The 144179-nt window shown below is 43.1% G+C and overlaps 1 protein-coding gene and 2 pseudogenes across 11 annotated transcripts; 2 read left to right on the forward strand and 1 right to left on the reverse strand.

Annotated features, from left to right (window-relative positions):
- Positions 1–8895: 8895 nt before the first annotated feature.
- Positions 8896–104067, reverse strand: SLC41A3 (solute carrier family 41 member 3). 11 transcript variants are annotated; one of them, XM_078442647.2, is made up of 12 exons: positions 103929–104067; positions 101409–101534; positions 86919–87205; positions 64274–64381; positions 45240–45311; positions 39119–39263; positions 35744–35890; positions 32991–33135; positions 31420–31499; positions 29229–29363; positions 11079–11227; positions 8896–9787 (listed from the first exon to the last, which is right to left on the reverse strand). In XM_078442647.2, exons 3-12 carry the CDS (start codon positions 87171–87173, stop codon positions 9578–9580), a joined length of 1446 nt encoding a protein of 481 aa, XP_078298773.2. In that variant the 5' UTR covers positions 87174–87205; positions 101409–101534; positions 103929–104067; the 3' UTR covers positions 8896–9577. The 11 variants fall into 11 exon arrangements, 10 of the variants coding, with proteins under 10 accessions (XP_078298773.2, XP_078298774.2, XP_078298771.2 ...); XM_078442648.2 differs by lacking the exon at positions 101409–101534 and having other exon boundaries at positions 86988–87205; XM_078442645.2 differs by lacking the exon at positions 101409–101534.
- LOC132674879 (forkhead box protein O1 pseudogene) lies at positions 45470–60204 on the forward strand (annotated as a pseudogene).
- A 39379-nt stretch (positions 104068–143446) lies between the features above and the next one.
- Positions 143447–144179, forward strand: part of LOC132676155 (putative vomeronasal receptor-like protein 4) — a 942-nt pseudogene continuing 209 nt past the window's right edge.

The following is a 144179-nucleotide window of genomic DNA, read 5'->3' on the forward strand; positions in this document are numbered from 1 at the left end:
ACCCATCCCCCATCCTCTATTTTACCATCTGTTTGGAACCCAGCTCTCCCTTACTCAACTCCATTTCCCTTGTTCTTATTTGTCTCTTTTTTCATCTCCCACCCTTTCTGGGCCTTAGCAGAGATGGAAGAAAGATGGCCCTTACCCAGGAAGGCCAATGGGAATATAAACTCATCCTGGTAGGTACAGCCAGTTGAATGGGATTGGGGACAGAACACACATTGTCACGGGACAGAAACCACTCATCTTCCCCTGTCCAGGGTTAAGGGCCCTCTCTGTAGGATGGCAGTGAAGGGGTACACCAGGTATCAGCAGCGCCTGGCTGAGGGAGGAGGTGGGGTGTGGTCTTAGGAGAGAACTGGGGTCAGCAGAATCCCAGCAAGGGAGAGGGCTCAGCAGCCTCCTGTTGCCCTCCAGAGCCACGAGGGAATAGGCTGGGGCCAGGGAGGGAATCCACCTCCAGAGTGAGGATTCGAGAGTAAAGTGGGAAGGATGGATCAATGGATGATATGGACACTTGGGGTGTTGCCATAATTTGACTATTGCAGATAACGTTCCTATAAACATCAGGGTGCATGTGTCCCTTTGAAAAACATGTTAAACTAACTGGAATTTAAATAAAAACTTAAAAAAATAAGTATTAAAAAACTAGTCTTTGAATACTAGTTTTGCACCATCCATATTCTACTCATTCTAAACACATTCTGTTTACTGTCTTTGCATACTCACACACACACTGACTCCCCAATTCATAGCAAATTGTGTATAATTCAATCTCTCTGAACATTTCTTTTGCTCTATTCAAATGTCACTCTTTCATTTGACAATCATCGCTTGCACACTGTGTGCTATTTAATACGTTCTTTGTGCACAATTGCCTGCAGTTCAAGAGTCGCTCTTTGCACACTCACTGTGGGTTTTCCAACAGACATTATTTCCACCTCCAATCCAATCTTCACTCCAGGCTACTCATTCAGTGCCAGTTAGCTCTACCTGCCTGCACATTCAGTGTCTGTGACTCACAAAACTATGTGTGCAAATGACCAACCTCTCATATATAATCCTTTTGCACAATCCAACTTCCACTCATTAAAACCAACATCATGGTATCCAATGCTCACTCTTGGCACACTCACTATCTGCAATAAATACTCTATGTATGTTCATTCTGTTCCATCCAACTTACAATACCTGCCCACTCATTCTGAGCTATTCAAACATCTCTCACACACCGACTGTACTTTAACAATTACACTGGATTACTCACCACCACTTGTGACTTAATATCCACTCCTCCCACACTCATTATTGCTATTCCAATGCCACTCCTTGCACTCACATTGTATGCTTTTCAAGAACAACCTCATACACATTATACTCATTCTGCACCATCCAAATTCCATTCACTACACCCATTCCATGCCATTGGACAATCATCCCTTACATACTCCGTGTGAAATTCCAAAACTATATGTATTCTTGGCAGGTCCTACCAACTTCCTTTCCTTGCAAACCCATTATTTTCCAATTAATAATTGATATTCACACTGTATACCATTCAACATCCTCTCTGTGCACATTTAGTGTTTCCATAACCACTCTTTCCACACTCACTGTGATTTGCAAACCACTCTTTGGATAATCACAGTGTGAAATTCAACAACTATTCTTTGCACATGCATTATGTACAGCCCAATCCCTTTCCTAGAACACTCACTGTTTGCTATTCAACAATCTCTCTTAATGCACTCCATCTTCTCCATCCAGTACCACTCCTCTGCCATTCAACAATCACTTCCTGCACACTTGCTCCATGCGAATCAATAGGCACTCTTTTTTAACTCATTCTGCACTTTGCAGTTTCCATTCTTTGCACACTGTGCCATTCAACAATAAATCCTTGCAAACTCACTGTGCTATTCTTCCACTCATTGTGCGCTCATGTGTAATCTAGCAATCACTCTACAAGTATTCCCTATCACCCAACTTCCACTCCTTGCACACTAAACTTTGTGCATTCAACAACCACTCTATGCTCACTCACTGTATGATACAACCACCATTCTTTTCACACTCATTCCCCTCCATCTAAATGCCATTACTTTCACACTCAGTCTTGGCTAGTCTACAACTTCTCCTTGAATACTATGTGCTATTCTTGAGCTTAACCTTGATTTTTATTTTTCTTTAGATTTTTCTTTCTTGACATTGGTCTTGATCTTCTCTTTAATGCTAACTTTGAATGTTCCTTGGCCTTGTTTTGATTCTAACTCAGACAAACTTAACATTTCTTTACTTTTAGCCTTGATTTTAGCTTTGATTATGATCTTGACCTTGAGCTTTCTTGTGACTCACTCATCCTTTTCTATAAAGTGTCTAGACAATGTATAGCCCTGAATGTGAAGTTGCATTTAACCTTGAACTTCACCTAAAACTTGGTTTTGGCATCAATGTTGGTTTTAAGTACAAACTTAAACATGACCTGTACTTTTTTTTTTTAATTAAAGTTATTTAACATACAGTGTAGTCTTGGCTTCAGGAGTAGGACCCAGTGATTCATCTCATACATATGACACCCATTGCTCATCCCAACAAGTGTCCTCCTCAATACCTATCACCGATTTAGCCCATGCATCCAACCAACACCCCTGCAGTAACCCTCAGTTTGTTCTCTGTATTTAAGAGTCTCTTATGGTTTGCCTCCCTCTCTGTTTTTATCTTATTTTTCCTTCCATCGCTTTAGGTTCATCTGTTGAGTTTCTCAAATTGCACATATGCGTGAAATCATGTATCTTTCTCTGACCGACTTATTTCACTTAGCATACTGCCCTCCAGTCCATCCACATTGTTACAAATGGCAAGATGTTATTCTTTCTTATCACCAAATGCTATTCCATTGTGTGTGTGTGTGTGTGTGTGTGTGTGTGTGTGTGTGTGTGTGTACGTACCACATCTTCTTTATCCATTCATCAGCCAATGGACATTTGGGCTTTTTCTACAATTTGGATATTGCTGATAACATTGCTATAAACACTGGGATGAATGTGCCCCTTCAAATCAGCATTTTTGTATCCTTTGGATAAATTCCTAGTAGTGCAACTGCTGGGTAATAGGGTAGTTCTATTTTTATTTTTTTGAGGAACATCCACACTATTCTCCAGAGTGACTGAGCCAGTTTGCATTCCCACCAAGTGTTCAAAAGGGTTCCCCTTTCTTCACATCCTCACCAACATCTGTTGTTGTCTGAGTTGTTCATTTTTTCCCATTCTGAGAGGTGTTAGGTGGTATCCCATTGCTGTTTTGATTTGTATTTCTCTGATGATGGGTGATGTTGAGCATCTTTTCATGTGTTTGTTACCCATCTAGATGTCTTCTTTGGAAAAGAGTCTGTTCATGTCTTTTGCACATTTCTTCACTGGATTGTTTTTGGGTGTTCTTTGTAGATTTTGGATACTAACCCTTTATCTGATATGTTATCTGCAAACATCTTCTCCCATTCCATCAGTTGCCTTTTTTTTTGGTTTCCTTTGCTGTGCAGAAGTTTTTGTCTTGATGAGGTCTCCATAGTTCATTTTTGCTTTTATTTCCCTTGCCTCCAGAGGCATGTCAAGTAAGAAGTTGCTGCCTGTTTTCTCCTGTAGGATTTTGATGGTTTCTCATTTCACATTTACATCTTTCATCTATTTTGAATTTATTTTTGTGTATGGTGTAAAAAAGTGGTAGTTTCATTCTTCTGCATGTCCCTGTCCAGTTCTCCCAGCACCATTTGCTAAAGATGCTCTCTATTTTCCATTGGATGCTCTTTCCTGCTTTGTCAAAGAGGAGTTAATTAAAAAATACATGGAAGCAAATGAAAATAAAAACACAAGAGTCCAAACCCTTTCAGTTGCAGCAAAGGCAGTTCTTACAGGAAAATACATTGCAATTCAGGCCTATCTCAAGAAGCAAGAAAGGTCCCAAATATACAACCTAACCTTACACTTAAGAAGCTAGAAAAGGAGCAGCAAATAAAGCTCAAAGCCAGTAGAAAAAGGGAAATAATAAATACTAGAGCAGAAATAAACAATATAGAATAAAAAAAAACACACATTAAAAAAAACAGATCAATGAAACTAAGAGTTGGTTTTTTGAAAGACTAAACAAAATTTATAAACCACTAGACAGACTACTTGAAAAGAGGGCCAAATAGATAAAATCACAAATGAAAAACGGAAGATCACAACCAATACTATAGAAAAATAAATAATTATAACAGAATACTATGAAAATTATGTACTGACAAGCTGGACAATCTGGAAGAAATGGACAAATTCCTAGACATTCACACACTACCAAAACTCAAACAGGGAAGAAACAGAAAATTTGAATAGGCCCATAACAAGGAAAGAAATGAAGCCAGTTATCAAAAATCTCTCAACAATTAAGAGTCTTGGGCTAGATGGCTTCCCAGGGAAATTCTACCAGACATTTAAAAAACAGTTAATACTGGGGCGCCTGGGTGGCTTGGTCAGTTGAGTGTCCAACTGTGGCTTAGGTCATGATCTCACTGTGGGTTCGAGCCCCGTGTCAGGCTCTGTGCTGACAGCTCAAGCCTGAAGCCTGCTTCGGATTCTGTGTGTGTGTCTCTCTCTGCCCCTACCCTGCTCATACTCTGTCTCTCAACAATAAATAAATGTTAATAACAATTATAAAAAAAAAGAGTTAATACCTATTCTCAAACTGTTCCAAACAATAGAAATTGAAGGAAAGCTTCTAAACTCATTCTATGAAGGGAGCATTACCTTGATTCCAGAACCAGACAATGACCCCACTAAACAGGAGAATTACAGGCCAATATCCCTGATGAACTTGGATGCAGAAATTCTCAGCAAGATACTAGCAAATCGAATTCAACAGTACATTAACAGAATTATTCACCATGATTGAGTGAGGTTCATTTCTGGGCTGCAGAGCTGGTTCAATATTTGCAAGTCAATCAATGTGATACACCATATGAGTAGATAGGATAAGAACCATATGATCCTTAAAATAGATGCAGAAAAAGCATTTGACAAAATACAGCATCATTTCTTGATAAAAACCCTCAAGGAAGTAGGGGTAGAAGGAACATACTTCAATATCATAAAAGCCATATATGAAAGGCCCACAGCTAATATCATGCTCAATGGGGAAAAACTGAGAGATTGTCCCTAAGATCAGGAACACGACAGGGATGTCCACTCTCACCACTGCTCTTCAACATACTGCTGGAAGTCCTAGCTGGAGCAGACAACAAAAAAGAAATAAAAGGCATCCAAATTGGCAAGGAAGAAGTCAAACTTTCACTCTTCGCAGATGACATGATACTCTACATGGAAAACCTGAAAGACTCCAAAAAACTGTTAGAGCTGATCCATGAATTCAGCAAAGGCACAGGATATAAAATCAATATATAGAAGTTTATACACCAATAATGAAGTAGCAGAAAGAGAAACCAAGGAATCTATCCCATTTACAATTGCACCTAAACCATAAAATACTTAGGAATAAACCTAACCAAAGAGATGAAGATCTGTCTGATGAAAACTACAGAAAGCTTACGAAAGAAATTGAAGAAGACACAAAGAAATGGCAAAACATTCTACACTCGTGGATTGGAGAAACAAATATTGTTAAAATGTCAATACTATGCAAAGCAATTGACACATTCAATGGAATTCCTATCAAAATTCTTCACAGAGCTAGAAAAAACAATCCTAAATTTTGTATAAAATCACAAAAGACCCTGAAAAGAAAAGTAATCTTGAAAAAGAAAACCAAAGCTGGAGGCATCACAATTCCGGACTTTAAGCTGTATTATAAAGTGTAATCATCAAGCAAGTAAGGTATTGGCACAAAAACAAGACACATAGATCAATGGAATATAATAGAGACCCAGAAATGGACCCATAAATATATGGCCAACTAATTTTTGACAAGGCAGGAAAATGCGTTTTTTTTTAAGTTTACTTATTTATTTTGAGAGAGAGAGAGATAGAGATTGAGAGAGAGATTGAGAGAGTGAGCGCAGAAGAGTGGAAGAGAGGGAGAGAGAGAATCTCAACAGACTCCATGCTGCGAGCGCAGAGCCAGAAGCAGGCTCAATCTCACAAACAGTGAGATTATGACCTGAGCCAAAACCAAGAGTCAGAAGCTTAATCAACTTTGCCACCCAGGTGCCTCAAGGATGACCTGTACTTTAAATTTCTCCTTGACTTTGATGTAAACCCTGGTTCAGACCCACTTTATCATGCGTAGAACTATAACTTGAACTGGACTTGGACTTTGACCTTATTGTAGTGTTGCCCTGACTTGAAGTTTAGTTTGATTTGTCTTTTTAACTGATCTTAGTCTTGAACTTGGCCCAGACTTTGAATCTGAGCTTGAATTTTACTTTGATCTTGACCTTGACACTAAATCAGATTTACTTTTTGCTCCTGATTATAATCCATACTATGTGTTGCCCAATCCCTCCTGTCTTTCACCTTTAACATGACCTTAACACATTGAAATCTGCCTTTACCTTGACCCTGGTTTAGACCACATTCTGACCCAGATTATCATCCAGACCTTCTAAATATAAACTTGATTTTAACCCCGATCTTGACTTTAAATTGGAACTTAACCTTGACTTTTGATCCTGAACTTGAATTTTATCATGACTTTGTTCATAATTCAGACCACCACCTGTCTCAGACTCTCATGTATAGGTCTACTCCAGAATATGAACTTGAAATTGATCTTGATATTAACCTTGAACTATGTCTAGGTCTTAACACATGACCTTAACCTTAACCTTGTACTTGACCTTGATGCTGACCTCAATGAAAATCTGTCCCTAATATGTTAATCAAGTTTCACTTCAAACACAAACTTGACCCCTTGATTCTTAATCCATAAGGACTTTGACCTTAAAGTGACCATGAAATTGACCTTGACCTTGATTCAGTTCCTCATCGGGTTCCTGATTGTTGTTCAAGATAATATCTAGATCAAACTATGAATTTGACCTTGATCTTGACTTTGTCCATGATTCACACCCAATTCTTTGTCTAATCATCGAGGACATGTGTAGCCATGATTGTGAACTTAAATACAGATCCTCCTCAGTTTATGATGGGTTACATCCCAATAAACACATTTTAAGTCAAACAAGTGAAAAATGCATCGAATACACCTAACCTATCAAACATCAGAGCTTAATCGTTTCCCACAAAGCTATTAGATAACAAAGTATTGACTATCTCCTATAATTTCAATACTCTTCTGAAAGTGACAAACAGAATGGCTGTAAGGATAGTAATTGTTATCCCCCACAATTGCTTGGCTGACAGACAGCTGCAGCTGTTGCTAACTGCCCCACGTCACCACAGAGTATCATACCATACCAATAACCCAGTAAAAGATCAAAACTCAAAATCTGAAGTACGGTTTCCATTGAATGCAGATTGCTTTCACATCACTGTGAAGTTGAAAAATCAGAAGTCGAATCGTCATACATCAGGGATGATCTGTATGTTCCTGGTCTTGGAACTGATCTTGACCTTAACTATAAATTGACCTTAAACTTGATACTGATGTTGAATTTGACCTTGACTTTCACCTTGATTCAAATCCTCATCATCTTCCTATTGTCCAGACCATATCTACATCTGTGAATTAAGTTGGATCTAAACAACCATGACTTTGACCAAGGAATTGACCTTATCCTTCTGCCTGATTCAGGCCCTTGACACTATCAGCCAGAGCATGTACAGCTTTGCGATGTGAGGTTTAATCGAACCTTGAGTTTGGCTTCAATCTTAAATTTATATTCACCTTGACCCACTTCCTGCCCCTCACTCTTATCAAAACTCCATAGATAAAATTAACCCAGCTACTAACTTCAGTCCCATAGCAGGATTCATCCCAACTAAGATATTCAGCTCCACAACCAGATTTATACCCAATAATTCCTCAGCTTTGTGTGTGGATTTAACCCTGATGGCCACTTCAACACTGTAGCCAGATTCAGCTAGATGTTGACCTCAGTACTGGAGCTGCAGCAGGACTGTCCTTATGAGAACCACCTGGACTTATGCCTGATGGTGCCCTCAGTTCTGCAGCTAGGTTCATCACCTATGATGACCTTACCCCATAGGAAAATTCATCCCAGATTCTGACTTCAGCCCTGCATTAGGGATCATTTCCAATGATAACCTTACCTCATCTGGGTTCATCTCTGATGATGATCTCAGACCTGCACATGGATACATCTGTGATGATTTCAATGTGAAAGCTGTATTCAATCCTCATGTTTACCTCCTCTGTACAGAAAAATTCCTCCCCAATGTCGACTTCAACCTGGCAGAAAAATTCATCCCATAAATTTCCCTCATTCTAGCAAGAGGGTATATGCCTGGTGATGTCCTCAGTCAAGGAACTATATGCATCTCCAGTGTTGACCTGTCTCACACATGTCTTCATCCAAGATGACATGAATAAGTAAATACCCGTTTCACCATATGAAGATAATAATCCTCAACCCAAATCATGGCTAAAGTTGTTATGATGAGTGATTAAGAAACAGGAAGTAAACATTTTAAAAAGTGAGGACATTCTGGGGCAGTGCTTCTCAAATGTAAGAGTGCATCAGAACAACATGGGGCTTGTTAAACCCACCTTGCTGACCCCACCCCAAGACAGGCTGACTGGCAGGCCTAGGGGAAGGAGGATTAACAACTTCCATGTCTAACAAGTTTCCCTGACTTTGATGCTTCTCTGCTAGAGACCACAGTTTGAGAAATAGACACTAGAGAAATGCCAGAGGTATTTGTTACTTACAGACCCCAAGTCTTATGGTTGCATTAACTACCTTTAAAGACACAAAAGGCCAAGTACAATATAATCTATGTTTTATTTTATACTTTTGTGATCACTAAAATCTAAACAGAAGTTTGGCTTCAACATAAAAAAAGAAAAAGAAAAATAGTGACAGGATTAAATACCAAGAGCAGATCACAAGGGTATGCAAGGAAGGGCTGTCCTGGGAAGGGTTGCACATTTGCAGGCACATCAGCAGAATAGCCCATGAAGCTTGGATCTAGTCAGCCTGTGGGTAAGCCACAGCACAGTCCTGAGGTATAGGCACAGAAAGTGTTTCCTTCCTGCTCCTTCCAAGTACAGGCTGTGTGGACACAGAACACTGCCCACACATCCCCCCAGTGCACTGGACATACCTCTTCCTTCAGCGTCTTCAGGCCAGAGTCTCCTGCTCTCCACACACACACATGCACTTATTTGCACTCACCCAGCACATGAGTGCACACTCAAGCCCAGGAGCATGCAGTCACATGTACACAAACACTGCCTCTGATTTCAGGTCTCCTTCACCTTTACAGGCTCAGCTTCCAACTCCAGAGTCAAGATGTGTGAGTGTCCCTGGAAGACTGACAAAGGGTCACTGCAGAATCAGGGTGTTAACCATCCTTCCTGAGGACCTAGTCAGGGAGAAACTGTATTCTGTACCCTGCTGGTGGGAAGGAAAATTCTACTGAGCAAATACGGCTGCCTGGGCTCATTAGGGAGGCCCGGATGCTGGGTCTGAGATGTCATCCAGCCCTGCTTCACTCCTCAATAACCAGTTGATAAGGAAGCAGAGTGTCAGGAGGCCAGTCCCTAGCAGGTCCCCCAGCCCTGTGAGGTAGGGGATGCAGTGGCTGTCTGGATCCAGAGCCTGGTGCCACGTGAGCCGAACCATCACTTCTGCCAGGTACAGCAGAATTGTCACCTGTCATAAGAGCAAGCAGACACAAAAGATGACAACTAAGTCAGAAAGCCAAGTGTCACCAAGAAACACTAGATTTCAAAGGCAGATACTAAGGTGGACATGTCAACCCCAGGGAGTCAACCCCATGTCAACCCCAGCTGGACTTCCTCCAGCTTCTCTTGGGGTCAATGCCTAGCTCTGAACTCATGCAGAGGCCAGAAAGTCCACCCTCATCCACACTTGCCTAGTCTCCCTCCTGTCGTCAGGACCTGCTTGCAGCATCCTGAGGTGGCAGACAGATCGTCTCTGCTACACAGGCTCCTCTCACCTTCCTTAGAAACTCAAGACACAGACTTCAGATAGGGTTCCCTAGAGGGCCTCACTTGAGCAGTTTTGGAGAGTAACCCTTCCCTGGAAGCACCACAGTGCTGGTCTCACTTCAGAGCTCCTCAGTGTCTTGTCACAGGCTGACCGCAGCCCCTCTGTCCCCCTCGGGACAGTTTCTCAAAGTACCCCGCCCTATCCTTCATGATCAGGGACATGCTGCAATTGCAAATGCCCTAACTCAGAGGATTTGAAAACATCAGTCCCTAGTTCTAGCACTGCCCTCCTATAACTGCCCATCAAGGCCCACCGTTATCCCTGTGGACATCCCAGGCCCACCAGGGGCATCTGACAACTAGTCTGGGCAGATAGTCTGCTGAGTACTACCCACAGGCAGGCACCAGCCTAACCTTTAATCATGCCCTTATCACCACCCAGCGCTGACTAAAAGTCCTTGTGTGTGTTTTAGCAACATCCCAGCAGGGACCTGGTCCCTGCCCACCCTGTCTGTGATGAATGATGTGCATGGCCCAGTTCACCAGCCAGAACCACACATCAGCTTGCTTCATGGCAACTTGCTGTATCTTCAGGACCATCCTCTGATCTCCTGGTGACAATTGAGCAGTGTGCTATATGCAGTATGGATGGTGCCTTGTGGGAAGTGGAGATTAACGAGTGTGCAGTGTAAAGTGTGTCATGTGCAGTGTGCTGTGTGTACTGTGGAGCATGCTGCTTGCAGTATGAAATGTGCCCTGTGCAGTATGCAATGTGGAATGCATGCAATGCAGAGTGTGGTGTGACTTGTGTGTCTGGTTCACACCCTTGAGCTTGAATATGTTGATTCTTGGAAGATGGGGGCCATGCCCTGCCATGTCCAGGAACCCCCCCAACCTCACCCCCTCAGCATCTTTCCCAGGTCAGGGAGATAAATCTTGCTGGCTGAATAAGCACTGAATGCTGCTTTGATGCTACTAACAGTCATCCTTACCTGCATCAGACTTGCTAGCAGATAGAACACCACAAACATCTTACTTTGTGGGACCAAATGGCCTTCCACCAAGTAAATGATATAGAAGAAAATCAGATGGCCCGGAACCACCAGAGAGAGCAGGACTCGAGCTGATACGGAATTAATTTCTGGAAAAGACAACCATAGAGGTGTGTGTGACTTGACAGGCAGCAGGGACCACCTTGGCATGTTTTAGTTTCCCGTGAGGCATCCGCATTCATTTATCTACTACACGAGTGTTTCCTGAGCACCTACTATACTGCAGGCATGTTCTAGCAGATGCGGATATAGCTCTGTCCCTTCCTTCAAGGAAATGACACTTTAGGGAAGAGAAAAAAAAAAAACAGACTTGAGTAGCAGAAACAAACAAGAAAGGTCATTTCAAAGGGTGACCAGTGCTAGGAAGCATGGGTCTTTGTTTTAGAGAACCAGGTGGGTACTAGCAAGATGAGTTACTGGATACTAAAAGCTCTCTCGAGAAGAGGACAACTTGGCTGAGACACACATCCGGAGGAGAGTATTCTGGGCAGAGAAAAGAGGTTGCAAGGGGCTGAAGGTAGAAGAGAGCTCTGGAATGTGAGGGGAATGAAGGCTCAGCATGTGAAGTCTGATCCAGGGAGGGCTGGCACACTCATAGGGGGCCTCAGACACCCCCTTCCTCACGCTAAGCCTGAGAGATCCATTCAGCACATTCTCTTTTGGCTTCAGCCCTCCAGGAATCTGAGACTCTGCAAGAAGTGTGACTTCCCTGCCCCAACCACACACACTTTTAAGAGTGTCACGTGTAAACGCAAATGACTCTTCAAACAGAAATAAAGAGTTTCAGTAAAAAGCCTCCATTTGCCTCTGAGTTAATATATTTCATCAAATTCCTAAGAAAGAGGGGGGAAATCATATAGCTTAGAAGCCAAAAACACTACCATAAAATAATATGTAGAGAGGGTGAGAAAACACAAGAGCTCCAAAGTCTATTTGTGATGAAAAATTAGACAAGGTATGAGAAGATTCTTTTAAAAAAAGAAAAAGTAGGGGCGCCTGGGTGGCTCAGTTGGTTAAGCGGCCGACTTCGGCTCAGGTCATGATCTCACGGTCCGTGAATTCAAGCCCCGCGTCAGGCTCTGTGTTGCCAGCTCAGAGCCTGGAGCCTGTTTCAGATTCTGTGTCTCCCTCTCTCTGACCCTCCCCTGTTCCTGCTCTGTCTCTCCCTGTCTCAAAAATAAATAAAATGTAAAAAAATTTTTAAAAAATAAAAAAAAAAAAAAGAAAAAGTAGAAGCAAAATAAATAATTACTAATGGCAGCTGGCACTAAAACTCAAGACAATCTTGAGAGTAAGAATTCAGTAAAATATTTAGGTGCTGCTATACATTGGATGTTTGTCCATATCCCCCTTGCTTTCACCACCCAGATCCCCATGTTGTAACTTAACCCCGAGTGTGATGGTATTTGGAGGTGATTAAGTCATAAGGGTAGGGTACAGCACTCATGTATGGCATTAGTGCTTATAACTTATAAGCTATAAGAGACTTCAGAAAGCCTCTTCACCCTTTCTGTCATGTAAGCACATAGTGAGAAGACAGCTGTGAAGGAGGAACAGGCCATCACCACAGAATTTGCTAGTGCCTTGATCTTGAACTTCCACCCACCACAACTATAAAAAACAAGTTTCTTGTGGTTATGAGCCAATCATTTTATGCTTGCATTATAGCAGTCTGAACCAGGAAAGGTACAAAAATACAGAAATTGAAATAGATTTTCCAAACACAAGTGACAAATCAGAAAATATAATAGGTACAATCCATCAAATGCACTATTAGGTATTTACCCAAAGGATATAAAAATAAAGACCCAAAGGGGTACATGCACCCAAATGTTTATAGCAACATTATCAACAACAGCCAAACTGCAAAGAGAGCCCAAATGTCCATAGACTGGATGAAGATGTGGTATGTATATATACATATATATATATATATATATATATATATATATATATATATACACACACACACACACACATATATATACACACCATATATACATATGGTGTGTGTGTGTATGTGTGTGTGTACATATATATACACACACAGTGGATTATTCAGCCATCAAAAATGAAATCTTGCCATTTATAATGATGTGGATGGAGCTAGAATGTATTATGCTAAGTAAAATAAGTCAATCAGAGAAAGACAAATACCATACAATTTCACTCATATGTGGAATGTAAGAAACAATACAGATGAACATATGGGAAGGGGGTGTGGAAAGAGAAGACAGGGAGACAAAGCATAAGAGACTCTTAATGATAGAGAACAAACTGAGGGTTGCTGGAGGCAAGGGGAGTGGGGGTATGGGCTAAATGAGAGATGGGTATTAAGGAAGGCACTTGTTGTGATGAGTACTGGGTGCTGTATGTAAATGATGAATCACTGAATTCTACTCCTGAAACCAACATTGCATTGATGTTAACTAAAATTAAAATTAAAGAAAAAAAAGATAAAATGTGGTTCCCAGTACTAGAAAAAATAACGGGAATTTCCATGTTAAGACAAGATGGGGTAGACACATCTCTTCCTAATCCTCTCACTAAATACAACTAAAAATGCTGGACACTATATATAAAATAAACATAAGATTTTAAAAGGTGGAGAGAAAAAGTGGCTGGCCAGGGACCTCAGGATTCAATAAACAACACAGAGGTAAGTTACCTGGGTTGTTGTTTTGGTGTTTTGGTGGGTGGTGCTGGTTTATTTCATATATCCCAGACTGGATGCTGGAGAAGTCAGCAAGCCAGAAATGTCAATCAATGGGCAAGATTCAAAAGAAAAGACTCAACAAAAGCCTGCTCTGTCTAGCCAAAGGTCCAGAAGAGGGACAGCCTAGCAAAGCACAGAACTTCTAGACAACAGCTGCTGTATTCCAGACAAACATCACAGGAAAGACTGCAGCCCCACTTTCATCAGCAAAGGCCAAGTGGGGAGCCTGGACTCTGACCTAATCTATGTGGAATGTGGTGCTCACCCCTTCTGGCTGACGTGGGATAAGAGAAGACTAAGTGGAGAGTAAGTGGTACTCTGCCTGGTGGTAATGAGCTCCCCACTTCATGTTGATGAAGGCCATGTGGGGAACAGTAATAAGGCATCCCTCTCCCTCTCGGACAAGGTGGGATCAGAAGAACACAGACTCCCTGCCAGTCCACCAGCAATGAGGTGCTCCTCTTCGCCCAGTGTGTGAATAGAGATAGGGGAATCCTGGGCTTCCAGCCCTACCTGGCAGTAAGCAAGCAATGTATTATTCCCTTTCCTTCAGTGGTGCACTGTCAGAGGAGGTACCTAAAAAAGACTTAAATAAGATCCAGAATTTAATAACCTATACCCCAAATGCCTGGGATTTAATCGAAAATCACTTCTTACAAAAGAAATCTCCTATAACCAGTAAAGAAATAGAATTAGTAATCAAAAATCTCCCAAAAAAACCAAGAGTCCAGGGCTGGGTAACTTTCCAGGGGAATTCTACCAAACATTTAAAGAAGAGTTAACACCTATTCTTTTGAAGCTGTTCCAAAAATTAGAAATGGAAGGAAAGCTTCCAAACTCATTCTAGGAAGTCAGTATTACCTTGATTTCAAAACCAGACCAAGACCCCACGAAAAAAGGAGAACTCCAGACCAATTTCCCTGATGAACACCGATGTGAAATTACTCAACAGGAAACCGACCAACCAGATACAACAATACATTAAAAGAATTGTTCACCATGACCAAGTGGGATATATACCCAGGATGCAGGGCTGGTTCAATATCTGCAAAAAAATCAATGTGATATATCACATTAATAAAAGAAAGGACAAGAACCACATGATCCTCTCGATAGATGCAGAGAAAGCATTTGACAAAATACAGCATCCTTTCTTGATAAAAACCCTCAAGAATGTAGGGATAAGAGGATCGTACCTCAAGATCATAAAAAGCCATATGTGGTATCATCCTCAGTGGGGAAAAACTGAGAGCTTACCCCTAAGGTCAGGAACATGACAGGGATGTCTACTCTTGCCACTGTTACTCAATATAGTATTAAAAGTCTTAGCCTCAGCAATCAGACAACACAAAGGAGTAAAAGGCATCCAAATTGGCAAGGAGGAAGTCAAACTTTTCACTCTTCGCAGATGACATGATACTCTATATGGAAAACCCAAAAGATTCCACCAAAAAACTGCTAGAACTGATCCATGAATTCAGCAAAGTTGCAGGATATAAAATCAACGCACAGAAATCAGTTGCATTCCTATACACCAACAATGAAGAGACAGAAAGAGAAATCAAGGAATCGATCCCATTTACAGTTGGACCAAAAACCATAAAATACCTAGGAATAAATCTAACCAAAGAGGTGAAAAATCTATACACTGAAAACTATAGGAAGCTTATGAAAGAAATTGAAGACACAAAAAAATGGAAAAATATTCCTTGCTCCTGGATTGCAAGAACACATATTATTAAAATGTCAATATTACCCAAAGCAATCTACATATTCAATGCAATGCTTATCAAAATAACACCAGCATTCTTCGTAGAGTTAGAATAAACAATCCTAAAATTTGTATGGAATGATAAAAGACCCCAAATAGCCAAAGATATCCTGAAAAAGAAAACCAAATCTGGAGGCATCACAATTCTGGACTTCAAGCTGTATTACAAAGCTGTAATCATCAAGACAGTATGGAAATCGCACAAAACCAGACACTCAAATCAATGGAATAGATTAGAGAACCCAGAAATGGACTCACAAACATATGGCCATTTAATCATTGACAAAGCAGGAAAGAAAATCCAATGGAATAAAGACAGTCTCTTCAGCAATTGTGCTGGGAAAACTGGACAGCAACATGCAGAAAAATGAACCTGGATCATTTACTTAAACGATACACAAAAATAAACTCAAATGGATGAAAGACCTAAGTAAAAGACAGGAGGCCATCAAAATCCTCGAGGAGAAAGCAGGGAAACACCTCCTTGACTCGGCTGCAGCAACTTCTTACTCAACACATATCCAGAGGCAAGGGAAATAAAAGAAAAAATGAACTATTGGGACCTCATCAAGATAAAAAGCCTCTGCACAGCAAAAGAAACAATCAACAAAACTACAAGGCAACCAACAGAATGGGAGAAGATATTTGCAAACGACATATCAGATAATGGGTTAGCATCCAAAATCTATAAAGAATTTATCAAACTCAACACCCAAAAAACAAACAATCCAGTGAAGAAATGGACAAAAGACATGAATAGACATTTCTCCAAAGAAGACATCCAGATGGCCAACTGACACATGAAAAAAGGCTCAACACCACTCATCATCAGGGAAATACAAATCAAAACCACAATGAGATACCACCTGACACCTGTCAGAATGGCTAACATTAACAACTCAGGCCACAACAGATGTTGGCAAAGATGCAGAGAAAGAGGATCTCTTTTGCCCTGCTGGTAGGAATGCAAACTGGTGAGCCACTCTAGAAAACAGTATGGAGGTTCCTCAAAAAATTAAAAATAGGACTACTGTGTGACTCAGCAATTATACTACTAGGCATTTATCCAAGGGATACAGGTATGCTGTTTCAAAGGGGCACATGCACCCTAATGTTTATAGCAGCACTAACAACAATAGCCAAAGTATGGAAAAAGCCCAAATGTCCATTGATGGATGAATGGATAAAAAACATGTGGTATATATACACAATGGAGTATTACTCAGCAATCAAAAAGAATGAAATTTTGCCATTTGCAACTATATGAATGGAACTAGAGGGTATTATACTAAGTGAAATTAGTCAGCCAGAGAAAGACAAATATCATATAACTTCACTCATATGAGGAACTTAAGACACAAAACAGATGAGCAAAAGGGAAGGGAAGCAAAAATAATATAAAAACAAGGAGGGGAAGAAAACATAAGAGACTCTTAAATACCGAGAACAAAGGTATTTTTGTTGAGGGTTGCTGGAGGGGTTGTGGCTGGGGGGATGGACTAAATGGGTAAGGGGCTTTAGGAAGGACACTTGTTGGGATGAGCACTGGGTGTTATACACAGGGGATGAATCACTGCAATTGACAACTGAAATCATTATAGCACTAGAGGCTAACTTGGATGTAAATTTTAAAAAAATGGAAAAAGAAAAAAGTCTCAACATGATGAGAAAATACAACTAACAGACACTAAGAATGAGATAAGAAGGTAGAATTATCTGAAAGCAATTTTAATGAATCTATTATAAAAGTGCTTCAACCACCAATTACAAACACACTTGAAACAAATGATAAAAATAGAAAGTTTTGATAAAAAAACAGAAAGTCTCAGAAAAGAAACAAAGATACAAAGAAGAACCATGTTGAAATTTTAGAATGGAAAAAACACATAATGGCCAAAAACCCCAAACAACTCAGAGAAAGGAATGAATAGCAGAATGGAGAGGACAGAAGAAAAATCTGTGAATTTGAAGGGAAAAACTATGGAAATTAGCCTATCTGAACAAGAGAGGGTAAAAATAGGCTGGCATGGGGTAATTGAACAGAGACTCAGGGGCTTATGGGACTAGAACAAAAGATCTATCATTCATGTCATCAGAGTCCTAAGGGAAAAGAAGAAGAGAGTGGGACTGAAAGTTTATTTGAAGAAATAATGGCTTACAATTTCCCAAATTTGAAAAAATTTAAGTCTATTTCTTCAAAGAGGTGAGTGGACCCCAAATGTGGAAAATCCCTAAGAAATAGACATCAAAGTATATCATAACTCATAGTGTAAAAAGTAAAGTAAAATTCTTGAAATAAACAAAAGACAAATGACACCTTATGTATACAATAGAAACAATTCAAATGACAGTAATTTCTCATCAGAAGAAGTGGCACTTTTTCAAGTGCTGAAAAGTGAAAAAATACAATATTATATTGAATACTGAAAAAATATAATACTAGATATTTTGCATTTATGTAAATTTTTTCAAATTCTATTTTACTTCCATCATTTTATTTTAGTCTACTACATTGTATTCACTTTTTCAAATTTTCAAATGATTTCTTTTTTCCTTTTTTAAAATCCTTTTTCTCTTTTTTGTTTCTTTCCCTTTTTCTTAACTACAGAAAAAGAAAAATTTATATTTATTTTTAATTTTTATTAAAAATATTTTTCTTTAATTTTTTTCTACTATATTCTTTACTTTTGTATATATTTATTCAAATTCTATTTTACCCCATAATCTCATTTTAGTCTACTTCAGTGTATTCATTTTTGCAAATTCTCACACAATTTCCTTTTTTTCTCACCCATCCCCCCCTCTTTTTTTTCCCTCTAATCTGTCACAACACTTTCAACACCAAGACCAAAACATACCTAGGATCTAGCATCATCTGTTCATTCGATTTTATGTGTGTGTTTTTAATTTTTAATTTTAATATTTTTTTAATTTTAATTTTTTTAACTTCAATTTTTCTACCTCATTAAATCCTTTCCTCCCTTCAAAATGACAAAATTAAGGAATTCACCCCAAAGGAAAGAGCATGAAGAAATGACAGCCAGGGATTTAACCAACACAGATACAAGCAAGATGTCTGAACTGGAATTTAGAATCACGATAATACGAATACTAGCTGGAGCTGAAAATAGAAGTAAAAAATAGCCAGAATGATTTTAAAAATGCTATAACTGAGCTGCAATCATGGATGGATGCAGCGGCAGCAAGGATGGGTGAGGCAGAACAGAGAATCAGCGATATAGAGGACAAACTTATAGAGAATAACGAAGTAGAAAAAAAGAGGGAGATTAAGGCAAAAGAGCACGATTTAAGAATTAGAGAAATCAGTGACTCTATAAAAAGGAACAACATCAGAATCATAGGGGTCCCAGAGGAGGGAGAGAGAGAGAAATAGGGGTAGAAGGGTTATGTGAGCAAATCATAGTGGAAAACTTTCCCAACCTGGGGAAAGACACAGACATCAAAATCCAGGAAGCACAGAGTACCCCCATTAGATTCAACAAAAACCGACCATCAACAAGGCATATCATAGTCAAATTCACAAAATACTCAGGCAAGCATAAACTCATGAAAGCAGCAAGGGAAAAAAAGTCCCTAACCTACAAGGGAAGGCAGATCAGGTTTGCAGACCTATCCACAGAAACTTGGCAGGCCAGAAAGGAGTGGTGGGATATATTCAGTGTGCTGAATCAGAAAAATATGCAGCCAAGAATGCTTTATCCAGCAAGGCTGTCAATAAAAATAGAAGGAGAGAGAAAAAGTTTCCCAGACAAACAAAAATTAAAGGAGTTTGTGACCAATAAAGCAGCCCTGCAAAAAATTTTAAGGGGAATCTGAGGGGAGAAAAGATGAAAATATATATATATACACGTGTATATACACATGTGTATGTGTGTGTGTGTGTGTATATATACATATATATATATATATATATATATATATATATATATATATATACCAAAAGCAACAAAAGATTAGAAAGCACCAGAGAACACCACCAGAAACTCCAACTCTACAAGCATCATAATCCAATAAATTCATATCTTTTAGTACTCACTCTAAATGTCATTGGACTCAATGCTCCAATCAAAAGACATAGGATAACAGAATGGATAAGAAAACAAGATCCATCTATATGTTGTTTACAAGAGTACCACTTTAGACCTAAAGACACCTTCAGATTGAAAATAAGGGGATGGAGGGGGATTGAAGAAGACGGCGGCGTAGGAGGACGCTGGGCTCACCGCCCATCCTGCTGATCACTTAGATTCCACCTACACCTGCCTAAATAACCCAGAAAACCGCCAGAGGATTAGCAGAACGGAGTCTCCAGAGCCAAGCGTAGAAGAGAGGCCCACGGAAGAGGGTAGGAAGGGCGGCGAGGCGGTGCGCGCTCCACGGACTGGTGGGAGGGAGCCGGGGTGGACGGGAAGCCTGCCAGCCAAGTAGAGCCCCCGAGTCTGGCTGGCAAAAGCGGAGGGGCCTGATGGAGTGTGTTCCGACAGCAAGCGCGACTTAGCGTCTGGGAGGTCATAAGTTAACAGCTCTGCTCAGAAAGCGGGAAGGCTGGAGGACAAAGGGAGGGAGAGCTGCTGAGCCCCCGGATGACAGAGCTTAGTTTGGTGGGGAACAAAGGCGCTCGCCAGCGCCATCTCCCCCGCCCATCCCCTAGCCAAAATCCCAAAGGGAACCAGTCCCTGCCAGGGAACTTGCTCGCTCCCCGCAAACACCCAACTCTGTGCTTCTGCGGAGCCAAACCTCCGGCAGCGGGTCTGACTCCCGCTGCCACAGGGCCCCTCCTGAAGTGGATCACCTAAGGAGAAGCGAGCTAAGCCTGCCCCTCCTGCCCCCGTGCACCTTGCCTACCCACCCCAGCTAATACGCCAGATCCCCAGCACCACAAGCCTGGCAGTGTGCAAGTAGCCCAGACGGGCCACGCCACCCCACATGAGTCCCGCCCCTAGGAGATGGGAAGAGAAGGCACACACCAGTCTGACTGTGGCCCCAGCAGAGGGCTGGGGGCAGACATCAGGTCTGACTGCGACTCCGCCCACCAACTCCAGTTATACACCACAGCACAGGGGAAGTGCCCTGCAGGTCCTCACCACTCCAGGGACTATCCAAAATGACCAAACGGAAGAATTCCCCTCAGAAGAATCTCCAGGAAATAACAACAGCCAATGAACTGATCAAAAAGGATTTAAATAATATAACAGAAAGTGAATTTAGAATAATAGTCATAAAATTAATCACTGGGCTTGAAAACAGTATAGAGGACAGCAGAGAATCTCTTGCTACAGAGATCAAGGGACTAAGGAACAGTCACGAGGAGCTGACAAACGCTTTAAACGAAATGAAAAACAAAATGGAAACCACGACGGCTCGGATTGAAGAGGCAGAGGAGAGAATAGGTGAACTAGAAGATAAAGTTATGGAAAAAGAGGAAGCTGAGAGAAAGAGAGATTAAAAAAACCAGGAGTATGAGGGGAAAATTAGAGAACTAAGTGATACACTAAAAAGAAATAATATACGCATAATTGGTATCCCAGAGGAGGAAGAGAGAGGGAAAGGTGCTGAAGGGGTACTTGAAGAAATAATAGCTGAGAACTTCCCTGAACTGGGGAAGGAAAAAGGCATTGAAATCCAAGAGGCACAGAGAACTCCCTTCAGACGTAACTTGAATCGACCTTCTGCACGACATAGCATAGTGAAACTGGCAAAATACAAGGATAAAGAGAAAATTCTGAAAGCAGCAAGGGATAAACGTGCCCTCACATATAAAGGGAGACCTATAAGACTCGTGACTGATCTCTCTTTTGAAACTTGGCAGGCCAGAAAGGATTGGCACGATATCTTCAGTGTGCTAAACAGAAAAAATATGCAGCCGAGAATCCTTTATCCAGCAAGTCTGTCATTTAGAATAGAAGGAGAGATAAAGGTCTTCCCAAACAAACAAAAACTGAAGGAATTTGTCACCACTAAACCAGCCCTACAAGAGATCCTAAGGGGGATCCTGTGAGACAAAGTACCAGAGACATCACTACAAGCATAAAACATACAGATATCACAATGACTCTAAACCCGTATCTTTCTATAATAACACTGAATGTAAATGGATTAAATGCACCAACCAAAAGACATAGGGTATCAGAATGGATAAAAAAACAAGACCCATCTATTTGCTGTCTACAAGAGACTCATTTTAGACCTGAGGACACCTTTAGACTGAGAGTGAGGGGATGGAGAACTATTTATCATGCTACTGGAAGCCAAAAGAAAGCTGGAGTAGCCATACTTATATCAGACAAACTAGACTTTAAATTAAAGGCTGTAACAAGAGATGAAGAAGGGCATTATATAATAATTACAGGGTCTATCCATCAGGAAGAGGTAACAATTATAAATGTCTATGCGCCGAATACCGGAGCCCCCAAATATATAAAACAATTACTCATAAACATAAGCAACCTTATTGATAAGAATGTGGTAATTGCAGGGGACTTTAACACCCCACTTACAGAAATGGATAGATCATCTAGACACACGGTCAATAAAGAAACAAGGGCCCTGAATGACACATTGGATCAGATGGACTTGACAGATATATTTAGAACTCTGCATCCCAAAGCAACAGAATATACTTTCTTCTCGAGTGCACATGGAACATTCTCCAAGATAGATCATATGCTGGGTCACAAAACAGCCCTTCATAAGTTCACAAGAATTGAAATTATACCATGCATACTTTCAGACCACAATGCTATGAAGCTTGAAATCAACCACAGGAAAAAGTCTGGAAAACCTCCAAAAGCATGGAGGTTAAAGAACACCCTACTAACGAATGAGTGGGTCAACCAGGCAATTAGAGAAGAAATTAAAAAATATATGGAAACAAACGAAAATGAAAATACAACAATCCAAACGCTTTGGGATGCAGCGAAGGCAGTCCTGAGAGGAAAATACATGTCAATCCAGGCCTATCTCAAGAAACAAGAAAAATCCCAAATACAAAATCTAACAGCACACCTAAAGGAAATAGAAGCAGAACAGCAAAGGCAGCCTAAACCCAGCAGAAGAAGAGAAATAATAAAGATCAGAGCAGAAATAAACAATATAGAATCTAAAAAAACTGTAGAGCAGATCAATGAAACCAAGAGTTGGTTTTTTGAAAAAATAAACAAAATTGACAAACCTCTAGCCAGGCTTCTCAAAAAGAAAAGGGAGATGACCCAAATAGATAAAATCATGAACAAAAATGGAATTATTACAACCAATCCCTCAGAGATACAAACATTTATCAGGGAATACTATGAAAAATTATATGCCAACAAATTGGACAACCTGGAAGAAATGGACAAATTCCTAAACACCCACACTCTTCCAAAACTCAATCAGGAGGAAATAGAAAGCTTGGACAGACCCATAACCAGCGAAGAAATGGAATTGGTTATCAAAAATCTCCCAACAAATAAGAGTCCAGGACCAGATGGCTTCCCAGGGGAGTTCTACCAGACGTTTAAAGCAGAGATAATACCTATCCTACTCAAGCTATTCCAAGAAATAGAAAGGGAAGGAAAACTTCCAGACTCATTCTATGAAGCCAGTATTACTTTGATTCCTAAATCAGACAGAGACCCAGTAAAAAAAGAGAACTACAGGCCAATATCCCTGATGAATATGGATGCAAAAATTCTCAATAAGATACTAGCAAATCGAATTCAACAGCATATCAAAAGAATTATTCACCATGATCAAGTGGGATTCATTTCTGGGATGCAGGGCTGGTTCAACATTCGCAAATCAATCAACGTGATACATCACATTAATAAAAAAAAAGAGAAGAACCATATGATCCTGTCAATCGATGCAGAAAAGGCCTTTGACAAAATCCAGCACCCTTTCTTAATAAAAACCCTCAAGAAAGTCGGGATAGAAGGAACATACTTAAAGATCATAAAAGCCCACAGCTAACATCATCCTCGATGGGGAAAAACTGAGAGCTTTTTCCCTGAGATGAGGAACATGACAGGGATGTCGACTCTCACCGCTGTTGTTTAACATAGTGCTGGAAGTTCTAGCATCAGCAATCAGACAACAGAAGGAAATCAAAGGCATCAAAATTGGCAAAGATGAAGTCAAGCTTTCGCTTTTTGCAGATGACATGATATTATACATGGAAAATCCGATAGATTCCACCAAAAGTCTGCTAGAACTGATACATGAATTCAGCAAAGTTGCAGGATACAAAATCAATGTACAGAAATCAGTTGCATTCTTATACATTAACAATGAAGCAACAGAAAGACAAATAAAGAAACTGATACCATTCACAATTGCACCAAGAAGCATAAAATACCTAGGAATAAATCTAACCAAAGATGTAAAAGATCTGTATGCTGAAAACTATAGAAAGCTTATGAAGGAAATTGAAGAAGATATAAAGAAATGGAAAGACATTCCCTGCTCATGGATTGGAAGAATAAATATTGTCAAAATGTCAATACTACCCAAAGCTATCTACACATTCAATGCAATCCCAATCAAAATCGCACCAGCATTCTTCTCGAAGCTAGAACAAACAATCCTAAAATTCATATGGAACCACAAAAGGCCCCGAATAGCCAAAGTAATTTTGAAGAAGAAGACCAAAGCAGGAGGCATCACAATCCCAGACTTTAGCCTCTACTACAAAGCTGTCATCATCAAGACAGCATGGTATTGGCACAAAAACAGACACATAGACCAATGGAATAGAATAGAAACCCCAGAACTAGACCCACAAACGTATGGCCAACTCATCTTTGACAAAGCAGGAAAGAACATCCAATGGAAAAAAGACAGTCTCTTTAACAAATGGTGCTGGGAGAACTGGACAGCAACATGCAGAAGGTTGAAACTAGACCACTTTTTCACACCATTCACAAAAATAAACTCAAAATGGATAAAGGACCTGAATGTGAGACAGGAAACCATCAGAACCTTAGAGTAGAAAGAAGGAAAAGACCTCTCTGACCTCAGCCGTAGCAATCTCTTACTCGACACATCCCCAAAGGCAAGGGAATTAAAAGCAAAAGTGAATTACTGGGACCTTATGAAGATAAAAAGCTTCTGCACAGCAAAGGAAACAACCAACAAAACTAAAAGGCAACCAACGGAATGGGAAAAGATATTTGCAAATGACATATCGGACAAAGGGCTAGTATCCAAAATCTATAAAGAGCTCACCAAACTCCACACCCGAAAAACAAATAACCCAGTGAAGAAATGGGCAGAAAACATGAATAGACACTTCTCTAAAGAAGACATCCGGATGGCCAACAGGCACATGAAAAGATGTTCAACGTCGCTCCTTATCAGGGAAATACAAATCAAAACCACACTCAGATATCACCTCACGCCAGTCAGAGTGGCCAAAATGAACAAATCAGGAGACTATAGATGCTGGAGAGGATGTGGAGAGACGGGAACCCTCTTGCACTGTTGGTGGGAATGCAACCTGGTGCAGCCGCTCTGGAAAGCAGTGTGGAGGTTCCTCCAAAAATTAAAAATAGACCTACCCTATGACCCAGCAATAGCACTGCTAGGAATTGACCCAAGAGATACAGGAGTACTGATGCATAGGGGCACTTGTACCCCAATGTTTATAGCAGCACTCTCAACAATAGCCAAATTGTGGAAAGAGCCTAAATGTCCATCAACTGATGAATGGATAAAGAAATTCTGGTTTATATACACAATGGAATACTACGTGGCAATGAGAAAGAATGAAATATGGCCTTTTGTAGCAATGTGGATGGAACTGGAGAGTGTGATGCTAAGTGAAACAAGCCGTACAGAGAAAGACAGATACCATATGGTTTCACTCTTATGTGGATCCTGAGAAACTTAACAGAAACCCATGGGGGAGGGGAAGGAAAAAAAAAAAAGAGGTGAGAGTGGGAGAGAGCCAAAGCATAAGAGACTGTTAAAAACTGAGAACTGAGGGTTGATGGGGGATGGGAGGGAGGGGAGAGTGGGTGATGGGTATTGAGGAGGGCACCTTTTGGGATGAACACTGGGTGTTGTATGGAAACCAATTTGACAATAAATTTCATATATTAAAAAAAAATAAAATAAAATAAACGTCTGGTAGAACTCCCCTGGGAAGCCATCTGGTCCTGGACTCCTATTTGTTGGGAGATTTTTGATAACTCATTCAATTTCTTCGCTGTTTATGGGTCTGTTCAAGCTTTCTATATCCTCCTGATTGAGTTTTAGAAGTGTGTGGGTGTTTAGGAATTTGTGTATTTCTTCCAGGTTGTCCAGTTTGTTGGCATATAATTTTTCATAGTATTCCCTGATAATTGCTTGTATTTCTGAGGGATTGGTTGTTATAATTCCATTTTCATTCATGATTTTATCTATTTGGGTCATCTCCCTTTTCTTTTTGAGAAGCCTGGCTAGAGGTTTATCAATTTTGTTTATTTTTTCAAACCAACTCTTGGTTTCATTGATCTGCTCTACAGTTTTTTTAGATTCTATATTGTTTATTTTTGCTCTGATCTTTATTATTTCTCTTCTTCTGCGGGGTTTGGGGTGTCTTTGCTGTTCTGCTTCTTTTTCCTTTAGGTGTGCTGTTAGATTTTGTATTTGGGATTTTTCTTGTTTCTTGAGATAGGCCTGGATTGCAATGTATTTTCCTCTCAGGACTGCCTTCGCTGCGTCCCAAAGCGTTTGGATTGTTGAATTTTCATTTTCGTTTGTTTCCATATATTTTTTAATTTCTTCTCTAATTGCCTGGTTGACCCACTCATTCGTTAGTAGGGTGTTCTTTAATCTCCATGCTTTTGGAGGTTTTCCAGACTTTTTCCTGTGGTTGATTTCAAACTTCATAGCATTGTGGTCTGAAAGTATGCATGGTATGATCTCAATTCTTGTGAACTTATGAAGGGCTGTTTTGGGACCCAGTATGTGACCTTGGAGAATGTTCCATGTGCACTCGAGAAGAAAGTATATTGTTGCTTTGGGATTCAGAGTTCTAAATATATCTGTCAAGTCCATCTGATCCAATGTATCATTCAGGGCCCTTGTTTCTTTATTGACCATGTGTCTAGATGATCTATCCATTTCTGTAAGTGGAGTGTTAAAGTCCCCTGCAATTACCACATTCTTATCAATAAGGTTGCTTATGTTTGTTAGTAATTTTTTTATATATTTGGGGGCTCCCATATTCGGCGCATAGACATTTATAATTGTTAGCTCTTCCTGATGGATAGACCCTGTAATTATTATAAAATGCCCTTCTTCATCTCTTATTACAGCCTTTAATTTAAAGTCTAGTTTGTCTGATATAAGTACGGCTACTCCAGCTTTCTTTTGACTTCCAGTAGCCTGATAAATAGTTCTCCATCCCCTCAGCAATCTACATATTCAATGCAATCCCGATCAAAATAACACCAGCTTTCTTAACAGAGCTAAAACAAATAATCCTAAAATTTGTATGGAACCAGAAAAGACCGTGGATAGTCAAAGCAATCTTGAAAACGAAAACCAAAGCAGGAGGCATCACAATCCCAGACTTCAAGCTATACTACAAAGCTGTAATCATCAAGACAGTATGGTACTGGCACAAGAACAGACACTCAGATCAATGGAACAGCATAGAGAACCCAGAAATGGACCCACAAATATATGGCCAACTAATCTTTGACAAAGCAGGAAAGAATATCCAATGGAATAAAGACAATCTTTTCAGCAAGTGGTGCTGGGAAAACTGGACAGCGACATGCAGAAAAATGAACCTGGACCACTTTCTTACACCACACACAAATAAACTCAAAATGGATGAAAGACCTCAATGTAAGACAGGAAGCCATCAAAATCCTCGAGGAGAAAGCAGGCAAAAACCTCTTTCATCTTGCCCACAGCAACTTCTTACTCAACACGTCTCCAGAGGCAAGGGAAACAAAAGCAAAAATGAACTACTGGGACCCCATCAAAATAAAAAGCTTCTGCACAGTGAAGGAAACAATCAGCAAAACTAAAAGGCAACTGACAGAATGGGAGAAGATATTTGCAAATGACATATCAGATAAAGGGTTAGTATCCAAAATCTACAAAGTACTTATCAAACTCAACACCCAAAAAACAAATAATCCAGTGAAGAAATGGGCAAAAGACATGAATAGACACTTCTCCAAGGAAGACATCCAGATGGCCAACTAACACATGAAAAAAGTCTCAACACCACTCATCATCAGGGAAATACAAATCAAAACCACAATGAGATACCACCTGACACCTGTCAGAATGGCTAACATTAACAACTCAGGCCACAACAGATGTTGGCAAGGATGCAGAGAAAGAGGGTCTCTTTTGCATTGTTGGTGGCAATGCAAGCTTGTGCAGCCACTCTAGGAAACAGCATGGAGGTTCCTCAAAAAACTAAAAATAGAACTATCCTACGACCCAGCAATTGCACTACTAGACATTTATCCAAGGGATATAGGTGTGCTGTTTTGAAGGGACACATGCACCCCATGTTTATAGCAGCACTATCATCAATAGCCAAAGTATGGAAAGAGCCCAAATGTCCATCAATGGATGAATGGATCAAGAAAATGTGGCATATATATACAATGGAGCATTCAGCAATCACAAAAAATGAAATCTTGCCATTCCAAATACGTGGATGGAGGGTATTATTCTAAGTGAAATTAGTCAGAGAAAGACAAAAATCATATGACTTCACTCATATGAGGACTTTAGGGGACAAAACAGATGAACATAAGGGAAGGGAAAAAAAATTATATAAAAACAGGGAGTGGGACAAAACAGAAGAGACTCATAAATATGGAGAACAAACTGAGGGTTGATCGAGGGGTTGTGGGAGGGGGGATGGGCTAAATGCGTAAGGGACACTAAGGAAACTACTCCTGAAATCATTGTTTCACTATATGCTAACTAATTTGGGTGTAAATTTTAAAAAATAAATATAAAATTTTAAAAAATAAACAAAGAAACAAACCCTAAAAACCATACCACAATATTTAGTCAAGAGCTCCATTTTTGGTGCGTTTATCTGCTCTTCTGTTTGTTTGTTTTTGCTTTTAGAGAGGGAGAGAGTACTGTGGGCAGAGGGAGGGAGGAAGAGGGGGAGAGGGAGAGTGGGAGAGAGGGAGAGGGAGAGAGAGAGAGAGACTTTCCCATGACCTTCGGGTCATGACCTAAGCCAAAAATAAAAAGTTGGGACGATCAACCAACTGAGCCACACTGGCTCCCTGTATCTGCTCTTCTGGACCATGTATATACATGGGGGCAAGACTCAGCTTTCCCTGACTCATCATAATAATATGACATCTAGTACCTGGCAGACCTTCAATGAATATTTGAATGTTTGAATATTTGAATATTTAAATGAATGAATCAATCAATCAATCAATCAACTAAAGGCAAGGGTGGGAGTCAGGTCTCTGGGAGAAGGACTCATGACCTTGAAGATGATCTCTGTTGAAGTCAGCACTGGCCTTAGACCTCTGTTGCTACAGACACCAGATTCCACTAATGGCAAATTTTACTTGTTGAAAGAAATGGCCTTGTGGCTTCCAGAAGATACCAGACTCACCTGAGGTGCAGAAAGTGGAGCATGGGTTAGGCCAGTATTGTTTCATCCAGAGGGGTAGGACACCAGGTGTGCTCCACATGTGCAGGTAGGTGGAGATCCGGCTGGTCTGAATTGCCACCAGATTGCCACCAACACCTGGGAGGAGAAAAAGAATGTGGTTTCCCCCTTTTTATGCCAGTCTCTCAGTTCTGGCCCTTATTTTAAGTCTACTTCCTCCAGAAGCCTCCCTTGATTGATGTAGCACTTGGTCTCTTTTCCTTCCCTCCCACTTTACAACAGATTTTATTTGGCTGCAAGCAAGGGTAAACTCGACCTTGTGAGTGAAGCGCCAGGGTAGTAACTGTATCACCTTGACAGCTACCTCTTATGGTGAAGGAAATGTGACTGGCAAAGTAGGTTTACAATACAGATTTGTCAAGTAGAGGGAGGGAGGGAGAGTGATGGAAAGGTCTATGGGAAGATATTTTGATAAGGCCCTCAAGGCCTTGGGAAGTGACAGGGATCAGATTACAGACTGGAACATCTGAGAAAATGAAAAGATTTTTTCACCTAAGGTGGAAAGGAGATGGAAGAGAAGGTGGGCAACAGCAGCAAGGGAAGAGGGGATAGCATATGCAACAGGCCTGGGGCTTATGGCTGAGACTCCCAGCTTCCACAGAGAATGGACCATGCCAAGACGACAAAGGCCATGCTGAGCTGTCTTTGCAGGGACAGGATTACAGGCTGACAGAGAAGAGCGCCTGTTCAGGACCATCTTCTTTAGAGAGTGGGCAGGCTGCCTCCATCCTGTTTCCTCAGCCCATTGGGGAATAACCCCTCATTGGGCCAGATGTGCCCCAGTGATCTCCAGAGGTAGAGACCAACAACCCTGGATGCAAAGGTCTGTGGGCAGAGGATGGCTGCAGATCTATTTTGCTCAATCCACATGATTTAAAAATCATGTGGGGAGGAGTGGATTTAAAAATGTAACTCAAATTAATTGTTAGCATTTACATAAATTGCTGGCTTCTCCTAAGAAGTCAGTTCTGGCAACTCTGGACCTCCAAACTTGCCAGGCAGCAACTGGCTGGAGCTAAGCAGGCCCCTCTCCCTCCATAGCAGGAACACTTTCTGCAGCATGACCTATTCCCTGCTGCTCCTTACTGCCCAGCTATTGTCATACTGGCTGAACTCATTTAACATTCTCATGTTGCCCCACAGTCATCTGAGTTGGTGACATCCAAGGAAATCTTTCCAAGCTTTAGCCTGCCTTAGCAGTTGTTGTCTTCCACATGGCCAACTCCTTGCATGACGGGCAAGCCCTGCCTCTACTGGGACAGACCTGCTGGGTGGCCCACTGATATTCAAGGAATAGTCACCTGTGTTCCCATGGAAATGGGGAGAGGGGGTGCCCAAAGGCCTCCGTAGCCTGTTTCTGCAGCCCCAGAACACCAGGGTCGGGGACCAAGCAAAGTGTGCAAAAAGCTATCACATTTGGTTCCCTCCCTGACTGGTCAGTCCCATTTACAGATCCTCATCAAAAGCCAGACACAAACCAAGCTTTGGTTAAAAGAGCCCATAGGATCTAAGCCTAGAAGGGAGATCAATGAAGGGTTGGGTGGAAGACAACAGGGAATGGAGGGGATTCAGGCAAACCTGACAAACACAAGTCCTGTCTGAGTGGCAGCTGATTGTTTCCTCACCCAGAATGTAAACTCAGTATTGTCACAGTCTTGCTTTTGAAGAAGGCAGAAATCTAGATTTTTATGTGCAAAATTCTTAGTTTTAAATGTCATCAATGAATCTAAATTTAAGAAATTAACAAACAAACATACAAACAAACCATGAGAAGCCAACACCCCAGTTCTGAAGGCCATGATCAGGTGCCAGTGAATCCTGGCTTAGATGTGCCTTCAAGGCACGGGATTTAGCTCTGTGGGACAGCTCAAGCCTCTGTGGTGACTGTGAGGAAGAGTGTGAGCTGGTGGAGCAGTGGTCAGGGCTTTCTCCCTGAGGGTCTCCTTCCATATGAGAAAAACCAGCCCGGTAGTCTCTGCCCAGCAGAAACACAGCCATGGCTCAGTTTCCAGATTCTGCCTTTGAGGGCCTGGGGCTGGAGCTCTGAAGTCACTGCTTTTCAGGTCCCACTGCGCAAGCCCTGGGGGCTAACACAGCCCAGGGGTCCCAGGTGATGGTGACTGCCAATACCTACCACATATGATGGGAGTAAATATGGCCATGCCTTGGAATTGCTGTTTAGAAATGGTTTTGTTCAAGATGAGCCCTCCAAAACTGGGGAGAGAGCAGAGGGCAAATGATTAGTTTATCATTTATCATTATTTATCATTAGTTATCCCCTATCCTTGTAGGGGACCTGGTACACCTCTATACAAAATGTCTTATCAGAGGCACCTGGGTGGCTCAGTTGGTTGAGAGTCTGACTTTAGCTCAGGTCGTGATCTCATTATTCTGGAGTTCGAGCCCCACGTCGGGCTATATACTGACAGCTCAGATCCCGGAGCCTGTTTAGGATTTTCTCTCTCTCTCTCTGCCCCTCCCCCAGTCATGCTCGCTGGCCCTCTTTCTCTCTCTCTCTCTCTCTCTCTCTCTCACAAAAATAAACAAATATTAAAATAAAAAATTTTTCAAAATGTCTTACCAGTTTCCTTTCTCAGTGTAGCAAACACTTTCCTGACCCCTACACAAAATATCTGATATAGACAGGCTGGTATCCACAGTGTCCTCTCCACCACGCACATGATTCTCCGCCTCTATTCTGAGCCTCAGCTGTTCCAGAAGGCCCATCAGATAATGTTAGCCCATTAAAAACAAGTTACAAACTCTCTGAGGTCACGTAGCTGGCTGGACTCTCCCATGTGACAGCTCATGTACCACAGCTGAACTGCTACTTTCCTGAGCAGTAAATGGAACCTACATGAGAATCCACTTCTGCTCCTTGTTCTTAGAGATGTCGCAATAAGACCTTGCTCCTACCAGCCCCTGGAGTTTAGCAAAGACTGTCCTGCTCCTACAGTCCTGGCGAGGTTGGATCAGTTTGTAAAAGGAGCCCAGGAGCTTTCTGGAATCAAAGACACCTGGACCACAACCACTTCTCCCTAAGAGTCAACGTTAGGAAAGCACCCCAGAAAGCACTGGGGTGGTGCTCATCCAGGTCTACTAACAGAAAGGGCTCTGGAGAGTGAGGTTCAAGGGTGGAAGACCTGAGCTCAGCTGAAGGCCCAAGGGCCCAGGGGGACGAATCCCTCAGCCCCACTAGGTCACACCAGCAGCCATGCTGTGGAAATGGTATTCACAGAGCCATCACTGTGGGGCCAGGTGAGGGACCCCCTGAAGCCCAAGCAGGGGAACTCTGGCAGCAGGGATGGGGGAGACAGGTGTCCTGCAGTGCCACGAGGGGACAAGAGGTCCTGGCATCAGTGTGTTCATCTGATGTTTTCAGGTTCAGTTCTTCCTGGCTCTGATACTCCTGCAGTGGTAAACAGGACTGCCTCTCAGAATAAATAAGGTCTAAGGTTCTTGGTGAGAGGGAAAGAGATGAAGAACAAAGAGGTATGACTCAACAACCGGCACCGGGACTTAGTGAAGGAGCCCACAGCAATGATTCCCTCCAACCATGATCAGCCAGAAAATGATTTAAACCCACATGATTTACATCCTCACCCTGGAGGCTTGGTGGCCTCAGGCCACTCTCCCTGTCTGCAGAGGCCAGACAGGGGTGGCATGGAGAGCAAAGGGGTGGTGGCAGCCCTCACTCATGCGCACCTGCTGATGACCATCGCTAGAATGATTGGGAACCACCCGAACTTCAGGATCCTCATGATGGGCGGGTTCTGCTTGACAATGAGGACCCACAAGGGGATCAGGGCCGTGAAGCTGATACAGACCAGCAGCGACAGGTATCGATTATCTGGGAGGAGAGAGAGAGAGAGAGACAGACAGACAGACAGACAGTGTGAGTGCCAGGGCACATGAGCATGGACTGTGGGGCCACAGTCTGGGCTGCAATGATTAAAGGTGGGCTTGGAGCTGAGGAGATGCTTCTGTCTCTGGCAGTTTAGGGTGGACAACCTACCATACTTCTAAAGATTTTGTCCATCTTATGCAACTGGAAAAGCTCCTCTTTATCCTCAATTCCTGTCACAAGCCCCTTTACGTCTCTTTTTTGCTATTTTCCTGACATACATAACCTCTCCCATCTCCTTCCATCTCAACCTTATTATTATTATTAATGGTTACATCTATGGGATTGTGTCCACAGGCCAGCACTGTGCCCAGCACCTTCTGAGCACAAACTCATGTCATGTTCTCCATTCCCCCTCAGATGGGCATAGGAGAGACTACAGCATGAAGAGGTGGCCCACCAGCACCCGAGCCAGCATACAGACATCAGGGCTACAGTCAGAGTTGGTTAATGATGCCAATCTGCTCCTGCTGAGGCCAGCCTAAGGTGGCCTCCCCAGCATCTATGGGTCCCTCAGGGCTCAGACCACACCCAGCTTTGCAGCTACTTATGCCCCTGTGTCATCTTCTCTGCTGGTTGGAGCCAGCAGAACTCTGACGGTTCTGGGACACCTGATTGTTCCTGGAGCCAGGTCAGGGCCCCACATACCACCATTCTCACTCACTCCCTTCTTCCCTTATATTTTGTGTGTCACCTTCCCAATCACTCCAAACAAGACACCAGCTTTCTCTAGAGCTATCCTCTCACCCCCAGCCCCACCTCTAAAGGACAGGCTCAGGTGGTGCACAGTCCTCTGCCAAGTGGACCCCAGCACGCAGAGGTGTGCAGGTAGGTCTGTGCCCCACATCCCATTTCTCTGAGCAGCATCATTAGGAGGACCCCTCCCCTCTTGTCTTTCTCTGCACTAAACAATCATGGTTCATTCCTCTGCCATAGGGAGGCCCATCTCCTTGGGCAGCTACATGGAAGCACAGGCCACAGGTGCTCAACTTGGACTACAGACAAAGTAACTCATCATGGAAGGGGCCAGCCTCTTTGCCATCCCAGGAGGTGGGAGACAGGCCCAGGAAGCTCTAAGCAAGTCTCAAAAGCTCTAGGAAGCAGCAGCCTACAGGAGTGCTGCTTTTAGGACATTTTTTCAGTCTGATTTTTCTAGAATGATTCAGGAGCCCTGGCAGAGGCTCCACTTCATATTTTCCACCACCATGATGAATACTTCCCCCACACATGGCTTGTCTTCCCAACTACATTGACAGGTGACCCAGTCAGCAGCTCATTCTTCATCAGTGAAGATTTATCTCATATGTGCCAGGCCCAGTGAACCTGTAAGTGCACCCAAGATAAATTCACAGTCTAATCTGAGGGTTGGACAACCCAACGATGATTCAACAGCTACTAAGTCATGTGTTGCAACATGCACAGTAGGGCAGAGAAGAAGGGTCTAGAAACACCAGTGACCCAAATTTGTTTTATAAGTAAAACTCGATTAACCAACCCACACACAAGTCTTGTTTTAAATTCACTATGGTTTAAAGATTTAATTAGGTTATCTTATCATTAGATCTTCATTGCCACTTACAGGAACTTTGAGGATCTCCCAACCATCAAACAGTATTGGTGGCAGGCATTTCCTGGGGTGACAAGGAGCTGGTCCCAGAGCTGAGAGGGAGAGGGTCTCAATGCCCAGACACACTAAATCACAGGTATTCTGTCAGTCTGCTTCAGCTGCCAGCATGTAAGCACTGGGTGATTTCTCTTGCTCCGGAGTCTGAGTTCCCACAGGGCAACGATAAGCCAGAGCTTCGCTGTGTCTGTGCCTGTGTCTAGGTATTTCCTCCAAATAAGTGTCACCACATTCCCCACTGCTGTCCACCATCTTCTTCACTGTCCACTCCACTCACTGATGCCACCTGCCCCCAGGTACTTGGGGTTATGACCATGCACAGAATCAACACTTACTAGATCCAAACAACTGTGGGCAGCCAGCTTAGGTGGAAAGCAAAAACTGTGATGCTCAGAGGGGAGTAGTCAGCAGGTTAGGACTGCTGGGGAAGGGAGATGCTACCTGTCTACAATGCCCAGGGCAGAACATGTTCAGTGTGCCCCCAGGGCAGATCTAGGGAGACCCCTGGTGGAGTCAGAGCCTCTGGCCACAAGGGTCTGTCATACAAGAGGTGTGAACGCCTTCCTTAGCTGATGACCAGGGCACTGGCCACCTTCTGAGGAGACCTGGGCTTTTCCTGCCTCACACCAGCAGGGAGAGCATATGCTGCTGCCCATGGCTATGACATGCCTCCTTGGGAGTCCCTTCCCAGCTGGTTTGTATGTGTCTGGTGTGACACATGCCTTACCCATGGAGGGTCTGTTAACCCTCCTATGAGGGCGCACTGAAGTGGCCAGGCCATCCTCTGGCCCTCCCTGGTCTCCTTGCATACCCCTGCCCTAAGGTGGAGACTGAACTTATCTGCTGACCTGAGTGGATGGGAGAGCTTGCTGTTTGCCGACATTGGACCCAGCCTTGTTCGTGTGCCCCACCTCAAGGGGTACCTCTTACCTTTGTGTTTATAGAAGAAGCTGCTAACAAAGGCCAGGATGGACAACGTGATGAGGTCTCCCAGGCTGGCAGCAATGGGCGTGGCAATGTTGTCTGGATTGACCCCAAGCTTCCGAGCACCAATTACTATGCAGACCATCAGCATTCCTGCAGGGAGGTGGCAGAAGAAACTCAAAGCACAGGACGAGAAAGTGGTCAGGAGGCTGCTCAGTAACTTGCTTCTATCCACACAGCCCTCCCCTTGGAGCCAGGCTGCCCTAACACTCAGTTTCCCCACTATGCTTAAGCCTGAGAAGGCTGCAGTAGGGTGGACCCTGCGACTTGCGGGCGTGGTGTTAAGCAGCCTGCAAGCTTTGATGATACACTCAAACCCATGGGGGAGACAGCAGGGAGGTGGTTCCTAGGCTCCCAAACCAGAAACTACAGATGTGAAACTCACAGCTGCTCCCTCACAGGAAGAGGACTCCAAAACCACTCTGAGCAATAGAGCCCCAGGGGCAGAGCACAGCCTCTTGTGTCTGTCAGGGTCCCTGGGGACACAGGTGCCCCAGTGGGATTAGCCACGTGAGAGGTTTGTTAGGGACAAGGCCTGTGAGGGGGAATGGGGGGCCACAGGGGTGTTGGGAGAGCCACGAGATGGCATGTAGGCCACCCGCAGTGGGAGACAGGAAGGCAGGCAGGGGAAGCACATGCAGACTACAGCACAGCATTGTCAGTGGGTCCACATCTCTGGGGAACAGGCCCATTTCAGGATCCTGGCAGGGCCACCACTGGGCGAAGGCAGCAGGTAACCTCTAACAGCGGGGAGTGGGGGTAAATTTTTGGGTATAGCACTGGAAACCCAAGAGACACATTCTCGTGGCCTCTATACCTTCCTGGGTCCTATTTTGTGTTCTGACTCTGTGTTCTGAGATGACTGACACATGCAATCTTCCAGCCCTCATCTACTGCCTAGGACTTAATCCAACAGCATTGGGGGCTCCCGGGTGGCTCAGTCAGTTAAGCATCCAACTCTTGGTTTTGACTCAGGTCATGATCTCATGGTTTGTGGGGTCGAGCCCCATGTCAGGCTCTGTGATGACAGCATGGAGCCTGCCTGGGATTCTCTCTCTTTCTCCCTCTCCCTCTACCCCTCCCCTGCTTAAGCTTGTACCACTCACTCTTTCTTTCTCTCAAAATAAATAAATAAACATTTTTTAAAAAGACCCATTTTATCTTGGCTCTTGGTGTTTTAATACTTTACTCACTACTCTGTAACTCTAAATATAATTAGAATTATCACCTCAAGGCCTACTAACACTGCTGCCACTGGCCACAGTTTGTGCCCTATTTTGTGACCAGGTCATAGCTACTTTATCTCTTTTGAAATGCCAGTTCTAAGTGAGGTTGAGTCTGTGTGGCTGGTGGTCTGGTGAAAAACAGGGACTACATAGAAACCACCAGTTTGAGAGCACTTATTAAAAACCACCACCACCACCTGGCTTTACAGCAGTCATGCTTAGGTCACACTATGAGCCACCAGCCATGCTCCTCAACTTCTACACATCTTTGGACAACCCAGTTTATGTCCATGCTGCTGAGCTTCACCCCTCATCTATGCTTCACTTTCCTCATCTGGAAAATGGGGAGCTAGGAATGGCATTCTCTACAAGACTCCACAGGAACAGGGCTGGCCTCTGGAATCATCGGATTGTGTTGTTTTCAGAGACTTCATATCAAGTATCTCTTGGGCTCTATTTCTCCACAAGGTGTGGCATACTCATTCTTCTCTTCCCTTGGACAGACTGAGTGATGGCACCCTAGCCCCTGCCCCATTTGCAGAGGCATAGGTACATGACCAGGAGCCGTCTGCCCAGGGAAGTGCAGTTTATGAATTTGCTCCTGGGTTTCTGCACTCTTACCCTCCATCCTGATTATATACACTAGCACAGGAAGGAAGAGAAACCAATAAATAACCCGCCACATTATCCTTACAGAGAGCTGAGCTCAAAGGTGTTTCATGAGCAGATGAAGAACAGAAGAGTAAATGCAAATCCAATTCCCAGTTAGCACTTATTCTTTCTTATATGTGCACATTGTTTGCGAGAGACACTCAGACATGCAGTCCAGAAGAGAACCAAAATGAAGTCCGCTCATTCAGCAAACATTTGGCAGCTGGTAATATGCCTATTTTAGGTGTTGAAAATAGCCATCAGGCTCTGGGCTCATACAGTAAATGCTTGTTGGGTGGAGGGACAGACAGCACACAAGTAAGTGAACAAGCATTTGAAGTAAAAAAAAGGACATGAAAACAAAGCAGGACTATGAATGGGGGTGTGATGCTAGAGAGCTGATCAGAGAGGCTTCAAAAAGGAGACACTTGCACTTAGCTGAAATTTGCTATGTGCTTGCATACTGATGTCTCACCCCAAACCAGAACATACACATCACAAAACAGTACAGTTACTCACCAGTGCATCCCCTCCACTGCATCAGTGCCTGGCACACAGTAGACACTCAGTAAGTACTGAGTAAGGAGTGAATGGGGGGACATTCTATGGTAATTGCATGGCAACTGTGGTTGCCCCTGAAATGGGTGAGCTCCCTGAAGACAGGGTTGTTTGTCACTCCTTGTGTGTTCCGCCTTCTGCAGACATGGAGGAAGCATCTGATGTGTGTGTGACAGGCGGTGTGACAGGAGTAGAATAGGAGAAGCCCTATTCTAACAGGGCACCTCTCTGAGGAGCTGACATTCTAGCAAAGTGGTGAGACAGAAAAGAATGAAGAAAATGAAGTGAACAATTGCAGATGTTTATAAGTGCTCAATAAGGAAAACAGGTGCAGAGTGCAGAAGAGCATGTCAGCAGCTGGGAAGAAGGACGGAGGGCAGAACTTGAGTGAGTCAGAAAAGACCTCTCTGCAGAGATGAAATTGAGGCTAATGCTAGAGTCTTGCTCCCTACAGGACTGCAGATGCCAGAATCTTCCACAGGCCCATTCGCAAGCTGTGCTCAAGTAACATTTAAAGACTGACTGACTGAATGAGTGAATGAATGGATGGAGAATGGATGAACAGATGAATGTGTCCACTGAGCAAAAGCCAGTTCTCTGAACAAGCAGAGGGAAGAGAAATGGAGTCAGCAGCTCACTCCTGCGCACATACATTGCCTAGGAAAGGACTCATTGTCCTCCTTGCCCATCCATAAGGTAGGACCTGGAGATTTAACTAACAGGCTCTCCCCCACCCTCTGGCAGGACATGTGAGGCCCCACCATTAGTACACCCATCTTCCACATCTCAAGGAACTGAAACACAAAGAGTTGAGAGTAGAGTACTGAGGAATGGAGGACAGAGAGAGCTAGGAGGGGGTGGTAACTGGGGTGGGGGCACAGCTCACCTAAGGCAAATGCAGCAAGAAAGGCGGTGATGACACTGCTGGCACACAGCAACTCCACCTTCACAAAGTCCAACTCCTCCCTAGACATAGCACCCAGCAGCAGGGCGGCCACAGCAGCCAGGAACCCCACAACGGTGGCCTGCACCTGTCAGGGCAGAAATCAGAAACATGAGGAAAGGTGTCTCTGACCATCAATGTTCCTCCCTGCCTTTGCCTCTGCCTCCTCTCTGACCTTGAGGTCACCCAACCTCCTTTCCTCACCCTAAAATTTGCCAACAGCCCCTCCAACCTGGAAAAAACAAACACCTTGCTTCAATCCAACTCCCTTGAAAACTATTGTTTTCTTGTTCTGGAACTTGTTTGATGCCATTTTCCATCACAAAATCTTCACCTCCTACTCAGCCCTTGGCCAAGGGCCACCAGTCTCTTGCTCATGGCTCCTCTCACTGGTCTGGGCAAAAGTGCTCTGTAACCCCCAGCTGCTCAGACAAGCAACTTCCCCTGCAATGTGGAAACTCCATGATCCACAGCTACGCCTTGGAAGTCTCTGTGCACACTCTGTCTCTCTCCCAGACTTACCTTCCTTGGCAATTGCCCTTCATGCTGGTGGCCCTCTTTCTCTCCATTCTCCCCCATCCCGGCTGCAATTCCCATCTCATCTCAGTGGCGTCACACCTCTGCTGCTCATGCAGGCCAGTACCATGAGGTGCCCAGATCTCAGTATCAATACTGGCATGTTATCAGTACAGTTGACCCTTGACCAACACTGGCATTAGGGGCACCGACACTGTGTAAAGTTGAAAATCTGTGTATAACTTGTCACTCTCTCAAAACTTCACTACTAACAGCCTACTGCTGATCAGAAGCGTTACCCGTAACACAAACTTGATTCACACATATTTTGTATGCTATATTATATATTGTATTCTCATAATAAAGTAAACTAAAGAAAATTAAGAACATCATAAGGAATCATACATTTACAGTACTGTATTTATGAAAACAAATCTGCCTATAAGTGGACCCATGCAGTTCAAACCCATATTGTTCAAGGATCAACTGTAATTCAAATGTCTCAATGGAAACATGCTGTATTATTAAAGAAGACTAAAAACACAAAGAACTCTACCATATATATGGATGAAAATGTTCCCCAAGTTAACCCACGTGATTCCAGTGAAAGTCCCAACAAGACTTTTCATGGCACTTGACAATTTATCTTAAGTTCCACAAAGATGAGTAGATGTGCAAGAACAGCCAAGACACCTTGAGAAAAAAGATCAAGAGGGAGTTTGGCACATTCATTATCAATATTTAGTTTTAAGGCTACTGTAATTAAAATAGGGTGGTACTGGCACAAAAATAGACAAATAGATCAGCAGGACAGACTGGAGTCCAGGAACACCATCAAGAATAGATGAAAATTTATATATGGAAATTTAATATGATAAAGGTGGCATTTCTAATCAGTATGGAATGGATGGGTACTGAATAAACGGGGTAAGGAAAAGTGGATATCTAGGGGAAAAAAAAGGATTCCTACATTATACCATTCATACACACACCCCACTAAACATAAAACCTAATGTATGAAAAGAAAAAATATAGGATAATGTGTTTCAGATTTTGGATTAGAGAAATACTCCTTCTGAAGATGTGTAAAATCTCTGAGGAAAAATGAAATAAGCTGTATATAAATCCAAGTATGACTTCTATGTGATACCACAAACTTCAAAGACAGAAACTGAGCAGGAGAAAATATCTCCATTTATAAGTAATAAAGGGTTAGTGATCAAAATCATGAAGTCCATTTTACAAAGCAATGCCAACTTTTGGTTTTTTAATGTTTATTTATTTTTAAAGGGGAGAGAGACAGAACATGAGTGGGAGAAGAGCAGAGAGAGAGGGAGACACAGAATCTGAAGCAGGCTCCAGGCTCTGAGCTGTCAGCACAGAGCCTGATGTGGGGCTTGAACTCAACGAACTGCAAGATCATGACCTGAGCCAAAGTCAGATGTTTAACAGACTCAGCCACCCAGGCACCCCAAGCAACGCCAACTTTTTTTTTAAATTTTTTTTTTAACGTTTATTTATTTTTGAGAGAGAGACAGAGCATGAACGGGGGAGGGTCAGAGAGAGGGAGACACAGAATCTGAAACAGGCTCCAGGCTCTGAGCTGTCAGCACAGAGCCCGACGTGGGGCTCGAACTCACGGACTGCGAGATCACGGCCGAAGTCGGCCGCTTAACGGACTGAGCCACCCAGGCACCCAGACGCCAACTTTTTAAAAAAGACAACCCAACAGAAAAATGTACAAGGAGTATAAATTGACAAGATACAGAAAAGGAAATACAAATGGCTAAAAAGCAAACAAAAATGTGACCAGCTTCCCAAGTAATAGGAAAAAAAATTTAATCCCAATTTGAAAGTAGGTATCATTTCTTTGTAATTGATGTTGGTGTTCCTCTACGAAAAGGTCAGTGCCCTCTCAGTTTTGGCGGGGGTGGGTGGGGAACTCAGCAGGTGCTAAGCCCTTGTCTGTGCTTATCCAATTAATGAATCAATCAATGAGTGCATGGGTACACTATATTTATCCCCCAGACTAGGTAAAATTAAAATTTAAAAGGTTTAGGGGCACCTGGGTGGCTTAGTTGGTTAAGCATCTGACTCTTGCTTTCAGCTCAGTTCATGATCTCAAGGTTCATGGGTTTGAGTCCTGCAGTGGGCTCTGTGCCATCTATGCGGAGCCTGCTTGGGATTCTTTCTCTCCCTCCCTCCCTGCCTCTCCCCTGCTCTCTCTCTCTCCCTCAGAAATAAACATTAAATAAATTTTTAAAAATCTAAAAGGTTGATAATATAAAATACACATTGACAAATAATGTGGGAAAATGGTTCTCTTACATATAGATGGTGGTAAAATTGGTACAGGAATTCTGGGAGGAAACTTGGCTACAATTTACCCATACACCTTATGATCTAGCATTTTCTCAGTACAACATTTGCACATATGAACGAAGAACCACGTAATAATGACAATAATGACTGGAGCTGACATTTCCCAAGTGCTATCTGCTATTCTAAGTGATTTTCATTCATTAAGTCATTCTTAAAAGTACAAGTTACAGAATTATATGTACAGCATAATACTTTTTGTGCTTAAAAAAAAAAAACACAGAAAGACAGGGACACCTGGCTGGCTCAGCTGGAAGAGCATGTGACTCTTGACTTTGGGGTCGTGAGTTTAAGCCCCAGGATGGGTGTAGACATTACTTAAATAAAACAATATTTAAAAAAACATAGGAAGTCATAGCATATATTATCTATGGCCACATACACCTATATGGCAAATACAAAGTAGTTTAGAAGAATACTTTCAATGCTGGTGAGGTTATGGAGAAGTTAATAATTAAAACATTAACACTGGTGCTATTACTTAATACTAAGCACTGAAATATTTTATAATCCTTTTTGGAAAAATCTAGATCTTTAAATTGCTCATACCTTGTGAACTTGTGGGAAGTTATCTTCAGAAATTCGTGCAAAAAGAGAACAATGTCATTGTGGTGTAATTTATTGAGCAGAAGCCTACAAACAATTTTATGTGCACCTATGTGATGAAGGTCGAATGAGGTGGGATAGGGCTGAATTTGGACAGTTTGCAATAGCCCTGCTGGACCAGCTCTTAGTGGCTGCACTTCAGTCTTACTAGTTGAGTTCCTGGGCCCCACCAGTTGTTAAAAATCACTCTTGGGTATATTTTAAATATTACTGTCGGGTGTATTTGTGATAGAATATGAAGTTACTAGAAGTTCAATTATGAAATTTATTGGACCATGTGTGACTCAATGTTAAGCTCCTTAACAAACAGAAGAGACAAACTTATATCCATGCTATGAACCAGAATGTGCCAAGCCAGTGTCTGGCCCAGGTCAGGACTTAATGAATGTTGGTTGAGAATCGATCATGTGGAAATGTGCATACATATGGACAAGGATTTGTATAAATTTTTTTTTTTAACGTTTATTTTATTTTTGAGACAGAGAGAGACACAGAGCGTGAACAGGGGAGGGGCAGAGAGAGAGGGAGACACAGAATCCGAAACAGGCTCCAGGCTCCGAGCTGTCAGCACAGAGCCTGACGCGGGGCTCGAACTCACAGACCGTGAGATCATGACCTGAGCCGAAGTCGGACGCTTAACCGACCGAGCCACCCAGGCGCCCCAAGGATTTGGAACCTTGTAGCTCAGGCACTTATTACCTGCCCCTTGCCAGCCTCTCTGTTAAGGGTATCACGAGCATCTCATTTAATCTCCAAAGCTCTTCAGCCATAGGCCATGGTCCCGGCACAGGTGACTCGGCTCAAGTGGAGAAGGCAGATATCTACACACAGAATTGCAACCAGGTCAGCTGCAGCTGCATGTGCAAGGCCCCAAAGAGTACCTGGTGTCGGGCTGGAACTGAGACCTGATTGGAACTTCATTGCCGGAAGAACAAGAAGAGACAGGACATTCCAAGGAGAGGCAACCACACACACAAAGGCAGCAGGTGTGGGGGACATGAAGCTGTGGAAGGGACAGGACCAGACCAGGAGTACCTTTGGGCCAGGCCTACACTTTGACAAGTAGAACCAACAAAGGAGCTTCAGGAGGAGGCAGTTTGATCAGCTCTAGGATTTAGAAAAGGTCACTCAGGTGTCCAAGCAGAGGGGAGCCAGAGGGGAAGGAACCTGGGGCAATGAAGAGGTTTGATGTCAGTGATGCAGGAGACCAAGAGGCCAAGGCAAGGAAGAAAAGAAGCAGGGCTGGATTCAAGTACAGCTCAGAGGCAGACTCTTCCGCAAGTGGTCATAAGGTTGAGGAGCAGAGATGCTGAGAGAGACTCGGTCTCAGGCTTGATTAATGGGAAGACTCCTCACTAGGCAAGCTACTATGATTGGGAGTTTACCACATGTGGCCAGGTGCCATGGCCTTACATGATTGAAACCTCACAACAGACCATCTTACAGATAAGGTGAGGTGATTTGCCCAAGGGTCTACCCCCAAAATGAACTTTCAACCATCAAACTCTTAGGGATTGGGGACTTCACAAGAGGTAAGTGTGAGGAGATAAGGTGATGACGCCAGATCTGGCTAAGGTGTTTCAGGGATGCTTCGGGGAGGGGCAGATGGAGATGCCCCGTAGACAGCCAGAAACAGTGGCTCTAGAACCCAGGTGAGAGGTAAAGTGGATAGCCACCTACTCTGATGGACAGGGAGATATAGCTAAGCAAGTCTTGTGTGGTCTGCCCAAGGCCAACCTGTTGATAAATGACAGCCTTAACACCAGCCTGTCTGATCTTAGAGTCCAGGTGCTTTGTGCAGCCTCAGGCTGCCCCCAGCCAAAGAAGCCCAGAAGGTTCTGGATCAAACTACTTCCTCTCTTGTCCTGAGCCAATCTCTTCCCAGTCTCCCCCTGCCCTAGGCTTCCTGATTTTGTAATACTCTGAGACTCCTCAGATAAAAACTTAGCCCAACTAGGGTCTATTAGAAGGAGGTTCAAGTTTGAACAAGCATGAAACATTTAAGGGACAAAGGTGTGGGGGTTGGAGGATATCCTGCAAAAGCTGAGAAGGCACAGGCTGAGAGGCAGGAGTGGGGCCAAGGAGGAACTTCCAGACAGGAAGAATCTCCAGAAACTATAAGCAGGATCATATGCACGAGGCAGTCAGAGGGTACACCAATTAGGATGTCAGTGACTTTGGCAAGCACAGCTTAAGTCAAGACAGTGGGAAGAGAAGGCAGTTAGCCCTGTCCATGCTATGAGAAACAGGAGTAAGTAAGTATAGGCAAATCTTTCAATAAGTCTGTCTTGGAAAGAAGGAGGTAGAGAAGCTGGAGCGAACTTGGGTTCCAAGAAGAGGCATCTACACTCCGGTGCCAGTGCCTGTAGTTGGGCTGATCCTCCAGCTGCCATATGAGTGTGGTCTGGTGGTTACAGAATGGACGAGGGGCCCATTCCCAAAGCTCAGTCTGGAGTACAGGGACAAGGGCTCACTTAGTCTTTGCTCTTCCTACCTGGAGCAGGCCTGACTGCAGATTCAAAGCAGGAAGGAGATTCATCAAATGGACAAAGGGGAGAGTCACCTGAATGAGGGCGAGGTTACTGCTGATAACTCTGTGCTGCTCTTGGGTGTCATCAATTTGTCCAGTGTTGGCCTAGGATGAAAAGAAAAGGGCAAAGGGTAAGTCTGGCTGGTCAAAAAGCCACGTGAAGCCTTCCTGGAAAAGGCAATCTCTCAGGAGAGAAATCAGCAAATACCATTTCATTAACACCAGAACAAATTATTCTGCCCAACTTTCAAAACTGATGTGGGATGGGAAGGTAAGATACAAATCCCTTTGAGAATAAGATGGTGTCATGAACCATCTCTCCCATACTCGAGTATTCAAGCACACACAGAGGTAAGCGTCACCAACAATTTCAGAGCCACCTCTCAAACTCATCCATGGGCAGCAGGGGGAGGACCCCTGCTGAGAAGCTGGTTTGCATCCTCAGCTAGGTCTTCAGCCATGTTCTCCTCAGCACCTGCAATCCCTTTTCCCACTAACAGCAAGTCACATCTCAGCTGACCACTAACCTCCTCAATCTCACTTCTGCAAATCATCCCATTTAAGAAACGTTTAAGTCCTTCTTAGGATAAAAAAACATGATCAGAAATACAATTTTCTCCTTTAAAAAATGGTAGTCAGCTTCTAATTTCATAGCATTTTACTGCAAAATTCAAGATGTAGATAAGAAAAGGTTTCAAGCAAATATACTTTTCTAGCTCCTTTGTAATTAGTTCATTATGTTCCTGAACTCCAAAGAAAAAATAAAATTACTTTTCATTTTCAAATAAGGGGAGGCTTTTCTTTTCAGCATGATGGAAACCTCAGGTGTAGCACACGCCATGGAGCCAGGTGACTTTTACTTCACACAGGTAGATTAATATGCACCTTGGGAGTACCCATCGGGACAAGGGACTAAGGTGGAACAGAACGAAGCTACACAGCTTGCCACACACCAAACATGTAAGGCCAACAGGCTCATTTCCCTTCTCTGCTCCATGCTATGCTGGGTGCTTGGTGGACTCAACCAGTGCATTTACTGTGTCCTATCAATCCACCAACTCTAACCCTTTATTCATCAGATAAGGGGGAGCTACCGGCCCATGACCCCTGAGTATTAATTAGAAGGGCATTCCTTCCTCAATGGCTGAACTGGAAAGGGAGTGATGCCAAGAGGTGCAGCAGGAGGACTGGAGGGCTGGGGAGCTTGCAGAACTCATACAAACAAGGAAGGAGGAGGACCTGAGGGAAAGAAGCTGTGAGAAGGGGTGAGATGGTAAGGAAATAGGATTTCAGAGCATGTGGAATGGATGGACCATTTTCCAGTGGGGAACAGACCAAGGCAGCAAAAGGTAGGGAAGGAAGCAGGGCAGAACCAGACTAGCAGGATAACCCACAGGGAGGGGGCACTTGGGAGCAGGTCTCCATCAAGGTAGATGGATACTGCTTTACCCTGGAATGGTGGTCCCAGAAATGTCCGGGTAAGAGCTGGAGAGACAAAGCCAGTCCAAGCACAGGCTCGGTGGCTTTTTGCTAAGAATGTAAAGAGAAAATCAGTGGGAATTTGGGACATCTATTATGGAGACTGACCTAGATTCATCTCAGTGGGTGACGTTTGGGGAGGCCCTTCCCAAATGTTCATTTGGATCACACAGACTTGAACATTTTAAAATGTCTTTTAATGTCTTACAAGCATAAATTGCTATGTGAAATCCTATGGGGTCCTATCTCAGTTCTAGATTTTCTAAATCTTTCCTTATTGGCTACATCGTAACAGGTTGCTTTAACGGATTCAGACCATGAAGATGACATATCCTCTGGGCACCTCTCTGGGTCTGGATTGTACCTGGTAGGCTGACCCATATAGATGCATATACAAGCTCCCTTGCCCTGTTGCTTCTGGTTGGTTTTGGTCAGTGGGGAGTCATGGAAAGTCACTGGAGGGACAGCAAGAGTGAGGGTGGGGTATAAGCATCTCTGTGCCCTTCCCACTGCCCCAGTGGCTGTGCTCCTCCACACAGACCTGCAGCACCAGCCAGATGGCCCTTTCCTACAGCTCTCCCAGGTTCTGAGAATCATCCCTACCTCTACTCATCCTCTTGCCCCTTTCAGCTTAGACTGATCATCACTTCCTGTTATTGCCAGTCCTAGGGTGATTCACTGCCCTTTTGCAGTTTCCCATAATCCTGCCCACAATGTGGTCAACTCTTCATTAAACCCTGCTCAGCTCCCATCTGTATGTGCCACCTCTCTCCTGCCAGGATCCTGACTTATCCACTGAGTTTTATCTTCGTAAGGACACTTAGCTTATTCACAATAAAAAAAAACCCAATTTGTCATTATTTTGTATATTTTTTCCCAATAACAAATATACCAACTATTTTCCAGTAACAAAAAAAAAGACTTACTGGATTAAGATGGAGGACTGAATGTTTTACTATCCTTCCTAACCAAACTGAAGGATAGGGAAAGACAATCTTTTTATTTTGAATTAATTTTAGACTTCAAAGGAGTTCCAAAGTTAATATACTTTCCTATATACCCTTCACTCAGCTTCTCCTGATGTTAACACCTTATATAACCACAGGACAATTATCAACTGAGACATTAAGGCTAGTACAACTTTATTAACTAAACGACAGAACATATTCAGATGCCTCCAGTTTCTTCACTAGTGTCCTATTTCTGTCCCAGGGTGTCAATTCAGGCTGCCCATGTAGCTAGTCATCATGTCTCCTTGGTTTCTTTCAATATGTGGCAGTTCCTCACCTTTCACTGTCTTTCATGACCTTGACACTCTTGAAGAGTACTTGATTAGATATTTTGTACAATGTCTCTCAAATGGGTTTGTCTGGTGTTTCCTCATGATTACACTGAGATTATTCGGTTTTGAGGGAAATCAGGCTACAGAGGTATAGTGCTTTTCTCTTCACATGGTATCTGGAGAGCTGTCATACCAACATGGCTGATGAGATGTGGCCTTAACCTTGGTCCTTGGTTCAGGTGGTGTCTGCCAGGATTCTCCACTATAAACTTACTGTGTTTCCCTTCCGATACTCTGTTATTTACTAGTGAGTCATTAGGCCCATTCCATATTCAAGGCAAGGGAATCCAGCTTCACCTCCTAGAGAACAACGTATCAAAGATTTGAGGACATCTACAAACTACTATAGTGATTCACAAGTATTTGGGGAGATAGTTTGGGGCCAAGCAAAGATCCTATTTCTCCTTCAAGTGCCACCTACTAATTCATTAGTGGATTTTGCCTGTGACAATGATCAGTATGGTATTCTAATGGTGATTTTATACTTCCTTCATTCTTTGCACATAAAATTTTCTCTGAGATACAGTGGTCCCTTCTCCCCCTCTTAAATCATTTATTTACATGGTATGATTGGACTCATAGGTATTTATTTTATTCTTCAGGTCATAATACTATTATATTTATTTTGTCACTAACACTGCTCCCACTGTGGCCATTGGGAGCTCATTAAGGTTGTCTTTCTGACATGCACCCACATGCTGTTTAGTACTTCCTTACTTTCTGGCACTATCTGATACTCCAGGTACATCTTGTATTTTCTCTGCCCCAGTCCTAAGATGAGCCATTTTCCCAAGAATGTTGGCTTCTTTTATTGAAGAATGGTATCAGAAATCAAGACCTAGATGGCAGATGTGTTAGGTGCCACTGGGATGGTACTGCTTCTAGGTTCTGTTAGTGGGAGAGCTAGGAAATGTATGTATGGATCCTAACCCATGAATATACACATACCCATGTCTATTGTTGTACCTATCTGCATACATATTAAAACAAACGTGAGTCCATATTCATATTTCTGAGTCAAACCCAGGATCATAGGGTTCATTCTAGCATTGAGGAAATGATTTTTAAAATGGACACAAGTTGTGGAAAATAAAAAGAGGTATCTATAGTTTAACACAGCTTAAGAGGGCATCCCTAAATAATGTAAAGCAGGAGTTAGGTTGGAGGAAGGACCCATAACCAAAAGGTCTACTGCACAAAGCAGAGGTAGCCCTGAGGATGATGGGAGCAGAAGGGAGCCTGGGACAACTGAAAGGGCTTTGGCCCAGAGAGCAGAGCAGGAACATCCAGAAGAGTTGGCCTCTTCCCTTGTCTGCCAACAACGAGACACCTGGCCATTGGGCTCTAAGCAGAAGTAGTGTGTGTGTGTGTGTGTGTGTGTGTGTGTGTGTGTGTGTGTGTTGGGGTTAAAAAGGCAAAGCAGTGCCCAGAGTGGCCATGATAAGATGGACAAAGAGTCTCTAGACCCATAAGCCCAGTTACTAGCACATACTTCCAGGTAACCTATTTTGACTCACCACCCCCCCCCCCAACCCCAATCACTACAAGTATCCTCCTCTAAAGGACCGCATTCAGAGATTCACAGAGTAAGAGGAAAGCTAAAATAAAATGATGCTCAACCAACCAAAAATCACTGTTCATGAAAGGAAGGTCACAATCATGAAAGAGATTCATCAGAGTCAACAAATGGAAGCACAAAAATCTAAGGAAACAGTCAAAACAGGAAATTGAATAAGACTCTAGGGCAAGCAAATTAACAGATGTGGAAGAATGGTGCTTCCGTAAGTGAAAAAACAATTTTAAATTCTAGAAAGTACAAACTTGATCTCTGAATTTAAAAGAGAGGATTAAAAAAAAAGACAGAAACAAACAAAAGCTCTTCATTAGATGACCTCAATAACACAATGGTCAGAGAGGTGGAAAGTGATTTAGTGAAATAAAACATCAAGCAGAAGTATTCCCCCGGACCAGACACAAATACAAGAAATGTGAAAAGAAAGTTAAGGAACTCAGAAGGTAGATTCAGAAGTTGCATTGTGCACCCAATAGTAGTAGTAGGGGGTGCGGGGTGGGGTGACAGAAAGAATGAATACCAAAATATTATAAGTAACAGCAGTAACAAGGTTTCCATAGAACTGAAGACAGGCATAACCCTTTAGATAGAAAAATCTAAGATATATGTAAGGTAATGAGAAAAGGCCCTTGCCAGAGACACCATGATGAACATAGCTGATAAAGAGAAATATACCAAAAAGTCCAGATAGAAAGGTGAACACATAATCTAAAAGAAATTAGATTCTAAAACTAATGGGGCTTCCAGGGGGGCATGGCTGGCTCAGTCAGTAGAGCATGTAACTCTCGATATCAGAGTTGTGCGTTTGAGCCCCCCAGTGGGTATAGACATTACTTAAAAATAAAATTTTATTTTTAAAAGTTATGAGGCTTCCATCAGCCACACTGACCACAAGAAGACCCTGAAAATATGCCTCAGTACTGACGGAAAATAATTGTGAACCATGCATTCTCTATAGTTCCAGGTTGGCATTCAATTGTGAAGATAAAATAAAGTATTGTCACACTGCAAATGTCCAAAAAGTTCACTTCCAACAAATCCTATCTGATTACTAGAAGACACACTAAAGTAAAACAAAAAAACAAATTTAAAAGAAAAGTGAGGGAGAATGATATCAGCAAGATGGAAGGCTAGGAAGCTCCAGGCCTCATTCCCCCCATGCAAATACCAAGTAAAACAAGAGACTGACCAAAACAGCTTTGTGAGAGCTCTAGAAACCAGTCAAGGATTTGCAAAATCAAGTGACCCCTCACCAAGAAAAACCCACACTTAGAACAGTAGAAAATCCAACAGTGTCTTTGCTTATCCTTGCACCACTTCCTCCTTGGTACAGTGTAGTGCAGTGCATGGTGCCTTCCTCAGGATAGAAGGAAAACAGTGGACCAGTTTGCAACATCCTGGCCTTCCTGGAGGATACCTGAGGGTCTAGTTTCCATTTTGCCTGACTTGGAGATCAAAGGAAAAGGTGGCATAGTTTGGATATCAGTTTCCAGGCTGCCGAAACCCTGTATCCAGGGTGCTGGATACAGTACAGCTGCAGGGAATTGCAGGCCCATGCATGCCTGGGGCAAAGACTATAGACGGAAAAGTACAATAAAGCATGTAAGTCCCCAAGGAGAAGCAATGCTGAGTTTTTTAGGGTAATTAAAAGGTTTTTAAAGAAAATTTTCAATGTCTTTTTATTTACTTTTGAGAGGGAGAGAGAGAACAAGCTGGACAGGGACAGAAAGAGAGGGAGACACAGAATGCAAAGCCAGCTCCAGGCTCTGACCTGTCAGCACAGAGCCTGACACAGGGCTCAAACTCACTAACCATGAGATCATGACCTGAGCCAAAGTTGGATGCTTACCCGACTGAGCCACCCAAGTGCCCAAGGTAATTAAAACATTTAATAGCAGCCATGTGTGGTGAATTGGAATGGAAAAAAAAGTACATATACAGGCCCAGGGAAGACACATGCCCAGAAAAAGCCTGAAAAGACTTTAAGCCTTCACACCAGACTGACTAGTGAAGGTCCTCCCTTTCATGAGCAAGTCTGCAAAGACTGGGAGAGGTAGCTATTTTCTCAAATGCCAATTTTTCGACAAAAGATGAGAAGGCAGGGAGTGCCTGGGTAGCTCAGTTGGGTAGGCATCTGACTTCAGCTCAGGTCACGATCTCATGGTAGATGAGCTTGAGCCCTCTTTGGGTGAGCACAAACCCCACTTTGGGTGAGCCCCACTTTTCTCACTCTCTTATTTAATAAATACTTTAAAATAACTGTCTTACATATGTTCAAAGAACTAAAGGAGGACATGGATAGAGATCTAGGGAAATGATGATAACAAAATGAGAATATCTACAAAGAGAAACTTTTACAAAGGAACCAAGAAAAATATGCAGCTGGAAAATATAATCACTGAATTGAAAAATTCACTAGAGGGGTTCAATAGCAGACTCAAACAGGAAGAAGAATGAATCAGTGAATTTGAAGATAATGTCATTTGAAATTATCAAGTCTCAGAAACAACAAAAAAAAAAAATGAAGGGAAGTGAACAGAGAGCCTACAGGACTTATAGGGCACCATCAATCAGATCCATCCATCCATCCATCCATCCATCCACCCATCCATCCATCTCATGTGTTTCCCAGAAAGGGAAGAGAGACAAAAAGGGGCAGAGAGCTTTTTTGAATAAATAATGGCCAAATTTCCCCAAATTTGAGGAAATACATGCATATCCAAATGCAAAAAGGTCAACAAACCCAAGGAGGACAAACTCAAAGAGGCCCACACCAAGAAACATTATAACCCAACCACTGAAAGTCAGAGTCAAAGAGATAATCTTGAAAGCTACAAGAGAAAAGACTCCTTACAAATACAGGATCTTCAGTAAGGTATCAGATTTCTCAGGGGAAACCATGCAGGTCAGAAGGTAGTGGGATAATATATTTAAATATATTTTTTGCTGGAAGAAAAAATAAAATTCACCAAAAGTTCTATATACAGCAGAACTGTACTGCAAAAAACAAAACAAACAAAAAAACAACAACAAAGAGAGAGAGAGAGAGAGAGAAACAAGAGCATTCCTAAATGAATAAAAGCTGAGGGAGAGTTCAATACCACTAGACCTGCCCTAGAAGAAGTCCTTCAAGTTAAAGTGACAGGACTTTAGACATGCTAAAATGAGCCCTTCAAGTTAAAATGAAAGGACACTAGACAGGAACTCAAAGCTGTATGGAAATATAAAGTTATCCAGTACAGGTAAATATTTGGATAAATATAAAAACCTATATTATTTTAATTGTGCTTTGTAACTCCATTTTTTATTCTTTTATATAATTTAAAAAGCAAAAGCATAAAAACAATGAAACTATGCTAATGGATACTCTAATAAAAATAGATATTTTGTGACATCAGTAACATAAAATCAAGGGTAGAAGAGGGCAGAGGTATAAAGGAGTAGACTTTTTTATGTGATTGAGCTTAACTATTATCAGTTTAAAATACATTGTTGTAATTTTAGGATGCTATATGTCATCACTATGGTAATCACAAAGAAAATAACTATAGAATACAAACAAACAAAAAACAAAACGACAAGAGAATCAAAATGTATTGCTATAAAAAATCACCTAATCATACAGAAAGACATTAAAGAAAGAAAGAAGGCACAAAAATAAAGCTGTAAGACATACAGAAAACCAATTTTAAAAATGGCAATAATAAGTCCTTACCTATCTGTAATTACTTCATTATAAATAGGTTAAACTCCCCAATCAGAAGACATAGACTGGCAGAATTAAGAAAAAAAATGGGTCCAAATACATGCTTTCTACAAAACACTCCCTTCAGATTTGGGAGATGCCTAGGTTGAAAATGAAAGGATGGAAATATCTCATGCAAAGAGCAACCCAGAGTGCAGGAGTTGCTATATTATTAGCAGACAAAATAGACTTTCCATTTAAAACTGTTGTAAGAAACAAACAAGGATATTATTTGATGGTAAAGGGGTCAAATCATCAAGAAGATATAACAATTATAAATGCACCAAATATCAGAGTTCTTAAACAAATGCAAACACTGACAGACATGAAAGGAGAAATGGACAGCTCTACTATGATAGTTGAAGACTTTCAATAATGGACAGAAGAACCAGGCAGAAGACAAATAAGGAAACAGAGTATATGACTAACAATATGGAATGACTGGACCAAACAGGCATAGATAGAACACTCCACCCAAAAATAGAACGCAAATTTTTCTTAAGTAGCCTTGAAACATTCTCCTAGATGAACCATATGTTACCCCACAAAACAGGTTTCAATACATTTTTAAACACTGAAATCATATAAAATGTCTTTTCCAGTCACATTAGAATGAAACTAGAAATCAATAGCAGGACAACTGGAAAATCAGCAAATACATGAAGATCAAAAAAAAATTACTCTTCACAACCAATGGATCAAATAAGAAATCACAACAGAAATAGGAAATATATTCAGATAATTAAAATGCAAACACAACATACCAAAACTTAAGAGATACAGTTAACACAGTACTAAGCTGGATATTTCTAGCTGTAAACAGTCTTAAATAAAAAAAAATAATAATCTCAGTCAACCACAAAAATGACAACTTAATAAATGTGAAAGAGAAGGGGCGCCTGGGTGGCTCAGGTGGCTAAGCAGCCGACTTCAGCTCACATCATGATCTCATGGTTTGTGAGTTCGAGCCTCACATCGGGCTTTGTGCTGATAGCTTGGAGCCTGGAGCCTGCTTCAGATTCTGTGTCTCCCTCTCTCTCTGTTCCTCCCCTGATCTCACTCTATCTCTCTTTCAAAAATAAATAAAGATTAAAAAAAATTTTTTAATGTGAAAGAGAAGAACAAACTAACCGCAAAGCTACTAGGAGCGAGGAAATAATAGTGACTAGATCACAGATACAGAATGGAAAAACAAATGAGAAGATTAATGAAACCATGAGTTGGTTCTTTGAAAAGATCAATAAAATTCACAAAACTGTAACTGCATTGATTAGAAAAAAGAGAGGACTCAAAACTAGAAATGAAAGAGGTACATTACTACTGCTTCCATCAAAATCAAATGGTATTTTTTTAATTCCAAAACCAGAAAAACACCTCACTAAAAAGGAGAAGTATAGACCATATCCCTCATGAACATGGATGCAAAAATTCTCAACAAGATACTAGCCAACTGAATCCAAAAATACATTAAAACAATTATTCACCACAACCAAGTGGGATTTATACCGGGGATGCAGGGCTGGTTCAATATCTGCAACTCAATCAATGTGATACATCAAATTAATAAAAGAAAGGAAAAGAACCACATGATCCTCTCAATAGATACAGAGAAAGCATTTGGCAAAATACATCATTCTTTCTTGATGAAAACCCTCAAGAAAGAAGGGACAGAGGGATCATACCTCAAGATCATAAAAAAAGCCATATACAAAAAAACCCACTGCTAATATCATCCTAGATGAAGAAAAACTGAGACTGTTCCCCCTAGAGTCAGGAACACCTCAGGGATGTCCACTCCTGCCACTGTTATTCAACATAGTATTAGATGTATTAGCTTCAGCAATCAGACAACACAAAGGAATAACAGACACCAAATCAGCAAGGAGGATGCAAACTTTCAATCTTCACAGATGACATGATACTCTATATGGAAGACACAAAAGATTCCACCAAAAAACTGCTAGAACTGATCCATGAATTCAGCAAAGTTGCAGGATATAAAATCAAACCACAGAAATCAGTTGCATTCCTATATGCCAATAATGAAACAGAAAGAGGAATCAAGGAATTGATTCCATTTACACTTGTACCAAAAACTATAAAATACCAAGGTATAAACCTAACCAAAGAAGTGAAAAACCTATACACTGTAAACTTTAGAAAGGTTATGGAAGAAATTGAAGAAAATACAAAAAAAAAAAAAAAAAAAAAAAAAAAAGAAAGAAAAATATTCCACGCTCATAGTTTGGAAGAACAAGTATTGTTAAAATGTCAATACCAGGGCACCTGGGTGGCTCAGTCGGTTGAATGTCTGACTTTGGCTCAGGTCATGATCTCACAGTCTGTGGGCTTGAGCCCCGCGTCGGGCTCTGTGCTGACAGCTCAGAGCCTGGAGCCTGCTTCCGATCCTGTGTCTCCCTCTCTCTCTGCCCCTCCCCCACTTTCACTTTGTCTCACTCTGTCTCTCAAAAATAAATAAATGTAAAAAAAAATGTCAATACCACACAAAGCAATCTACATATTCAATCCAATGCCTATCAAAATAACACCAGCATTCTTCACAGAGCTAGAACAAAAATTCCTAAAGTTTGTATGAAGCCAGAAATGACTCCAAATAGCCAAAGCAATCTTGCAAAAGAAAACCAAAGCTGGAAGCATCAAAATCCCCGGCTTCAAGTGTATTACAAAGCTATACTTATCAAGAAAGTATGGTACTGGCACAAGAACAGACACTCAGATCAATGGAATAGAATAGAGAACCCAGAAATGGACCCACAAACATATGGCCAACTAATCTTTGACAAAGCAGGAAGGAATATCCAATGGAATAAAGACAATCTTTTCAGCAAGTACTGCTCAGAAAAATGGACAGCGACATGCAGAAGAATGAACCTGGACCACTTTCTTACACCGTATACAAAAATAAACTCAAAATGGATGAAAGACCTCAATGTAAGACAGGAAGCCATCAAAATCCTCGAGGAGAAAGCAGGCAAAAACCTCTTTCATCTTGCCCACAGCAACTTCTTACTCAACACGTCTCCAGAGGCAAGGGAAACAAAAGCAAAAATGAACTACTGGGACCCCATCAAAATAAAAAGCTTCTGCACAGTGAAGGAAACAATCAGCAAAACTAAAAGGCAACTGACAGAATGGGAGAAGATATTTGCAAATGACATATCAGATAAAGGGTTAGTATCCAAAATCTACAAAGAACTTATCAAACTCAACACCCAAAAAACAAATAATCCAGTGAAGAAATGGGCAAAAGACATGAATAGACACTTCTCCAAGGAAGACATCCAGATGGCCAACTAACACATGAAAAAATGCTCCACATCACTCATCATCAGGGAAATACAAATCAAAACCACAATGAGATACCACCTGACACCTGTCAGAATAGCTAACATTAACAACTCAGGCAACAACAGGTGTTGGCAAGCATGCGGAGAAAGAGGATCTCTTTTGCATTGTTGGTGGCAATGCAACCTGGTGCAGCCACTCTGGAAAACAGTATGGAGGTTCCTCAAAAAACTAAAAATAGAACTATCCTACGACCCAGCAATTGCACTACTAGGCATTTATCCAAGGGATATAGGTGTGCTGTTTCGAAGGGACACATGCACCCCCATGTTTATAGCAGCACTATCACCAAAAACTAAAGTACGGAAAGAGCCCAAAACGTTCATCGATGGATGAATGGATAAAGAAGATGTGGTATATATATACAATGGAGTATTACTCAGAAACCAGAAAGAATGAAATCTTGTCATTTGCAACTACGTGGATGGAACTGGAGGGTATTATGCTAAGTGAAATTAGAGAAAGACAAAAATCATATGACTTCACTCATATGAGGACTTCAAGTGACAAAACAGATGAACATAAGGGAAGGGAAACAAAAATAATAAAAAACAGGGAGGGGGACAAAACAGAAGAGACTCATAAATATGGAGAACAAACTGAGGGTTGATCGAGGGGTTGTGGGAGGGGGGATGGGCTAAATGGGTAAGGGGTATTAAGGAATCTACTCCTGAAATCATTGTTTCACTATATGCTAACTAATTTGGATGTAAATTTTAAAAAATAAAAAATAAAGTTAAAAAAATTTTACCATATATTTCCAATCAGGACCTGTTCTCAAAGAACTCTGCTCAATATTATGCCATTCTCTCTTAATTAGTATAATAGTACTCTTGATTAATGGTTGTTTAATAAACAATTTATGTCTTTCAAAGGAAATTAGATTTTTGGTTAAATAATTTATATGATTTCCTTAAAAAAAACAATGTGACTATACTTAATGTGAATATACTTAATAATATACTGAACTAGACACTCAGAAATGGTTAATTTGTAAGTCTTCTTTTATGTGCATTTATCACAATTAAAAATTATTTAAAAAGGACCATGTTGGGGCACCTGAGTGCCTCAGTCACTTAAATTTTCAACTTCAGCTCAGGTCATAATCTCACAGCTCCTGAGTTCGAGCCCCGCATGGGGCTCTGTGCTGACCTGGAGCCTGCTTTGGATTCTGTGTCTCCCTCCCTTCCTGCCCCTCCCCCACTCAGGCTCTGTCTCTCTTTCCTTCAAGAATAAATAAACATTAAAAAAATGTAAACATAGAGTTGCTGCAGCGGCCACCGCCATATTCAACAGACAGCAGTGCTGCGGTCTAGCCCCCAGCAGAGCGAGCGTCCGTCAGTCTGTCTTCAGTCCACAGACCCTGTCCTGACCTGGGGACTCTTGCCTGCCGTCCAGCCTGAGCAGCGAACCTGAAAGAGCCTAGAGCTTGATGGATCCGCGAAGTCAGAAGTCAACTTTGGGGCTCGTGCTTCCACTCCGTTGCACCTTCCTCCTGTATTTGTGGGCTCAAGGCACCAATGTCGCCCCTCCAAATCTCGGACCAGCTCTTAGTGCCCCCTCCTGGTTGGCTCTCCCGCGGCTGGGGGAGGAAGGGCTCACCGTGGCTGAAGCACCCCGCCCCGGGTTCTGGAGATCCACCAGGACTTGGAGCCGATGGCCCTGCCACGCTTGTGTACCTGGCCGCCGCCTAGGCCGGCATTAGGCCAGCCCAGCTCTGCCACTCCAGCCCTGCCTGCCCTCAGGGGCTGCTGTCAACACAAGCTTCCTGAGCAACCTGAGCCTGTTGGACGAGAGCAGGAACTTCCAGCTCAGGCCTGGGTCCAGCTGGGGCCACCACCAGGGTTTGGTGCAGGGACTTGCAGGGCCCAGAGGCTGGCTGCTTGCACAAGTCCGCTGTCTTGGCACCTGCCCATGCCTCCAGCCGCCACCGGGCCCCTCGCAGGGTCGCCACAAGAGGAGCTCATCCCTCAGGAATGCATCAGGCAACCTGTCCTATGCCCACCTCATCACCAAGTCCATCAAGAGCTCAGGGTGGAAGCAGCTCATGCTGTCGCAGATCTAAGAGGAGATGGTCAAGTATGTGCCATACTTCAAGGGTAAGAGTGACAGCAACAGCTCGGCGGGCTGGAAGAATTCAATTTGCTTTAATCTGGCCCTACACACCAAGTCCATTCGTGTGCAGAATTAAGGAACCGGAAAAAGTTCTTGGTGGATGCTCAATCCAGAGGGAGGTAGGAGTGGAAAATCCCCCTAGAGAAGAGCTGCGTCTCTGGACAACAGTAAATTTGCTAAGAGCCAGGGCTGAGCTGTTAAGAGAAAAAGTGTCTCTACAGTCTGGTCAGGAGAGTGCCTGGGACAGCCCTGGCTCTCACAGCAGTGATGGCTTTGATAACTGGCATGCATTTCACCCTCCAACTAGCTCAAATGCTAGTACTATTAGTGGGAGACTTTATCCCATTATGACAGAACAGGATGATCTTAGAGATGGGGATGTGCATTCTATGGTGTACCCACTATCTGCTGCAAAGATGGCTTCTGCTCTACCCAGTCTGTCTGAGATAAGTAATCCTGAAAATATGGAAAACCTTTTGGATAATCTCAACCTTGTCTCATCACCAATGCCATTAACTGTTTCAACTCAGTCTTCACCTGGGACCATGATGCAGCAGACACCATGCTACTCATATGTACTACCAAACACCAGTCTGAATTCACCCAGCCCCAACTCCCAAAAATATACACACGGCCAGTCCAGCAGGAGTCCTTTTCCCCACATGCCTATGTAAACACTTCAGGACAACAAATTGAGCTATGGAGGTATGAATCATTGTAACTGTGCACCGGGACTCTTGAAGGAGTTGCTTACTTACTCTCCTCCCCATCAGGACATTATGACAGTAGTTGATCCTGGGATCACCCAACCCAACAGCCAGGTCCTTGGTCAGAATATGTTAATGGGCCCTAATTTGGTCATGTCAACCTATGGTAGTCAGGCATCTCATAACAAAATGATGAACCCCAGCTCCCACACCCACCCTGGACATACCCAGCCAACATCTGCAGTTAATGGGGGTGCCTTGCCCCATGCGGTCAGCACCATGCTCCACACCTCAGGAATGAACCGCCGCCAGTGAAGACAGCTTTACAAGTGCTGCTATCGCACACCACGCAGATGAAAGCCCTGGGGGCCTACTCCTCAGTGAGCAGCTGCAATGACCATGGCAGGATGGGCCTTCTCAACCAGGGTAGGCTCCCAAGTGACTTGGATGGCATGTTGATTCACATGGAGTCCATCATTTGGAACAACCTCATGGACGGTGATATGTTAGATTTTGACGCTGACAATGTGTTGCCCAACCAAAGCTTCCCACACAGCGTTAAGACGATGACACATAGCTGGGTATCAGGCTAACAGTGAGTTAGTGAACAGGCTACAGTTTAAAGGACTTCAGATTGTCTGACAACAGGAATGGAGAGAAGCAGTCCAAAGATGTCCTTCACCCCTCATTTTCCTTTTCTTGATTAAAAAAAAAAAGGGGGGGGGGGAAGCAATTTTTTTTTTTCCTTTTGTCAGACTTGGCAGCGAAGACACTTTTCCTGTACAGGATGTTTGCCTGATGTTTGCAGGTTATGTGCCACTGTAGGTAAGGACTGTGTCATTGGAAATTTCATTACAATGAAGTGCCAAACTCATTACACCATATAACTGCAGAAAAGACATGCAGATACTGGTGTGCTTTCAAGTTTTCTACATAAGCAGTAGCTACAGAACTATGTGTGTTTTGTTGTTGTTGTTGTCATTGTTGCTTGAAATATCCATTAGGTCAAAGGAAAGTTTTGTAATACTGTGATGGTCTCATGTCTTTGATAAGTTAAACTTTTGTTTGTACCACCTGTGTTCTGCTGACCAGATGAACCACAGAGAACCAAGCTCTCCATCCTGTGCCTCCATGGAACAGCTTTGGGCCTGTTCACAAGGCCACCCAATTTACATGAGAACCAATAGCCCATTATCATTCTGCTGAATTAATGGATTTGTCAAACACATTTGGGAAAAACATAGATTAAAGGCCAGCCTTAGGGGCGCCTGGGTGGCGCAGTCGGTTAAGCGTCCGACTTCAGCCAGGTCACGATCTCGCGGTCTGTGAGTTCGAGCCCCGCGTCAGGCTCTGGGCTGATGGCTCGGAGCCTGGAGCCTGTTTCCGATTCTGTGTCTCCCTCTCTCTCTGCCCCTCCCCCGTTCATGCTCTGTCTCTCTCTGTCCCAAAAATAAATAAAAAACGTTGAAAAAAAATTAAAAAAAAAAAAAAAAAAAAAAAGGCCAGCCTTATACAGGTCTTTTCTAATTTTTTGGTTTGTTATTTGCAAATTTGTACAAACATTTAAATGATTCTAATTTCCAGATAAATGACTTTTGACATCATTGGGACTTGAGATCATTTTTGAAATAGATATTGAACGGTAACGTTTTCTTAAAACTACAGTCTACTTTGTTACATAGGCTGATTGTAAATTTGTGGAATCCCAGATATTTGAGGCAACATCCATAATTTTCATTTTGTATATCTAACTGGATTAGTACCAATTTTATATGTGTTTAACTGGCTTGTACACTTTGGGATGTTACCTGGTACTGTTTCTGACTAATCTTAAAATCCTTGTAATTAGTACTTGCATACTCAACATTTCTGGCTCTATTCTGGCAGGAGAGTGATGGTTAGTTATGGACATTTTGTGTTTAATCTTTAGGAGAACTTAGTAAGCTTTTATGTATGTATTTTAAAGAAATTCCATCTGCTCCTATTATCCTGTGAACTAAGTGCACCGCAAAGCATTAAGTCTTCTGATAGATGCTTCTATGCTATGTTGTTTCAGTGACTCCTGAGGGGCCTTCTGATGTTTATAGATCAGAAAGGGAGACCTGAGGCTAAAACCATGCTCCTCTCTCAAACTGGGAGTTTTGAGCAACTTAACCTTTTGGAATTGAGCTTCAGGAAATGTTTTCCCTCATATTTCTGTGCTCTTATTTTGGTCTAGGTGGAGGCTGGCTTGGTAGCTCTGCCTTGCAGGATTACGTTCAGACTCACGGTAGCTCTGCCTTGCAGGATTACGTTCAGACTCACACTTCATTCCTCTCTGCCTTCTGTCCTGCAGATTACTTAGCACACTGGAAATTTAGGTGGAAGGAGGAAAATTTTAAATAGGACTTTAGTGATTTGCAGAATGCTTTGTGTCCCTGAGTGCAGATGGCTACCAAAGTGATTAGAGCTTGTTTACAAACTGGGGCAATGAATTGGAAAGCCAACAAACCAGCTGTAAGTTGTATGTTTGAATTTACTGTAAATGCTCTTATTGTAAGTTAAGAATTGGAGAATTTCCTTAGCCTTTAGCAACCTCAACTATAATTCTTCATCATTATGTTTTAATATTATGCAGTTACCTATAACTGACAGACCAGGTTAATTGGCTTTGCATCCATCACTATTTTCAACTCTTGTGGAATGCCCTAAGTCAGTACAGTAAAAGAAGCAGGTGCACAAAAATGTTCCTCTTGCCTTCTTGAGAAGGCTCTGATTCCTTTCTGTGTATTTAGCCCAGATCACACTTGCTTTGTCTTGCATGTGAATTGCAGATCTGTTGGCTTGGTCTTTCCTATATGTTTAACAAGAACACAAGGGTTCCTGAAAGATTTCCTATAGAAGGCCAGCTCTATTGTAAGCTTCCCACTGTGAATTCTATTGTCTTCAAAATTCATTAAACAGCCACCTGTCCAACCATCTTCGCTGCTAGCCACTCCAAAATATGTCTGGTTTTGGAAACCCTAGTTCCTCTAAGCAGTGCCTTCTGCATATGTAATAGCACTTGTTGGTGCCAGAGTGCTTGGGTTCTCATCTCTGTTACTGTGTCCCGCTTCTTTCTTCCTCCTGTGCCATCACACAGTGAGCCTCAGAGCCCCTGTTTGTTCACTAAAGAGGCAACTCCAGCTGAAATCACTCTTAAAATCTTATTACAACCTAGAGTAACTTTTCAAAAGATGTTTCTTTTTCCTGAGTCTGTGTATCTTTTTTTTTTTCCTGCAAATTTTTCTTTGTGTTGAAATTCTAACATGAACCTTGGGTATCTCTCTGGGGTACAGTGAAGTCCAGTGAAAGCCATCTTGTCTGTTTTGAAAACAAATATTATGTAACCTCTGGTAATTCTTTTTCTGTATTAATATGGACGTTCTTGAGTAATTAGGGTATTCATTATTGTACATGATTGCTTTGTGAAATGTGCAAATGAGATCATCCATGCAGCCTTGTTTATTTCCTCTGGTTTCTAGTGTTATTAAAAGCACATTCTATTGTAAATAAATAAATAAATAAAATTAAAAAATAAAATCAATGGTTTGAAAGATACCTCTTTTCCAACTGTATTTTGTAAATGATTATTTCTAGTTTGTACACAGAAATACACTTCTGTACTTCCTACCTTCTGGAGGCCAGGAGTCTGAAATGCATCTTATGGGGCAAAAATCAAGGTGTCCACATGGCCTTACTCCCTCAGAAAGCTCGAGGGAGGGATCTGTTTCTTCATCTTCTCCAGCAGGTAAAGCCACATTTCCTGGCTATTCCTCCAACTTCAAACCCAGTGGCATAGCACCTTCTCTGACTTGACTTCCCTCACATGGCCTTTGCTTCTGAAACGTCCCTGTGCCCCCCTTCCTAGAGAGCCTTGTGATGACACTGGGCCCATGTGGATAATCCAGGATCATCTCCCGTGTCAAGGTCCTTCACTTCATCCCACCAGCAAAGACCCTGTCCACATAAGAAACTATGCACAGGTCCCACGGATTAGGATGTGGCTCTTTGGGGGCCACTGTCCGGCTAGCCACCCCTCACCCACTCTCCAGGCAGGCCCCACCTCTTTCCCTCACTATTCCAATTACATCACTCTTCTTTCAGTTTCCTGACTACAACATACCTACTCTTGCCATCAGCCTTGTTCACATCCTGAACGTGAAATGGGTTTCACAGAAGGGGAAAGAGCATTCTGCATAATAGAAGGAAAAGAACTGCAATTCCCAGGATAGCTAGGAGGGGTAGAATGAGTGACAGCCCGAGGGACAGAGTGAGTTAGGGAGTCCTGAGAAGACCCCTCTGCTGACGGGGCATTTCAGAGCCATCATAGAAAAGAAAATCCTCTAACAGAGATGGATGATGTGGTGACGAAAATCCTGTTTCATCTCTAAAACCCTTCAGTAAGGCTGCATTGCTCATTATAGCTTCTGTGTGAATGTGTGGAGCCAGGCTCTGGGACACAGCAGGTTATAGGAGAAACCAAGGGCACACGGGGCTGAGCCTGGTCCTCACCAGAAGTCCAGTTGCGCTGTGGAACAACAGATAGCAGGCTATGAGGAGCGACCAGGTGGAGCATCATGACAGAACAAAACCTCTTGACACCTGTCTTTTCGGAGAGGCAAACCCACCTGTCTAACAAGGCTATGAGGAGAAACTGGGAGGTGCCCATGTGTCCGTCCCTGGGAGGCAGGTGGCCCAGATGCTCAACTATCTACTTACAGCAGTGGAGAGTCGTGATGCCAGCGTCATTTCCAGGTTCCCCTTCAGGCCCACCAGGGGTGGCACCAACGTCAATAGGTCTTTAACCTCCATAAACACAGGCCAGTGCTGGTGGGGAAAGAGTAAGATCAATCCAAACACACATATTGGCACATCTTCGAAATTTCTTGAGAGAAGTTGTGGCAACTTCAGCAGCTAGGAAAACTGGAGGCCAGACTGTGTCCGAGCCTGAATGGCGGGATCCAGCCTGCAAACACGACATACCCAGGGTGGCCCATGTGTCTGTAGCAACAGGAACAAGTCACCAGTTTCAAAGCTGGGAGATTTCTCATGAATGGGAGAGCTGGTGAGAACATCTGGGACAAAGGAGTGACACAGATTTCCCGGTGACCCAGAGTATCATGTGGGGACACTGGATTTGTCAAAACAGACAGAATGTAGCTCTATCCAGGTCTCTATCAAAGGTAAAAGATTAAAAAAAGTATGAAAGGGGGGCACCTGGGTCTTTCAGTTAGCTGAGCGTCTGACTTCGGCTCAGGTCATGATCTCACAGTTTGTGAGTTTGAGCCCCACGTCGGGCTCTGTGCTGACAGCTCAGAGCCTGGACCCTGCTTTGGATTCTGTGTCTCCCTCTCTCTCTGCCCCTGCCCCACTTGTGTTCTCTCTCTCTCTCAAAAATAACTTCTTTGTGAGGTGAAAATTATTCCCACCAATTTATATGCAATTAGATTGCTTATCCCCAACCTACCCCCATCAATTTTCAATACCTCATCTGATTCTACTGACTTAATTTACCTCTCAGTCCCCTATAGATTTCTGTGATCCCTACGCTAAGAGCTCCTCCGGGTTTTAGAATTCTAGACCTAAAACAACACTCCTACTGTGTCAGCTAGGAGATAGGAGCCCTGGGGTCTGGGCCCTGTTGCCTGAGACTGAAGATATGGTGGGGGGGGGAGGAGAATGGGGGTAGAGCCCAGAAGAGTCCTCTAAAGCAGCCCAACAAAACATCTTACAGGGTCTGGAGTGAAAGAGTCAGGCGTCCTTCATGTCCTCAGAGAGAGGAAGAGCACTCATGGCTGCCGGTTCCCTCTTTCTTTTTACCTCATTGGCAAAGCTGGGAAATTCAGAATCCAATCCCAGCTCTGATGGAGCTATGAGTCTACCCTTCTCTGAAAGTTCAGAAGAAAACCATGTCACCAGGCAAGAAGGTGCTCCCACTGTCTGTCAGCGGCCTCCAGTGGCTCCCAGGCTTCCAGAAGCATTTGGCCCCTGTGCAGCTATCTCACCAGTGTGCCACAGCATGCATGGAACGGAAGTCCCTAGCCCAGTTCCTGGCACAGGCACCCCTCCCTGGGCTCCAGCCTCCCCTGAGGCCGGCATCCTCTACCCCAAGCCTCCTCTGGCCTCCCACCTCAGCCTGCTCCCAAGCACCTTCATTTTCGCTGACACACAAGACCAAGTCCCCACCAACTCAAGTGTAAAAATAAATCCCCTCTCTCTGCATCCCATCACAGAAGCTTGCCCTTGTCTTCCTCAGCACCACTGAACTTAGTGAGTCTTGTTCTCACCCTCTCAGATGCTATGCTAGCTGCTGTCCCTCCCCACCCCATAGCAATGCCCTTTCCTTGGGCTCTTCTAACCTCCATTCCTCACTCCTTGGCTCTCTGAGCTATGGACCTCCCCTACCCCCAGTCCCAGCTGGTGTTAAGCTCCAATTATGTGACAGGCACACCTCTCACTCCATGTCACACCTGTGAACTCACAACCACATTCCCCCAGTCCGAAACTGACCTCTGCTTATTCCATGTTGACCTCCATTGAGGGCTCCTCTTCCTGCTCCTGACCTCTTTTTCTTAGTATTATTTAATTTAAAGAATTTTATTTCCTTTCTCCAGATAGGCAGGCTGCAAAGCTAGAAATTTTACCAAGGTCTAACAATAATTCTTGATTCTTCCAAATGGACACAGGCTTTTCAACTCTGGACCGTCCTTGGGTTACGTAATAGCTTTATGGAACTGATGCTCAAGAAAACAGTCCATCGTTTTCAAGAGGCCTGTCCTCTAACTCCACAGTTGAGAAACTCCCTGTTACAGAACAGACAGCGCCAAGCCAAGGGTAAGGTTAGGCTGGCATCAAACCACTTACTGCTCTGTGGCACTCATGGTTCCTGACCCATCCATTCCAAGTCTGCTTTCTGCCAACAGTGGCTCCCAGAGGTCAGGAGACCAAAGGCTGTAGATCTCCTAACCTATTAATCCTGAGTCCTTCATGCTTCATCTTCATTCTCCTTCCCTGCCATTTCCTCTCCCTCCCAAGGCTTGAGTCACCTTCTACTGCACACCCTACATGACCTCACCCACAGCCATCTCCATCCTCCCTACATTAACAAGCGGCCCTAAGGGGGTGAAGGGCAGGAGGAGAGCCTTTGCATCAGTCATGTGGGTGTGGACTGGGACACAATGATGGCCACAGAGACTTGAGAAGTCACATCTAGACACATCAGGCACCATATAACCACCAGGGGTCTATTATGGGACAAAGTCAACTAACAGGGAAGACTAAAGCAGAAAAGCAGTAGGACCCTGGATCCTCGCTGACACTGTTAATCCAGGGAACTAACAAGTACTAGAGCAGTCTGATCTGTAGCCTTCTTTATAGGAATCCTAAATGACTCTAGTCACTTGGAGTTAGGGTTTTCTGACTAAGACATTGTGCTCTGTGCTGGTGATGCTCGACATCTCTGGCTCAGATCTGTCTTCTGAGCACCACACCTGCCTACCCAACTGCTGACTGAATCCTGACATCCCATGGGCCCTTCAAAATCAGGATTCCAGACTTGACCTTCCTTGCCCAGACCCTTTGCCCTGCCCACTGTGGCTCCAGGCATTCTTGCTCTTCCAGCAGGGACTTAAGTAACCCCTTGTGTTCCCTGACAGCCTGGCATCCAAGTCATGGTAACTGTCTTAATTTCCACCACCACTGCCCTCTCTGGCAATGCTTCAAATAAATCTTATGAGGGGAGATCAAAATCAGTCAGAGTTAGTAATGGTTCTTGCACTCGCAGGGCTCTGATACAGCCACAGCTTCCCAGCTCTTCCCTGTGGCCTTCACCCTGCTGCCACAGTTCAGTTCTGTTACAGTTATGACCCTGTCACTCAGCCCCTTGGCCAGTTCTGATCCTGGGCATACACCCAATAGATCTGTCCCCTCAAAACATACAAGAAATAGACAGGAATGTCTATGGTAGTATCATGCTTCAAAAACATCCAAAACTAATGCCCAGTATTAGAAGGCAGAAGATTGGTTTAGGTGGGGCAGAGGATGGAGGAGCCTACTCGGGGCTGAAAATGCTCTTGACCTGGATGGGGATTACACAGGTGCATTTATCCTGAGATGGTCATTCAAACTGTACATATAACACGTACAATTTTCAACACATCCATGATATACTTCAATAAAATACACATGTATTTTAAAATAACGAGGACAAAAATCAACAACCCCTCTGCACTCAGCATACAACTTGAGCAGAGCAGACAGCCCTTCTCACGGGCTGTCCGGCACCCCACCCCATGACCATGGCCAATTGCTGTTCCTCACTCCTTGCAAATGCCCACTCATTTGTCTGTATCTCTGCACACACGGATCCCTTTGCTTGGACTGTCTGCTCTCTCTCACATCATCCCAGAAACTATTATATTATCCTGTAAGGTCCAACTCCGACTGTCCTACTAACTGCAGATTCTTTGACTCCTCTGGGAAAAATGAACTGTTCCCTCTTTCTTCACAGGCAAATGTCTGTTCACTGCTCCACTCCCTTAACACTGGCTCGTGGGATGAAGCACCTGCCTCACCCCCTAAGCTACAAAAGCCGGGGAGGCAGAGACAGGTCTGTTTCTGCTCACCATTGCACTCCTGGGGCCTGAGAGCAGCTAACACAGAATTCAACAAGATATGCTGAATGAATAAACGAGGAACCAGATGAATGAATGAATTCATCTATCCTACTCTGTGCTCAGCTACCAGCTGCTCAAAAGCAGACACCCTGTCTGATTCATCTCTGATTCAGTGAAGAAAGACTACATACACTCTAACAATTACAACTGCTGTCACTGTCTCTGGTGCCCACGGGTCTACATAAACCCCCAAGAAGGCCTGAAAGGATACACATGACATGATAATAGAAGCTTCCTCCAGGGATGAGATTGAGGGCTGAAATACTTATTTTATAAAAAAGAGAAACATGGGCTCATGGGTGGCTCGGTTGGTTCAGCATCCAACTTTGGCGACTTCAAGCCCTGCATTGGGCTCACTGATACCAGCTTGGAGCCTGCTTGGGGTCCTCTTTCGTCTTCTCTCTCTGTGCCTGCACCCCCACCGCCACACTCAAAAATAAACATTAAAAAAAGAGAAAGGGAGAGAAACATTTATATATACCTTACTTGTGTATCTGACAAATAATTTTTTGAAAAAAAAAAAACTGAACTGATACTCTCTGGCCCCTTACTGGGCCCCAATCCCTGGACCCAACTATAGACTGACCCCAAACCCCATTAACAGAGAGACTCCTGACCCCAAATCTACAGTAGGTAAAATTATCACCTAACCAGTACTCTTGGGGCCAGCCCACTATGCCAGAGACAGCCACGAGGTGCCCCTGCCAGGAGGTTATCCCTGCTGCAGGCTCATGGGGCTATGAGGCCCCAGAATGTGGCAGCCTGGGTATAGTGGGAGCCAGGCCACCCTCCTATGTTATGGAATTTCCCCCTGGAACAGTGTTGACAAGGCCACATCCTGCACCACTGAGCGGGGGTGACCAGGGAGGTGGTGGTGCACGTGCAGGAGCCACGAAAACCTGAGTGCCCTTGACCTGGGAGTCACTGCACATTTGCAAACTGGAGAGAAAGAATGAGCTGTGTCTTCCAGGGCTGTTTTCTGTTCCTCCCAAATGCTGGGCCTCCCAAAGCTGGATGGCTCAAGGCCTGGATTTGCAAAGTTGCCCAAGTATGGTCTGGGCCTGCTTCCCAAGACATCCCCTTTTCTTCATGCTAGACTCCCAGATGGAGACTTAACACAGAGGTCAGGAAACGGCCCTCCAGTTGGACTTCCTCCTGGACTGGCCTCCTGTGTCACCCCTGCTGATGGTCGGGTACAATCCCGAGCCCTTCTTCCCCTGACATCCCATCCAATCTTCCAGACTCTGCTGAGATCCCCCAACTGACTGATATATAACCTCTCAGGCTGCAGCAACTGAAGGACATGCACTGTGGTGTAGGGGCTCAAAACCATGTTCCATGAAGTGGCCATGGAAGGTCAAAACAGAGACACAGGGCAGAGTCTTTCTCTGGAGAAGGGTCTTAGGAAGGGGGTGAGAGACTATTAGAGCAGCCCAAGGGGTGAAGCTCTGAGGTGAGAGAGACGGGGATCTAGGTTGCAAGCCCAAATGAATGCTTTCTAACAGCAAGTTGGCCAGTACACAAAGGGCTGCCCTAGCCCCAGGAGGGGTGAGTGTCCCATCCACTTAAGTCTGAAGGCAGAGTCATCAAGAGCCTCATCCAGAGACCAGGGGACAGGGTGGGTGTTGATAACCCTTCTTCAACTCACACACAGATGCACAAAGAATGCTGAACTGTCATCAGGAAGGAGATGCTTTGTGGAACTGAGGAAGGCACTGCACTAGATGCAATGTCCCCATGGGCTGCAAAACTAAATTTAAATTTAATTTCACTGATTAAAAAGCACCTTACAGGGGCATCTGGGTGGCTCAGTCGGTTGAGCATCTGACTCTTGATTTTGGCTCAGGTCATGATCCAGAGTCATGGGATCGAGCCACACATTTGGCACTGTGCTCACAGCAAAGAGCCTGCTTAGGATTCTCTCTCCCTCTCTCTGCCCCTCCCTCCCTCACTCACGTACACACATGCACACACTCTTTTAAAAAAAATATAATAAAAGCACATTACATAGCAAGATCCCATATATTTATGTTTACACATTCTTGATAGACACACACCACGATGTGGATAGACATTATGGGCACCCTTCCTTCTTCACTTGTGCATATTTGCTAATTTTTCTATCATACACTAACTCTATAAAAATGTTTAGGTAGACAGAGCAAACCCTCAATGATTCAAACAGCATTACGTGAACCAACCCCAGGGCATAAAGAGACCAGGAGAAGTGAATGCCAGAGTGTGTGCTCATTTAAGGGCCTCCCCACAATGCTTCTAATCAACAGAGACCACCACATCCCCACACTCGTCTGGGTCCCAGCCCAGGATCTGGACCTTGTCCCCTCACTGAAGAGCCCCACAAAGATTCTGGGGACTGGAGGGAACAGTGCCCATCACCCTTGGAGTCACAACACGAAGCACACTGGGTGTCTCACCCTCACAACCCAGTGAGGTTGGTGCATTCATTAGCCCCATCTGTAGATGGGGAAACTGATACGGGAGAAGCTAATGAATTCCCTCAAGTAGTAAGTGAATGGCAGAGGATTTGAACCCCTCCAGGCCCTGCCTGATGAATCTGGAAGGAAAATGGTTTGAGCTAACGTGGTTAGTGTGGGCTGACCTTGGAGAGGGTCGTCAGAAGCTTCTTGGAATTTCAGACACGAGGCCCCCTGGAGGATCCTCCTGCTGGCACCACTGAGCCCGGGAATCCTGGGCTGCACCCCGACTCAGGGCCTCTGGTGTCCCCTGGCCTATCATATCTGTGATGCCTAGGGAGCCTGGTTTCCCACCCCCCTCCCCCCAGGCCCCCAAATGCCTGGTACGCACTTGGATAGTGTTCATCACCAGGCTGGCTGTCAACATGCCCAAGCCTGAGAGTAGAATGGGCACCATGATCTGGCACATGATAGAAAAGACGGTCTCAGGGAAGACCCCATGGGGGGACCGGGTGAGTTCACAGCTGAAGCCTCGCAACTTCTTGCCCTGGAAGCAAAACTGCAGGTTCAGCTGGGTGACCACCATGATCAGGCTGCCAACCACGTTCACAGGAGCAAGACGTCCACTTGTGTCCTCTGTCGTCCTCCTGCACCAGGATATGCTTCCAAAGATGTGCACATAGGGAACACTGCCAGTGCCTTGAGCCGCTGGCAGGATCCCCGAATGCCCCTCAGCCAAGGGCCAGAGCAAGCAAGGAACAAAGGCCAGTGTGACTCAGAGCCTCATGTGGGGCCTTGGTGAACTCCTACTGTCTCTCCACCACCTGCAGATCAGGTTCTCCTCAGAGAGTAGCTGCTCTGTCATCCAGGACGTCCCTCAGCTATCAGTCTCTCACAGTGACCTTGATAGCATCCAGCCTTCCAGCCTACACTGGCTTGGGCTAGACCCAGGGAGACAGAACCACATGAGGCCTGACCTTGGTGAGGGACACAAAGAATCCTGACCACCTCTGCACACATTCCCCAGTTGCTTCTACTCTTGGCAGACAAGGGCCTGGAGAAACATCAGCCTAAAGGACCCACTCTTACAGCCCCCTGAGGAGTTTCATGCCTCAAGGTTGAGAGGGCTGCAGGTACCCAAGAAAGAAGCCACATCCTGTGATCATCTTGACTTCAGAATCCAAGGGCTCTTGACCATATGAAGAAGCTATGTTCACAGAGGAAATGCAGCCCTCTTTACTCTCAAGGGCCCAGAAAACTGACAAACACACTTGCAGGGGCACCTGGGTGGCTCAGTCAGTTCAGTGTCTGACTTTGGCTCAGGTCATGATCTGATCAGGTCATGATCAGGTCTGTGAGTTCAGGTCTGTGAATTCAGGCCCGGCGTTGGGCTCTGTGTTGACAGCTCAGAGCCTGGAGCCTGCTTCTGATTCTGTGACTCCCTCTCTCTCTTCCCCTTCCCTGCTCATGCTCTGCCTCTCTCTCAAAAATAAACATAGGGGCACCTGGGTGTCTGAATTTGGCTCAGGTCATGATTTCGCAGTCTGAGTTCGGGACTTGCATTGGGCTGTGCTGACAGCTTGGAGCCTGGAGCCTACTTTGGATTCAGTGTTTACCTCTCTCTCTGCCCCTCTGCCACCTATGCTCAGTCTCTCTCTCAAACATAAAATAAACATAAAAAAAATTTTTTTAAAGATGCTTCTGAAGAGACTCCACTCTCATCCATTACAAAGGTTAGACCAGCCCTGATACCCAGCTTACTGCCCCCTTCCAGAGAGTAGGCTTGGATATCACCTTTGACTACCAGCAAGTCTATTGTTGGGTGTGCGCTGGGCATTCCACAGGTAGCAGGGATGGAATGTCAGGCATGAGGGTTGGCTGGAACAGGGATCAAGGTCACAGCCAGAAGAAGCCCAAGGCTGAAGGTCAGAAGCACACTCACCTACTGACCCTGTGGGACTTCTCCTGGACCATGCTCCTGATATGAGCCTCAACTTCTGCTCCTGTTCCTAAACCAGGGCCCTCTTGGGCAACCTCCTGGTTCCCCTCTGTTGGATAGTCTATCCCACACTCAGGTCCCATCCCCTTAGCCTGGAGTTCACAATCTAGATCCTACTGACCTCCCCAGGCCTATCCACCTCTCTCCCAACTCCAGCCAAACTTCTCCAACAACTATTTTCCTCATGCCCCAAATATTCCTCTCTCTACATCTGTCCTCAAACAATTCATTTGCTCATTCATTCAATAGATATTTTTAAGCCCTTCCTTGGAGCCAGACATAACGAGCTCTAAACTTCTTGGACATTCTCCCATTGGGAGTTGGAGTTTCTGTCTCCTCCCTTCAACCTGTGACTGCTGGACCAGTAGAACACAGTGGAAGAGACACTGTGTCAGTCTGGTTCTTGAGAAACAGTCTCCGCTTCCCATCTCTTGAGATCCTCATACTTGAAACCCAGGTACCATGCTATGAGAAAGCCCAAGTAGTCACACAGAAAGGCCACATATGACTGTTCCAGCTGAGGATCCAGGTGACAGCAGCAACTGTCATGTCATGTTAGTGAGCTAGCCTGGATTGGGTACGATGCTTGGCAAGCCACCCCAGCAGATGCTGCACACAGCAGAATCCATTCTCACAGAGCCCTATTCGAACTGTAGATTCATGATCAAACTGAATGACTAGCTTTAAACAAGCCACTAAATGTGGATGCAGTGTGTTGCATAGCAATAGATAATTGGGACATCTGGGGAACCTCATCTCCACCCTTTACTTTTCTCATCTCAGAGAAACTAACAATTTCCAAACCTCTCTCTAGTCCAGACCCCTCCCCTGAGCTTTCAGGCTCTGTGTAACCCCTGTATAACTCAATTAGTCTTTCAAGTTTGTTCCTTCCAACTCCTCCCCCAAGCCTCTTGCCTCAATAAATGGTTCTGCCAGAAGCCCAAACTGCATTCTGAGTGCCCATTCCCCAACCAACTCAACCCCACATCCAGTCTACCAGTCCCCATGTCTTCCCCTCCTCTCCAGCTCATGGACACCACCTTCGCCATAGCCCTTAACTCCCTCCTAACCCTTTTGTCCACCAAAAGTAATACCTGCTCTTTAACATCTTATATTATGTCTTCAAGTCACCTGCTTGCCCAAATATCCTCAATAGCTGTCAACTCATTACCTGAGAGAGTTCAGATTTTGTGGCCAGACATTCAATGTCTCTCACAATTTGGGGGGGAAAGCATCCTTTTGAGCCCTCTTTCTGCCTAGTACATGATCATACACCGCATGCCTTAAAAGGAGCTTCCTGTGGACCCTCACATGGGCTGTGCCTATGTTCACACTACTCCCTCTGCATGTTCCATTCGCTGCTCAGGCCAAACTCTTGCCAAACCTCATGGCCAACTGAGGTGCCTTCTCATCTCTGAGGCCATTCCAGTGTCCTGGCCAGAGCCTAACATCTTCCCCAGAATTACCAAAGCTCTTTTTTGAACCTCTCTGAGGGAAGTCCACATATGCCTAATGACACAATGAAATGTACATACATCAACCCTCCCATCCCAAAGTGCACTCCTCTTGAGGTGGAGAGTGGTTGATTCATGGCCACAATCTTTCAGAGCAGGGGAAAGTATTCATTCACTTACTCCACAGATTAGTACTGAGGGCCTTATGTTTGCCAGACTCTTGGTCTAAGTGTTGTGGTACATCTGTTAGCTGAACAGCACATACTTAGAGCTTTTCAGTGTGGCAGATAATCATAAAAATGGAAATGTAATTATGACCTGTGATAAGTGCTCTGAAGGAAACCCAAGGAATGGGAGCAAGAAATGAGGATCAACCAACCATACACAGCACCCAACGACCTGCAAATGAAGGAATGAACAAATGAATGAAAGATCTTCATTCCCTTGTGTACCCATCTGTGCCTCTCACTGCCCTTTCACACTGATTTCATGTTCAATCACCAAACTCTCAAAATATCTCTAGGATATCCAGCAGGAAGTAAACCAGTTTTGCAGATGAGAAAACAAAGGCCCTGAGAGGGTTTACCCAAGACCACACCCCAAGTCAGTATCAGAGGCAAGACTAAGACCCTCAGCTCCCAACTCTGGGGGCAGACTGCCTCCACCACCCTCCATGCTCTCTGTTCCACACCCTTCTCCTGTCTGATGCTGCCTGCATCTGTGGTTTGGGTTCCTGTGTTCAAACAAGAGTCTGAACCAGGAGGAGGCAGACACAAATGGCATATTTCAGAGAAAAGAGTTGAGAAGTTAATTGGTTTCAGACAGAAGCACTCTGGGCTGGGCTGGTTTCTCTGGACACTGACCACACGGCTCCCACAGAACTCAGCTGGAGGGACCCCCAACAAGCGATTGCTTTCTTCTGACTTCAACAACTCCTGTGATTTAGTTTTGAATGTGGTCAAACATCCTAATACAATGTATAATCATACACAGTGGGCCTTGAACCATTCTCATCAGTACAGAAGATATGGAAACAGACAATAATTTACATAATTCCATATAGAAAGAGATTTCTGATTAAGTAAGTTCTTAATTATTAAAAAATATTTCTAATTTCTGTTTAAAAAACCAAATGAGAAATTAAGATAAATGCACACACACATAATACACACACACGCAAGTAGTGAAGTTCAGAAGGATAGTCATCAAGATGCTAAGAGTGACTACCGTTGAGAAGCAGAATTTAAAATGACCTTTATTTTATAATGTTCTAACATTCTATTGTGATTACTTGCTTTTATAACCATCAAAACATAAACTGTCACCAAAAATAAATAAAAGATGTCATTACATGAGAAAGATTACTTTCCCATACAACTTGAGAACAAAATACGTCAACATGGTTTACTGGGTCAGAATCCAGAAGATCAGGAATGTAATTTTAAAAATAGCTAGCACAGGAGAAAAGCTCAAAGACCTTGAACTAGATTCTGGGGCTGCACTGAGCAGCAGATGGAATCTGGGTCAAGCATTAGGTGGTTTCCCGGATGACCATGAACAAGGCCCTGCCCCTGTACAGGCCTCTAAACTCTAAACATGAGAGGTGGGACTGCATCAGTGGTTTTCAGTCTACTCTGCCATCAGAATGACCTGGGAGCTCCTGAAATGTGTAGCCCAAGCCCAAGCCCAGACCAAAGAATCAGGATCCCAAGGCCTGCAGCATGACCTACTCATCTATTCCAACCCCCTTGATTCTTTGGGAGTGTGTCTTTGGAGGACAATTAGGAAGGCCTGCAGAGGGTGGGCAGAGAGCGTTGGAATGCACATCACCATTCCTGGCTTTCATTTCTGATTCTTCAGTGGGAACTGGGTGTCTTCCCAGAAGCACACCTTCTAAATGGCCTCCTATTCCTTTCATGGTCATCTTGAGCCTGGGCTGGTTCTGAGCCAAAATGCCAATCTTAAAAGGCCTGAATTCTTCCTCATCCTGTTAAGGTCTCAGAGATCAAGCTGATTACATTCTCAATAATGGAGGGCTTCTTTACTTCCCGCTTCTGATGTCGCTGGCAGAACCCACCCACAGGTGAAAACACAGAACCAGAGCACTCATGCCTACCCAGGGTTGGCTGTCTTCAAGCACTTTCTCCAAGCAGCTCCTTCATGTCACTCAGGCATTCTGGGACCTCCCTCTCCAAGGTTGAGACACAGCTGGCCTTCTTGCCTCATAGCTCTTTCTGCTAACACTGACTAATGCATCTGCTACCCTCCTTGCTTGACTGTGATGCTGTGAGAGTGGAGCCTGGCTCTTGTATCCCCCACAGGGTTCAGCATAGTGCTGGTCCTCTCTCCCCCACTGCTGACACACACGTGTTGCATTAATGAGTGAAAAAACAAATATATATAATCATAGAAACAAAGAAAAGAAGAAACCCAATCAGCCTTCTGTAGGTTGAGTGGTGTAAGGCCCTAAAATTATTATGATCTGCTGCCTTGACATGTGGTAAAACCAGGAGGGCCTCACAGGGTCTACCTGCAACTTCCCCTCCCCCTCTTCTCCAGTGGACAAGGTCCCCTAGTCAAGCAACGGTCCTTACCAAGGGGACCAGGCACAGTTCCCACTTATCCCTGAGTAGGGGGTTTTAGTTCCTGCCGGCCCACAGAATTATTCAAACAAGTCAATCACACCTTCCAATGAGAACTGGGGCAACTCATGCTATTGCTACTATAAAGCCTGCCTCCTGCAACCCCTCATGGTTCACTCTGCTTTCCAGTGCAACCCTGCGTGTCCCTGGGTGTGAGTTTGTGTGACCGATAAACTGTGATTTCCTCAGTCTAGTGTTGGGGTCATGTGTTTGGCCATCTCCATATGCTAGGGTGGAAACCCCTCCTTCACCAACAGAATAAGGAGAGGGTGATTGCAGCAGCTGGCATCACAAACAGAACTGCCCAGCTCTGATAGAAGACGCCTGGTCAGCTTTCACTGTAACTGCTCTTTGCTGCCTGACTAGCTCCTGACATGGCCAGTGCTGCCTGGGATGGAGCCACTAACTGCTGGCCAGCTTGTGCATTATTAGCCTGTTCCATGTCCCACTGTCTCTCCCGGGTAATGCCATCTCCTCCCATCACCAAGGCAAGAACTATTGCCAACTGGCCATAGCCCAGCAGGAGGCACCTCAGGGCAATCTGTATCTGGCAAGTGCTCTGTGGCACTCCTGCACCTAGTCTGAATTATAAATTAAACTGCCAAGATGGGACCCCATGGAACACCCCCCTCCACCCAGCTAAAAATAAAATAGTTAACACAGCCCAATGTAAGCTAACACAGGGTCTTCAAGGTTTGAAATTTATCATACAAGACCTACTTGGTGATTACCCCCACTGCTTCTCCTTTTAAAAGTCCAATTTGGCCTGCTCTTAAACCTGGAAAGAACCTGCCACAGGGTGAATGACTGCATCCTTCATGCTCTGGTTCCATCCACTGTGGCCCCATACACAACATCCAATGTAACTGAAATTACTGACTCCCCCTGATCAGCACCAGTAAGGATTTTGCTACTATAGATTGGGCTAATATTTTCTGTTCAATGCCTATTTCCATACCCTCTTAGGCGCAGGTGACCTTCAACTCTGAACGGACACAGTAGACTTTCCAGGTTATCACGGGGTACCTCAACCAGCTCTGGCACGCACGGTCTTGCAGGCAACATCTTAACTGCATGCACCTTTCTCAAGGAGCACAGGTCTAAAGTTGCATTATGATGTCCTCCTCCAGGGAGACTCATGTGACACATTCACTAAAGGCAAAACACTCAGAAGCTCACAAAGAGAGGATGGGCCATTACTCCACATGTGGGGCAAAGCCAGACACCTTGGCAAATTCCTAAAAATTATTTTGGTAAACCGAGGGCAACTCCATCCTTGACACTATCAGAAAACAGCCATTGACTCTCAGCACCCACACTGTTAATAAACTGTTCATAGAAGCCCAACACCTTGTAGTCCTTTTTGAATTCTGGAGGCAACACAGTCCTCCTCTGCACATTTGACTTAGTCCATTTATGCTGTCACTTGCAAAGGAGGCTGTTTTAAACAGATACCTCCAACAAAAGGCTCTAGAATCTGTCCAAATTAAAGTCAACAGGCATTGCTATCAGTGCCCTCAAAAATTCCTTCACTGACAAAGCATTAGCAACCTCCTCTTATGCTTCTTGGAGTCCTGGACCACACACCTATAATGGATATATGTTGCCCAAGAAGCCCTTGGGTGCAAGAAAATACCCTCCTTGCCTAACTTTACACCAACTGAGCAGCAACTGCTGGCTACATACTGGGCTCTCCTGGAAAGGGAGGCTCTCACAGACCCTGGCCTGTGACCCTCCCTACGCAGCAGACCACTGAGCCTTGGGAGGCATAGCTACTGAGGACTCAATACAGGATAGAGTCAAACTTGGACTCTCTGGCATATGCCACTACAGAAGGATGCCTCCTCTGTCCTTCCTTAGTCCCCTGCCAGATGCTACCATACCAGAAGAGGTCACCCCTCCCCCAGTCCCCTTGGCTATGTAGGGAGCCCCCTTGACATTAACCTAGTGAACAGCAATGGACTTTGTATACTTTATGGGTGGTATGACCACCATACTACATCATGGAGCTCAGTGGAATGTTTATGTCCCTGATAAAGGAAACAACTCACCCAACAGTCAGCAAAAGTGGCCAAATTTAGGCTGCCATTTTAGCACTGGATGCTCTGGCCAGAAAATGGTTCCATCTGCAACTTTTTACAAACTCTTGGGCCACTGCCTAGGAGCTGTTCCAAAACTTTTACGCTAAGGAACTAGGGCACTCTTGCCTCAGAGACACCCAAAATATAGGTCAAAATCACAGATGTCTTCACATGCACTAAGGACACAATACAAAGCCTCACCAGGACACTGCTTGTCCTCCTTATTTTCCAACATTACAGGTCGTGGCCAGCCCTCATTTTGCTTCTGAGGACACACAGTGCTAGCTCTACAAGAAGGACTCAATAAACTCCCACCTCCTCTGCAGACCCTGAGCAGCCAGAAGAATTGAGAGGCACACTGGTCTCCTCAAACTTAAGCTATAAGGTGAAAAATAAGCCCCAGTGGGGGTTGGAGGTTGATTAATGTGGTATTGTTTGAGTTTTTTCTTGTTTTTTTTTTTTTTCTTGAGAGAGAGAGAGAGAGAAAAGAAGAAGAAGAAGAAGAAGAAGAAGAAGAAGAAGAAGAAGAAGAAGAAGAAGGGGGAGGAGGAGGAGGAGGAAGAAGAGGAGGAGGAGGAGGAAGGAGAAGAAGAAGAAGAAGAAGAAGAAGAAGAAGAAGAAGAAGAAGGAGGAGGAAGTAGAGGAGGAGGAGGAGGAGGAGGAGGAGGAGGAGGAAGAAGAAGAAGAAGAAGAAGAAGAAGAAGAAGAAGAAGAAGAAGAAGAAAGGAGGAGGAGGAAGGGCTGAGGGAGAGAGAATCCCAAGCAGGCTCCACACTCAGCGCAGAGCCCAACATGGGGCTTGATCCCACATTCTGGGATCATGACCTGAGCTGAAATCAAGAGCTGGACGCTCTTAACTGACTGAGCCAGCCATGCACCCCTGGCACTGGTTTTAATCTGGATTTGTGCTCCTGGGGATACATGCTATCTGCACCCCAACACAAGCCCCTCCACTACCTTTATTGGCTGCAATGGGGAACCCTTATAAGTTCACCAGGGGGCCCTCTCCCTCCAGGTCAAGAGACTGCTTCACTTGCTGGGGGGGGTGAGGGGGTTCTTTACCTGCTCCCTAGAAGTCCCAGTCACCACCACGATTTAAGTTGGTGTCACGGCATCATGGGGTCAATGTGGTATGAGGCCTAAAACTAGCAGTATTATGTGTTGTGACATGGGGGGAAAGCAGGAAGGCCATGAGGAACCTAACCATAAGTTCCACCCCGCTCTGTTCCCACAACCCTTCCTATCCCTGAGGAGCGGGCTCTGTCTGCTTCCCTGCCGGCCTGTGAAGGAGCCAGGCACACCCTTCTTCAGAAACAGGGGTGGTGGAGGGTTCCCCCACCGATAGCACACAGTGTTCCCCAAGCCCATGCAGGCTCACTCTGCTCCCAAGCGCTCCTTTCTGAGGGCCCTTCACAGCATCTGCTGTCCCCCTCTCAGGTTAGGAGTATATGTAATAACTAATGACCTGCTGTATTTCTCAAGTCCAAGGCCGGATGCCCTATATTCGACCATCCCCACAGCTCAACGATGGGAATCTATCCCTCATCAAGGCTGGCCTCATACCCTGTGGCACTCAGTCCAGGCTTCACTCCCTTCCCTCACATAACTCTCCATGCCCTTGCTTCTCCCCTCCCATCAGCCCCTTGCCATCCTGCCTTTCTAGAGGGCTCCGTGTCTTTGCTAAGGCACCATCCCTGCCAGACCCTTCTTCCTCTTTACCCCCACTCCACCTCCATGGGGCCCACGGTTCCTGACCACTCTGCAAACCAGCATGATGTCTGTGGACCACCAGTTTGAATTTCTGCTACATGTAATACAAAGAGATCAGATTCATCACAAAGAATGGGGTTCTTTCTTCTTCCTATATACACATTCCCAAAACCCTGTCATATATGCTGCCCTGTGTGGGCACCCAGGGGGCTGGAGAACTATATGAGCGGCAGCTTCTGTTTCTAAGGAGGACACTGGCATAGAGCCTTAAAAGAAAGAGTATTAATCTCACTACATACACAAACAAAAATAAATAAAAAATAAACATATGCACAACATAAACCATCAAAAGCAAAGTCAACAAATAGAAAAATGAGAAACATATTTATAATCCATATCACAATTAAAAGGTCAATTCCCCTAATATATAAGAAGCCCTCAGGTGCCAGTAAAAGGATAACCACTCCATAAAAATACAGGCAAAGAATAGAAGCAAACATCCAAAGATATTCAACTTCACTTGCTAATGTAAGAAATACAAATTGCACTACCCAGCAGGCAGCCCTGGAGAATGATGTCTAAGGATCCCTGCCTCCTCTACTGACACTGGGTATAATCCCTTCCCCTGAAACGCGGGCTGAACTCAGTGACTTGCTTCCAGCCAAGAGAAGAAAGATGTTGCTTCTGTGGTAAGATTTACAAAAGGTGGTTTCTGTCTTGCTAGCGGACTCTATTTCCTTCTCAGACTGCATGCTTTGATGATGCTGCCATGTTGGAGATGTCCAGTGAGGAAAGAACTGAAGGTGGCCTCTGGGTAACATCCAGCGAGGAACTGAGGCCCTCAGTCCAACAACCTGCTGGGAGCTGAATCCCTCCCACAGCCTATGAGCGCCCTGGGATGATGCCACAGCTGTGGCTGACGTCTGGACAGCAGCTTCCTGAGAGATATGGAAGCAGAAAACCTAGGTCTCCTGGATTCTTGGCCCATGGCAGCCACGAGGTAATAAGTGAGTACCATTTTAAGCTGCTAAATTTGGGGATGACATGTTTCATAGTGATAGAAGCTAATACAGTGTACAAGGAAATGCAATTTTCCATCTATCAGATTGTTAAAGATCACAGAGTTTGAAAATAAACTATGTTGCTAAGTATTGGCAAGCAGGCATCTCCCTATGGTGCTGGAGGAAGTATAATTGGTCCCACCCCAAGGGTAAGTGATTCGGTGATATATCTATCAAATGCATGATGTTTTGACCCAGCACTTGTACTTGCAACATGTACCCTACTCATGTACTCCAGCATGTAGCAAACATCAAGATTATTCACTGCAAGGGCCTGTAGGGGACTCAGTAGGTAAGTCATCCTGACTCCTGAGTTTGGCTCAGGTCATGATATCATGGTTCAGGAGTTCAAGCCCCAAGTCAGACTCTGTGCTGAGCGTAGAGGCTGCTTGGGGTTCTCTGTCTCCCTCGCTGCCCCTCCCCTGCTCTCTCTCTAAATAAACAAATTTAAAAAGAAAGATTATTCACTGCAGCTTTCATTAGTAAGACTATTTTAAGGTGTTGTTATGAGCTGAATCATGCACCCCTCCCCCAAACTGCAGTCTTAACCCCCAGCACCTCAGAATGTGACTGTATTTGGAGACAAGGCCTTTAAAGTGGTATTAAATTAAAATAAGGTCACAAGGGTAGGCCTTAACCCAATATGACTGGTGTCCTTACAAGAAAAGGAAATTTGAATGTAGACATGCACAAAGGAACAACCATGTAAAGAGACACGGAGAAGGTGGCTATCTGCATGCCTCACAGAGAGGCCTCGGAAGAAAGCAGCCCTGAGGACACCTTGATTTCGGACTTCTGGCTTCCAGAACTGAGAGAAAATAAGTCTCTGTTGTTTAAGCTGCCCGATCTATGGTCCTTTGATATGGCTGCCCTAGCAAACTAATAATTAAGTTTAAAAACACATCAGAAAAGAAATGGTTAAATAAATTCTGGTATATTTGTATAATGGAATACTGAACAACCATTTCTAAAAAAGGAAACTTTTAATGTATCTATAAAGAATATTGTAAAGTGAATATATTGTGTAGTGAATATACTGTATAGCTATACTGTGAGGTGAAAACACCAAAAGTCAAGAGTTTGTATATGCCAAAACTTGAAAAAAAAGTGAGCAAAATATACAGAGACAGATGAACAGATATAGATATTTGTTTGTATGTGCATAAAATATCTTTAGGAGAAAACAAAACCAACTGGGGCCCAGTGGCTGCCTTGGTATAGACTGGGGACCTTGTCCCTGTGCATATTTGTGAACCTTTTACATTCTGAACCACAGCCTCTTTTCTCAGGGAGTTCACATTCAAGCCAGGGAGAGCATCAGATCCTGCACATGGTAAAAGGAAATGGCAAATATCCCAACATCTATAGAAGGTGACATGCTGGTGAGGCTAGCACCTCAAGAAAGGCTCCATGTAAGGCTGTCCATGTGAAACGGGGTGGGAGGGATGATGGGAGGCCTCTTCCCTCAGGGTTGGTGGGAAAGAAGGCACAGGGAGGGGGCAGTCTAAGTGAGGCTGGGGGTTACCACACAGCTGACTAAAGCCAGCACCACTGGACAGAGCAGACAGAGGTCTGTCCAGTGGTGCTGGCTTTAGTCAGCTGAGCCAGTGTGGCACCACTGACTGTTTTCACCTTCCCGACAGAACCAACTGTACACAGGAACCCATCCACAGGGCAGGGGACCTTCTCCTCTTCTCAGCTCAATCAAGCCAAGCCAATCATGGCCATTCCATTCTCTTTCCCAATTTTTGGTTTTGAAATAGGACATGCTCAAATCTGCCAATGAGAAGTTGAACAGTTGTGTTGGGGATAACCAGGAAAGGTTCCCTGTGCTTAAGGAGGAACCAGGCGTAACTGGTGGCTCAGTCGGTTAAGCTTCTGACTCTTAGTTTCAGCTCAGGTCATGATCTCACAGTTTGTGGGATTAAGCCTCACATTGGGCTCTGCACTGACAGCGAGGAGCTTGCTTGTGATTCTCTCTCTCTCTCTCTCTCTCTCTCTCTGTCTCTCTCTCTCCTTCTCTCTTCCCCTCCCTGCTCACTCTCTTTCCCTCAAAATAAATGAATAAACTTTGGAAATGAGTAAGAAAAAGGAGAAGGAACCAGAGCAGAAGACCGATTTTTCTCCCTCTGGATATGATGGGGCTGTAAGGCAAAGCCAACTTTGGCTGCTGACTCGGCAGGAACTTGGAAAGATCCTGGTTCCTTGGAGTCATTGTGGGCCGGTTATGGTAATACTTTCCAAGCCTGGAATTACCCATCTTGGAAATTCCATTTTGGGAGATGACAGACTTCCTTCTTATTTAATCTACTACAGGTGTTTTTTCTGGTATGTGTGGCTGAAACCATCCTAACTGATACAGCCAAGGTGAGCTCAGGATGTCTGGATGCCAGTTTGCGGAGTTTGGATTTTATTCCACAGTCAGTAGAGAAATCAACAGAGGTTTTAAAATTCAGATCTGCAAGGCACCTGGGTGGCTCAGATAGTTAAGCTTCTGACTCTTGATTTTGGCTCGGGTCATGATCTCGTGATTCATGGGTTCAGCCCTGCATCGGGCTCTGTGCTGACAGTGTTTAGCCTGCTTGGGATTCTGTCTCTCATTCTCTCTCTCTCTCTCTCTCTCTCTCTGCAAACATGCAGGTCTCTTTGTCCCTCCCCTGCTTGCTCTCTCAAAAAATAAACTTAAGAAAATAAAAATAATAAAAATAAAATTCAGATCTGCATCATGGAGTTCCCCCTGAGATGGCAGTTAGGCCATGACCTTCATGTGGATCCAACAAACACATGAAAAAAACTGTAGAATGGGTATTTCTGCCTAATTTTATCCTCTTGAATTGTTGCACTGACAGAATATCAATGACAACAGGAGTTAACAGCAGTTAACCTTCACTGCCTAGTGCCAGGCCCTGTAACTTCCACTTCACAGACCTCATAACAAACTTCTGGGCTCATTTCTAATATACAGAAGAGAAAACAGGGGAACAAAGAGCAACTTGTGTAAGTAACAAAAGTCGGACTCAAACCCAGTTAGACTAGCTCCAGAGTCTGGACTCTCAAGCAATTCAGCTCACTATTATACTGACTCTCCCTATATAATCTATAAACCTGTGTGTATACACTCTAAACCAATGTGTGTATGTTTAGGGGGTTGATATATATGGATGCATATATAAATATATAAGTGTGAGGTGTGTGTGTGTGTGTGTGTGTGTGTCTGTATAGGGGGGTCCCAGTGACACCATACTGACATAACATTCAATAAAATAGGCATCTTGCAAATCAGTGGTATTGAGAATGGACTGCAGGGAACAGCACCTGAAGTAAGTAGGGCGGTGAGGAGGCTGGGACACTGAGGTGCTCCAGAGGCTACCGCAGTGCTGACTAACCATGTCAAGAAAAATGTGGACTAGGTCACCAGGAAAAAGGAGAGGGCTGAGGGGTCTGGAGGGCACAGAGAGACCAAACATGCAGGCAGGGACTGAATCAGACTGGGATAGGCACTCTGGTTTAAGAGACAGCCATCCTGGGGCCAGGCAAGGTCCAGGTGGATTCTGGGAGTGAGCTGGTGGTCACTGGTGTTGTGACGTCATGAGGAACTAGACAGCTGGGTACTGGAAGGGTCTTTGAGAACTCCAGACTGGAGCAGGGCCAGGCAGGTGGTGGAATGCAGTGGGATGGTGGGGACTGTGGCAAATCAGAGAACATGGCCGCCTGGAGGCGGCTGCAACCATCCACTGTGCAGTGAGAGAAAGTGGGGCCAATTATGCGAGAGTTGCCAAGTTTCAAGACAAAACAGAAATTCAGACTTTTACATAAAATCTCTTGATTTTAGTATTAGTTTAAAAAGAATTTAGGGGCGCCCGGGTGGCTGTCTGTTAAGCATTCAACTTCAGCTCAGGTCATGATCTTGTGGTCCGTAAGTTTGAGCCCCATGACAGGGCTCTGTGCTGAGAGCTCAGAGCCTGCAGCCTGCTTCAGGTTCTGCGTCTCCCTCTCTCTCTCTGCCCCTCCCCTACTCACACTCTCTCTCTAAAATAAAAAAAACATTAAAAAAAATTTAGGGGTAGGTGACTCAGGCAGTTAAGCATCCAACTCTTGATTTCAGCTCAGATCATGATCTCATGGTTAATAGGTTCAAGCCCCACATCAGGCTCTGAGCTGACAGTAGGAAGCCTGCTTGGGATTCTTTCTCTCTCTATGCCCCTCCCCACTTGCTATTTCTCGCTCTCAAAATAAATAAATAAACTTAAAAAACACTTTTTAAAAATTTAAACCACCAGTCTTACTGCTAAGTGGTAGAACTGGGACTTAAATCCATGAGGGGCAGGGCCTAGGTCACCAGGCACAGAGCCCCTGGAGCACTGAGTGAGGCACAGGCCAGGAACTGTCACACACATCAGCCCTGCTTCTCCCAGTCTGCCTCACTCTAGACAGCCTTTGATCTCCGCTGACTGCTAACTACTAGGAGAGATCTAGCCAGTTATGACTTAGAATATTCTTAGGGACTATACCTTTCCAGGAAGGACTTCTGAAGACCACACTGATAAAAGGAATGACAGTGTGGCCAGTCATGACTTAGAATATTCTTAGGTACTATGCCCTTCCAGGGAGGACTTCTGAGACCATACCAATGAAAGGAATGACAGTAGAAGAACAAGAAAGTCAGGGTACATTGGTAACTTTTTTGTCTGATGGGTAACTCCCAGTTCCTCACTCTGTGGCATTTCGGTAGGGCTGCAAATCAAGGCACCCTGCCTCCCCTCCAAGAGTGATGACAATGTAGTCAGCGAGCCAGAGAATGTTCTCCCTCAGGGAACAGAAACTGGAACAGGAGTGGACACCTGACATCAGCATCAATTTTTAGAGACTGATGTAGACATTGACAAAGAAGTCTCTCTTTTTTCTAAGAACGCATGTATTAAGTTGAAATTAAATGCCAAGGGCCATCTTCCCCTCTATGTATAGAATCCTACCTGAAAATAAATCATAGATGAGTGTCAGAGAAAAAGCCAGCATCCTGCTAATCATTTAAGCACCTAGATCATGCCATGCCTGAAATCTAACCCCTTACATATTTCAATTATATGACCTAATAAATTGTCTTTTTAAAGCTTAACCTGGGTTAATTTTAGTCTCTGCCACCAGTAAATAAAAGAATCTTTCTCAATTTATAGAAAAATGGTATTTAAGGAGAGGACGTCCTGTCCCTTGTCCCTCAAGCTGGATTCAAAGTGTAAAGGCCTACTCTTCAGGTATGGCATTCAACAGTGCCCCCAACACCACCATTCCCATTTATTTCCCTCTTACCTGGAAATAGTTCAAAAGCATACCAGCCCCAGACAGTCCCAGTCCTGCAAACATGAAGGGCACCATCACCTGAAGGCCAATGGACAAGGCAGTCTCCCTGCTGAACTCAGACCCCAGTGGTTTAGAGACCACCCTGTGGCTCTCAGACACACTCGGGAATCCATCTTCTGAGGCTCCAGAGAGTCTTCCAGGGCTGAAGGCGTGTGGCAGAGCCAGCTCCTCTGGCTTCCGCTGTCGGGTCTCTGTCCCATCCATGTGAGCAGAGCTGAGCCCCTGGCAGCCTTAACCTGGGAGGCACAAAGCAATAGTGGCTGATCAGAGGAGTTCCTGACCCCCATAGGACTGATACCCTGTAAGCCCTCAGGCCCTTCTGTCCAGCAGAGGCTGGCATCATTCTACCCCATCAATAGCCCCTCGCTCAGGGACTGCTGAGCCACACGGTCTCCTGCAACCCCAATTTAAACAGTTTTTATTTAATATGCACGTTTGAGAAAAATAAAATATCACAGAAGAGAGCACTCAATATTTACGAATTTGAGTCAGCAAAACTGGTGGTATAGGTGGAGGAAAATTCTTTCCTCCAGAGAAGAACAAGATACCTAGCAAAAAATGTCAGAATCCAGTTTTTCAGAACTCTGGAAATTCACCAAAGGCTTGGAGCAATGCAGGAGTATTTATTAAAAAAAAAAAATGCTGAATCCTCAGCAAGAACAGCCACACTGTTGTGTCCATGGTGTTTGTGATATTTTTACTGTGCCTTAGTCCCACCCCCTGCTCTGCAGCACCCTTAAAAACCAACAGCCTGGAAAGAGCAGAATGGGCTGGAGCTCTTTCAAAGCCTCATTCTCAAAGGACTATCACTATTTGACCTATCAGGTGGTTCACCGCAAAATGCCACTTACAGACTCTGTATTTCACCTGACATTAAAAAAATTTTTTTTAACATTTCTTTATTTTTGAGAGACAGAGTGCGAATAGGGGGAGGGACAGAGAGAGGGAGACAGACCCGAAGCAGGCTCCATGCTGTCAGCACAGCACCTGACTCGGGGCTTGAACCCATGAACTGTGAGATCATGACCTGAGCCCAGGTCAACAGCTCAACCAACTAACCCACTCAGGTGCCCCTCACCTGACTTATAAAATTCACATAGTGTAAAAAACCTTTTCCCTGGGGGATATTTGTTGAAAACAATTATAAGCACTTCAAGCTGCCTAAGGCAGTGGGTAATAGCTGGGGTAAATAATACAGAAACCAAAAGCCTAAAAGGAAAAGCTGGGGAATGAGATGCCTAAATTCTGAAAAGTTCCTAAAAATCCTGGGAATCTAGAAGGCCACTCATGGTGAGCTGGGCATATGCTCAGGAAAGAGCTGAGAAGGCTCGAAGCTCTAACCCCCAGCTGATCTGGAGGCTCTGCATAAGCAGACGTGAAGACTAAGGCAGGGCTGTGAACGACAGCACTATGTACTGAAGGTGTGCCCCAACATGCACACAGAGCCTCCAGGCAAAGACTGGGGGATTCATCACTTCCACACACGGCATTCAAGGAAATCTCTAACTAAGCATTACCTGACCACAGAGCAAAGTCCTCAGGAGCTAAGTACAACACAGAATACAAACCAAAGAAGTCATTTAGAAAGGTCGCTAAACCAACAACAGCTACAGAAAGCAGCAATAACAGACCCTCAAAAAGACACTGGCCCCTGAGATCTCCAGCCCTGCTCCAGCCACACCCTGGAAGTTGGCTGGCCTGCACAAGACAGAAGCTTGAGGAATCAACACGTGGACCGAGCCCAGGGGTTTGGATGCAACTCTGCCAGCCCTTGACCCTCACTGGTGTCATAGCCCTCATCTAACTTCTTACTGTTGGGCTGATAGAGACTGCACCAACAAGCTGGACATGGGACAAAAGATGCATGCTGGATCTCACATACCTCCTCTGGATGGGAGGACTATTAAGCATTGCCTGTATATTATGATAACCTCTCTCACCCTTACAACTGTTGCTTACCCACTTTGTCCCCAGAATTGTTATATGGCAATAAGGGAGTCAAGGGCATTCAGCGTCTTCACCTCCCTCCACAAAGATTGCTACAAGGGAAAAACACCCACTCTCTGTCAGTTACCTGGTGCCTCAAGGACTAAGTATTGGACTGTAGAGATAACCCAAAATGTCAGGCCCATGTCACAACAAGGGCCTCCAGAGAGGGAAGCTTGCTACATTTACCTTCCTCAATGGAGGAATCTCGGGCAGGGAAGGGATACAGGACAGGGCCCTTCAAAAGGTTATAAAGGATACCCAGAACGGGGTAATATAAGCCATAAAGGTGACCACTCCCCCGGCAGCCTACCAGGGTTTGAGCCTTTCAGCCCTCAATCAGATGCTTACCAATTCCCCACTCCAACATTGGACTAACACTACCTTACCAGTCCTCCATAAAATAGATAATCACACCCAAACCTGCTGGATGTGCTTCCCCTCAGCAGGAGGGCTTACTTAGCCACTCCTATCCCTTTTACCTAGGAAGCTCCTGAAAATCTCAAAACCAACATTTCTGTCTTAATTGGACCCCTGGCCACTGGGATCCATCTCACAAATGCCAACAATCTAATCTGTCCCTGAAAGTATGAATGGTACCTCTCTATACGGAAGAAATATAATCTTAAAGAGGAATACAACCCTATGTTCAACCCCTGGGGTGTTCTATCTATGTTCTAATTCGGCCTACCAATGCTTACAGGCCAAATGGACTCAGAGATGTTATTCCATCTTCCTAACCCCAGAGATATGCGTATACACTGAAGATCAGCTCCTAACAACTTTTAGCCCCACCGCCTGGACTAAATGGGCAATCCTGCTACCCATTCTGATAGCAGCAGGAATTGCGACAGGACTAGGAACTGGAATAGGGGGCATAGGTTCATCCATAGGACTATACCATAGACTATCTCAAGAGCTAAATGAAGACATGGAACAGGTGGCAGATTGTCTGGTAACCTTACACAGCCAAATAAACTCTCTGGCAGCAGTGACCCTCCAAAACAGGTGAGCCCTGGACCTCCTCACTTCAGAAAAAGGAGGGACTTGTATCTTTCTGGGGGAGGAATGTTGCTATTTTGTAAACCAGTCAGGAATAGTTACAACTAAGGTTAAGGAACTCAAGGAAAGAATTCAACATAGACAACAGGAAAATATCAATCAATGGAAAGGATGGGATCTCACAGACTGGGCATCCTGGCTTCCTGCCCTGGTAGGGCCCCTCCTCTCCATAATTTTACTTGTATCCATTGGCCCCTGTATACTGAATGCCATGGTACGTTTTATTGAAAACACTGCTGCTTGCCAAAGTACTCCAAGCGTTCTGAGAGTACCAACCTGTATATTTTAGCCTTCCGAGAGTACCAACCTGTAAAATTGAAAGGTGATGACTACCAAAAGTTTTTTTAAAAGGCATCAAAGGGGGGTAATGTTGGAGAAGTGGATAAAGTACATCAAAGAAGGCTGATTGGACTAAAACAAACTCTGGTCTCTAGCTTAGAGACCCCTCCTCCGGTTTCTTCTTCCTTTGTTTGCTGTGTGCGTGAAAACTCCCACGGATATGGAGGCTGTTGGCTATAAATTACCCTCCCCACTTGCATTCTGGGCTGAAACCTTTGGCGAAACAGTCTCCTCTAAGCCCACTAGTGTAAAATAAATCTCCAACCCACCAAGACCGCTGAGTGCTGCTTCGTTTTTCTGCCAGTGTCCAGCTTGGTTCTGTAACATGTTCAAAGAACTTAAACAACCATCCCTGAAGAACTAGATAAAGTAAAAAAAATGGAGTCTAACCAAAATGGAGAATATCAAGGAGATAAAAACTATTTTAAAGAAGAACCAAATCAAAATTCTGGAGTTGTAAAACATAATGGCCCTAGAGGAGTGCAATGGCTGATCTGAGCAGGGAGAATAAAGAACAACTGAACTGAAAGCTAAGTCAACAGAAATTATCCAATCTGAAGAAAAGAAAGAAAACAGAATGAAGAAAAATGAACAAGTTCTCAGGGCCCTTGGGACAGCATCAAGCACACCAGCATGTATAACGGGAGTCTTAGGGATGAAAAAATAAAGGGGTCCAAAAGAATATTTGAAGACATAATGCACAAAAGCTTTCCAAATACGATCAGACAAACTTCCATATTCAAGAAGCTCAACAAATCACAAGTAGAATATACGAGCACAAATTACAAGAGATCCACTGCAAGACACACCATTATCAATCTGCCAAAAGTCAAAGACAGATAGAAAATCTTGAAAGCAGGGAGAAGCAACTCTTCATGCACAAGGACTCCTCAGGAAGATTAACAGCTTACTTCACATCGGAATCCATGGAGGACAGAGGCAGTGGGATGACATGTTCAAAGTGCTGAAAGAATAAGACCTTCAACCAACAGTTCTGAAAAGCAGAAAAAGGATCCTTCAAAAATGAAGGACAAATTAAGAGATTCCCAAATGAACAAAAACCAAGAGAATGTGCCACTAGCACACCTGCCCTACAAGAAACACCAAAGAAAGACCGAGAGGCTGAAATGAAAGGACCTAGATAGTACTTTAAATTCATATAAAAAAATAAAGAACACTAGTAAAGGTAACTACATAGGCAAATTTAAAAAAAATGTATAAATGCATTGTAACTCTATTTTCTCTTATCCAACTTAAAGACAACTGCATAATTCAGTAATTATAAATCACTATATATAGGTACACAATATACACAAATGTAATTTGTATGACAGGAGGAGCACAAAGTAGGAGAGAACAGAGCTATATAGGAGCAAAGTTTCATATACTAGTGAAATTAAGTTGCTATTAATTTAAATTACAATGTTATCTAAGGAAGGAATTGTAATCCTCAGAGCAACCACTAAGAAAATAACTAAAATATATATATTTTTAAAATAACAATGGAATAAAAATAATACATTAGAAAATATCCACCTAATACAAAAGAATATAGTAATGAAGGATACAGGAACAGAACGAAACCATAAGATATAGAAAACAAATGGCAAAATGTCAGGATGCTATCTTATCAGTAATTACACTAAATATAAATGGATTGGTTGAAAGTAAAAAGGTTTTTAAAACATATACCATGCAAACAGTAACCAAAAAAAGTGGGGGGGGGGGGGGGAGTGACTTTCCTAGCATCAGACAAACAGACATTAAAACAAAATTGTTACTACAGATAAAGAAGGGCATTTGATAATGGTAAATGCGTCAATAATTATCAAAAAACATAACAATTATATACACCTACAACATAGCCACAAAATACATGAAGCAAAACCTGACAGAATTGGAGAGAGAGAAATACAATTCAATAATAATAGGAGACTTCAATACTCTACTTTCAATAATCTACTGAACAATTAGAAGATCGACAAAAAAAGGGAAGACTTGAACACTATAAACAAATTAGATCATACATGCATAGAACATTCCACCCAACAATAGCAGAATAGACATTATTTTCAATGTATATAGAACATTCACTAGGATAAACCACACATCATATAAAAAACACACAAAATGCAATAAAATTACAAATAAATAAAAGAAAATTTGGGAAATTCACAAATTTGTGTAAACAACACACCCAAATAACTAAAGGGCCAAAGAAGAAATCACGAGGGAATCATAAAATTATTTGAGATGAATTAAAATGAAAATATAGCATACCAAAATTTATGGGATGCTGGGAATACAGTGCTTAAAATTTATATATGAAAAAGCAAGAAATAAAAGAGAGAAGCTTATATTAATAAATTGATCTTTCACCTTAAGAAAAATGAGAAAGAACACTAAACTAACACAAAAAAGTAGAGGCTGGGAAGCAATAAAGATTAGAGTGGTAATAAATGGAATAGAGAATAGAAAAACCATAGAGAAAATCAACAAAAGCAACAGTTGGGTCTCTGGAAAGATTGACAAAATACACAAACCTTTAGCTAAAACTGACCAAGAAAGAGAGAGGATGTAAATATTTAAGAGGGAACACTACTTCTGAACTTACAAATATAAAAAGAATTGTTTCTGTAGTGTAGTGGTTATCACATTCACCTAATATAAAAACAATAATGAGGGAATACTATGAACAATTGTATGCCAAGACATTTGAAAATCTAGATGAGATGGACAAATTCCTAAAAACACACTAACAAACTAATTAAGAAGAAATAAAAAAATTAAGAGACCTGTAACAATTACAAGATTGAATTAGCAATACAAAAAATTCCCCCACAAAGTCCAAGACCAGATGGCTTCACTGATGAAGTTTACCAAGCATTTAAAAAAGAATTAACACCATCCTTCACACACTCCCAAAGAAACTGATGAAGTGGGAACATTTGCCTGATACCAAAATCAGACAGAGCCAACCTAAGAAAACTACAGACCAGTATAAGAGCCTTATAAATATACACACAAAACTCCTCAACAAAATACTAACAAAGTGATTTATGTGGCATATAAAAAGTCTTATACAACATGACCAAGTGGGATTTATCTCAGGAATGCAAAGTCGGTTCAATTTGTGAAAATCAATGTATTACACCCTATTAATAGAATGGAGGAAGAAAAAAAAACATGATTCACTTAATAGATCAGAAGAGCATTCAGCAATATCCAACACTTTCATAAACACTAAAAAAAAAATCACTAGGAATTTAAGGGAATTATTTCAATCTGATAAAGTTTATGAGAAACCCTCGGTTAACAAACTTAATGGTGAAAGATTAAAAGCATCCCCCTTAACATTAGGGACAAGACAAGGATACCTGTTTTTGCCACTCCTGTCCTATGACATTGTACTTGAAGTCCTATCCAGCACAATCAGGCAAGAAATGAAATAAAAAGCATCCAAATTGGAATGGAAGAAGTAAAACTGTTTACAGATGACATGATCTTGTACATAGAACATTCTAAGGAATACACACACACACATACAACTAATAAGTTCAGCAAGGCTGTAGGATACAAGATCAATTTTTTAAAAGTCAGTTTTATTTCTATACACTAGCAATGAACAATCTAATAAACTAAGAAAACTGCATCTGCAATAGCATCAAAAAGAATAAAATACTTAAAGGATAAAGGTAACCAAAAAAAAGTGTAAAAACTTTTACCCTGAAAACTATAAAGCACTGTTGAAAGGAATTTTGAGAAACCTAATAAAATGAAAATATGTCTTGTGCTCATGGACTGAAAGACTTATATTGTTAAGATGGTGATATTTCTCAAACTGATCTACAAATCCAGTGTGTTCCTACAAAATTATATTCATCTTTTTCACAAAAAATGACAAGCTAATCCTAAAATCCATATGGAAATGCAAGAGAGCCAGAATTTTAAACAATCTTGAAAAAAAGAATATACTTCCTGATTTCAAAACTTACTATAAAGCTACAATAATCAAGACAGTATAGTACTGGTATTAAAATCAAAATATAGATGGGGCAACTGGGTGGCTCAGTCGGTTAAGCGGCCGACTTCAGTTCAGGTCATGATCTCACGGTCTGTGAGTTCGAGCCCCGTGTCAGGCTTTGTGCTGACTGCTCAGAGCCTGGAGCCTGTTTCAGATTCTGTGTCTCCCTCTCTCTCTGACTCTCCCCCGTTCATGCTCTGTCTCTCTCTGTCACAAAAATAAATAAACGTTAAAAAAAAATCAAAATATAGATCAATGAAATAGAGTTGAGAATCCACAAATAAACCCATGCACCTGTGTTCAATTGATTTTCAGCCAGGATGCCAAGGCTATTTAATGGGAAGAGAAGAGCCTCTTCAAAAATGGTGCCAAAATAACTGGATATCCACATGCAAAATCATGTGTTTAGACTCCTACCTCAAACCATATACAAAAACTAACACAAAATGGTCCAAAGCCCTAAACCTAACAGCTAAAACTATAAAACATTTAAAAGAAAACGTAGGTATAAGTTTTAGTGACTTTGGATTAGGTAACGGTTTCTTAGACACGATATCTACAGTAAAAGCAACCAAAGAAAAATTAAATAAATTGGGCTTCATCAAAATTTAAGTTTTGTGGGACACTATCAATAAAGTAAAAAGACAATCCACATAAAGAGAGAGAATATCTGCCATCTAATCTGATAAGGGTCTAGTATCCCGAATTTATAAAGAATACTTACAACTCAACAATAAATCCAATTTAAAAACTGGCAAAGGAGAATGGCCAATAAGCACATTAAAAGATGCTCAACATCAGTTGTTAGGAAAATGCAAGTCAAAAAGACACCACTTAGCATAATGTTTTCCAGGTTCACTGACGTTGTTACACCAATGAGTACTTCACTCCTTTTTATGGCCAAATAATATTCCACTGTATGGATAGAACACATTTGGTTTATCCATTCACCACGTCATGAACTTTTTTTACTTTTTGGCTATTACATGAACATAGAACATATGCAGGTTTTGTGTGAACGTGTATCTTCTGTTCTCCTGAATTATACATTTTGAAGGGGCAAATTTTATGGTATGTGATTTACAAATAAATAAAAAAAATCATGAATTATTTATGGAATAGGTAAAGAAGCAGAACACTAGCAGCTTCCCAAACTCTCTGAGCCCCTAACAATAACCTTTATTCCTTATCACAGGGGCGACTGTCCAAACTCTGGAGAGAATCACTCGTTTCTGTATCATCCGTATTTAGTGTTTACCAACTAAGAATACAGCCCTAAATAACAGTGTTTTGCTTACACCGCAATTTAGATCAATAGTCACATTCCACTTATTCTTCAGGTGTGGTGTCTTTTACCTGACATGAAGATTCTTGCATTCAGCTATGCTGTAGAACCACCATCCATCTATTCTACTCCTGAAGAACCATCCCTTTCCAAAAAAAAAAAACACAAAAACCAGATTGCTTTTTAACACAAAAGTAATGTGTTAATAAGAAATATAATTTAGACAACATAAAGATGTAAATAAGGATGTTTAAATCACTGACAATGTTACTGCCCCCAAATAACTAATGCTAAATCTAGCATATATCCTTCCAATGTGTACACACACACACACACGCTATTTTAATCAATGTCCTAGATTCTGGGTTGTTTTATTTAATAAAATGTATACCCCTATTTTTAGCACGGATATAATTTTTATGTAATTTCTCATGTCATCCTTGATAGTTCACCCAATGGTTGGTAAAACCTTTTTTGCCAGAGGATTTATAGACTGAGGAAGAATAGAGGAAAGAACACAGCAGGGACAAGTCACTACATGTTTTAACTCCTAGCCAGCCCAAGGCCACCAGCCACAGATCCCCATTGGCAAGGGACCAGGGACCCTGCACTGAATACAGCAGTTTTATTAAGTCAACAGAGATGCTGGGCCTGTGAGGACAGCCTGAGCTGTGAGCAATGACTAAGGAGGACACAGGAGAAGCCTCACATCTTTGGGGACACGACTGAAGGTAGAACAGTCCACACACACAAGGCTACAGAACCTGGGTGAAGGCAGGCTTTGCTCAGCTCAAAAAAGCAATAAACTACAAAAAAAAAAAAGACGGAAATTACGTTTTACACCATGAGTCCCCCCTGCTAAAGGCTTTCAAGCAGCCCAGCAGCAAAACAGGAAATGTCTGCTCTTCTTGCTACAGAGGTGCCACGCTGGCTCCTGCCCTGGTCCTTCCCCTACAGAAGTAACCCTTACCTGGTTGGTCCAGGCCCAGGTCATTCATTCGGACTGAGGCCCACACTCCATCTTCCCAGTGGCTTTCTTGCCCTAGACCCTCTGAGCCTGAACCTTGAGGCAAACCAACCATTCTTTTTAAATTCACCACAAGCTGTGCAGCAACAGTGGTAAACTGACTCAGGCACACATAGGAGGCCTGGCCACAGTGGGGAGGCAGGTAATGGCGCTGGGGGGGGGGGGGGGGAGGGGAAGAGTCCCAGTCCTACCACCACTGGGAGCTGATGTGGGAAACAAAGGCAGAAGGAAATGGCATATAGAACTAAATTTCCTTATAACCTGCAGCCCACTGATAATTACTTGAGGCTGGCAGAGTAAAACGTTTCTCCAGGAACTCTTTGGAGCTAATGCTTTGCTACAGGGAAAAACCAGCTTAGCTCAACAATGGCTAGGCCTCTGGTATCCTATGAGTCTTCTTTGGCATATGAAAATCTCACTGGAAACTTCCCCTGGACTTTACCTCCCCCAGTCTCTCCTCATGGTCCCAGGCAGCTCTTCCTACCCATGGGTCCTGTCCTTGTGCTTCAATAAAATCACCTTTTTGCACCAAAGACATCTTCAAGAATTCTTTCTTGGCCGTTGGCTCTAGATCCCTTGAACCCCACTATCACCCCAAAACCTCATCCAGAGCCACATACAGAACAATCAATAGGGTCTCAGGTCCCCATTCTGCTATCCTATGTGGCTCCCGTCAAACCCAAGGGGAGAAAGGATGCTTAGTAGAATAGGGTTGGGGAGGGGGCAGTCTCTGGGTCACTGCTGTGCCAGATACTTAATCTCTTAAAAAAAAAAAAAAATAGACACAGCTACCCAGGACCCATGCAGCAGCCCTTCATATCCTTTATACGCTCACAAGTCCTGAGAAGGGCTATCACTGCCTCTCCCCGGGGCCCTGGAGCCCACCTTGGCCTTCTCAAGAACTAGCACTAGCAAGGGTCTCCTTTCCTGCCTTTTCAGTTTCTCCGCACTCCCTCTGCGGGATCCTCCAACAATATGACCTTGCACGAGAATCTGTCTCTCAAATAAGTTCCCTGGACCCCAAGCCATCCTCTAGCTTGTACCCTATTTCTCTCCTCCCTTTCAGGGCACAATGAAAGAGACATGTCCATACTGTCTCTATGTCCTTGCCTCTGTGCTCAATACCCATTTGGCTCCTTCCTGCACACGTGGTCCTTGCCGAGACCAGCGGTCACCTGCACAATGCCAAACAATCCCCGCAGACCTCAGTGTGCCCAACGTCTCAGCCAGATTCACTAGGGCATGAGAGACTCAAGGACTTGAGACTTGCCCACCATGGCCTCCCCACATCCTTGTCCCCGCAGTGTGCCCCCCACCCCTCCTGCATGTGGCTTTAGCCCCTGCTCCTTTTTCATCCCTTCTTCTTCCTCCTGATAAAGTCCAGTCCAGCCTGCACAGAAGAGCTGCTGACCATCAAGAACAATGCCCTGCTCTCATTTCCAAAAATGGCCACACTGGTGCTGCCCCCTTCCTGCTACATCTACACGAACTCTGACAAATACCTTCCCCCTAAAGCCCTTAAAACATTCTGCCCACCTCCCCCTTGTTAAAAGGCTCTTCTGGAGCTTTCCTGTGTTCAGCACTCTACCATAAAGGCTAGGTTAATGGTGCTGGGACTGATTTTGTTTCTCCTGGGCTCCTAGTGTGTGCATGTCAAGAAGCCTTTGATTGCTGAGGCATCCATGTCAAAGGCAGCTCCTAGCAAACCAACCCCAGAAGGCCACCCCCACCCATGAAGCTCCCCTTTTAGCAAGTCCTGGGTAATCGAGATCACTGACTGCTTGAGTGACTCTGCTGCTCCCTTCCCTTATCCAACTTCTTGCTCTCATGTTTTAAGCCATCCGATAAACAGTGAACCCATGAAACCCTAGTTATCCTGTCCCAATAAATGCAGAGCCCCAGACCCACACACCCTCCCTCTCTCTCTACCTTAGACTGCACTGTGTGGCTGTGTGGCCCTCGGGCATGCCTTGGACCTGCCAGGACCTGTGAGTAATAAATCTTGTTCTCCAAAGTTCCCTGATGACTGTACTAAGGCACTTCCTGCAATAATATAACAAGAACCACAAGGACTGATCCAGCTTCAACAATGGCTCCAGGAGGGGAACCCGCAAGGGGATCACCACAAGTAGTAGGCCCAGCAGGCATTCCTGGCCTGTAGCATCACTGTGGAAAGGCTGATATGACGTCACACCATTCTTCTTCCAGCTTAGGGTTGCCAGATTTTGCAGGTAAAATGGGACATAGTTATGCTGAAAAGTGAGTCACTGTTTCTCTCAAATTCCGTGTTTTATCTGGCAGCCCTTCCCAGGTTTCCATGCATGCCTCATTTTGTCCTACTCCACGGGTGTCCTGTCTCTTTTCCTGGTGTGGCTTCTCCCTCTGATCTCTAAACGCTGACACTCCAGACTCTCCTCACTTGTCTTCTGTCTACAGCCTGTGTGTGGACCTCCCCCAGTCCCATAGCCTGAAGTAACAATGATATGCTGCTACTACCTCCCAATCACGTCTCCCAGCTCAGCCCTCAGCCCAGGATCCAGACACGGAGAGCCAACTTCCCACTCAGCGGTCTGAGAGTCATTTCAGGCACCCTCGGTCTAACACAGAGCTTGTAGTTTCCCCATTCCACCTCTTAATCTCATCTTTCCCATGAAAGGCATCACAGCCACCCAGCCAGTCAACACAAGAGGCACGGATATAAACTGAAAGGGCTTGGGGTACAGAAGGTATGGATATAATCCTCTGGACTTTATATTTAAGTCTATATTGTTCAGACTTCTTCCCAATGGATGTGCACTATGAAAAAAAAAGAAAAAAAAAACTTTATTTTTTAGAGCAGTCTTAGGTTCGCAGAGAAATTGAGAGGAATGTACACAGAGTTCCCATATACCCCAACATCCCACACGAGACAGGAGCATGTTACAACTGATGAACCCACACTGGCACATCATGATCACCCCAAGTCCAGTTTACAGTAGGGGTCATTCCTGTGTTGTACAGTCGATGGGTTTGGACAAATGTAGAATGACCTGCATCCATCATTATATCACACACAGTAGTTACACTGCCCTAAAAATCCTCTGTGCTCCACCTATTCATCCCTCTCCTCCTTTGGTGCATGAATGATTTATCATCCATTCAACAAATGTTTTGTTCCTTCCTTTTATGCAAGGAGTTTTCTAGGCACCAAGAATGCAGTGGAAAGCAAGACAGATAAAGGTCCTGCTCTCAGGAAATTTGTATTCTAGAGGCAGAGACAGAAATAAACAAGAGAACAAGTAAGTGAACAAGATAAATTAAATACTGTGAATTGACAGGGACTATCCTGGGAAAGTGTAGGGTAGGGTGTGGATGAAGGATCAAAGACCCAAGAAGAGAGAGTGACATTTTAATGAACCCTAAGTATAAAAAAATTTCCCCTGTGCAGGGGTGCCTGGCTGGCTCAGTCACAAAAGCATGCAGCTCTTGATCTAGGAGTTGCAAGTTTGAGCCTCACACTGGGGGTAGCAATTACTAAAAAATACATAAATAAAACTTAAAAAAAAAGCCACTGTGCAAAGATCTAGGGGAAGAGCCCTGCAAGCAGACAACAGCGAGTACACAGGCACTGAGGTAGGGCAAATTTGGTGCTTCCAAGGAAGGAAAGGCAAAGAGGCCAACAAGTCTGGGGTATGTAGATACAAGAGGATGGCAGGAAAGAAGGACAAGGCAGCCGGTCACGTAGGGTCTTACAGGCAGAGCAAGGAGTACATGCTTCTTTCTCAGAGTGACTGTTTATGTTTTCAAAAGACAACTCTGTTGCTTCCCCCACTAAAAAGGGATCAGGGCCCCTGAGTGACGCCAGATGACCCCCGTGAAGCCAAAGATACACCCCAGCAATCCACAGAACATTGAGAAATGATAAATCACTGTCTGTTTAAGTCCCTAGGTTTGGCAGTACTTTGTTATGCATCAAAAGATAACTGACAATGTTCCAGCTCTGTGATTTCATTTACAGTTTAGCTGCCCTCCTCTGGGGGTGAGAGATGGTGCTGAGCTGACAACTGCCAATGTGGGAGAAAAATCTTAGCTGCCCGTGACACTATGTACTTCAAAGATAGTTGGGTACAGAGCATCAAACCGCTGGAAGTCCATGTGAACTCTAACCTAAAAACAAGATGTATTTTCTGGCTCTGACACTTCTAAAAGTAGTCCAAAGCAACAACATGTCCCCCTAGTCTGGGGGCCATGTATCTCTGCACTCAGATTTTCATGTCTAATACTCAAAACAGGACTCTTGGAGGACAATGAATCCCATAACTTGGGGCAGGAGAAAAGATGAGACGGCTCTGGAACCCTCTGGTGTTGCTAGAAAATAAGATGTTTTCAAAGGTGTCAGAAGAGGGACTAAAATGACAAAGGAACAAAATTATAAATAGACTACCACTGTCAATTGGTGACAACTTCAGCATCTAATAATAATACAGTATAGTTACTACTTCACAAGTTGAATCTGCAAAGGACCATGAGTTCATTATGATATCAAAACAGAAAAGTTAAATTAATACAAAATGTATAAAGCCAATATTGAATAAAATAAATCAGCAGACAAAATCAGTCACTAATTAAAGTCAACAAAGGATGAGATACAGCCTATCAGAGAATCCTTCCTTTGTTGACTTTAGTCAGCTGCTTTTGACAACTTAATCACAACTGCATCACTTCAGGAAGACTCACGCATGTAAGCAGGAAGGAGTGGAAAAGTCAAGACAGCACTGGGAAAAGCAGGAACCAGAGGAAGGGGAGGAGAAATCACCCATCACCACAGTCACAGGATAACCAGGGAGCTGGAAGGCTTACCAGCTGAAGGGCACAGATCAGACAAAATAACCAATTAAAAAGAGGCCCAATGGGGAGCCTGGGTAGCTCAGTATGCTAAGTGTCTGACTTCGGCTCAGGTCATGGTCTCACAGCTATGAGTTCAAGCCCCATGTCAGGCTCTTTGCTGAAGGCTCAGAGCCTGGAGCCTGCTTCACATTCTGTGTCTCCCTCCCTCTTTGCCCCTCCCCTGCTCATGCTCCATCTATCTCTCTAAAAAATAAACATTAAAAAAAATAAAGAGGCCCAAAAGCATTCACAAACACTAGACAATTAGAGAAGCATGAACCACAAAGCTTCGTTCTCTCCTCCCAAAATGAGTAAAACCCTCTGGATGACTCACTCATGGCGGTGGGATTCAGACAGAATACAAATGAGTTTCCAAATACGCCAAGAAACCAGGTAGGCACCAGGAGGCAAGTGTCAGCAGCCGAGCTAAACTGAAGGGTTCCCTGACTGCTAAGGAAGAGGCCTCCTCTCAAGGTGTAGGGCAGAGCTATGGGGACCACACAGAACAGTTCCAGAAGAAACTTGTGTGAGGGAAGCACACTGAAGAATGCCCTCTAAACTCATCAAATGTGCACCAGAGGCCCAGTGTGGTCAGCACCCAGCACACATTCCCACCTACCCTGTGCCCCTTACAGTGTGGGGCCTCCGTGATCCCCAGCAGGGACCTCACAACCCTGTGGATGGTAGTCAAGGGCACTCAGCTTCCTTGGGAAGGTGGGGGTGTGTCAGAAGGAGAATGTGTTCAGATGTCATTTGCATCGACAGAAATGAGTACAGATGAACACACCAGGTCCTGAAGGACAGGCCTGCTGGTGAAGGCGGCCTCTGTCGGGAGAGTGGGCTGTGGATGCAGGAAAACCCTGTCCTGTAGCCCCCAGAGGGGGGGGCACCTGGGGGGGTGGCACTGACTCCAGGGCAGAGGTTCCCACCCAGCCTTTCCCCCAGAGGACACAATATGGAGGCGGTGCCCCAGGACAGGCCCCCACAACAAAGAACTACCAAGGTGTCAGACCCTGCCAAGGTGTCAGAGTGTGGAGTGGGAGCCCTGCACAGCCCGTGTGCTTGGAGCCCCTTCCTCGGGCACAGGCCTTGAGAAGGGCTGGGCAGGGGGACCAGGGCCCACCTGGCTGCCAGTCACAGGAATCTGTAAGGTCATTGCTCTTGCAGATGCCTCCTGGAGAGTCTGTACCCATCAGACTGAGGAGGACACTGATGCGGAGCCTCCCCGTGAGTCAGGGAGAAGCTGGCCTTGAATCTAGGGCCTTTGGGCACCCTGGGGCCAACACATCAGGTCTGAGACCTGGTCACCGGGACCTCATACAAACTAATGCTCACCCCAAGGCAAGAGACAAGGCCAGTCCTAACTATTCACTGCACAGCCAAAATGCTGGAACCGATCGGCTCCACTCAGCTGCCCACTACCTGCTGTGAGGCCAAACTACCTCTGGTAGTTTTATAGGAGACCTGGTTCAGTGGGAGCACCCTGGAGTCTTCCCTGAGGGTCTGAATCCCAGCTCTTCCTCTTCCTAGATGCTGGTCCTTGGAAAAGTGAAATTTCTGTGCCTCATCTGTTCAATGGGGACTAGAGCACCAACTTCACAAGGTTGTGAAGATTAAATGTAATAATGCACTTGCATCACAGGGCACCTGGCTGGTTCTCCCACTTCAAATCCCTCAAAGCTCTAATGTTTCAGACCAGTGCCTCTTAAATTATAGCTGCATCAGAATCAGCTGGAATACCCACCTGGGTAGTTTCTGATAAGTAGGTGGGGGGACAGCAGGCCTAGTAAGCCAAGATACTGGATATGCAAGAGAGAGAGCCTCAGAAATACGTGAAGACTTGCCCAACCCTCAGTCTGGATTTCCCCCGCCTCTCCGCTCCCGCCCCAGGCACCAAACCCGCCTTGGGCCCTGGGTTTGTCTCCCTCCATCCCAGGTCCGTCATCCAGGACCCTGCCCTGGGCCCTTACCTGGATACCTCCCCAGGTGCCCCCTCTGCCCAAGGCCCCTCTGGGACCACTTTCTCTTTCCCCTTCCCGTTTTCCCTTATTTTCGCATTCTTGCAGGCCTCTGGCCTCCCACCGGACTCCCCCCGCTCTGGGTTCACGTCCTCTTCTGCGTTGCCCAGGCCCCGGACTTTCCAGGTGTGCCCCACCCCGTCCCGAGGTCCCCCTCCAAAGGCCCTGGGTTTACTCCCTCTACTGCTCATCCCCCACTCCGCGCCCCAACCCCAGCGCTTCCCCAGGGCCGGGCCTCCTCAGTGTGACATGTCCACCCACCCAGACCGCCCCCTTTGGACTCCATCGCCGCTTTACCCCAGACTTCCCGCACCCCTGCCCAGGCCCGCTTGGGGCGCAGCGCCATGTTTACCCGATCCCCTCCCGGGCAGCAGCGCGAAAGAGGCGAGCAGAAGGCGCACGGGCCAAGGGGAGGGCTCAATGAGGAAACAGGGAACGCCAGATCTTCAGGCCACCATACCCAGCAGCCGCAGAACATGGCGAAGGCGGGCCTAGGCGGGGCCTTGGGCGGAGCCGGCTCTGGAGGCAGGGCCCTGACGCCCAGGGCCCGAGGGAGGCGGGCCCAGGGTGCCCCCGCTGCAAGGTCGCGGTGTCTGACCCCCACTTCGCTGGAAGGCAGGGCCTCGCAGACTCCACCCCCGGGCCCAGGAGTTTGGACTTTGTGGTGGGACAAGTGTAGCCAGAAGTCATTTCCAGGCTGGGTAAAACTGAACACTTCCTGAGAGTGCCAGGCTCCTCTCCTCCTTTGTTGCAGCCAATGCTCAATGCTGGCAACAGCCCTTGCGGGGAGGTCATATGCTGAGGCCTAGTTTACAAAGAAGGAAACCGAGTTTAGGGCTGTGAAACCACCCAGGAGGAATGGGGGCTTGAGGATCCCATCTGTAAAGGGTGTGTGAAGACCAGCCATTCTTAAGGAACAGCTGCTTCGCCTGCAGCCAGAGGTCCATCAGCTCTCCAGGATAGCATTTTGTTCTTATGTTTAACTTCTTTATTATGAGAAATGTTTACTCACGCAAAAGTAGAACAATAAAATGGTCCCACACACTGATAGGCCAGCTTCTATCAGGGTCTACCTCTTGACCTTTTTTTTTTTCCTGTCTATATACCCCTACACACACCTTTTGTTTGTTTGTTTTGTTGTTCTTAGAGTAATTTTTAAAGCATTCCGGCAGACGTATTTCACCTTTAAATTTTTGAGTATGTTTCTCTAATCATTAAGGTTTGTTTTTTCAAACATCCCCAGAATACCAGTATCACACCCAACAAAGTTAGCAATACCCCGTCCAGTTCTATTTTCCCTAATTGACTCAAAACAGTCTTAATTGTTGGCCTCTTCTGACCAACATCTAAAGAAGGATGAGAGATTTTGGAGGCACACAGCCTCAGGCAAATTTCACCCTTATGGTTTTTGCCAGAAACCTTCTCATGCTCACAGAGCCGGAACATGAGTGGAACCAGACAAAAGTCCAAAATGAATGGAAACACAAGGGCAAGTGGATGCTAGATATTTAATAAGATTTAGTCCTATGCTGTATTATTTCAGCAAAAGACAAATCTGCATGCTAAACACAAAGATATATATATCTTTGTCAAACATATATATCTACATCGATATATCTATCTACATAGATATATCTATATATATCTATATATCTATCTATATAGATCTATCTTTCTATCTATATCTATATCTATATCTATATCTATCTATATCTCTATATACTATAGGTTTACAGACACCCTGATTTTCAGCAGGTGTCCTGCCCTATATCTGGGTTGGGTACTGCCTGCACACCTCCTTACCCACCTAGGCTTCCGGGGCCAGCCATCCTCTGGCACCTCCTGCACTCCCCAAGGAAAGAGGGTTCATGTCTACTGGTAGCCAGTAATCCTGCCCTAAACTTTCCAGATGATGCTCCAGCTCCCCAGACCTGGGAATTCTGAATGGCTCTAAGCCCACTGCTAGGATATATACTCAGATCAGTGCCCCAGAGAATGAACCAGTTGTGGAGCATGCCCTGTGTCTTTATACAAGAGTCCAAGAATTCTACATTTGAACTGGCCTCCCAGGTTGCTATGGAAGTACATTTGTCAAGGCCAGAAAACAGAATAGACTCTATTTTACAGCTATATTTTATTTGCATATGTATTTAAACATATGGTTTGTGGGGCTCCCAATTGTGTGTGTGTGTGTGTGTGTGTGTGTGTGTGTGTGTGTGTTTTAACTTTTATTTACTTTTATTTTTGAGAGACAGAGCATGGGCAAGACAGGGGCAGAGAGAGAGGGAGACACAGAATGTGAAGCAGGCTCCAGGCTCTGAGGTGTCAGCACGGAGCCCAATGCGGGGCTTAAACCCAGGAACCTGAGCCGAAGTCGGACACTTAACTGACTGAGCCACCCAGGTGCCCCTGTGGGCCTCCATTTGTAATCTTGCCCTGGGTTCTGTAAATTTTGAGGTGGGTTTATCTTGTGTCAATATACTTATAAGAAACATTTTATTTTCTACCTACTTCTAATGCAAGAAAAATAAACCATCAAAAGCATGAGGATAAATGACAACTTAAATAGTAAATAGTAAAAATAGTTGACTTAAATAGTAAAGAAACCATAGGGAGAATGTAGCACTCTTGCAAAGGGGGCAGCCCCAGCTAAGTTCCAAAGGACAACTGCAATGCTCGGACACAGGACCCATTCTTCAGGGCCTTGGTAAGTGGCCGGCAGTGTGCACCAAATCCTGCAAACTAGCTCGTGCCCCATTCTCTTCCCCTCACTAACGGGCATCTAGAAGTGCCCAGAGTGCTGCCTTGGGAGTCCACAGGCCTGGCTGAACTTTTGGCAGTGAGTAGCTTTACAAAGAGATACTATACCAAACTGTAGTCCTGGGATGGAAATTTAAGATATATAGACACAAAATACATTTGTAAATGATAAAATGTTAGTGGATTTTATGGACTGAGTTGTGTTGTTCCCCACCCGAATTTGTATATTAAAGTCCTAATGCGCAATGTGATTGTACTTGAGGATAATATCTACAAGGATGCAATAAAGGTTAAATGAGGGGCACCTGGATGGCTCAGTTGGTTAAGCATCTGACTTCAGCTCAGGTCATGATCTCACGATCTGTGATTTTGAGCCCCGTTTTGGGCTCTGTGCTGACAGCTCAGAGCCTGGAGCCTTCTTCAGATTCTGTGTCTCCCTCTCTCTCTGCCCCTCTCTTGCTCAAACTCTGTCTCTCTCATTCTCAAAAATGAATAAATGTGTAAAAACTTTTATAAAAAAGGTTAAATGAGGTCTTATGGGGTGGGACCCTGACCCTATAGGACTGGAATGCTCACAACTGGGGGGAAGAGAATCAAGAGTGCTCTCTTTTCATCTCTCATCTCTCTCTCTTCCTGCTTGTGCCCACAGAAAACAGGCCTGTGAGGACCCAGTGTAAAGGTGTCACCAGAAACCAACTGTGCTGGCACTTTTAGCTTGGACTTCCAAGCTCCAGGACTCTGAGAAATAAATGTCTGTTGTTTAAACCACCTGGTCTGGAGTACATTGTTGTGGCTGTCCCGGCTGACTAATGCAAGGGATTAATAATTTTACAAGCTTAGGAACACCTGGGTGGCTCAGTCAGTTGAGCGTCCAACTTCAGCTCAGCTCATGATCTCATGATTCGTGAATTTGAGCCTTGCATCAGGATCTGTGCTGACAGCTTGGAGCCTGAAGCCTGCTTTAGATTCTAACTCTCTCTCTGCCCCTGCTCTGCTCGCTCGCTCTGTCTCTCTCTCTCTCTCTCTCTCTCTCTCTCTCTCTCTCTCTCAAAAATAAATGAATAATTTTTTAAGTTTAAAAAAATAATTTCACAAGCTGAGCTTAGGAAAGATGTGAACCTCAGTCTTCTCATCTGTAAAGTGGAGTTAATGTTAGTACCTGCCTCAAAAGGTTGAGGGCGACAGGAAGCAATCCATGTAAAGTCCTCACATCTAGTGCCTCACATGTAGCAAGGGCTCAATTCATGTTTCCTGCTACTATGTTTACTGTTACCATTAATGTTCTAACAGGACAAATCACAAGCAGGGGGTGATTCTAGGCACATGGATGGACCATTGTAGCAGGCTTGGGGCACAAGGAGGGCCTTACCCTGCCCACAGCTTTCCTCATTCCTGTTCCAGTTTCCTGCTGTTGCTCTGCCATCATACCGTCTATCCTTCATTCCCAACCAGTCCTTGTCTTCCCCAAATGGCCTTCAGCCTGGAGGCAGCAGCCCCAGTTCAAATCCTTCCCAGCCCCCTGCTCCACCACTGCACTGTCCCCCACAGTCTCAGAGGCCCGTATGATGGGCTGGCCAAGCCCTGACTGCCCCACTTCCCAGAGTGGAGGGCCATCGCCCGGCCTCGCAGACTGACCTCACAAAGACATACTATAGATACTACAAATCACTTTGGAGTTTAGGAACAGCACCTTCTTTCCACAATCCCACCAACACCTGTGCTGCCACTCAGCCATCCTTTCAGAGACCACACCTTGCAGCAAGGTCAGCCTCCTACCTGGTCCTGTCCCTGCAGTGGTTGCCCTCTGCAATGACTCCCTTAGCCTCTGCTCAGGCTTGTCCTCCCCTGGGAAGTGTCAAACACATGCCCCTCAGCCTCTTTCCTTGGAATCCCCCAACACCTCTTAACTATGTCATTGTGCTATATTAGGTGGGATATTTTTGCCTCTCAGACTGTGAATTCCCCAAGGGAAGAGTCTGTCTGTTCATCTCTGAACATCTCCACTAGTACATAGTAGACACTTGCTTTAGGTTGCCCCCACTCCCAGCCCCCAGAAGTGACCATGAGATGAGGATTTAAGTGCAAGGAGTTTATCTGGGAGATGATCCCAGAAAACGTTGGTGGGAGAGGGAGGAGGTGAAGCAGGGAAAGGAGGGCAGCCAATGAAGTTTCGTTACCAAGCAAGTTACCTCCGTGGGCATCTGGAGCTCAGTCCTGCCTGGAATTCTGGGAGCCTCGGAGATATTGCCCCTGAAGGGTGTACAAATCCTAACTCCCACCCAACTTTACATGAGGACTACTTCCAGGGGACAATAGTGCCCTGGTCCTTCAGGCCTGATGGACTGTCAGGCAAGGTGGGCCAAGTGGCTCCCACAGCAGAGAAGGCTTTCCTGGGAATTGCTGCAGGCCCACATTAAGAAGTCAGACAGGTGTGCCCGGGGCTGGAGGCGGAACCTGAGTGGGGCAGTGGCGGGGACATCTGCAGCACTGGAAAGACATTTGCTGATTGCAGAATAAATAAAAGTTGCAATGATAGAGGGCAAAGGGTGCCTGCCAGCCACTTACTCCAGGTGCAGATTGCCATCTGCAAATCAGTGCTGACCTCTGGATCAAGCCTGTGAGGGGAATATCTCCTACCTTTTTTATGGATGAGGAAACTGAGGTCCTAAAGAGTTCCTCCACTTGCTGGAGGTCACAGCCCTGAGAGGCATAGCCAGAATTCAAACTCCATTCCAATTAAATCTAAAGATGACATTTTCCATTCCATCAACCAAGCTGCCTCTCTCACACAAGGGAACAAGAGAATGAAGGCATGAACGGATGAGTGCTTTATAAATATGGGGAGGCTCCGATTCATCTAGTGTTCTGGCTCAAAGATGACTACTGACTGAGTTAGCTGCTCTTTGATTTATAATCAAATTTACACAGAAAACTAGAAAGTTCCAAGTAAGAAATCTGTTGTCTGGTGAGGAAGATATCTTAAAATCAGGGCCTGCCCCTTACCACCCCTGCTTGGCATGCTGAATAGTCCAGGGCTGGTTTAGTTGCCCTCCACCCCAGCCTGCCCACCCACACCCAAAGGCCATTCCTGGGCTTCATGCACACGTGGAGAAGTGAGCTATTGTTATTGTTGGTCCTGCCAAATCCATGACCCCATGACTCAGTGACAGCAGGACGAAGCACATGGGCCTCAAGGTGGGACAGGACTGCAGCAGTTCTCTCTGCCCTAGGCCCGGACCACCACCCTTGTGTCGAGAGCTGCCAGGAAGGAAGACAGCGCCACTACTCAAAAGCCTCTTGTAATTTGCATAAACATGAACAAAAATATTTATTCTCAGTCAGTTAAGCATTCAACTCTTGATTTTGGCTCAGGTCATCATTTCATGGTTTGTGAGTTCGAGCCCCACGTTGGGCTCTACGCTGACAGCACAGAACCTGCTTGGGAGTCGCTCTCTCTTCCTCTCCCTCTGCCCCTCCCCTGTTCGTGCTCTCACTCCCCCTCTCTCAAAGTAAATTAAAAAACTTAAAAACACTGTTCATGCTATAATGGAAACAGTACCTTGCGCTTTACTAGGACTTTCCAACACATGCTTACATCCATGATATCATTGAATCATTGTGACAGACCTGGGGGCAGGCAGAACAGACATTACCATTCCCATTTTCCAATGAGGAAACTGAGACTTGCCCCTAGAGAGTGTCTGGCAGTGCTAGACTTACAATGTGAGGGATGATCATGCCTCTGTTAGAAAACCTCCCTACAGCAGACCCTAGGAGTCTTCTCCACCCCCAAAATGGCTTAACAGCCAGGGACGTTCTTGTCTTTGTTGAGATTCATGCAAGCAGACTTACAGTGCCCCGGTAGGGGCATGGACTCAGGTGGGCCTCAGTGAAGCTGCTGGTTTTCCCTCTGGGTAGGAATGTCACAGCAACTGGGCTCACATCCAGGTTCCTGACAGCCTGGGGATGCAGGAGGGAATACCCCCACGAAGGAGGATAGCACACGAAGCTGCTGACACCTCAAGGGTTATAGGAACCTCAAAAACAACCCCTGGGCTACTGGGAAGAAGCCTCAGGGCCCCAGAAGGAGGGCTAAGGTCACTGCATCTGCCACTAAAAATAGTCCCACAAGTTTTGCTGACCTCACTTGGAAGAGCAGCTGGCAGAGGGGAAAAGACTAGGAGTCAGCAACTCACCAGAAACAAGAGCCTAAGGAAAGCCTGCCTCCTCACCTGTAAGATGCAGACCATTTCCTCCCAAAGGCTCAAGAGGCCTGGACCACTTCCATGCCTGGGGGCTAGCAGTATATTAAAAAGATGAAGAAATGTCAAAACAGGCCTACAAAACTTGTACATTTTACATGTTAACACAGAGCACATTGGGGCACCTGGGTAGCCCAGTTGCTTAAGCATCCAACTTTGGCTTAAGTCATAATCTCGTGGTTTGTGAGTTCGAGCCCCGTGTTGGGCTGTGTGCTTATAGCTCAGAGCCTGGAGCCAGCTTTGGATTCTGTGTCTCCTTCTCTCTCTGCCCCTCCCCTACTCATTCTCTCTCTCTCAAAAATAAATAAAGTATTTAAAAAAAACATGGAGCACATTAATGCTTAAAAATATAACTCAGAGTTAAGTCATTGTAGTATTTATTAACAATTCTAAATTGTTGTATAGTATGTAGTTAAAGGGCACAAATTTAAATTTGTATAATGTGCATCTTCTTCTGGATGTGAGTGATATATCTCAGCTCTCTGAGCCCCCTCATTTGCCATTGTCATTAAAAAGTCTATGTTTAGAGAGTCAGTTTGGGAAGATGTGTAAATTCTGGACATGGATGATAGTCACACAACATGGAAGTGAACTTAATGCCACTGAACTGGATGCTTAAAAGTAGTTGAGATGCAGTGTGCCTGGTGGCTCAGTCGGTTGAGCGACTGACTTCAGCTCAGGTCATGATCTCACAATTTGTGAGTTCAAGCCCCACATCAGGCTCTGTGCTGATGGCTCAGAGCCTGGAGCCTGCTTCTGATTCTGTGTCTCCCTCTCTCTCTCTGCCCATCCCGCATTCATGCTCTTCTCTGTCTCTGTCTCAGAAATAAATAAACATTAAAAACAAAGTGGTTGAGATGGTAAATTTTATGTTATGTGTATTTTACAATTTTTGTAAGGTCTATGCTTGAAGCCTTCCATGAATGGTGAAGGCCAAATGCACACAGGGTCCCCTAGGTCAGTTCCTTATCTGCGGTTCCTGTGAGAAAAATCTGAATTCAGGATAGTGCTCCAGAGGCTGACTGGAACCCCCAACTCTTCCAACACCTACACAGCGAAGCACTCATAATTTACTTAAAACTTTCTTTCCTGGAATGCTGGGAAGAAGATGGCGGCGTAGGAGGACGCTGGGTTCACCGCGCGTCCTGCTGATCACTTAGATTCCACCTACACCGGCCTAAATAACCCAGAAAACCGCCAGAGGATTAGCAGAACGGAGTCTCCAGAAGGGCGGCGGGCGGTGCATGCTCCATGGACTGGCGGAGGGAGCCGGGGCGGAGGGGCGGCCTGCCAGCCAAGCAGAGCCCCCGAGTCTGGCTGGCAAAAGCGGAGGGGCCTGACGGAGTGTGTTCCGACAGCAAGCGCGACTTAGCGTCTGGGAGGTCATCATAAGTTAACAGCTCTGCTCAGAAAGCGGGAAGGCAGGAGGACAATGGGAGGGAGAGCTGCTGAGCCCCCGGACGACAGAGCTCAGTTTGGTGGGGAACAAAGGCGCTCGCCAGCGCCATCTCCCCTGCTCATCCCCCAGCCAAAATCCCAAAGGGAACCAGTTCCTGCCAGGGAACTTGCTCGCTCCCCGCAAACACCCAACTCTGTGCTTCTGCGGAGCCAAACCTCCGCAGCGGGTCTGACTCCCTCCCGCTGCCACAGGGCCCCTCCTGAAGTGGATCACCTAAGGAGAAGCGAGCTAAGCCTGCCCCTCCTGCCCCCGTGCACCTTGCCTACCCACCTCAGCTAATACGCCAGATCTCCAGCACCACAAGCCTGGCAGTGTGCAAGTAGCCCAGACGGGCCACGCCACCCCACAGTGAATCCCGCCCCTAGGAGAGGGGAAGAGAAGGCACACACCAGTCTGACTGTGGCCCCAGCGGTGGGCTGGGGGCAGACATCAGGTCTGACTACGACTCCGCCCACCAACTCCAGTTATACACCACAGCACAGGGGAAGTGCCCTGCAGGTCCTCACCACTCCAGGGACTATCCAAAATGACCAAACGGAAGAATTCCCCTCAGAAGAATCTCCAGGAAATAACAACAGCCAATGAACTGATCAAAAAGGATTTAAATAATATAACAGAAAGTGAATTTAGAATAATAGTCATAAAATTAATCACTGGGCTTGAAAACAGTATAGAGGACAGCAGAGAATCTCTTGCTACAGAGATCAAGGGACTAAGGAACAGTCACGAGGAGCTGACAAACGCTTTAAACGAAATGAAAAACAAAATGGAAACCACGACGGCTCGGATTGAAGAGGCAGAGGAGAGAATAGGTGAACTAGAAGATAAAGTTATGGAAAAAGAGGAAGCTGAGAGAAAGAGAGATTAAAAAAAACCAGGAGTATGAGGGGAAAATTAGAGAACTAAGTGATACACTAAAAAGAAATAATATACGCATAATTGGTATCCCAGAGGAGGAAGAGAGAGGGAAAGGTGCTGAAGGGGTACTTGAAGAAATAATAGCTGAGAACTTCCCTGAACTGGGGAAGGAAAAAGGCATTGAAATCCAAGAGGCACAGAGAACTCCCTTCAGACGTAACTTGAATCGATCTTCTGCACGACATAGCATAGTGAAACTGGCAAAATACAAGGATAAAGAGAAAATTCTGAAAGCAGCAAGGGATAAACGTGCCCTCACATATAAAGGGAGACCTATAAGACTCGTGACTGATCTCTCTTTTGAAACTTGGCAGGCCAGAAAGGCTTGGCACGATATCTTCAGTGTGCTAAACAGAAAAAATATGCAGCCGAGAATCCTTTATCCAGCAAGTCTGTCATTTAGAATAGAAGGAGAGATAAAGGTCTTCCCAAACAAACAAAAACTGAAGGAATTTGTCACCACGAAACCAGCCCTACAAGAGATCCTAAGGGGGATCCTGTGAGACAAAGTACCAGAGACATCACTACAAGCATAAAACATACAGACATCACAATGACTCTAAACCCGTATCTTTCTATAATAACACTGAATGTAAATGGATTAAATGCACCAACCAAAAGACATAGGGTATCAGAATGGATAAAAAAACAAGACCCATCTATTTGCTGTCTACAAGAGACTCATTTTAGACCTGAGGACACCTTTAGATTGAGAGTGAGGGGATGGAGAACTATTTATCATGCTACTGGAAGCCAAAAGAAAGCTGGAGTAGCCATACTTATATCAGACAAACTAGACTTTAAATTAAAGGCTGTAACAAGAGATGAAGAAGGGCATTATATAATAATTACAGGGTCTATCCATCAGGAAGAGGTAACAATTATAAATGTCTATGCGCCGAATACTGGAGCCCCCAAATATATAAAACAATTACTCACAAATATAAGCAACCTTATTGATAAGAATGTGGTAATTGCAGGGGACTTTAACACTCCATTTACAGAAATGGATAGATCATCTAGACACACGGTCAATAAAGAAACAAGGGCCCTGAATGATACATTGGATCAGATGGACTTGACAGATGTATTTAGAACTCTGCATCCCAAAGCAACAGAATATACTTTCTTCTCGAGTGCACATGGAACATTCTCCAAGATAGATCATATGCTGGGTCACAAAACAGCCCTTCATAAGTTCACAAGAATTGAAATTATACCATGCATACTTTCAGACCACAGGAAAAAGTCTGGAAAACCTCCAAAAGCATGGAGGTTAAAGAACACCCTACTAAACGAATGAGTGGGTCAACCAGGCAATTAGAGAAGAAATTAAAAAATATATGGAAACAAACGAAAATGAAAATACAACAATCCAAATGCTTTGGGATGCAGCGAAGGCAGTCCTGAGAGGAAAATACATTGCAATCGAGGCCTATCTCAAGAAACAAGAAAAATCCCACATACAAAATCTAACAGCACACCTAAAGGAAATAGAAGCAGAACAGCAAAGGCAGCCTAAACCCAGCAGAAGAGAAATAATAAAGATCAGAGCAGAAATAAACAATATAGAATCTAAAAAAACTGTAGAGCAGATCAACGAAACCAAGAGTTCGTTTTTTGAAAAAATAAACAAAATTGACAAACCTCTAGCCAGGCTTCTCAAAAAGAAAAGGGAGATGACCCAAATAGATAAAATCATGAATGAAAATGGGATTATTACAACCAATCCCTCAGAGATACAAACAATTATCAGGGAATACTATGAAAAATTATATGCCAACAAACTGGACAACCTGGAAGAAATGGAAAAATTCCTAAACACCCACACTCTTCCAAAACTCAATCAGGAGGAAATAGAAAGCTTGAACAGACCCATAACCAGCGAAGAAATGGAATCGGTTATCAAAAATCTCCCAACAAATAAGAGTCCAGGACCAGATGGCTTCCCAGGGGAGTTCTACCAGACGTTTAAAGCAGAGATAATACCTATCCTTCTCAAGCTATTCCAAGAAATAGAAAGGGAAGGAAAACTTCCAGACTCATTCTATGAAGCCAGTATTACTTTGATTCCTAAACCAGACAGAGACCCAGTAAAAAAAGAGAACTACAGGCCAATATCCCTGATGAATATGGATGCAAAAATTCTCAGTAAGATACTAGCAAATCGAATTCAACAGCATATAAAAAGAATTATTCACCATGATCAAGTGGGATTCATTTCTGGGATGCAGGGCTGGTTCAACATTCGCAAATCAATCAACGTGATACATCACATTAATAAAAGAAAAGATAAGAACCATATGATCCTGTCAATCAATACAGAAAAGGCCTTTGACAAAAGCCAGCACCCTTTCTTAATAAAAACCCTCAAGAAAGTCGGGATAGAAGGAACATACTTAAAGATCATAAAAGCCAATTATGAAAAGCCCACAGCTAACATCATCCTCGATGGGGAAAAACTGAGAGCTTTTTCACTGAGATCAGGAACACAACAGGGATGCCCACTCTCACTGCTGTTGTTTAACATAATGTTGGAAGTTCTAGCATCAGCAATCAGACAACAAAAGGAAATCAAAGGCATCCAAATTGGCAAAGATGAAGTGAAGCTTTCACTTTTTGCAGATGACATGATATTATACATGGAAAATCCGTTAGACTCCACCAAAAGTCTGCTAGAACTGATACATGAATTCAGCAAATTTGCAGGATACAAAATCAATGTACAGAAATCAGTTGCAGTCTTATACACTAACAATGAAGCAACAGAAAGACAAATAAAGAAACTGATCCCATTCACAATTACACCAAGAAGCATAAAATACCTAGGAATAAATCTAACCAAAGATGTAAAAGATCTGTATGCTGAAAACTATAGAAAGCTTATGAAGGAAATTGAAGAAGATATAAAGAAATGGAAAGACATTCCCTGCTCATGGATTGGAAGAATAAATATTGTCAAAATGTCAATACTACCCAAAGCTATCTACACATTCAATGCAATCCCAATCAAAATCGCACCAGCATTCTTCTCGAAGCTAGAACAAGCAATTCTAAAATTCATGTGGAAACACAAAAGGCCCCGAATAGCCAAAGTAATTTTGAAGAAGACCAAAGCAGGAGGCATCACAATCCCAGACTTTAGCCTCTACTACAAAGCTGTAATCATCAAGACAGCATGGTATTGGCACAAAAACAGACATATAGACCAATGGAATAGAATAGAAACCCCAGAACTAAACCCACAAACGTATGGCCAACTAATCTTTGACAAAGCAGGAAAGAATATCCAATGGAAAAAAAGACAGTCTCTTTAACAAATGGTGCTGGGAGAGCTGGACAGCAACATGCAGAAGGTTGAAACTAGACCACTTTCTCACACCATTCACAAAAATAAACTCAAAATGGATAAAGGACCTGAATGTGAGACAGGAAACCATCAAAACCTTAGAGGAGAAAGCAGGAAAAGACCTCTCTGACCTCAGCCGTAGCAATCTCTTACTCGACACATCCCCAAAGGCAAGGGAATTAAGAGCAAAAATGAATTACTGGGACCTTATGAAGATAAAAAGCTTCTGCACAGCAAAGGAAACAACCAACAAAACTAAAAGGCAACCAACAGAATGGGGAAAGATATTTGCAAATGACATATCAGACAAAGGGCTAGTATCCAAAATCTATAAAGAGCTCACCAAACTCCACACCCGAAAAACAAATAACTCAGTGAAGAAATGGGCAGAAAACATGAATAGACACTTCTCTAAAGAAGACATCCGGATGGCCAACAGGCACATGAAAAGATGCTCAACGTCGTTCCTCATCAGGGAAATACAAATCAAAACCACACTCAGATATCACCTCACGCCAGTCAGAGTGGCCAAAATGAACAAATCAGGAGACTATAGATGCTGGAGAGGACGTGGAAAAACGGGAACCCTCTTGCACTGTTGGTGGGAATGCAAACTAGTGCAGCCGCTCTGGAAAACAGTGTGGAGGTTCCTCAGAAAATTAAAAATAGATCTAACCTATGACCCAGCAATAACACTGCTAGGAATTTACCCAAGGGATACAGGAGTACTGATGCATAGGGGCACTTGTACCCCAATGTTTATAGCAGCACTCTCAACAATAGCCAAATTGTGGAAAGAGCCTAAATGTCCATCAATTGATGAATGGATAAAGACATTGTGGTTTATATACACAATGGAGTACTACATGGCAATGAGAAAGAACAAAATATGGCCCTTTGTAGCAATGTGGATGGAACTGGAGAGTGTGATGCTACGTGAAATAAGCCATACAGAGAAAGAGAGATACCATATGTTTTCACTCTTATGTGGATCCTGAGAAACTTAACAGAAACTCATGGGGGAGGGGAAGGAAAAAAAAAAAAAGAGGTTAGAGTGGGAGAGAGCCAAAGCATAAGAGACTGTTAAAAACTGAGAACAAACTGAGGGTTGATGGGGGGTGGGAGGGAGGGGAGGGTGGGTGATGGGTATTGAGGAGGGCATCTTTTGGGATGAACACTGGGTGTTGTATGGAAACCAATTTGACAATAAATTTCATATATTAAAAAGTGTTTAATCCTCATAACCACCATAGCAAGTTAGGTCCTATCATTATCTCTGGTTTACAAATGAGGAAAAAACTGAGGCACAGATAAGGAGAATCACTTCCTCAAAGTCACAAAAAGAATGAGTAGTGGATCTGGGATTCAAAGCCGGGTAATGCTGCCCTAAAACCCCACTCTTAACTGCTATGGTAACCCTGACTCAGGAACAGATGCTGAGTCTTTGATGGCCCAGGGTCATTCAAGACCTGAGTATTTGCAGATGGCAAGGCATGACCTGGTGCATGCCCTTGGGTAGAGTGCCTCAGGCTTCTCTTCATCCTGCATTTCTTCTACCACCATAGTGGTGCCATTATCTCTTCATCCGCTGACCAAAGCTAGACATGGAAAAGTCACCCAGGAACACATTCTCCTCTCCTGCTTGCCCATCCTCATCTGGGTCCCTGCTCTGCACACTGTCACACCCAGTCACTTGTCAGGTCCTGTGGGTGCTACAGCTGAACCCTCTCGACCCTTCCCCTCTCTCTACATGACAGTCAGGGCAGATCATCTAGACTCTTTTCTTTACCTGCTTATAGATAGTACATGAACAGTAAACATGACTCATTTAAACATTCATGAGCCTTAGCAAGATGCAATGCAAGTAGTTCCATAATCTTTAATGTCTTGCCCAAAAATATTCCTCGTGTAAAGCTTGGAAAACGTTCTGATGGCCTTGTGTGCTTCTGCAGTGTTGCCTAGAGTCTCATAAGACCCTTGTCCTGTGTCTCCTGCCTCCACATTCTACCTGGGCCAGGACTTCCAGAAGTAGTGTCTAAATCCCAAATCTGCTCAAGTCTCCACTCCTATTCCCTACATCTTTAATTCTTCTATTTTCCATATTTATGATCCAAACTAACTCGCTACCACCCCTCCCCCATGACTTTGTGTCCTCCCATCCTTGATACTGTGTTCCCCAATAACTTCCTACCTTCAATCCTCGCATACATCCTACCCTCCATCTGCCATTGTTCTTCCTATTCCTGCTGCCTGAGACATCTTTTCTCAGGCTTGCCACTAATGGACTAGTTTTCATCCTTTGGTGCCCCTAAAGCTCCCTAGACTCCCCTGGGCAGAGTTTATTGCCTTAAAATGTCTGTAGTAGTAGCTATCTCATAGTAGCTGTTGTGAAGATTAAGGGAATTAACATTGCAAAATGCTTAGGCCCATGTCTGTCACTGAGCAAACATACCATTAATGTTATAATTTTTACATATGTCTACTGATTATTGCTGTGATTATAAACATTCATCTGCCTCCTCCATAAGATGACAGCTCCATGGGGTCAGGGGCCATATTTTATTCCCTTACTGTCTTGTTCTCACTGTTCTTCCCCCTTACCTCTTCAAGCCTGGCATGTTGCCTGGGGAATATTAAATTTCCTACAAATGTTTCTTAGCCACATCCAAGTTTCTTTTATGGTTATTGGTCTTGTTCTTATCAAGTTCTATAACAGGGAAGCTAGTATGTGTAATTGATAGTCTGTGATTAGTTGGTTATTAATCATCATCACAACTAAGGCAATACCACCTTCTACTCACTCTTGTAATACCATCTTCTACTCACTCTTCGCTCATTGTGTTGGCATAAATCTTAAATACTGTTCCTTTCCTTATCAACCACATTTTTAAGAATTTATTCAAATTCCAACTAGTTAACATACAGTGTAATATTAGATTCAGTTGTAAAATATAGTGATTAAGTACTTACATACAACACCTAGTGCACATCTGAACAATTGTCCTCCTTCATACCTATTACTCAATTAGCCTATCCCCTTCTGCCTCCTTTCATTTGTTCTCTATAGTTAACAAGTTTGTTTCTTAGTTTGTCTCTCATTTTTTCTGAGTGTAATTTCTTGTTTGTTTCTTAAATTATTCCTATGAGTGAGATCATATGGTATTTTACTTTCTTTGAGTGATTTATTTCTCTTAGCGAATACTCTCTAGCTCCATCTACATCATTGCAAATGACAAGTTTTATTATTTTTGATGCCTGAATCATATTCCACTGTACATATAACCTGGGTCTTCTTTATCCATTTATCAGTCAGTGGACATTGGGATCTTTCACAATTGGGTTATTGTTGATAATGATACTTTAATCATATGGTGCATGTTTCCCTTCAAATCTGTATTTTTATATCCTTTGGATAAATGCAATCACTGGGTCATAGGGTACCTTTATTTGAGTTTTTGAGCAACCTCCATACTTTATTCTTGAGTGGTTATAGCAGTTATATTCCTCCAACAGTTTAAGTGGGTTCCACTTTTTCCACATCCTCATCGACATCTGTTGTTTCTTGTTAATTTTAGCTGTTGTGACAGGTTGAGGTGATATCTTATAGTTTTGACTTGTATTTCCCTGATGATGAGTGATGTTCAGCATATTTTCATGCATCTGTTAGTCATGTGGATGTCTTCTTTCCATAAAATGTCTTCTCATATTTTCTACCCACTTTTCAACTGGATTATTTGTGGTTTTTGGATGTTGAGTTTGATGAATTCTTTATGTTTTGTATAATAACCCTTTACCAGATATCTTATTTGCAAATATTTTCTCCTGTTCCATAGGTTGCCTTTTATTTTTGTTGATTGTTTCCTTCACTGTGCAGATTTTCATTTTGATGAAGTCCCAATAGTTTATTTTTGCTTCAGTTTCACTTGCCTCTCAGAAATCATCTAGTAAAAACTTCTATGGCTGATATCAAAGAGATTATTGCCTGTGTTCTCTTCTAAAATTTTGATTATATCATCAAATCCATTTGCACTTATTTTTGTGTATATTGAAAGACTGGTACAGTTTCATTCTTTTGCATGTTGCTGTCCAGTTTTCCAGACAAATTTTGTTGAGGAGACATTGTTTTTTGCATTGAATATTTGGATATTCTTTCTTATATTGAGGAAGATGAATTGGCCACATACTTCTGAGTCAATTCTGTGTTTTCTGTTCTGTTGCATTTGTTTATTTTAGAGCAAGTACCATACTGTCTTGATCACTACAGCTTTGTAATATAGTTTGAAGTCCAGAACTGTGATGTCTCCAGCCCTGCTTATATTTTTGCAGTTGTTTGGCTTTTAGGAGTCTTTCATGGTTCCATACAAATATTAGAGTTGTTTGTTCTGGCTCTCTGAAAAATTCTGGTCCTATTTTGATAAGGAATGCATTAAGTGTCTAGATTGCTTTGTGTAGTATAGACATTTTGACAATATTTGTTTTTCCAATCCATGAGCATGGACTTTTTTTTTTCCATTTTTTGTGTCATATTCAATCTCTTTCATAAGTATTTTATACTTTCCTGAGTACAGATCATTTATCCTTTTGGTTAGTTTTATTCTTAGGTATATTATGTTTGATGTACTTACAAATGGGATTGATTTTTTTATTACTTTTTCCGCTGCTTCATTATTGGTGTATAGAAGTACAATAGATTTCTCTACATTGATTTTGAGTCATGTGATTTTACTGAATTTGTGTATCAGTCTAGGAATTTTTTGGTAGTCTTTCATTTTTTCTACATTAAATATCATACCAGCTGGAAATAGTGAATGTTGGACTTCTTCCTTGCTGATTTTGAAGCCTTTTATTTTTGTAGTTGTCTTCTGTGGCTAAGACTTCCAGTACTAGGCTAAATAACAATGATGAGAGTGAGTAGAGATCCCTCTCTGCTAACAAAGAGGGAAAGCTTTAAGTTCTTCCCCATTGAGGATGTTATTAGCTATGGGTTTCATATATATGACCTTTATAAGTGTAGGTATGTTCCCTCTATCCAGACTTTGTGGTGTATTTCTATCACAAATGGATATTGTACTTTCCAAATCATTTTTCTGCATCTATTGAAATAAACATATGGGTTTTATCTTTTCTTGTATTATTGTTTTGTATCGTGTTGAATGATTTGTGAATCCAAGAAATAAATCCCACGTGATAGTGGTAAATGATTCCTTTAATACACTGTTGGATTCACATTGCATAATTTGTTGAGAATTTTTGAATCCATGTTCATCAGGGATATTGACATGTAGTTCTCGTTGAAGCGGAATATTTATCTGGTTTTGATATCAGGGTACTGCTGACCTGCTAGAATCAGTTTTGAAGTTTTCATTCCATTTCTTTTTTTGGAATAGTTTCAGGAATATAGGTATTAACTCTTCTAAAACGTTTGTTAGAATTCCCCTGTGAAGCCATCTGGCCCTGGACTTTTTATTCTTGGGAGATTTGTAATTACTTATTCAATTTCTTTGCTGGTTATTTGTCTCTTCAATTCTACTATTTCTTCCTCTTTCAGTTTTGGTACTTTACATATCTGTAAGACTTTAACCATTTCTTACAGACTACCAAATTTTTTACCCCATAATTTTTCCTAATATTCTCTTATGAATATTATATTGCTGTAGTGTTGTTTATAGTTTCTCCTTTCTTATTTGTGATTTTATTTATTTAAGTCCTTTCTCTTTTCTTTTTGATAAGTCTGGGTAGATATTTATCAATTTTATCAGTTCTTTGAAACAATCAACTCCTGGTTTTGCTGATCTTTTCTTTTCTACATTATTTTGTTTCTACATTATTGATTTTTGCTCTCTTTACTATTCCACTTCTTTTGTAATATTTTGACTTAGTTTTTTTCTTTTTTTTACCTCCTTTATGTAGAATTTTAGGTTGTTTGAGAATTTTCTTGCTTTCTGAGGTAGCCCTGTATTGCTATATACTTCCCTCTTAAGACCATTTTTACAGCATCTGATGGTTTTGGACTGTCTTGTTTTCATTTCACTTTATCACTTGTTTATTTGGTTTTGTTTGTTTGTCTTTCTTCTTCTTTGAATTCCTGGTGACCCATTCATTGTTTTGTAGCATGTTCTTTAACCTCCCTGTATTTGCAGTCTTTCCATTTTTTTTCTTATAGTTGAACTCAGGTTTCATGTTGTGATCAGAAAATATGCATAGTATGATCTCCATCTTTTTGTACTTGTCTAGGCCTAATTTGTGACCTTGTGTGTAACCTTTTCTGCTTAGATGATCTGTCCATTGATGTAAGTGGGGTGTTAAAATTCCTTACTATTATTATATTATTATTAATGAGTTCTTTTATGTTTGTTAGTAATTGTTTTATATATTTGGGTGCTCTTAAGTTGGGGACATAAATATATACAATTGTTTACTTTTCATGTGTATAGTCCCTTTACTATGGTATTGTGTCCTTTTAATTACATTCTTTGGTTTATCATCCAGTTTGTCTGATGTAAGTATTGATACTCCAGTTTTCTTTTCTTCTCTTTTCTTTTCTTGTCTTTTCTTTGCTCTGTTTTGCTTTGCTTTGCTTTCTTTTTTTTTTTTTATTTCTATTTGCATGGTAAATTGTTCTTCCCTGTCTCACTTAAGATTTGCAGATACTTTTAGTTCTAAAATGGGTCTCCTCTAGGTAGTATATAGATGGATATTTTTTAATCTGCTGTTACATCCTATGCCTTTTGATTGGAATGATAATTCCATTTAGATTCAGAGTGATTACTGACAGATATTTATTTAGTGTCATTATATTGTTTGGCTGCTGTTTCTAAAGATTTTTCTTTTTTTTTTCAGAACTCTTGTAGTGGTCACAAAATCCTTTAGTTTTTGGTTGTCAGGAAACTCATTATCTCTCCTGTATTCTGAATGACATCTTGTATCAGCTATTCTTGGCTGCATATTTCTCCCATTCAGAATGTTGAATATATCATGCAACTGCATTCTGTTCTGCCATGTTTCTTTGATAAGTCTGCTGCTAACTTGATTCGTTTTCCCTTGTAAGTTAAGGTTTTCTTTTCCCTTGCTGCTCTCAGGTTATTTTCCTTATCTCTGTATTTTCCAAATTTTACTACTATTATGTCTGTGTTGGCCAGTGTTTTGTTTTTTTTTTTTTAATTTTTTTTTCAACGTTTTTTATTTATTTTTGGGACAGAGAGAGACAGAGCATGAACGGGGGAGGGGCAGAGAGAGAGGGAGACACAGAATCGGAAACAGGCTCCAGGCTCCGAGCCATCAGCCCAGAGCCTGACGCGGGGCTCGAACTCACGAACCGTGAGATCGTGACCTGAGCTGAAGTCGGACGCTTAACCGACTGCGCCACCCAGGCGCCCCTTTCATGCTGTCTTTCTTAGAGGTTTAATCATTTTTTAGTGATAGAATTTGATTATTTTCTCTTTGTCTTTACTATAATTTTTTGAGACATGATATAAAGCTATTAGAGATATAAATGCCTCTTTAATCTGCTAACAAGTTAACTTCAAAATTATTAAAGTACTGTGCACTCTCATTGCTCCAAAGTATTTAGGTTTTGATAGCAGAATGGATTTCTTATATTGTGTATGTATTAAAGACTTTTGTGATTATTATTAGTAGTACATTTGCTCATTTTCTTGCATGTTGGTGTTATAAATGATTTACCAACCACTATAACACTATTACAATATACTGTTTATCCATATAATTACTGTAAGTATTGATTTTTTTAATTTCATAAGCTCTTTTGTTGCTTTTCCTGTCCATTTATTTCAATTAAAAAAATTAAAATCAGATCTTTAAACCAAGTCTAGTGTATATATATTCCATCATTTTTTGTTTAATTGGGACAGTCATTATATCTCTTTGTTTGAAGGACAGCTTTCTCCTATGTTTGATTGACAATTTTTCTGGTAATAATAATATTCCTGTTTGGAAAGTTTTCCTTTATATATTTTCAATTTATCATCACATCTCCCCTGGCTTTAAGTTTTTGAATGAATGTATCTGTACCCACAGGACACTTAGGTTCTGCTGTCGTGTTGGGCCCTGAAGAGTAGGATGATACTGGCTTTAAGGCACAATGATATCAAGTTTTAGAGATCATAGTCCAGTACAGTAAAACAGCATTTGGTGTTGACCACTAATATTTGTGGAATTATTAACTGTATATGTAAATCATTTTTAAAGATAGAATGTATGTATCAAAAATCATACCCCAAAAAGAGATAATGAAATCTATTCAATAAAAGAACATAGATAAAATTTTTAATATTTCTTTTTACCAGGTCATGGCATATGTGGCTGACCACCTCTTAGTCATTCCTGTTTTGTGTAAATGGCCATACACTGAAAAAAGTGTATTCCTGATGAAGAAATAATTCTTTTTTCCACTGACAATCTTAGGGTGTTAATGCTGAGCCTGGATAGGAAAGCACCATGTTTCTCATATACAATGTGAGCAATAAAGTGCAAGACAGTCAGTTAAATTTGATTAGGCAAATGTGTAATTTTTTAGTATATGTATGTCCCAACTATTTCATACACTTATTACATACAAGTAAGGCAATATTGCAGAGTGGTACAAATCATTGCTGTCTTTTTTAATTTCAAACTTCTCTATAACTTGTGTTTATATGTGGTAAATCTGCAAATAGTACCATGGGAAAATCATGGGGCTTAGAAAACATTGGGTGTATCAGTAGAAATGAAATATACAAAAAAAAAGTCTATAGAATTGATGGGCTGGTGAGAATGTACAGGGGAACTTGGTACCAGCTCAAATCTTGAAAATTTATATATCCAAGTGCACATCCTAGCCCGTCACTCTGAGAAGAAACAGCTAGTCTTTCCTGGGGTTGAGGTTGAAGTCCCCGAGCAGTCCCAGAAGACAGATAATGCAGCTGAAGTTCCTCCTCCTTTTATGTTCTCACTCCAGACTATTCTCAATATTTTATTTCAATATATCAAACACAAATTATGTACATAATCATGGATGATGGTGGGTTAATATCATCATTAAATAAACCTGGGGGAAATACTCATAAGTTCTTTGTATTGACATCAAATATATGAAATGATAATGTGTAATAAAAGGAAGAAGTCATTTACAAGAACCTAAGTGATATTTCTCAGTAGATTATATGTTACTTAGGGGAAAGTAGAGTTTTATAAATACGTATTTCCTCATCTTTTTAAAAAGTCCTGCATGTAGAGCTGTATTATTTAATTATATAATATTCATATAGTCCTTCCCGACTCTCTCTCACACACACATGCTCGCATGCACTTATATAATCTCTATGGTAAAATCACATCTTCTCTTCTGTTTTATTATTTAAACTCCTGTATATCATAATTTTTCTCATCAATTTAGTATATTCTTTAAAAAAAACATTGCAAAACCATGGTTAGTTACTGACAGCTTAAAGTTATTATGAGGATTGGAAGTGACAAGGTGCAGGTGGTTCGTTCAGCGGTGATAGTGGCACCATGAGAAACAGAGCTGGAAATTTCAAAAAAGAAAATAAAAACCCTTTTGAATAGAAGAAATCCATGAAAATATTGTTGTAAAACATACAAATACCAAGATAATGAGTATATTATAAGATACTAAAAAGCATCTACTGTTCTTTGGCAATTGTACAGTGCAGATAAAAACAATGATGGCTGACAAAGATATCATTATTTTAAAACATTTAAGTAAGCAATCCTGGGGAAAAGCATAAGCAATGGAAGTGAGAAAAACTAAAAAAAATCAAATTAAAATTGAACATGATAGAAATGAAAATATAATTCCATAAATATATAAATTTATATATGAATAGTATTAATTAAATTTACCTTTAATCTCGAAACATCAGATAATTCTAATAATTCAATACATTATAAGGCTGAAATTATGAGAATATAATTCTAACACTTCAACAAAAATCCTGCCTTATCTTGCCTGCCATCTCACTCATAATGATGCCGAGAAACATTGCTCAACTTAGACTTTAGAGTTATCCTGTTTACATGACATGGGAGTAGAAATAGTTATAAGGAAGTGATGTCTTCAGCTCGTCTCCATGATGCCCTTAAGCATTACAACACTGGTAGAAACAAAACATCCCTAGCTTTAGGATATGTTGTGAAGGAGAGAAACCACAGGGAAAACCGAAATCACCTAATTCCTGGATAATAATAGAGAAACCCCTGGGTTCCAAACTTTTGTTTATGCAAAATCATTTTCATAGATAACCCTTCTGGTGAGCTGTATGGTACCTGTCAACAAACCAAAAGTCTTTTAACAACACTAATTTTGGATTGCTAGAACACCATGTCAGATTCCCCAATGTATCTCCCATGGTTCAAGAGCTTTTGGCAGTCTTCACAAGTGTTCTAAATTGGTTTCAGGTGCATAACTAGATGATACAGCACATTTGTGGAGTGAGAAAATGTCTTCTCCACTTCACTTTTATGAAGTAATCGTCTTTATAGGGGACTCAGCACTGTGCCAGGGCACTTGCATGGCGAGAAAATTGTAGCCTGCCTTCCAGCATCTAATCCTCCACCTGTTTGAACAGATGTGTATTTCCATTCAAGCAGGACTTAGGATTGAGATATTCACTCCCCTTACCAAGGTATATTATTTGATTAGACCTATAGGGTCCCATGGTGGTGTGTTCTGTCACTCCCAACCTTCGGTATCCTCAGTTGAATCTTCTTATAGGGCTCTTTTATTTCACACATAGGGAAACAAGTTTAGAAACTGACAAATTGTTTGCTTTTATAACAGCCATAAGAACAACTTTTTATGATCAAGTTTTACCTTAATCTTATCATGCTTGATGTGTTTATGGTCCATTTTTGCAGTTTTTATTTAAATTCTAGTTTGTTAATGGACAGTGCAGTATTAGTTTTAGTGTACAATTTAGTCATTCAACACTTCCATACAACACCCAGTGGAAATCACAAGTGCACTCCTGTATCAAACAATATCTAGTATTTGAGTAGTGACTTTTTATAAACTATTAAGGCTGTCAACTATAAGACATTCTGGATGAACTAAAAATACAGAGAAAGTAAAAAGATCAGTGGTTGCGAAAAGAGAGAAGATGGAATATTTGGAACATAGAGGAATTTTAGGACAATCAGGATTCTCTGTTTAATTCCATAATGATGCTTAAAACTTAATAAACTTTTCTCCAAGCACACAAAAACTGTGCAATAAGAAGAATGAATAATAATGTAAATGCTGTTCTTTGGTTGATTATACTGTGTCAGTGTAGGTTTATCAATTGTACATAATGTACCACTTTGGTAGGGTATGATTCTGGAGGAAGCTATGCATGTGTGGAAGCAGAGCATATACTGAAATTCTTTATACTTTCTTCTCACTTTTTCTGGGAATAAAAATTATTTTTCCAATATATGATATTAAAAATGTAAGATATATTACATAACAAATGAAGTAGGTTCTCTTCATTGGCAGCACCTGCCACAAGAGTATGAACCAGGTCATCAACAACAGTCCCCGCATTTTTTGGTGGTATGAAATTTAAACAATAAACTACCATCTAAAATATAAACTAAAACGAATAGAAAGTAGAAATGAACCCAAGACATGATCCTTAAAATGATAAACACGATTTTATTTTTCTTAATATTTTTTACATTTATTTATTTTTGAGAGAGAGAGAGAGAGAGCGCGTGCGCACTCAAGTGGGGGAGGGGCAGAGAGAGGAGACACAGAACTCAAAGCAGACTCCAGGCTCTGAGCTGTCAGCACAGAGCCCGATGTGAATGTGGAACTCACAAACCGGGAGATCATGACCTGACCCAAAGTTGGATGCTCAACTGACTGAGCCACCCAGGCGCCCTGATAAGCACAATCTTAAAGAAGAACTTCAGAGGCACCTGGGTGGCTCCGTTGGTTGAATGTCCGACTTCGGCTCAGGTCATGATCTCACAGTTAATGAGTTCCAGCCCTATGTCGAGCTCTGTGCTGACAGGTCAGAACCTGAAGCCTGCTTCGGATTCAGTCTTCCTCTCTCTCTCCACCCTTCTCCTGCTCACACTCTGCTTCTCTCTCTCTCAAGAATAAATAAACATTAAAAATTAAAAAAAAGAAAAACTTCAACCAGACTTATAAAAAAAGAAGACTCAAATATGATCAGAAAAAAAGAATTGAAATAACACAAACATAAAAATGCAAATAATTAAAAAATAATATAGAGAAAAATTATATGCTAACAACTGGAAAAATGAGAAGAAATGGATAAATTCTTAGAAATGTACAATCTCTTAAACCTGAAACAGAAAGAAATAGAAGATTTTAACATAGTGATTATTAATAATGAAATTGAATTAGTAATTAAAAATCCACCCAAAGTCCAGGATCAGACAGCTTCACGGGTAAAATCTATAAATTGGCATTTATACAAAGGATACGAAAATATCGATTTGAAGGGAAACATGCACCAGATGTTTAAAGCACCATTATCAAGAATAGTGAATTTATGGAAAGAGCGCAAATGTCCAATGATTTATGAATGAATAAAAAGATGTTGGATCTATCTACTACTGAATATTACTCAGGCATCAAAAAGAATAAAGCTTTCCATTTGCAATGATGTGGATGAAGCTAGGCAATATTATGCTAAAAGAAATAAGTCAGTCAGAGAAAGACATATGGTTTCAACATATGTGAAATTTAAGAAACATAAAAAGGATCAGAAAGAGAAAATAAGAGAATGACAAACTAAGAAACAGACTTATTAACTATAGAGAACAAACTGATGGTTACCAGAGGGAGATGGGAAGGGGGATGGGATAAATGGGTTATCCCACTAGACTTTGAGAAGAACAAGAACAATAACCATAAGGGAAACTCAGATGAGCTAAGATATATTTGTAGGAAAGCGAATACTCCTCAGGCACCATGCCAGGCTTTAAGAGTTAAGGGGGAGGGATAAGTGAAAACAAGACAGTAAGGGAATAACATATGGCCCCTGCCTTCAAGGAGCTGTCATCTTATGGAGGAGGGAGATGCATGCTTATAATCATAGCAACATCAGTAGAAATAAGCACAAAATCATAACATTGTCATTAACTGTGTGGTTTCTTGGTGCCTGGCATGGACCTGAGTATTTTACAGAGTTAACTCAATCTCAGAACAACTACTCTATGAGATAAGTATTACTGCAGATAGTTTAAAGCAATAAACTCCACCCAGGGCACTTGAGGACAGATTTAGGGGCACTGAAGGATGCATAGGATTAAGTCACTGGCAAGAGTGAGAAAGGACATTACAAGAAGGAATAGCAGGGACAATGGCAGATGGAGGGTAGAATGTGTGTGAGGACTGAAGAAAGGATCCATATTGCAGGACCAAGCACCAAAGATGGGAGGAAACACAGTTCTGTGGGAGGGTTGGTGGTGAGGTAAGTTGGACCCTAATTACGGAAAATATGAGATTTTTTTTTATTATATGAGATTTAAAGATGGTAGGAAAGAGGAGTGGGACCTTGAGGAAATTTGGGATTTAGAACACTACTTCTGGATGTCCTGGCCCAAGGAGAATATGGAGGCAGGAGACACAGGACAAAGGTCTCATAAGACACTAGAAACATCACAAGAGATCACAAGGCCATCATAACATCTTCCCAGCTTTACATGAGGGATGTTTGGGGATGAGACATTAAAGATTATGGAACTACTTATGTTGAATCTTGCTAAGGCTCATGAATATTCAAATGAGCCCTGTGCACTGTTCATGTAGTATCTATAAGCAGGTAAAGAGAAGAGTCTAGACAAGCCTCCCTGAGGGTCATCTAGAGAGAGAGTAGTGGTTGAGAGGCTTCAGTGATAGGACCCACAGGACCTGACAAGTGACTGGGTGTGACAGTGGGGCAGGATAGGGACTCAGGTGAGGATGGGCAAACAGAAGAAGTAAATGTGGTCCAGGGGGACTCTTCCATGTCAAGCTTTGGTCAGCAGATGAATGGATAATGTCACCACTAAGATGGTAGAAGAAATGAAAGATGAAGAGCAGCTTGAGGCACTATGTGTAAGGTCACCCTCTGGGTCATGCCTTGCCATCTGCAAATATTCAGGTCCTGAATGATCCTGGGCCAGCAAAGATGCAGCATCTGTGCCTGAGGTATTGTCAGCATAGTGGTTAGGAGTAGGGCTCTAGAGAAGCATTACCTGGGTTTGAAACCCAGATCCCCTGCTCATTCCCTGTGTAACCTTGAAGAAGTGACTCTCCTTCTCTGTGCCTCACTTTTCTCATCTATAAACCAGAGATAATGATAGGAACTACGTTCTTTGGTAGTTGTGAGGACTAAATGTTAATACATGGAAACCACTTACTGCCTGAACTAAAATAAGCACTGGACAAAGGTTCCTCATTGTCATTATTAGAGAGGGGTATCCTGGGGCATTCAGAGAAACAGTCAGGGTTTGTCCCCAGTGTCCCTCATTAGAATAACTGTGCTGGGTCCCACACTTATGTGAAACCACCCTAAGTCTGCAGAACAGAGTGGTCCAGATCCAATGTGAAGACTGGCATATAACTCACCAGGGAGAGAGGCAGGAGGGACAGAGAAATGGACTCCTTTTTGTGCAGCCAACCATGGGATGAGAAGAAGAGAGACTCTGCAGCAGAGACTTGCCACCAAGACCTCTCCTCTAGAGAACTCATACAAATCTAAGGCATTGCATGCTCATCTTTTTTTTAAAAAAATGACACATGTGACAGAAAAAAAAAACACTGGAGAGAAACATAATTTGTATATGCATCACTCTGCTGTAATATAGCTGCAGCCCCTGCACTTTTCCTGACCTGTGGTCTTCTCTCCCTTCCAGAAATGGCCACAGGTTCAGATTTGTCTGTGTGTTTCTCATGCCTATCTCTAGACTGAACTCCACTGAATAATCAATACTCTTTAGTACATGATTCTTTATTCTTACAGACTCCCACAGGAGGTTGTGGTGCTCGACCAGGTATGAAGAACTTATTTCATGGGCTCCTGAGAAGGTGCCTGACTCAAGGCTCATCTGGGAAGTGTACAGGAGGGCAGGAGAATCAAGGAAACCTCTTGATATTTTCTGTGTAATTAGGCTCAATAAAGAGCTGTTTCCATCCCTCCTATTCTTTCTTCTCCCCAGTAACATGGCCATCAGTTTTAAAAAACTTTGACCATGATCTCTAGGTGGTCTGGACCCATGGGACTATGTAGTAAAGTCTGAATTTCAACTGGTCTACATCCATAACCATCCCATTTCTCCCTTGCCTGCCTCTACCAAGGAGGCTTAACAGCTAAATCCTTGTGTTCCCAGCCAGTCCACCTGAGTCAGATATGACCCATGGAAGTAGGAGTCAGCTGGGGCCTCTGCATATGCTTCTGATTTACTGAGGAAGTGGCTGGCCTGGGCAATATTTCCCCTCATTCCCTGGATTAAACTAGTATGTGACAATGGAACAGTGACAGCCATTTCCAAAGCCTAGGGCTCAGAGCTGATTTCTCCAAGAGAAACGGCAGACACAGTACCGAGGGACAACGATACTATTAGGGGCCATGACAATGTCTGAATTCCTTTTAAAATAAGAAGAAAAATAGAACTCTGGTACATTAATCTTTATACCAATGTAGTAATAAAGTATAATTTCATTTTTTTTTTGTTTCCTAGAGGAAGGAGCCCACAAAGGCAAAAGTGAAGTGATAATGTGGCCTGACAAAGGAGAGATCAAGAGAATCACAGATTTACCAGGCCTGCTATCATTTAGCCACAGAATCAATATGAACAGCACCCTGATGATTTTTTTTTCATGTGACACATTAAATGTCTCCTTTTAAAGCCTCTGAAAATCACCCTCTCTATTCCTGGAAACTAAATTCATGTCCCCTGAGAAAGGCTTCTTGTAAGGATGAAGACCTTTTCTTTCATCTGAGGATGTGCAAGAAGGTGAGGACAGTTTCCTGTGATTCCTGGCATCTCAGTTCACAAGAAGCTCCCAATGCCAGCACCATCTCCCCAAGTACTGAACCAATGAGGGATTCACCTCCAGCAGGGAATTCTGGAGCTTCACATTTAAGGTTGTTCTCTCTTCTTCTAAGTGCTTTATTTCATCTTCTGGTTTCTGTATGCACAGCTGGTGATACATGGGCCTAGAAAGCAGGGCAGCATTCTGAATTGCAGGCATTCATTGAGGAGTCATCAGCGTACAGAGAACATTATCACATGTTTGGACAAAAAAAGCAAGAGAAAGAATATAAAGGAAAAAAGGGGAGCCTCAAGAACCAAGCACTGGGACATTCCAGAATTCCCTGTGAAGCTGAGAGTCACATGGAATGAGGTAATTCTCACATCTCAACATAATATGCACCTTTACAATCTCATTACAAGCAGATGGACACAGAAATAAAGGCTGAAATTTACTGAGTGCATCGTGTTTACTGGCTCCTCCACACAGTTCATTCAATGGCTCCTTATGAAAACCATATATGGTGAGTACTATTAAAGTTAACTAGTTAGATGAAGTCACGAACCCTAAAAAGGTTACATGATTTTCCCAGGGTCGTACAGTCAGTGGAGAGAGCAAGTTTTGACCTCAGGAAAGCTAACTACTTGGCTGTGCTCTTACTTGCCATCCTGAGGAAATGTGGCACATAGTGCAGATAAATGCCTACCTGAATGTCGTCCCACCTCTACTAGAGCAAAGCTGAGCAAGTCCCTGTGGGCAAGCTACAGGTGTCCCTAAACCAGGGGGGACATGCTTGAAGTCCAGTCCTCAGGGCCTGGAGCTTTGTTCTGTTTATGAGGAGTAAGTGCATTCTAGCATACACATTGGAATATGGAGGCCAAAGTCTTGTGAAACAGGGGATAATCTCAGGTCAAATGGAAGCTTATCATTCATTCATTCTACCATCCAATATTAACTGAATATCTATGACATTCCAACTATTAAAGGGGCCACAGAAACAGTCACTGTGGGCTGGAAAATTTTCAATCATTGGCTTCCCAAAATTATGTAAGTGAATATATTAAAAAATCAGTTTGTAGCATTTGTTGATTTCCATGGCCTAAGTACTACTACCATGATGTTACTGGACGCAGAATCAGGAAAAGTGACAACAGCCTCTCATTTGTCAGTACACATAGGCTATATAACACATCACTGGATGTCATAGTGAATGAAACATCCAGGAAGGGAAAAAAGATAATAAACAGGTTATTACAAGGAAGTGTACTAACAGCCATGCCAGCACAGGTAAAGCAATGCCATGTACCAGACACCAAACCAGGCAGGGAAGCTTCCAGGGGGGCTCACATTGAAACCCAGACCAACAGGATCAGGAAAAACTAAAAAGGATGAGCCAGATGAATTTGAGAGCTATGTGGGGTAGTGCTCCTCATCAAAGAGAGAACTAGGAAAAGGCCAGGAAGGGGATGGAAATGGACTGAATGATGACCTAACATTCTGTAGGATATAGGTTGACAGGAGAGAGTTGCAGGATGCAGAAGGACAGGCAAATGGGAGTCCCACAAGGTAAGACCTTATAAACATGGTATAAGCCATTTAAACTTCACTTTGAAGATGAAGGTGCCTCTGGAACCGGGTCCCCTAGGAAGTATGACTTCATGTCCACCTCCCATCATCCCTAGAACTGGTTATCTCCATCTGGATTCAATGCATGGTTAACCCAACAACAGAGCAGGAACATGCTGTGTCCTGGGAAGTACCCTGTCCTGTGCACTGGGGCAATACTTTATGGCACAGACACTTAATGCAGTTTAAAAAAAAAACTTATAACACTTGGATATAAAGCTCCTTTTCAACTACAACTCTATACTGCATAGTACTACATTAAGTTTGTTTCTTTACATTGGCTTACCCAAAAGAACAAAACATCCATAAGTGCAAAATATCTACTGGGCATGGACTATATTTAGGAGTTCAGTCCCTGTACCTTTGGATGTCACATTCTGTGGGGTAAAGACAGAGGAAGCAATCACATTTACTGTAACAGCCTGTTGGGGCTAGTGTGTGCACAGATGGGATGGGTGGGGTGGTCTGGTATATAGGATAGTGTGTGGGGGTGCCTTCTCTGTGAGGATCCTGAGGGAGGTCTCCAGGGGACGAAGAAGATGGAAACACCAGAGAGTCCATTCTCTCAATCTTTGCACTCATACAAAGAAGGGCAATGTGAGCAGACAGCGAGAAGTTGGTAAATATTGTTTCAGTTTCATTGATGTCTTCTCTTATTTTCATTTTTTCCTTCCTTCTACTTAGCTTAGGTTTACTTTGCTTTTCCTTTTTGTAGATTGTTATAGTACAAGTTTAGCTTATTGACATAGACATTTATGAAACAACCTACACAACTATAAAATTCATATTGTTTTCCAGTGCCTGCAGAACGTATAGCAAACTAGGCTATATTTTGGGTCACAAAACAAATTTCAACAAGTTTAAAAGAATTAAAATCATACAGAGTAGATTGTCCAACCACAATGAAATCATACTAATGAATAAAAAAAAAGATTACAAGAAAACTTCCAAACACTTAAAAGCTAAAAACACACCTCTATATAATATATATATACATATACATATATATACATATATACACATATGTGTATATATGTATATATATGTATATGTATATATATGTAGGAGAAGTCCACATGGAAAGAAAAAAAGTATTAAATTATAATAAGATATAGCATACTGAAATTTGTGGAGCATAGTTAAAGCTGCCCTGAGAGGGTATTAACATAATGCTTACATTGAGAAGGAGGAAAAGCATCAAACCAATCATCTAAATTCATACCTTGAGAAACTTAGTAAACAGAAGGACAAAATTAACTGAGGACAAGCATAAAATAATATTCATGATAAATATAAGAGCATAAATGAATTAAATTGGCAAAAAGAAAGAACCCAATGAAACAGTAATCTGTAAAATTAACCACAGTATAGGAAAACTGATAAAAAGAGAAGCACAAATTCCCAGGGTCAGGAATGAACTGGGGGTATAAGATCAGACTCTGCACATATCAAAAGATTAAGAAGGCAATACTCTTACCTACACAAATAGGACATCTGAGATGAAAGGACCAAAAAGCACAAACTACTACATGTCCTCCATTGAAATAGGTATTTGAAACATCCCTATAACTATGCAAGAAATTGGAGTTATAATTTACACCCCAAAAATGTTATCTCCAGGCATACATTGTTTCAATGGAGAATTATTCTAAACATTTAAAAAATTAACCTGTGTTTTTCATAATATTTTCCAGCAAATAGAAAGGAAACAAGGAAGCACACTTCCTGAATTTTTGGTGAAGCTGGCATTACCTTGAATCTAAACATGCCATAGAAAGAAAAAAAAACTTTACACTAACATTCCTCATGATTACACCTGCCAAAATCCAAAACAAAACATTATCAAATAGAATTCACCCCTACAGAAAAAAGTTTTATACACCATGACCACATGGGGATTATTTCAGAGATGTGAGACTGTTTCAATACTTAAAAATTAATCAATGTAACCCACCCTATCCAGAGGCTACTAAAAAAAATCATATGAACACATCAGTTGATGCAGAAAGCATCTCACAGATTTCAGCATACGTTCAATAAATAAAACTCAGAAAACATCAAAATAGGAAAGAATTCATCATGAAGCATCTCTATATAAAGTTACACTCACGTTATACACAAAAGTGAAAAATTAATGGTTTTCTCCTAAGATCAGGACAAGGCAAGGTTGTGTTCTCCCACCAGTCTTATTCAATGTGGTGCTAAAATTCTATACAGGATAATAAAGCATAGAAAGGTGTGGGGAGGCATACAGACTGGAAAGCTTTTTGCTTTTATTTTTTATAAAAGTGTCCATACATTAGGATAGCATATTTGCATATGTAGAAAATTACAGTCTTTTTCTATCTAGAAATTTCCAGTGAACCACTAACAAAACAGAAACTGCTTTAGATGTAACATGTGAATTCAGCAAGCTGTCACAATACAGAGCAGACATAGAAGAACACCTTTGTATTGCGAATATGCTAGCAATGAATACACTAGCAATGAAAACATGACAAATGAAATTTTAAAATACACCATTTATCATCATTACAACACTAAGATCAAAGGCTAAAAAACCATGAACAAGACTTGTATGCTGAAATTTACACAGCGCTGATGAAAGAAATCAAACATCTAAATAAATGAGAGATATATCATGCTTATGGATTAGAAGGTGCAACATAGTAATGGTGCCAAGTCTCTCCAGATCAATAAACTGGTTTCACTCATTTCCTGTGGAAAGCCAAGAAATATTTATTTTTAGACACAGACAAGCTTTTTATAGCGTTTCTATGGAAATTAAAAGGAAATAGGAGAGATCAAATTGGTTTGAAATGTAATAACTTTGGAGGAATTAGTATGCTCCATCTAAAGATGTGGTGTTTGTGGAGGCAAAGAACAGGATCAATAGAGAACAGGGAACAATAACATGGACCTATGCCAGTATGACTCACTGATTTTAGACAAAGGTGAATAATGCACTTAGTGAGGAGAGCCTTTTCAGCAAAAGGTGTCAGGGCCTTTAGACATCCATTGGCAAAGAAACAAATCAAAACAAACAAAAATACTTAACCTAAACTTCACCCCTTATTCAAATGTAAACTCAAATTTATCATAGCCTAGATTCAAAATAAAATGTAAAACTATAAAACTTTTAGAAATGAAGCACAGGAGAAAATTTTCAGGACCTAGGGTTAGGTGGGTTCCTAACCATAGCATTAAAATCACAGTGCGTAAATGAAAACACTTGATAAACAGGATTATACCAAAATTATAAACTTTTATTGTAGTAAAAACTTTTGCTCCTTTTAGGATCATGAAAAGACAAGCTATAGACTAAGTAAACAATTTTCAAACCAAGTGTCTGACAAAGAACTTCTATTTAGAATATTAAGGAACATTCAACAGTCAACAGGAAAAACAAAACTATCCACACAGAAAATAGGCAAAAATACATGGGCAGACATTATATCACAGTGAACATGCATGTGGCAAATAAGCATATGAGAAAACGCCCCAAATCACAGCCATGAGTGAAATGCAAATTAAAAACCCATCTGTTAGAAGAGCTGCTTAAACTAACACAGTAAACACATGAAATGTTGGAAAAAGGCAACTCTCTCAATCATCACTGGTGGGAATGTCAATGAAATGGCACAGCCACTTTGGTAAGAGAGTTTGATAGCTTTTACCTCACTTAAATATAAACCCTAAAATTCAACAAACGTTTTCCTGGATCTTTATGCCATGGAATTAAAACTTAAGATCCTGGGGCGCCTGGGTGGCTCAATTGGTTAAGCATCCAACTACAGCTCAGGTCATGATCCCATGGTTTGTGAGTTTGAGCCCCGCGTCGGGCTCTGTGCTGACAGCTCAGAGCCTGGAGCCTGCTTCAGATTCTGTGACTCCTTCTCTCTGCCCCTCACTCACTTGTGCTCTGTCTCTCACTATCAAAAATAAACATATAAAAAATTTTTAAAATAAAACTTAAGATCTCACAAAAATGCTGTGTGCAGATGTTCACTGAAGGATTATTTTTAATAGCCAAAAGAGTAGAAATAACAAAATTGTCCCTCAAAAGGTGACTTGATGAACAAACTTACACATCTACTCTATGGAACTCAACTCAGTGATAAAGACACCATAAAGTTCTGATACAGAAAACTTGGATGGATCCATGGTGTATTATCCTGAGTGAAAATGAACAATCAAAACCAACATCAAAGGTAACAGCTGTAGGATAACCTTCATGTAACAAAATGCCAAAAACTCCCAAAATGTAAAACAAATGGGTGATTGCCATGGCCAGGGATGGTGGGGGCTGGGGTGGGTATGATGAGGGAGAGCTTTGTGCTGATGTAGCATTTCCACACCTGGATTGTGCTGATGGATTTGTGAATGTACATGGCAAACTGAAAGAACCAGACATGCCCATCATACAGTGTCCATTTCCTGGTGTTAATATTGTGCTGTAGTGACATAAGATATTACAATGGGGCAAAATGAACACAGGGTGCCTTTGTGAAGGGAACTTCCTGTACCACCTGCAGCTTCCTGTGAATCTATAAATCTATCTACCTGCATACATACCTACCTATATTAATGCTCTACCTATCATCACATCTCAGAATACTTCCCTAAAGCTAGAAGTCCCACCCTGGCTCCCTAGAGCTGCAAACTTCCTCAGCACCATAACCTGAGGGTATCAAGCAGCAGTGAAAGTGGCAGGAGGGGTCTGGAGCTGAACTGTACTGGGATGGTGCTGATCTGTGACAGACTGTAACCCTGTGGGTCAGAGAATGCCAGAATGACAGAGGCAGCACCCAGACTGCGGGCCTCCCAGAGCTGACATTTCCATTTGGGAAGGAAGGGACAGGACAAAGACCTCACAGTGGACCTTTCCTTCTTCCTTCCCTCTTCAGGACCCCATCTGTACCTTGCCCTTGTGGATCCCCTCCTCATCCCTGCCCCCTGCCTCCTGCTCACACAACCACTACCCCCAAGTTGTCTACGTTTTACACCTGAAAGAATGGGGACTCAAGGAGTGAGCCGTTCTGGGGTCTCAGACCATCTAGCAGTCTGATGTTTTTGGAAACCCAGGGTGTGGTGAACAGGGTCTGAACAACCATTCACAGGAGGTTCCAAGTGCTGGGATCACATAAGCGACCCTCATTCGCCTTACATCTACGTGACCTGGACTCAACCAGCCTCCACACAGACTCCTAAAAACAGCAGCCCTCGTTTAAGCTCAGACACCATCCATCTTCAAGATGTGAGCCACCAATTACCATGTCCCCCTGAAATTCATGTTCCACTTCCAGAGCTGCCTTCTGCATGGCCCCCATCACTTTATGCCCAGGTGCTAAGAGCACCCTGCCTTGAGCTCAGCTCAAGAACCATGGGACGAGTCTCATCCCTTGTACCTCAGCTGCAACCACAGATGGGCTCCATCTCACTGGGATCTGAACATCACCTGAGCTTCCACCCCATATCCCTGGAGCTAAAAGTGACCATTTTCTAAGAGGGTCTGAGCATGGAACCTTAACTTCCAACTCCCATCTAACTTCCAGTGCCCAATTCATCATGGTATCTCAACTCTGTCTCTTGAAAGTGGCCACTTGCCTTCATGCCCGTGCACACCTTACATTCTCCACAGTTCATCTACTTCCCACTTCTCTTGCATGCTGCCTCTTTCCCTCAACCTCTGCACCTAAAGAACCCAATTTGAATCCCACAGGTCTCCGTCAATACCTGAAGTGCTTGTTTGGTCAGAACACAACCCACTATCATAGTCCCTCATACCTCTCTCTCTGCCTACCACACTGATACCACACACCCTAACCAGAGACAGGGAGTATTCCAATGTCTCTGGACTCCCTCCACCCTGGCTCTCTGGTCTTGACACATTTGCTCTCATTCTGCTTCTCTTTTCATTTCTATCAGAATGTTCTGATATCAGCAGCTGCCCATGGGTACTAGAAGTCAATGTGCAGGAAAGTGTTAATGGGGACAGGCAGACTGTGTTCAGTGTCAGCTCCCTGTAGTTCACCAATACTTTCTTTTTTTTTTTAAATTTTTTTTTAACTTTTATTTATTTTTGAGACAGAGAAAGACAGAACATGAACGGGGGAGGGGCAGAGAGAGATGGAAACACAGAATCTGAAACAAGCTCCAGGCTCTGAGCTGTCAGCACAGAGCCCAACGCGGGGCTCGAACTCATGAACTGCGAGATCATGACCTGAGCTGAAGTCGGACCCTTAACCGACTGAGCCACCCGGGCGCCCCACACCAATACTTTCTCAGAGCCATGGAAACCGCTGCCCACCATCAGGACAATATGACTAATAAAACACAGAGGTGACTGTAAGCTGGGCTGCACATTACAATCACCCAGGGATTGTTTCCCTTAAATTAATTATTTGGAAATGATCATTTAAGACTATTTAAAAATCACGTAAATTTTAAACTCATGCCACACCTACACTACTGGAGATGACCATATTTTTCCCACCTCCCTGTTTATGCCATCTTGGGTGGATGGTTGGTGGCATCACCCCTTGGACATTACCTTCAGGGCAAAAGCTTCCAGGAAGTCCTTTGTAGCACAAAGAATTTCTCCACCACATGGAGCTGAGCTTTTAGGGCCTGGTGTCATTTTCTTCTGGAAAGGAGAACTCCCCAAAAGAGGAAGGCTGCACAGGTGTCAGACCTCAAGGACATAAGGTTGATGTAAATTCCAGGTGAGAAAGGATTCAAATGCCCTGTGCTCTGCTGGGATGCAGAGAATTTGGTTGCAGGTCCCCTGGTCAGTAGAGTGTCCAGGGGACTCATTGGCCCATTGCCAAGCTGAAATCAAGGGCTTGGGGTCATAGGGCTCCCATAGGGCTCCCAGAGGGCCTGATATTCTGGTAAGTTGACTGCCCACTTCTCTGCTGGTTTGGGGGCTCCAAGTCAGAGGGGGTTGGGTAAGACCGTGTCCCAGTGAGGTTTTTTTTTTTTTCCCCATTTTTTTTTTTCTCAGATGCTGGCTCATAGTTTGATGACTCCCATTTGGCCATGGGTTCAGTAGACATATGGGTGCAGTGCTGAGCTAGTTTGGAGGTCTCATAGCTTGAGGCCAGCTGCCAAGCCCAGTGTTTATTTGCCCTGAGCTCTGTTTTATTATAGTGCTCCAGTTACAAGGGCACATTAAGCTTACTTTACAGGTGACTACTTGACCTAGTGCAGAACAGGTTTGAAGGGCTTGTGGTCTGCAGGCTTGTGACAAACCCAGTGTCCTGGGGTCTGTACTGCCCTGTGCTCTACTCTATTGGAGGGGTCTGAGTCCAAGGGTATGTGATGGGCACACTCTCCAGGTGACTCCTTTGCCTAGTGCTGAGCATATTTGGGGCCATCGAGGTCCAAGGGCAGATGGTGGGTACACTACCTAGGTGATTCCTTGGCTAAGAGCAGAGCTGGGTTATAGGGCTCCAGGTCCAAGGACACATGGTGAATCCACTGTCCAGGTGACTCCTTGGCCTGGTGATAAGCTGGGTTGGAGGGTTCCAGGTTCTAGGGCATTTGGTAAGCCAACTCTCTAGGTGATTCCTTAGCTATGTGTAGAGCTGGTTTGGAGCCCTCCAGACCCAAAACCACAGAGTGATCCTGCTGTCCTAGATACTCCTTGGCCTACTCCTGACCTGGTTTGGAGACCCCAGATACAAGAGCATATGGTAAGCCATTGTCCAGGTGACACCTTGGCCTAATGCAGAGCTGGGTTGGGGGGCTTGTTGTCTTAAGGATCCTGAGAAGCCCAGTGGTCTGGAGATTTAATTGCCCTGTGCTTTGTTGGGTTGGAAGGCTCCAGGTACAAGGGCACATGGTGAGCCTTCTGTCCACATGACTCCTTGGCCTATGGAAGATCTGGATTTAATGTCTTCTTCTCTGAAGACTCCTGCATGCTTAGTATTCTGGAGACTTGATTCCTCTGTGCTGTGGTCTCTTGGAGAGCCTCAGGTACAAGGGCACATGTTGAGTCCACTGTCCAAGTAACTACATTCCTTGTGCAGAGCTGTGGTGGATGGAACCAGTTCTTTTAAAAAAAATGTTTTATTTATTTTTGAGAGACACAGAGACTGAATGCGAGTGGGTTGGGACAGAGAGAGGGAGAGACACATAATCTGAAGCAGCCTCCAGGCTCCGAGCTGTCAGCAAGAGCTTGACATGGGGCTCGAACTCACAAGCTGTGAGATCATGACCTGAGCTGATGTCGGACGCTCAACTGGCTGAGCCACCCAGGCGCCCCTGGAAGCATTTCTAAGATACATGATAAGCCTGCTCTCCACATGAATCCTTGGCATAGCGTACAGCAGGATTGGATGGTTTGTGGTCTGAAGACTGTTGGCAAGCCCACTGTTCTGGAGACTTGATTGTCCTGTCCTCTGCTCTTTAGTAGGGCTCCAGGTCCAAGGGCAAGTGGTGAGCGCACTGTCCAGGTCACTACCTGGCCTAGTGCAGAGCTAGATAGGATGGTTTATGGTTTGAATACTTTTTGCAAACCTGGTTTTCTGGAGACTTGTTTGCCTGTGCCCTTTTCTGTCGGAGGGCTCCAGGTACAAGGGCATATGGGGAGCTCACTGTCTTCATGACTCCTTGCAGAGCTGGTTTGGAAGAACTATGGTCTGGTGGTTCTTGACAAGACCAGTATTCTGGAGACTTGATTGTCTTGTGCTCTGTTCAATTGCAAGGCTTATTTTCTAAAAGCTCCTGGCAAGGCCAGTGTCCTGGAAACTCAATTGTCCTCTCTCCTGAATTTAAGTGTTCATGGTTTTGATAGAAGGATGATTAATAATTATCTAACTTTAAGGTGAGATTATGCTGAATTAACAGGATAGACCAAACGTAATATATATGGTCTCTAAATGTGGAAGGAGGGAGAAGAAAAAGTGTCACAGTATGTGATGGGGACTTGCCTGGGCATATTTTTTTTCCCAATTGTTTCTTTGGTAATTCTTTCCCCATTAGCATAAAATGTACAACAGTTCAACTATACAAACACCTATGCATACTTTAATGACTATTAGGATTCTTCATGCTGAATATGAGACAGGAGAATGCAGAACAGGAAAGCAAACTTTCAAAAAAAGAAATGAAAGTACCGTATGGGCAGTATGGGGAATAGGTACATCATACTGGCATTAATATGGATATGAGATCTCTCTTTCTGTCTGTCTCTCTGACCTTCCTCTCTTTCTTTCTCTCTTTCCCAAGTTAGATGATACATATATTATAGACAGATAGAGTGATAGATATAGGAAGATAACAGATAGATATGTATGTATATAATATACACACAGTCAAATGGTGTACAAATAATTTAGAGACTGTATTTCTAAGACTTTATACAATATAGACTTAATGATTAATTGAGTAAAATAAAAAATGTGTTGTGATGATTTTGACAACAGAATGGATGACATTGATATTGTGAGGTCTAATTTTTCGGATACACAAAATATGTTTTTTCTTTGTCACTGTGATGATGATATCTTCCATTTATATTACTATGAAGATAGGCCAGTTTTTACAAGTTGGTATTGGAAGTTTTGCCAACACCTTCCTGCTTCTCTTCCACATCTTCGTGCTACTTCTGGATCACAGGCATAAGCCTTCTGACCTGATCATCTATCATTTGGCCTTTGTCCACATAATGAAACTCTTCGCTGCACTGTTTTTAATGTCTTCAGACCTGTTTGAAGTACTGAACTTTCTAAATGATTTCAAATGCAAGGCTTTATTCTGCATGATCAGGGTGACACGGGGTCTCTCCATGAGCACCATCTGCCTCCTGAGCATGTTCAAAGCCATCATGATCAGCCCTAGCACCTCCTGGTTGGCCTGCTTTAAAGCTGGTTGGCCAGCTTTAAACATACGTGCAAAAAGCACATCTTCCATTCTTTTATCATCTTATGGTTTCTCAGTTTGTCTCTCATTAGTAACTGCATCTTGTGTACTGCTACTCCTTGTAATGTCCCAGAGCAATCACTGCGTGTCAGTAAATACAGCTCACTTTCTCGCTAAACTCCATCATCAGGGTACCTTTTTTCACTTTTTCTATATCCAGGGATGTTTCCTTTGTTAGAGGCATGCTGCTCTCAAGTGTGTACATTGTGATTCTTTTGTCCAGGCATCAGAGGCAGTGCCAGCACCTTCACAGCACCAGTCTTTCCTCAAGAGTCTCCCCAGAGAGAAGGGCCACCCAAACCATCCTGCTG

The sequence above is a fragment of the Panthera onca genome, chromosome A2, assembly GCF_046562875.1.
Source record: "Panthera onca isolate mPanOnc1 chromosome A2, mPanOnc1 haplotype 2, whole genome shotgun sequence".
NCBI classification, from domain to species: Eukaryota; Metazoa; Chordata; class Mammalia; order Carnivora; family Felidae; genus Panthera; species Panthera onca.

Coding starts and splice junctions, on each gene's coding strand:
- SLC41A3 (XM_078442645.2), bottom strand. CDS start 87,173: ATGGATGGGACAGAGACCCGACAGCGGAAGCCAGAGGAGCTGGCTCTG. Junction 11,228..29,228: donor CTCCACTTTCTGCACCTCAG/GTGAGTCTGGTA, acceptor TGTCTTTTCCAG/AAATTAATTCCGTATCAGCT. Junction 9,788..11,078: donor TGCTAGCAAGTCTGATGCAG/GTAAGGATGACT, acceptor CTCTTATGACAG/GTGACAATTCTGCTGTACCT.